We start from the raw sequence: 144179 nt of genomic DNA, 5'->3' as shown, positions 1-144179 counted from the left end.
TTTCCTGAGTCCTATTATTTTTGGTGCCATTTCTCCCTGTTTCAGGCTACTTCATGTGTTACCTTACACATTTTACATGCCAAATACGTATTCTTCAATGTTTTTATGTTTTCATGGAATAACATTTCTTTTTCTGGAAAAAATATCCTCTTGATCATCTTACCCATGGCAGCTGTGACCTTCTGGTTCCTCAGGCTATAGATGAGAGGGTTCAGCAGGGGAGGTAATGTTGTATAAGCCATTGCAATTAAAAGGTTTTGGATAGGTGATGTGTCTGATATGTTCCTGAGGACTGCAATCATTGCAGAAATGAGAAATAACATGAGAATCACCAATTGAGGGGAGCAGGTTGAAATGGCCTTGTAGCGTCCTTCCACAGAAGGAATCTTGAGCACACTGGAGAAGATGCGAGTATAGGATGCAATTAAAAAGGCAAAGCAGAAAAGCAAAAGACACGAACTTGCCACAATTAATAGAAACTCAGTATTAAACACATCAGAGGCTGAGACTTTCAAGACATGAGGAATATCACAGAAAAACTGGTGGATCACATTGGATCCTGAGAAGGGCAGGCGGAACATGTTCCCTGTGTGTACAGCTGAATAAAGAAGCCCACTGAGCCACGAACCACCTGCTGCCCAGAGACAACGTGCTGGAGTCATGATGATGCTATAGTGGAGGGGCTGGCAGATGGCCACAAAGCGGTCATAGGACATGGCCACAAGCAAAGCAAACTCTGTTGTTCCAAAAAAGAGAAAGAAGAAAATTTGTGCAGCACATCCCAGGAGGGACAGGGACTGAACGCCACACAAGGAATTCACAATGAATTTAGGAAGCGTGACGGAGATGGTCCCAATATCCAGCAGTGATAAGTTACTCAGGAAAAAATACATAGGACAGTGAAGGTGTGGGTCAGTGATAATTGCAGCACAGGTGAGAAGATTCCCCAGGAGGGCTGCCAGGTAAATCAGCAGGAATAGCACAGCGTGTAAGACCTGCAGCTCCCGTGTGCTGGAAAATTCCATGAGGAGGAACTCTGTGATGACTGAGAAGTTGCCCATCCTGCTGCTGTGCTGTAATTTAACTGAAAATAAATCAAAATTTTGTCAGAAGTGGACAAAGTGTTTTAAAAAAGAAAGAATAAAAATACTTACTTAGATAGAACTTGGAAGCTATTCTGTCTGAACCTGAACAAACTGAATTTTAAAATAAAAAACAGCTGATGGCAAAACTGACAGTAGAAACAATGAAGCTAATTCCAATAGCTCTGGAACAGAGTTTTAAATATTTGGCTCTGCAAAATGATCAGAAGAAGTAGAAAGTGATAAACATTAGGAAAATAAATCCCAACAAAGATAATAGAACATTATCATCAAACCTAGAAATGAATTTTGTGCATATGTGCATACACAAATATGTGTTGAACACATACTTATATAAATAGATCTATTTGTGTACATACATCTATTTGTATAGCTTTTTCCATATATAAATATGCATATATACTTCTACACCTATACATTTATCTATGTATCTATATCTATAAATCTTAATTTGAGAGAGACAAAGAGAAAGAGATGGAGAGGAGGGAGAGAGCACAGGGAGTGGGAGAAGGAAAAAAGAGAGAGACAGGGAAATGAAGATGAGGGAAAGATTATCATTTTAATTCATATTCCATAGAGTTGTATTCACAAAATTGGTTTCAAAGCACTCACACTTTCTATACAATTAAGTTAATATTATTGGTAATATTGTTTCGCAGGATGGCAAAGTGAGGCCCAAATTGATTCAGTATTTTTGTACAAAGTAACTAAGACAATTAATAGTAAACTCAGCCTTTAAATACAATTATTATGACTGTAAATTTAGTTTCCCTCATAAAGAAAAATCTAAATACAAATAGCTATGTTGATATTAAGTCATTTTTCAATTGTTTCCAACTCTCTATGATCTCATTTGGGTTTTTGGAGGCAAAAATACTGGAGTGGTTTATCATTATCCCCTGTAACTCAGTTAACAGATAAGGAAATAAGGCAAATGGGGTTAAGTGACTTGCTCAGGATCACACTACTATTAAGTATGTGAGGTCAGATTTGAATCCATGAAATTGAGTCTTCCTGATTTCAGTCTAAGCACTCTATAGTGCTCTCCACCTGCTCACTCAATCCCCCTAATTGAAATAGTTAACATATATTGTTTAAGATTTGTATCATAGGCTTAAATTAAAGAGAATTTCACAGAAAAGAAATGTCATCTCTTTCAAAATGAGCCTCATATATTTATTGGCTTCTTTCCTTTGTTAATGTTATCTCTGTAGTCCAGCCTTTTATGCACTTGACAGGCATTTCAAGAGCTCTGATTCTGAGTTTACAAGGAAGCATTAGTCACCACTTTACTGCTCAGATGTATGTCTTCTTTCTTGCTAAGATAGTCCACATTAAGAAATGGGCTTTCTGGGAAAAACAAAAACAAAAAAAAACAACAAAAAAACAGATGTCCCCTTTCTACTCCCAAACTTGAATGGTCATCTTCAGCAGGAGTTTTGTTCATCAGGTGAAAAATACCTAGCTGCTTAAATTTCTCATTTATCCTCATTTTGAATTTTTTCTGTAATAAGGTAGGTAAGGTTTTACATACCTTAGGGCATCTTTTCCCTATTTAAAATAAACCTAGGCAGAAGCTAGCACATGTCTTCTGTCTAGTTCAATGATCAGAATATGGAACTGGAAATTCAAGAGATCTGCTTTTTAGAGTCAATTTGACCTCCTCCAAAGAATTTGAGTGTTGGAGTTATGTCTTTCACTCTTAGCTTCAAGCCAAGCATCTAGAAAATAGGCAGGTTTGACAATATAATCTGCACTGTCCCTACCAGAGCCAACATTTATGATTACTATAATCTCTGCATGATATTCTTATTGTGTAAAAGGAAATCTATTTCCCCAGGTCAGCATTTATGAAGATGAACTAATTTACTTTGAAAAGGTATTAGTAATGACTTGTTGATTTTATTTCTAAAGGCACCTGATGGAGAGAATCTGTTTACTAATGAAAATAGACAACACATGGGAGTCTGATAGAGAGGATAGAGATTAAGAGAAATAGACATAGAACTAGATATATGGATTTATTTATTTTTATATTGTGATTGACTCTTAACTTCCCCAGTTTATAAATCATAAAGCCAGGGTTAAATAATTGTTTTCTGCTTCCAAATTCAGCACTCCCTCCAATGAATTTATTCAAAATCCAAATTATCTTTTCTTTAACAAAGATTAAATTAAAGATGAGGGGATAGAGGAAACAGAAAGGAAGTTAGAATTGACACAGAGTTCCCATGTCCTTCAGTAATTTTTGAAGTGTTTCATCATAAAGGATAAGCTACAAATAAAAAAAACACAGCAAGGAATTGTCCTTCTTGCTCTGCACTCCTTGTGATCAGCATTAAAATTTTGCATTTAATGAAAGATAGAACTGAGCTCTATCATCATAGAGCAAAAACATACGTTTGACTCATGTTTCCATAAATTTTTGATATTCACAACATATGTTACATATTATCTTTGATGAGCTTCAACATGATTCTGTGAGCTACAAAGATATTATTATGCACATGTTCCCTCTATATAAGGAGGCTCACAGACGCTCAGCCTTGTGAATAGTCAAGTTACAGTAAGTTAACAAGCACTTATTAAGTGCCTACTCCATGCCAGACAATGTGGTTAGCACTGGAGTTTCCAAGAAAGGCCAAGAGCCCTGACCTCCATAAACTTACTGTCAATTGGGAGAGAAAAGCAAGTAAGTAAGAATGTCCTAATGATATAGACAGAAACAACTGGACATACTCTCAGAAGGAAATAAAAATGACAAAAGAACCAGAAGCAGAACTCAGACTAAAGTCTTACTTAATTCCAACCTACCATGCTGTCCACACCATGATGTGTGGACTATCTTTCAGAAACTCTCTCTTAGAAAAAAAAGAATTACTGAGAAATCATTCCCATGATTTTGACTTCACACATGAAGTACCTAAACAACCTACCAGTTACAAAGAAAAATAATTATAACCAACATAAAAATGATAATACCTGAGTTATTTTTTCTGATGTGCATCATTTTCAGTATATGTTGTTATTGTCCATTGGGTTCTCAACCCTCTAAACATTTCTAAAAATAATCTGGAGACTATCTCTTTCCTCACCAATTCATTCCATTCTTATCTGCAGACTCAAAACTATGTCCTCAAAATCTAACTCTCTGAACCTGCAGGTATTGTGAAGATTTTTGGTGATTCTTATATTATAGAACAATAATGTGAAATATATTGGCCAGTGTCTTAGGGAGAAGGTGTTGTGAAATTACCAGACTATTCAAGGTAAACATCATCATGCCCTTGGTTTCTATGAATTCTCTGATTCTTCCCTTGAGAATAATTAGACAGGGAACAGTCTTTTTCATAAACAACATAGTGAAAACTTTTCTCTCTTAATCTCACTAAATATCAGCCACAACAATGTTTTTAACAGCTCTTTTTATAGTGACAAGGAACAGGAAATTGAGTGTGTGTCCATGATTGGAGAATGGCTGAATACATTAGGGTATATGAATGCAATAAAATATGATTTTTTATTTTTAAAGGTTTTTATTTTTTAAAAGTATGCATAGTTTTCAACACTCACCCTGACAAAACATTGTGTTCCAAATTTTTTCCATCATTTCCTCCCATCCCCTTCCCTTAATGGCAAGTAATCTGATATATGTTAAATATGGGCTATTCTTCTATTCATATTTCTACAATTATCATTCTGTACAAGAAAAAATCAGATAAAAGGTGAAAGAAAACAAAATGCAAGAAAGTAATAACAAAAAATGAAAATGCTATGTTGGGATCCACATTCAGTCCCTACAATTCTCTCTCTGGATACAGATAGCTCTCTCCTTCACAAGATCATTGAAACTGGCCTGAATCAATTTGCTATTGAAAAGAGCCACATCCATTAGAATTGATCATCATATTACTGTTGCTGTGTACAATGTTGTTTTAGTTCTACTCACTTCACTACTCATCACTTCCTGTAAGTCTCTCCAGGCCTTTCTGAAATTATCCTGCTGATTGTTTCTTTTAGAACAATAATATTCTATAACATTCATATACCGTAACTTATTCAGCCATTCTTCTACTGATGGGTGTTCACTTACTTTTTAGTTTCTAGCCACTACAAAAAGGGCTGATACATATATTTTTGTACATGTGGATCCTTTTCCCTTTTTATGATCTCTTTGGGATATAGGCCCAGTAGAGAAATTGCTGAATCAAACAGTATGCACCACTTGATATTTTGGGCACAGTTCTGTTGTGTCCAGACTAGCTCTTTGGAGGATCTTGGGACAAGCCCAAGTCCTTGGTCTTAGAAGAAGAGTGATGAGGTGAGACTCACATGGATGGTCAAACATGGAGTCCATGTAGTCTAAATTCTCTCACCCTTATATACCCTATATAACCAAAGCAAAATTGTGTATGTGCTAATTATATACTGCGCATGCAAGATCACATAAACAACTTGCTATTGTGTGTAGATGACTCTTTGCCACTTGATATCACTGTGTTTCAACTACAACACAGGTTGTCACTGCCTTTTGATTTCTCAGGAAGGCTGAGAGCCGTTAGGAGAGATGAGAGCCTGACCAGACATTGTCAGCAGGTTCCCTTTGGATTGAATGGTCTTATACCTCACCCAGAGTTACTATCTGTGACCCTCTACATCTCTCCCTCTTTTTTGTTAATAGAAGCAGGTATACATCAGTGGTTAAATCCATCAGCATGGGAGGAATCTCACAAACAAGTAGTAATATAACAAACAATATGAATAAACAAGCTACAGTAAAAGACTTCCATGAGTTCCAGAAGGAAGGCATAGAAAGTAACTATCAATTCACAACCACACATACACCTCCTTCAAAAGCCGAGTGATAGTCCAAAGCCAATTTATTATCTCATCATTTCATGTGTTAAGGAATCCAATGCTTCCTGCAGGTTTTGAAGTCCTGCATCAGTCTCATTAATAATTATTTTTATGGTAATGGTTCATGAGTTAATTGCCATACACATAGGGTTAACTGTCATGCTCTTTCAGTGGTAGGTACAGTCAGAGATGGAACCATCTGATGTTTCTTGGGTCTTCTTCATTTCAAGGGTCTTCTTTTTTTCTATCTCTCTCCAATGGACAAGGTGGATTTGGCTCATTAGCACCCATCAGATTCCTTCTCCATCCACAGAGACACAAGCAAATCCTCTGCCCCAAGCAGTCAGTCTCTCTGGTCCCTTCCATTCACCACTTTTTGGATCTCTCCATATCACCTGGCAATTATCTAAAGATGCTGGAGCTGCTCTCATTAGTCACTGCCCTTCCAGCAGGTTATAAAACCTATCTGCCGAGCCAGTGTGTCCTCATCAAAAATAAAAAAAAAATATATATATATATATATAGTATAAAAAGTTAAGTTTGGAAGTTTTCTAGGGTTATTGATGGCAGTATAAAGGGTTAAGTTTAGAAGTTCTCCAAGATTACCTATGGCAGTATAAAGGGTTAAGTTTAGAAGTTCTCCAGGGTTACCTGTAGCAGTATAAAGGGTTAAGTTTAGAAGTTCTCTAGAGTTACCTGTGGCTCCCCCTCTTTTATTTCTGGAGGAGTACCTTGATGTCTCTGTTCCTCCTCTCTACAATTGCCAGTCCCTTAGGATTGAAAGATATTCACATGGTGTGTGAAATATGATATTGGGAACAAAAGTGTGTGAAATGTTTAAAAGTATACGCAGGTCAGTTATCTGTTTTTATTGCTTGTGGCACACACATAACTGCAAAAGCTTGTATAAGGAATTTAGTGACTGTTAAAAACCATGCTTAGATGAAGGAGCAGGTCAATTCTCCTAGAGCCTCCATAGCTGTGAATCATAACACTTGAAGAAGATGCAAAACAGCCTTCGTAGATGTTCCTCTTTGTGGACTGGGAATGAAATAAATTGGAGGCAAGAGGGAAGAGGAGGAAGATCAGAGAACACAACTGCCTTTCAGTCTCCTCCTCTTCATCATCCTCTCACACGAAGAGATCCATTCTACAGGTCTGAGTTAGACCTCCAGCAGCCACTGGCAGGTGGCTCCCATATTATAAGTGACCACTTGGGCCATTTCTTTTGTTGCTGGTACTACAAAAGTAAATCCTGAAAGTGTCCACTATGACATGGATAAAAGACAGATGACCAAAAGATTTATAATGGATCATATCCATCTGCCAAATTTCACTGGGTCTCCAACTACAAAAGTTCTTCCCTGGAGGGAGCATAGGGGTGTGAAAAGGAAGATAAGTTATACAGGCTTTTACTATGCTCCTAGCTTCCTCTTTTGTTATCCCAAATTGCAAATGTAAAGCTCGTACAGCCTGATGATATTTAGAATGAGATTCTTGGGCTGCCTGAAATAGGGGAGTATAGGCCAATATGGTTAGAAGGCCATCTGCCTTTGAGTTCCCATAAAAAGTAGGTCCTGGAAGACCAGTATGAGAGGGGATATGAAAGAAGTAATACTTACTTTTTTCTCACTTGCTCCTGAAGTTCCTTAAAAAGCTGATATATGTTAGAGGCTACAAATTTTATTTGGGCCCTGGAATTATTTGTACTACACCTACTGAATCAGATATATTTACATTTCCTGGGTAAAAAGTAAGAGCTACCATAATTGCATACAATTCATTCTGCTGAGTAGACTGAAAGGAAGTTCTGACTATTCTTTTTATAGTTAAGTCAGGAGAATATACAGCACAAATGTTATGTTTGAATGCATCTGTAAAGATGGTTGGTCCTTTAAGAGGAACCTTAGAACCTTTTTTTTTTTTTCAAAAATCCATGGTCAATTATGTAATAGCCAGGTTATCTTTAATGGAGATCCATGTGTAAAATTTGGAGCTGTGGCCAATAAAATTTGCCACTCTAGGATGGTTTCACAGCATACATTAATTTGTATATTCGTATAAAAAGTCTATATCTTGTTAGGTCCTATTCCAGATAATTGTACTACTGATTTCCCTCTCTCCTTTTTCTAATCAGATTTACCAAAGGTTTATCAATTTTATTGGTTTTTTCATAAAACCAACTCTTAGTTTTATTTATTAGTTCAATAGTTTTTTAACTTTCTATATTATTAATTTCTCCTTTTAATTTTAGAATTTCAAGTTTAGTAATTGATTGAGGGTTTTTAATTTGGTCTTTTTCTAGCTTTTTAAGTTGCAGGCCCAATTCATTGATCTTCTCTTTTTCTATTTTATTCAAGTAAGCCTCTAAGGATATAAAATTTCCCCTTATTACTGCTTTGGCTGCATCCCATAAATTTTGATATGATGTCTCACCGTTGTCATTATCTTGAGTGAAATTATTAATTGTGTCTATAATTTGCTGTTTCACCCAATCATTCTTTAAGATGAGATTATTTAGTTTCCAATTACTTTTTGGTCTATTTACACCTAACTTTTTGTTGAATGTAGTTTTTATTGCATTGTGATCTGAAAAGAAAGCATTTACTATTTCTGCCTTCCTGCATTTAATTTTGAGGTCTTTATGTCCTAATATATGGTCAATTTTTGTGTAGGTTCCATGAACTGCTGAGAAGAAAGTATACTCCTTTCTGTCACCATTCAGTTTTCTCCAGTGATCTATCATACCTAATTTTTCTAATATTCTATTTACCTCTTTAATTTCTTTCTTATTTGTTTTGTGATTTGATTTATCTAAATCTGAGAATGCAAGATTGAGATCTCCCACTATTATATTTTTGCTGTCTATTTCTTCTCACAACTCTCTTAACTTCTCTTTAAGGAAGTTAGATGCTATTCCACTTGGTGCATATATGTTTAATACTGATATTGCTTCATTGTCTATAGTACCCTTTAGCAAAATATAGTTTCTTTCCTTATCTCTTTTAATTAGATCAATCTTTGCTTTTGCTTGATCTGAGATAAGGATGGCTACCCCTGCTTTTTTGACTTCACCTGAAGCATAATAGATTCTGTTCCAGCCTTTTACCGTTACTCTGTATGTATCTCCCTGTTTTAAATGTGTTTCCTGTAAACAACAGATTGTAGGGTTCTGACTTTTGATCCAGTCTGCTATCCGCCTCCTCTTTCTGGGAGAGTTCATCTCTTGGGTGAAATTATTAATTGTATCTATGATTTGCTGTTTCACCTATTCATTCTTTAGGATGAGATTATTTAATTTCCAATTACTTTTTGGTCTATTTTTCCTTGGCTTTTTATTGAATGTGATTTTTATTGGACTGTGATCTGAAAAGGATGCATTTACTATTTCTGCCTTTTTGCATTTAATTTTGAGGTCTTTGCCTCCTAATATATGGTCAATTTTTGTATAGGGTCCATGAACTGAAGAGAAGAAAGTGTACTCCTTTCTGTCTCCATTTAGTTTTCTCCAAAGATCTACCATATCTAACTTTTCTAGTGTTTTATTTACTCTTTAAGTTCTTTCTTATTTATTTTGTGGTTTTACTTATTTAGTTCTGAGGGTACAAGGTTAAGATCTCCCACTATAATAATTTTGCTATCTATTTCTTCTTGCAGCTCTCTTAAATTCTCCTTTGGGAATTTAGATGATATACCACTTGGTGCATATATGTTTAGTATTGATATTGCTTCATTATCTATGCTACCCTTTAGCAAGGTATAGTGCCCTCCCTTATCTCTTTTAATTACATCAATTTTTGCTTTTGTTTGATCTGAGATCAGGATGGCTATTCCTGTTTTTTTTTTATTTCACCTGAAGCATAGTAGATTCTGCTCCAGCCTTTTACCTTTACTCTGTATGTGTTGTCCTGCTTCAAATATGTTTCCTGTAAACAACATATTGTAGGATTCTGGCTTTTAATCCAGCTGACTATCTACTTCTGCTTTATGGGGGAGTTTCCCCCATTCACATTTATGGTCAAATTTATTAATTCTGTATTTCCTGCTATCTTGTTAACCCCAGATTAAGCTTTTCTCTTTCCTTTTCTCCTTACTCCTCTCTCTAGTATTAAATTTGTTAGCACCACTTGCCTCATGAAGCCCTCCCTCTTTAGGATTTCTCCCTTCCCTTTAGAGTCCCTCCCCCTTTCCTTAAACCTTTCCCTTATAATTTCAGTATTCCTTTGTATTTAGCCTACCCTTTCCCATTTTGCTTTTCCCATACCACTTTTAAATAAGGTGAGAGAAGTTTCTCTGAAAACCAGATATGTCTAATATTTTCTCTTTGAGCCAATTCTGATGAGAGTAAGATTTACACTATGTTCACCCCCCTCCCTTCTTTCCCTCATATATAATAGGTTTTCCTTGCTTCTTTGTGAGAGGCACTTTTCCCTTTTTCTGGTACAATTTCCTTTTTCCCTCTAGATCTTTTTTTATATAATATCAGCAAAACTAAATTATACATGTATTCTTTAGCTATATCCTTCTCAAGAGGTCTTTTTACCTTTTTATGCTTTTCTTAAGTCCTATATTTGGAGGTCAAACTTTTTGTTTAACTCTGTTTTTTTTTTTTTTTTTCAGAAATAAATGAAATTCACCTATTTCATCGAATGTCCATCTTCTTTCCTGGAAGAAAATGCTAAGTTTGGCTGGGTAAGTTATTCATGACTGCATACCTAGTTCCTTTGCCTTTGCCTTTTGGAATATCAGATTCCAGGCCCTTTGATCCTTTAATGTGGATGCTGTTAGATCCTGAGTAATCCTTATTGTGGTTCCTTGGAATTTGAATTTTTTTTTTCCTGGCTGCTTGTAGTCTTTTTTCCTTGGTATGATAGTTCTGGAATTTAGCCATAGTATATCTTGGAGTTTAAATTTTGGGATCTCTTTTAGTAGGTGATTGATGAATTCTTTCAATGTCTTAATTTACTTTCTGATTCCATAACATCTGGGCTTTTCTCTTTGATGATTTCCTGAAAAATAGTGTCTAGGTTCTTTTTTTCATCATAATTTTCAGGGAGTCCAATAATCCTTAGATTATCTCTCTTAGATCTATTTTCCAAGTCTGTTATTTTCCCAAGTAGGTATCTAATACTTTTTCCTATTTTTCTTTTTTTTCTTTTTCTTTTTCTTTTTTTTTTTTTTTTTTTGGTTTTGCTTGACTGATTCTTGTTGTCACCTCAAATCATTCATTTCCATTTGTTCAATTCTTATTTTTTTTTAACCTTTTTTTTATTTTATTTTATTTTTTTTTAATTTTTTATTTAATAATTACTTTATATTGACACTCATTTCTGTTCCGATTTTTTTTCCCCTCCCTCCCTCCACCCCCTCCCCTAGATGGCAAGCAGTCCTTTATGTGTTGGATATGTTGCAGTATATCCTAGATACAATATATGTTTGCAGAACCGAACAGTTCTCTTGTTGCTTAGGGAGAATTGGATTCAGAAGGTATAAATAACCCGGGAAGAAAAACAAAAATGCAGATAGTTCACATTCGTTTCCCAATGTTCCAATTCTTATTTTTAATGAATTATTTTCTTCATTTACTTTTTTGTTTCTTTTTGTAATTGTCCAATTGAGTTTTTAAATGAGTTGTTTTGTTCTATGGATTTTTTTTTCCATTTCACCAATTTTATTTTTTAAGGAGTTATTTTTTTTTTTCCAATTTTCAAATTCTGTTTTCAGGGAATTATTTTCTTTTTCCTCTCTATCTTTTAATGACTTATATGCCTCTTGTAAAGCTTCCCTTTCCTTTCCCCAGTTTTCTTCTAGATCTCTTTTTAATTTCTTCTATGAGAGCCTTATGTGGTAGGGACCAGATCATATCCATCTTTGAGTTTTCATCATTTGAGTTTGAGGATTTGAAATATGCTCTCTTTCAGTATAGAAGCTATCTATAGTTAGAGACCACTTTACCTTTTTACTCATTTTAACAACAACAACAAAAAGCTGCAGTCTGCTTTTGGGGTAATGAGGGGTTACTGAGCTCAATACACAGACAATAGGAAGTGTCAGCGAAGCAGCAGTTACGCTGGGATCAGCAGCTGCTCTGGGATTAGTGGTTGCATGCTGATGTTGTGCTGAGTCCCTCCTGGTGCTGGGTGGATGTGGCCAAGTCCTGAGAGACTTTAGCGTTTTGGGATTATAGTCTTTACCTTCTATGTTTATAGCTTCTCTGCTTATTTACTGGATTGCTGCCAGGGCAGAGTAGCCAACACTGTGGTAGAGTTCTCCCTGCAGATTTTCCACTGGGGAAGACCACACACTGCCTCCCTCCAGTCTACTCAGTGTGAGCTGTTTTCTGTGTTCTCACTGCCTATCTGCCTGAGTCTGCATCTTGTCTAGACCCATTGAGTCCCCACGAGCTAAAACAGACCTTTTCTGGTGAATTTCAAAATTATCTTCTGTTGATAATGTGTAGTACTCCCAATATTTGTGGGTTCTGACAGTCAAGCACTAATTCAGAGGCTAGGTTTTGTAAATAGTTTGAGTGTAGATGAGAGCTCAGAAAGATGCATGTGTCCTCTCTACCATCTTGGCTCTGCAATTTGTTTGTGTTTTAGACTAGAGCCACTATATTATACCACAATATCATTGCCCCCAAATTCACATGATCCTGGATACATATACACCAGATTTCAGATTTTTCTTTTTTTCTCTAATATTTTATTTTCCCAATTACATGTAAAAACATTTTTTTAACACTGATTTGAAAAAAAAATTGATTATCAATTCTTTTCCTCCTTCCCTTTTTTCCTCTCTCTCTGAGATGATAAGTAATTTCATATAGGTTATATATTTGTGATAATGAAAAAATATTTTATTGTTAATAATGTTGTAAAAGAAAATTGAAACCAAAAAAGGGCGAAAGAAATAAAGTGAAAAATTGTCTACTTTGATCTGCATTAATTTCTTTTTTTTTTGGATGTATATTGAATTTTTATCACATGTCCTTAGGAAATTGGCATGGATCTTTGTAATATGGAGATGTTGATCATCTTATATTAGTCCTATTAGTGTGTCTAATGGTTCTGTTCACTTTACTTTATATTAGTTCATGTAAGTATTTCCAGATTTTTCTGAGATCATCCTGGCTCACTATTACTTTTTACAGTCATATATCACAACTTGTTAAATCATTTCCCTATTGATGGGCATTTCCACTTCTTTGCCAATACAAACAGAACCACCATAAATATTTTTATATAAATAAGTCCTTCCCTTCCCTCCTTTTAAAAATCCTTTTTAGGATATAGACCAAGTAGTGGTAATAGTAGAGGAAAAGAGTATGTACACTTTTATAGGCCTTTGGAAATACTGCCAAATTGTTCTCCAAAATAGTCATATCAGTTCACATCTCAGCTAATAGTGAATTAATAATGTCTTCTTTTTCTCCCCACATCTATCAGTTATCATTTTTCTTTTCTATCACGAGTCAATCTATGAAATGTTAAGTGGTATTTCAGAGTTATTTGAATTTGCATTTCTCTATGTAATAGAGATTTAGAACATTTTTTCATAAGAGTATAGTTTTACTTTCTTCATGAGAAAACTACCTATTTATATCTTTGACCACTTATTAATGGAGGAAGGATGTTATTATTAATTTGATACACGTCTCTATATAGTTTAGAAATGAGGACCTTAACAGAACACCAGTTGTAAAAATTACTTCCCATCTTTCTTCTTTTCTCATAACCATGGTTGCACTGGTTTTGTTTGTGCAAAAATAGTTTTAATTTAATATAAATTGTCTATTATGAATTTCATAAAGTTATCTATCACTTGTTTGCATAAATTCTTCACTTCTCCAAAGATTTGACAAGTAAAATATACCATACTTCTATAATTTGCTTATGGAATTACCCTTTACAATTTACCCATTGTCACTTTTTCTTGGTATATGATGTGAGATGATGTTCTATAACTAGTTTCTGACAAAAAAAGCTTTCCAATTTTCCCAGAACTTTTTGCTAAATAGTGAGTTCTTGCCCCACAACCTAGAAAGAAAACAGTCAATCCAATAGCCCATTGTTTGGTTTCCAGAGTGCAGTCTACACTGCACTCAAGGCCTGACCATCACCTTTGTGAGACAGATCTTTCCTGCAAAACTCCACTTTGAAGTTTTTTGGAGGGGAATTTACGAGAGCTAGAGGAAGTGCCTACCTTTACTTTACCATTTAACTCAATCATTTAATAAAGGCTCATCTATTTATTTAAGTGTTCATAATTCAATCTCTCTTGCTCTCAATCGCTCATTCTTCTCCAATTAGATAAGTTTTCATAAGTGTTCTCCCATGAAAGAGATGTCATGTTAGCTGAGAGTGGTAGATATCTATAATGTTAAATCTGTGCCAACTGAAATTCACATGAGTATACTGCAAGAGAATTAATATTTGTACCATTTGACCTAACTGTATGCTTTTGGAAAGTGCACAGACAGTCCACTAGGAGAGATAAGACATTTATTCACTTAGCTGTAATAGAAAATTAAATGTAATAAGCATGGAGATTAAAAAAAAACAAATAATATATAAAGTTGTGTATTGAATATTAATTCTAGCTTAAGGTATGAGGAAAAATTTTGAAGCAAATAGATCATAAAGCTAACCCTATCATTTTACAAATGAGCAAACTGAAGAACAAAGGATTTAAATCCTACCCAGAAAATAAAAAAGCACACACAAACATGTGTGTGCACATGTGTATGTAGGTACACATGTATTGTTGCATGAATGAGAATGTATGTTTGTGTGTCTATCTATATATATTTGGAATCAGGAATATATCTTCAACATGCAAAGAAAGAGAAGAACATTATCATTGTAAAGATAAAGGGAAGCAAAAACATGAAATGCAAGTGACAAGACAAGATTCATGTTGAGAGTAGAAACAACACAACCATCTTGATGGCTGTTTTTGGTTAAGCTAATCTACTATTGCCTCAGGGAATCAATGAGTGTTCTATTCATTCCTCTGAGGGCACAGTTGCTCAAAGACATGGGCTGGTGTCAGGATTATTCCACTATAAACAATAACCACTTACAGTATAGTTCAAGATTACACTAAAATAATTGACTGATTCATTCTACCTGATGTAATATTTTATCTACAGGGGCATTTTCCTGGATGATGCAGTTTTTGGTTTCATTTTTTGTTGTCATCTTGAATATTTTACTCTTCAAAATTTTAATATTTTCAAGAAAGTGAGGGGAAAAACTATCCTCTTGATCATCTTGCCCATGGCAGCTGTGACCTTCTGGTTCCTCAGGCTATAGATGAGAGGGTTCAGCAGGGGAGGCAGTGTTGTATAGGCCATTGCAATTAAAAGGTTTTGGATAGGTGATGTGTCTGATATGTTCCTGAAGACTGCAATCATTATAGAAATGAGAAATAGTGTGAGGATCATCAATTGAGGGGAGCAGGTCGAAATGGCCTTGTAGCGTCCTTCCACAGAAGGAATCTTGAGCACACTGGAGAAGATGCGAGCATAGGATGCGATTAAAAAGGCAAAGCAAAAAAACAAAAGACACGAACTTGCTACAATTAATGCAAACTCAGTATTAAACACATCAGAGGCTGAGACTTGCAAAACATGAGGGACATCACAGAAAAACTGGTGGATCACATTGGATCCTGAGAAGGGGAGGCGGAACATGTTCCCTGTATGTACAGCTGAATAAAGAAGCCCACTGAGCCATGATCCAGCTGCTGCCCAGAGACAACGTGCTGGAGTCATGATGATGCCATAGTGGAGGGGCTGGCAGATGGCCACAAAGCGGTCATAGGACATGGCCACAAGTAAAGCAAACTCTGTAGCTGCAAAATAAAGAAAGAAGAAGATCTGGGCAGCACATCCCAGGAGGGACAGGGACTGAACACCACACAGGGTATTCACAATGAATTTAGGAAGCGTGACGGAGATGCTCCCGATGTCCAGTAGGGATAAGTTACTCAGGAAAAAATACATAGGACAATGAAGGTGTGGGTCAGTGATAATTGCAGCACAGGTGAGAAGATTCCCCAGGAGGGCTGCCAGGTAAATCAGCAGGAACAGCGCAGCATGTAAGACCTGCAGCTCACGCGTGCTGGAAAACTCAATGAGGAGGAATTCTGTGATGACTGAGAAGTTGCCCATCCTCCTGCTGTGCTGTAATTTGACTAAAAATAAATAACTCAGTGAGTAGCAAGGTGTGTGTTGAAATGGAGAAAGAATTAAAATATTTACTTAGATAAACCTTGAAAATGATTGTGCCCCTTTAAGCCTGAACCAAAGCAAAATTACAATCAATGTATCTTAAAACCAAGGTCAGCTGAAGACAGAGCTATATCTAACAGTTCTGGAACAGAGTTTTTAATACTTAGTCTGGTACAATGACCAGAAGAAATAATATATCATGAATATTAGGAAAGTGAATGGTACCACTACAAAGATAATGAAGAAAGTTATTACCACCAAGAGTGGAAAAGGATTTCATGCATTTGTGTACACACACATGTGTATGATCACATATGTATATATTTATAGCATATATGTGTATGTATAAATATATATATTTGTATATACACATTAGTATATATGTAACTAAATATAACATATTAATGTCTATATCTATCTATAAATGTAGTTATATAGAGAGAAAATGGAAAATCAGGGTGAGGGAAAGTTTCATACTTTTACTGCATATTTCATAGAGTTGTATTCAGGAAAGTAGTTTGAAAACATTCAAACATTATGTAAATTAAGCGAATTGTATTGATGATGTTATTTCATAGGTTAGTAAAGAAGGGCTGAGTCAATGTATTGTCTGAACTAACAAAGACCATTAGTAGTAAAGTTAGAACTTGGAATCGATTATTCTTACTCTAAATTTAGTTTTCCTCTTATTTTAAAAATGAAGATGTCTATAACACTAGTAACGGTGATTACTCTATTGATTTTAGATCATTTTCTGTTCTGATTCTCTGTGGCCCCATTGTGAGTTTTCTGAACAAAGATACTGGGTTGGTTTGCCATTTCCTTCTCCAGTTCATGTTACAAATAAGGAATTAAGGCACACAACATTAAGTGATTTACCCAGGATGACATTGTCAATTAAGTGTCTAAGGTCAGATTTGATTTCAGGAAATTAAGTTTTCCTGACTTCAAATCCAGCATTCTTTACAGTGCTACCTAGCTGCTCAATTTTTCTATTCCATATTCAAATAATCAATATATATTGTTTAAGATTTATGTCACAGGCTTAAACTTAAAAAATGTGAAAGAGTGGAAATGTCATCACTTCTAAAATATTCTTCATATTTTTATTTGTTTTCTTTGCTAAATTCATCTCTGGGATGCGCTCCTTTATGCACTTCCCAGGCATTTAGAAATCTCTGATTCTGAGTTTAAAAGTAAGCAATTGGTCAACATTTTACTATTCCTATAGTATTCCTTATTCTTGCAAGACTATCCCCAATTGTAACTTTGCTTTTAAAAAAGTAATAGACATCCCATTTCTGCCCCCAAACTTGAATGGCTCACAGAAGCCTTTTTTGTTCTTCAGGGTGAAAAATTCTTGCTTGAATCAATTCTCTTTTTATCCTCACTCACTGAGCATCTTCTCTGGAAATAAGCTAGATAAGGTTCTCCTTTTTCTGGGAGAGCATCTTTCTCCAAGTCACAGATACCAGGCTCTCTTGGATCTTTCATCTGATTTAATGAGTTCAATGATCAGAAGATGGAAGTAGGAATTCAAGAGATCTGATTTTTAGAGTTGATTTTACCCCTTCCTAGGCATTTCACCCTTAATGTCACCCTTTCATCTCTCCCTCTTGGCATCAAGCTGAACATCTATAAAATTAGCACTTTGGAAAATATAATCTACACTCCCCTACCAGAATCAATATTTATGATTGCTATAATCTCTATGTACTATTTCTTAATATGTGAAAGTAATCTATTTCTCCAGGTTGGCTAAATGACTTTGAAAACAATTAAGACTGGTGCAGTGATTTTTATTTCTAGAGAGATGTCTTGAAGAGAAAAGTATGTCTACTAATATAGATGAGCAAGACAGAGATAGAGAAACAGGTACTAATAGAGATGATATGAATAAAGATGGAAGTAAAGATAGAGATAGATATATGGATATATGTAATGGGCCGGAACTCTGAACTTGAAACAATGATTTTTACAAGATGTTCAGTCAATGGAATTAATAATACAATGGCTATCTAGTTTAGCAAGGTGAATAATAGTTCTCTAGTTCAGTACATGTACTTAGTACATGTAGAAAGATTCACACCTACAATGATTTCTTTTAGAGTATATAACAACCAGCAGGGACAGATTCACTTCATCTCACAGCAGTGTGGTGGCTGGCCTCCTGTACTTCCCCCACTAAGACCAAGGCTGGTCTGAAAGGCTCTCCAGAAAGCTGCCCAGCCCCAGGCAAGGAGACAATAAAGAATTTGGATTTTAACACCTGGCTATTCTTATGGTAATTATTCTACTGAAATGAAGGCTGCCCCAGAGACCTCCAGAAAACCAATAAGAACACTACAACATATACATGCTGAGAGAAATAGAGATGATAGAGAAATAAATGAATATAGAAATAGATGGATTCTACAACCAGCCATAGAGATATTGTGGGAGTGATATATTGATATACATCTATGTCTCTATGTGTCTATATACACATGTGTATTTTACATATATAAATAAATATAAATTGTATTTTCCTAGAGATGACATAATGTTTAAATACTTATATTTATGTATATATGCATATATAAAAGCGATCAATAGATACATAGATGATAGATGATAGAGATACAGAGAGACAGATAGATGATAGATCTGTATTCATCTCCTCTTCTAAACCTCAGCTTTTTTCCCAATTTTTCCCCAAATCTGAACTCCCAAGTCAACATTAGAATGAATTCTCCAGTCTTCCAAATATCCCACCAGTCTCACAATTCAACCATTTAAACAGCAGTGACCTTGGATTCAATGACTTAGCATAATCTCACCTCTTATCCTATAGACAGATTTATGTACATTCACTTATAATAGGCATAAACCTATACACATTAAAATGTTCACAGATACATAAACAAAATATGTACTGTTGTGATCCAGGCTTCTCTTTATCCCTCTACAGCAAAAAGTGAGAAAGATGTCCAAGATCTAGAATTCTCAGAAGACAGTATTATAAAATACACATATAAAGGGTTCCAGGTCATATCATCGGTCTCCTAATTTTCAATGAGAAATGAGCAATATTTGCTTTATTTCCTGCACATATAAATATCCATATTTCAGTCAGAAGAAGCTAGGAAATCTACTAGCTAGCATGTACTTCAAGGCATTCAAAAGTGGACTCCACTGGAAAGAACCACAGAAGTTCATTCACCTTATTTGAAAATAGCTGGGGAATGGCTGAGGCCCTCTGTCTGAATGTCTCTTTCAAATATGATCATAGGAGCAGAAACTCAAAACTGGAAGGAAGTGTAGAGCTCAATTTTCTAAGTATTTTATTTATAAAAGAAGAACAGAGACATACAGTGATCAATTCTAAATCCCCCAGTTTATAAATGACAAACCTAGTGTTAAACCGATTGTCTTTTGCTTCCAAATTTAGCCCTGCACCAGTGAATGTATTCAAAAGTCCAACTCATATTTTTTTTTTGTAGCAAAATAATTTATAGATAAAAGGGTGGAGAAAAGCAAGATGTAAAGTTAGACCTCCAGAAAAACACTACAACATATACATACTGAGAGAAAGAGAGATGATAGAGAAATAAATGAATACAGAAATAGATGGATTCTACAACCAGCTATAGAGATATTGTGGGAGTGATATATTGATATACATATATGTCTCTATATACACATGATGTTCCTATGTCTTCCAGGTTTTTTGTGAGTACTCCATCATAAAGACTATGCTACAGACAAATAAAATGCAACAATGAATTGTTCCTCTTACCCAGCTGTCCTTGTGATCAGTAGAACAAATTTCAGTTAACTGGATGTAGAACTGGCTTCTATAATCAGAGATCAGAACAATAATTATGAAACATATTTCCATAGGACTTTTGATAGTATGTTTATAGGTCATCTTTGATGAATATCAATATGGTGAGTTGCAAAGATAATGCTATGCACATGTAACAGGTATGTTTAAAGGGCTCAAAGAGGCTGAGGCTTATGCAGGATCAAATCACAGTAACTTTAAAAGTATTTATTGTGTCTACTATGTCCTACATCACAGTATGATAAGTATGGGGTTGCCCTCCAAGAAGACAAAGAGAGCCCTAACTTTTATGAACTTAGAGTCAATTGGAAGGAGAAAGCAAGTAAATAAACATGTTCAACTGATACAGAAATCATCGGACATAATCTCAGAGGGAAGATGAAAAGATTATACAGCTCAGAAAAGCCAGAAGTAAAATTCAGATTAAGGTTTTACTTAATTCCAACCCACCACACTATGTGTCACAGAAAAAGAATCAGAGAGTGATCATCCCTATGATTGTTAGTTCACACAATAAACACCTGAGCATCTGGGTCACAAAGAAAAATAATCATAATCGCAATGAAAATACCTGAGTTATTTGTTCTGATGTGCATACTTTCCAGGATATGTTGTCATTGGCACTGGATTCTCCATCTACCTACTTTTCTTAACATAATCTGGACATTATCTCATTCCTCATCAATTTATTCCATTCTGATGGACAGACTCAAAAATATATAAAGATACTCAAGTCCAAACCTCTGAACCTGCTATCACTATGGAGATTTTGGTTATTTTTATGTTATAGAACTTGGTGAAATATATTGCCCAATGTCTTTTGTAGAAGGTGCTGTGAAATCACCAGAGTATTCAAGATCAACATCATCATACTCTTGAGTTGCTATGGATTCTTTGTCCCATCCCTTGAGAATAATTAGGGCAGAATCTATTTTATAAACAATCCAATGAAAAAAGTTCTCCCTTTAGCCTCATTAAAATATCATCCACAAAAGTATAGACTATTGGGAATCTCTCAATCCAAAAAGGTCTTAGGTAATAGTCAATACTGAATGCCAACGATGTGGCAGGCAAGTGTAAGAACATGAATAGGACAAGATGAAAGGGAAACAGCACTTAGCACAAGGGGATAAAAGAAAAGTGCAAAAGCAGTGCAACTGGTAGAACATAGAAAAAAGACTGTGTTGGATGTCCCCATTAAATTGAAGCTTTAGGGGTTATGAGTTTGCTCTCTAGTCAGAAAGTCCAGTCAGAGGAATAGAGGCAAGTAATAAGATATGATAGTATGATGGACTCAATCTCACAGGATAATTTGATTTCACAATGAATAGACTTTTTAAATGTTTAATCATTTATTCATAATTCATAATTCATTTAAAATTTTTGTTATTTAACATTCCTTTTTTCAGTCTGTACCTCAAAGAGATCAAAGAAAAAAGAAATGAATGTATGTGTACCAAAATATTTATAGAAGCTCTTTTTTGGTAGCAAAGAATTGGAAAATGGAGGATAACCATTTACTGAAGAAAGACAAAACAAATTCTGGTTGTGATTGTGGCAGAGAACTGCTGTGCTATGAGAAATGATTAGGGAAATGCTTTCTGAAAAACATAGGAAGACTTGTATGAATTGTTGCAAAATTAAATGAACAGAACCAGGAAATAATTGTACACAACAGTAATATTGTAATGATGATTACCTGGAAAAGACTTAATTACTCTTAATACAATGATTCTAGAAAATTCCAAAGAACTCATGATAAAAGATGCTATCTATCTCCAGAGAAAGAACTGAAGAACTCTGAATGAAAATTGAAATAATTCTTTTCATTTTCTTTCTCTTTGTGAAGTGGCTAATATGGATACATGTATTACATGATTTCAAATGTATAATTGATATATTATCTGTCTTTAGTGGCCATGGCAAGGGGTTAGATGAAGGGGGAGAATTTAGAACTCATTTTTTAAATGTTAAAAATATATAAATATAATTTTAAAAATTCAGTTTCCTGATTTTGATTAGTTGAGTCTCCATCAGATCATATAAATCTCCTCATTATTCCCTGAAATTATTCTTCTAATTATTTTGTAGAGGATGATATGTCATCTCAAGCATTAAAAATGTAAAGAAAATGAAAAATAGTGTATTTTGATCTGCATCCAAACTCCTATCAATTCTTTCTCTGAATGTGGGTAGCACTTTTCATCGTGAATGCTTTGGGAATTGTCTTGGTTCATTGTATTATTGAGAATAGCTAAATAATTCATAATTGATCATCTGAACAATAGTCCTCTTCCTGTGAAAAAAATGTTCTTCTGGTTCTACTCATTTTATTTTATATCAGTTCATGTATATATTTCCAGGATTTTCTGAAATCATCTTGCTGATTATTTTTTTAAATGTTATATTATTTTTACTCCTGCTTGCATTGTCAAGAAAATTTTTAGCCTTAATTTTACATGATGTTGAGTTCTAAATGTTTTCTCTCCCTTCTTCTTCTCTCTTTTTTATTTTTTTAATACCTATATCATCATTTGTATATAGGTATTTGTTTATACCTATATCATCATTAAACCATATTTCAACATTGGTAACAGATGTGAAAGAAGAAGCAGACCCTAAGGGAAAAAAATAAGGAAATAATAAATTAAATAAAAAAATATTCTTTAATCTGCATTCAGAATCCATCAGTTTTTTATAGGGATACAAATAGCATTTTCCTCTGTGAGTCCTTTGTCCTAGTCTTGGGTCATTGTGTTGCTGAGAAAAGCTGAATTAATCACAGTTAATCATCACACAATGTTGCTGATACATGTATAATGTTTTTGTTTTTTTCTGGTTCTGCCTGTTCATTTCCTAGCTCAATCATTGTTTGTTTGGTTGGTTGTTTATTTTACATTTAAGCTTATTAATTTCACCTTTGATTTTCAGAATTTCAATTTGGTGATCAAATAGGGATTTTTACTTTTTTTTCAAGTTTTTTTTTAGTCATATACCCAATTCATAGATTCTTTTTCCAATTAGTTGCAGTAAGAATTTAGAAAATCTTTCTCTAAACATTCCTTTGGCAATATCCTATATGCTCATTATTTTTTTTTTTTTACAAGTAGATGACACAACTTGTTCAGCTATTCCTCAATTTATGAAAGTTTCCAATTCTTTGTCACTGCAAAAGGTGCCTCTATTGTTATTTTTAAATACATATGTCCTTCTCCTCACCCTCTTTTGTGTAATATTATTGTTAGATCAAAAGGTTTGTACAGTATCCTAGGCTTTTAGGTTATGAAATTGCTCTCCAAAATTGTAATGTTTGGGCTAGTGTTCTGGAGGACTTTTGGCCAGGCTTTGGTCTTTAGGTGGAGAAGTGATGAAGTCAGGAAAGCCACCAGGAGAATGGTCAAAAACAAAATGTCCCATTAACTCATTCATCTTCTCCTTTAAAAATTTAAATGCTATAACATTTGGTGCATATACATTTAATATTGATATTATTTATTGTCTTTTAACAAGATATAATTTACTTATCCCTTAGCATTAGATATAGTTTTGTTTTTGCTTTGAGATCATGATTGTTACCCCTGCTTCTTCTTTTTTAAAACTTCAGCTGAAGCATAATAGATTTTTTCTATCTTCTTATTTTTATCTCTTTGTTTCTCTAGGTTTCAAATGTGTTTCATTAATTAATATATTGACCTTCTAGTGAATAGTATGAATTAATTTCATGAAGAATTGGCATATTTGAAATCTTTGCTTTCCAAGGGATTCTGAAAAATCTTCTCCAGCATCACAAAGCAAAAGTCAAATATGGAGAGTCAGCTTTCCTTCCATTTAACTTTCAGGACCTAAGTATTACTGACTTCACTGGTTTCTAATTTGGTCCTTTCCTTATTCCATTGATTCACATTTCTATTTTCAACAAATGTTTAACTAATTAGGTACCTGCTTTTTAAAATATAGTTTGAGATTTGTGAATCTCATTCTTTCCCTTTCATCTTGACATTGCCTTCTGTGAGAAATGGATGGCTATATGTTTCGTTTCCATAATTGTAAAGTTTGAATTGGAGAAATGGGACAAAAATTGAAACCCAAAGGAAAATTAGTGAGGGTCAGAGTGAAGGTTATCTCCCCCCAAAGAGTGTAGAAATGTAAGCTCTTTAGAAGCAAAGACTGGGTTTTTATGATAGGAGTGGTGGGCTGAGATTTGAAAAGAACTTTTTATTGTCTTTTAACAAGATATAATTTACTTATCCCTTAGCATTAGATATAGTTTTGCTTTTGCTTTGAGATCATGATTGTTACCCCTGCTTCTTCTTTTTTAAAACTTCAGCTGAAGCATAATAGATTTTTTCTATCTTCTTATTTTTATCTCTTTGTTTCTCTAGGTTTCAAATGTGTTTCATTAATTAATATATTGACCTTCTAGTGAATAGTATGAATTAATTTCATGAAGAATTGGCATATTTGAAATCTTTGCTTTCCAAGGGATTCTGAAAAATCTTCTCCAGCATCACAAAGCAAAAGTCAAATATGGAGAGTCAGCTTTCCTTCCATTTAACTTTCAGGACCTAAGTATTACTGACTTCACTGGTTTCTAATTTGGTCCTTTCCTTATTCCATTGATTCACATTTCTATTTTCAACAAATGTTTAACTAATTAGGTACCTGCTTTTTAAAATATAGTTTGAGATTTGTGAATCTCATTCTTTCCCTTTCATCTTGACATTGCCTTCTGTGAGAAATGGATGGCTATATGTTTCGTTTCCATAATTGTAAAGTTTGAATTGGAGAAATGGGACAAAAATTGAAACCCAAAGGAAAATTAGTGAGGGTCAGAGTGAAGGTTATCTCCCCCCAAAGAGTGTAGAAATGTAAGCTCTTTAGAAGCAAAGACTGGGTTTTTATGATAGGAGTGGTGGGCTGAGATTTGAAAAGAACTTTTTGTTGTCTCTAACTTTTTACTATTGAAGCCCCCTCAGTACATTCACATTCTTGCATCACACTTTCCCTTGTGAGTCAAGATAAAGGAAGGGTGAGGCTGCAAGTTTCCCACAAACAAAACAAAACAAAACAAAACCCCCCCCAAACCCAGTTTCTTCCACCTTGTTTGCTTCCTGGACTCCTCCCTGCTGAGCAAATACCTTTGAATTACACTTTTTTTTTGCTGGGGAAAATTCTCAATAATCTCTAAAGCCCTGTCAATGTGAAGAAGAGCCAGGAGGTGGGGAGGGCTCCACTTTATGGTCTTTATAAACTTTCTGAGAACTGCTCATCTTTGTACTCCCTTGCTGATGCCATTTTGGTCAACCCTGGATATGTCTTTTCATGAGAAAATAACTTTCTTTTTGCCTTTCCTAAGACAAGTCTCTAATTGATTAATTGAAAGGGGGCAGTGACCCTTACCACACACCTATATCTATCATTCATATATATCCTTATCTATCATTCCTTCAAATAAATTTAATTCATTTGAAAAATATTAGGTTCTGGAATTAATAAATCAGTGACTCAGAGTACTGAATGGACTTAACAAAACTTAGAATCAGAAATTGGGCACTTAGATTTTAAAATTCACTATTATTTTAAATCCTAATTCATATATTAAGTGTCTATCACATGTAGGATAGTTCAAAACAACAAAGGATTTAAATCTACCTTTGATGTGAACTATCTTTCTCCATCAGTAAAAAGCCCAAATACAGAAATATAGAAAAATATGAAGTCAGTGTTTATTGTTAATTCATTGATCAGGTCTCCAATCTAGTCAACATTGATGGAACTTAGTTTTCCCAGACTGTCTTCTTACCATAAATTAAGACAGCCATAACTCCATCCATCATAATGGCACACAAAAAGAAAGTTAGGTTTCCCAGGTTCTCATGACTGGCATATATTTAGACTGGTCTGGGACCTGGTTCACCTGCTGCATTCTATTTAGTTCTTTGACCCTCCTTAATTTTTGAACCCTTATGCCTGAGAAACCCCAAGGCTCTGTTTCCCCTAAAAAATCTAGTTATGATGAAGATCTTTGCTAAGTCTTTTTCAGGACTAAACCTACTATGACATCACTCTCTCTCCCTGCTAATAATGTCTTCCCTCTAATAGCATCTTTCTCATTCTCTGACTTATTGTGGTTAGTCTAACTATATGCTTTTATGCCAGAGACCACTCTTGAGGATATGCCAAGAGACCATGTCCTTGAACATTGCCATGTCCTTGGACGCAGGAGACAAAGAGCTAAGAAGATTAGCATACACCCTAAATTCCTGAGATTAAATAATGTGTGTCCCAAGAAATCGGTCATCTCCGCCCAAAATCTAGATAACAGTATACTCTAGGATTTCCGCCACACCTATGGTCCGACATTCTTCTCATTGTAACCCCCCACTCAGAAATCCTATTTAATTAAACTCTCTTCATTCATTAAACAGAGACATTCACCATCTTAAAGCTTGAGTTGCCTCTCTGTCTCTCCGATTCCGTTCCCAAGCACGTGGTGCTTTACAGACTGGTTGTCTTACAGAGCCTTTGCTCCCCCTCGGCCCCGGCTCCACTCGATGACCCACTGTTGATGTCCTGCCAGACAGGACAACTGGCGCCCAACGTGGGGCTCGAACCCACGACCCTGGGATTAAGAGTCTCATGCTCTACCGACTGAGCTAGCTGTACTTGTAAAGGCTGATTGATACCTTGGTTATTTTTCCCTAATCCTTGTTGGGGGAGAAAACCCTGGCTTAGCATTTGTCTTGTGACTACAAAATTGGGGCTGTACATAATAATACCCATTTGTGAGAGAATATCTCTTCCCCATAGGTTAATAGGTAGATTAGGAACTATGTAAGGGCAGACAGTGCCTTTATTTCCCTCAGCGTCTTCCCAAGTTATCTGAGGACCCGGGGGTAATTGCCGAACCTTGCCGTTGTTAGAGGCTCCTTCAATGACTTCATTAATTAATGCCCAGAGGGGGAAAACATTTACAACGTTAGGCCCTTCTTGTTTTAGGTCTCGGCCAACCTTCTGCCATTTCCCGGGGTGTATTTCCGGGCCATTTACAATAAACCAAGGACAGACCTTATCTATGTATATAAAGAATTTTATAAGGTCCTTCTTTTTTACTTTTATGCCTCTTTCCTTAAGATTTCCTTTAAGATCTTTAAGGAATATTTGTTCTTTAGATAAATACGATCCCATATTACCGACAATCGCGAAAACTTACCTCTACCCTTACGGGGTTCCGTAGAGACCGTGAATTCTCTCCCGGAATGCTCGGGGGCGATGTCGGGCCGAGGTCCACTTAGAGGCCCACGTTGGGCGCCAGTTGTCCTGTCTGGCAGGACATCAACAGTGGGTCATCGAGTGGAGCCGGGGCCGAGGGGGAGCAAAGGCTCTGTAAGACAACCAGTCTGTAAAGCACCACGTGCTTGGGAACGGAATCGGAGAGACAGAGAGGCAACTCAAGCTTTAAGATGGTGAATGTCTCTGTTTAATGAATGAAGAGAGTTTAATTAAATAGGATTTCTGAGTGGGGGGTTACAATGAGAAGAATGTCGGACCATAGGTGTGGCGGAAATCCTAGAGTATACTGTTATCTAGATTTTGGGCGGAGATGACCGATTTCTTGGGACACACATTATTTAATCTCAGGAATTTAGGGTGTATGCTAATCTTCTTAGCTCTTTGTCTCCTGCGTCCAAGGACATGGCAATGTTCAAGGACATGGTCTCTTGGCATATCCTCAAGAGTGGTCTCTGGCACTTTCCCAACTCTGTTTCATCATATTTACTATTCCTTGTGACTATTATATTCCTTCACTTGTCTATAATCTCTTCCTCTAAATAAGTCTACCTTTTGCCAAAGAGAATGGCCATTGGGAATTTATCATCTGGTTATTTTGAAGTAGCTGCCAATAATCCATCATCTCTGTTCAGAAATCAGGCAATATGATAACCTTCAAAATGCTATTTGATTCAAAAGAAAAAGAGATGATGATACAGAAAATAGAAGGCACAGGTATATATATATAAATTATTTTATTAAGACTACAGCAGCTAAGGAGTACATCACTGTGAATGGTGAGGAAGAACCTGGGACATCCTGGCTTCTCAGGAAGTACCTTTCCTTTTCAGGATCTCCAGGGTATTTCTGTCTGACCTCAGAAGGATCACATAGCACTTGGGAGCAAAGATGCAAGTGAGAATCCCGGCACTGGAGGTCAAGATGGCAAAGACTTCCAAGGCCACGATGGCCTTGCCCTTGGAGCTCTGGTACGAGGGCAGGAAAGAGATCCAGACACTGCAGAACACAAGCATGCTGAAGGTCAGGAACTTGGCTTCGTTGAACGTGTCTGGCAGGTTCCTGGCCAGGAAAGCCATGGTGAAGCTTGCCAAGGCCAGCAAGGCCATGTAGCCCAGGACACAGTAGAAGATGAGGAGGGAGCCCTCATTGCACTGGATGATAATGGAGCCAGGCTCAGAGTGGATGTCCATCTCCAGAAATGGGGGGTATGTCCCAAGCCAAATGCCACAGAGACACATTTGGATGAGGGTGCAGGTGAAAATGAGAGAGTAAGATGCTGTGGATCCCAGCCAGCTCCTGAGCCTGCTCCCTGGTTTGGTGGCCCTGAAGGCCAGAACCACAGTGATGGTTTTAGCCAAAATGGAGGAAACGGCCACTGTGAAGACAACTGCAAATGTGGTTTGTCTCAGCAGGCAGGTGGCTGTGGTAGGATGGCCGATGAAGAGCAAGGAGCAGAGGAAGCAGAGGCTGAGGAAGACCAGCAGAGTGTAGCTGAGACTGCGGTTATTGGCTTTGGCTATGGGGGTGTCTCTGTGCTTCACAAAGACCCCCAGGACCAGCACAGTGAGGAGGGAGAAGCAGATGGCTGCACAGGCCAGAATCATTCCCAGAGGTTCCTCATAGGCCAGGAAGGTCACAGTCCTGGGGAGGCAATGATCTCTTTCCCTATTAGGGTACTGATCTTCAGGGCACAGCAGGCACTGCTCTGCATCTGTGAGAACCACAACAAAAAGCATCTCGTTCTATCCCATAGAGTTCAGTTTTCTATCTCTAACAAGGCAAAGTTTTAGTCATTCCATATTGAGCTCAGTCTCATTTCATTTTCCTGTTTCTAAGCCTGAAAGATAAAACCTCTAGAGGCTGAAGAAGATAAGTACACTTCAGTATCATCATATCTCCACACATGCATAAAATAATGTGGTGAAAGTATTGATTCACTACCATATGTTTACTAAACAAAAATTTACACTATCTATAATTCATTCCAAAAATAAACTACCTATAATGTGCTATTCAGGGATCACTTTATAGACGATCTCATATTTTCATCATTGAATTGGGACCTTGAAATTTTAATATTTTTTTGAGAAATGGAAACCAGTAATTAATATTAGATGAAAATTATTTTTAATATGTTTCTTTTAGTACAAGGTCATGGCTACAAAACTTTGGGGTTCTTAAGTACATGTTTTCACTTAGGCAAATTAAACATTCTTCAACTAAAATAATTTCCATGATAATTCTAGTATTTTTAAATCAGAAAATATATTGTGAACATATGACAATGGCTCCTTTGTTTCCATAGTGGAGTAAGAATCTCATACCTGTCTCCTTCATGACCTTCATGATTCTCCATAAGTGATATAATGTTATTATAGATGAATGCTTTGTTCTAGCTTCAAGAATATTATTCTTACAAGGCTTGTTTCTTTTAAATTGTACCATACATCTGTATTTTGTTTGTCAAACTATTAATATATTATTTAATCATTAACTTAGAGGTTTATTTATGCTTGTAAGATGAGGTAAAGTGAAATAGAGATATAAATAAGAGTATATGGGGAAAATATTTCTGAATTATTTAATAAACAACATTTAATCAAATAGTAAAATAACTGAAGTAATTAATTATTCAAGAAGAGGAAAATGGCCAATTTGGTTATTACAGTGGAAATATTAAGGGAAAATATCTTTCATAGAACCAGTGAAATGTCAAGAATTCTCACAATTATATAAAATACGCAGATTACCAAAAAATCAAGCAAAGATCTTAAATAATCCATCCTCAGATGAGAAAGTTTGCAAAGGAACCATTCAAAGAGGGGGAAATTATAGTTTTGATGTATTGACAGGAGAATTTTATAATCTTTTTTTTTAAATTAATACCAGTACTACAATCAATTTTCTTAAGAATTTAGAAAGATGCTACCAGATACATTTTATGAGAAATATAAAGCCCAATACTCAAATTAGAGAAGCATAATATCCTGCCAATATCTTTTAATATTGTTAATAAGTATCTATTCAAAATTATTCAACATATCCAATAGTCCACAGTGATCCATCATTATATAATTTATTTTCTTCAAGGTAGATTTATATTAGAAAAAGAATAGTTCAACATTAGGAAAAAATGACATTGCTGCATTATATGCAAAACAAAAATTATCTTATCACATGTAGAAAAATCTTTTTAAATAAAATACTCTGAAAACACTCCAAAAATACATATCAAGATTCTTTTTATATCATAAAATACTTTAAAACTCTTTTTTATATGAAATATCCAAGATATTATAAGAGAAAATGAAATCCCAATCCAACTAAAAACATTGCATAAATATCAAAATATCTATGAGACTATTCAAAAGACAATTATTCAATTATGAAGAGCTTTTGAAAGAAATAACTTAACTAACTTAAATAACTGGAGAAAAATGATAATCTTCTAGCTTGACTATAGTAATATAATAAAAATGAAAATGTAATGCTAGGGTTTCCAAGACGCAGATGTAAGCAATAGCTGCAATACAAAAAAAATGGGTAAGAACTAACAAATGGAGACAGAATACTGAGTTCAGGGAAAGACTACTTGATCAAAAGAACAAAAGTTTAAGCTCTTGAACATATCCATTTACTAAGCAATGCATACTAAGTATAACCAATCAGGATCAGGCATATCAGCTTTGACAATGGACCACAAATATAGAAGGATGGAGAAAAGAAGTGTCAGATTTTTACAGTTCTTTTAGTCATCTGGAGTAATTCAGGGGTCCAATCTCTTCCCCCTCACCTCCCCCACCCTCCCAGGAAAATAGCCTTTCAAAAAAAATCCCTAGAATATTCTAATTAATATTTCACCGAGGGACATTTTCATGAAAACTACCTCCAGGAGCCATTCTCCAAACTTCACTCTAAATGCATTTGTATTTAGATAATATTACATTTTCAGTCTTGGATTATTAATATTTCCTTTAGGAGGAGGGATGAATAAGATTAAATTTTAGATTAGGCAATAAGGATGGGGAAGTATTATTTATTAAAGCAGTAGTGGGTGCTGATGGATTCTGCTTGGGTTCATTCAGGTATCTTGAACCAGGCAATGTGCTTGACAGTTACAAGAATGGATTGAAAAAGGGCATTATTATATTAATCAAACATATTATTTTGATACATTGAAGTCACTTCATGTTAAGATCCAAAAAAAAAATTACAAAACCAACAGTATCTAATACTTTGGGGGAGGGGAGAGAAACTGTTTATTTTTAGAAACCCACCTATCTGATTGGAAATCTTCCCTTCAGGACATGGAGTACAATCAAAGCAGCAGATTGGCTGATTTTCACGGCCTGTCTTCTTGAATCCAGGGCCACAGTTTGGACTGCACTCAGAAGTTGGAATCTGTGTTTCCAACATAGAGAAGGAGAAAATGTCACTATAAGAGTAACTGCTGAAAAACAGATGTACCAAAGTGATGAAGATTTTATATCTCTTCTATGGAAGACATTTAGAAGAAAGGCTGTGCAATTCTGTAGCATAAGAATAATCTAATTCTCAATGGAGATTTTTGTATTTCTATCTTCTACTCCAAATTATCATTTCCCCAATAAACCTCCACAGATTCTAGCTTCCTGACTTTAAAAAAAAATTATAATACCTTGTTAGATATTATATCTAATTTATTACATCGATATTACATATGCTAATATGTAATATTACTTAATGATATTACATCTAATTTCTTTGCTTTTTTCATTTAAAGTACTATTGTAATCTAAAGTGGACTCCATTTTTAAATGGAGTGACATAAGTCAGTGACTATATAATGTAAGGAGATTTATTTATTTAATTTCCCCCTCACTCTTAAGTATCCTGAATGTTGTAAGAAATCATGACTTTAGCAATTATTCACTATGATGTATTAATTTAAAAGTTCACCTTGATTGAATATAAATAAGAATCAGTTGATTTTGATTTGTTGGTCTTATTCTTGGACTGACATTTGGAGTCTTCTCTGAAAACTACTGTGAAGGGATAGGATTTATCAAATCACATAGGTAAATGAAACTTTTCTGTTTTATTAAGAGCAAAAAGGAAGTGTAAGTAGATGCTAATGCCCAGTCACAGACATTTCCAGTATTTTGGGGAAGAATTTCTGATGAAGAAGTGATAAAATTCTCATTATTCATTGATCTCTTACCTGCAGGAAATACTCTGGCCAATCTATATCTTCTTCATTAATGATGAATTCCTGATCATGAGGGGTAATTTCACCCACTTTCACTAGAGCTTCAGTTTGACCAAAGAAAGACTGAAAATTTAGGATATCATATGTCTCAGTCATTGTCCTGGATCTATCCCCACATGACTCATCATTTATGCTAATCATGGGATTGATGCAATTCAAGAAGTGGTGGAGCTGAAGGAAAGAAGCAGAATTTGTTATTCTTTGAGGAAAGAAGGGTTCATACTCATGTACTAGGCTTAATCTCTTTTCTTTTCACATTCTTATTCTTGAGCTCCTCTTAGAACTAGGTATCCTTTTTTCTATAGTAAACTATGGAGGAAGAAAAAATAACAAAGTCACTAAACAATAATGTGCCTCAGATACTGAACTTATCTCAAAAGCCATTTCTCCTTTCTTTTACTAAATCGGGATTTTTTCCCCAAATATCTCTGATGTTTTGAATTAGAAGTTCTTTGCTAAAAGCTTTGATATCAAAGAAATCAGTCCCTTTTGTAAGCATTTTTCTTTCCATATTAAATTGTGAGGTTCTCAAGGAACTAGTAGTTTCCTTGCCTATTTTGTATTCCCAAAACTTGGCCTATATCCTTGAATATAGTGACTGCTTAAGAAATGTGTGTTGATGGAAAGATGTTTTTAAGGGGAAAACTTACTCCTAGTTCAAAAGTCTTTTTAATTAAAGGAAATATTCCATGTAAGCCTGTAAAGTAATTCATAAAGTCATTTTAGGAATAAAGAATAATTTAAAATTCATAGTGATGAAATTCAAAGTAAAGTTAGAAAAGGAAATACCATTTTTTATGTTTTTATTTTTTTAAATTTTTAATAGTATTTTATTTTTCAAATACATGCAAAGATAGTTTTCAACATTAACTTTTGCAAAACTTTATGCTTCATATTTTTCTCCCTTTCCCTCATTCAAATCAGCAAGCAATCTAATAGAGGTTAAATATGTGCAGTTCTTCTAAACATATTGTCATATTTTCAAGCTGTACAAGAAAAAATCAAATCAAAAGGGGAAAAAATATGACAAAGGAAAAAAAAAACCTAAAAAAAATCCCAACAACAATAACAAAAAAGTGAAAATAGGCTTTGATCCATATTCAGTTTTCATCATTCTCTCTTTGGATACAGATGGCACTTTCCATCACAAGTCTATAGAACTATCTTGAATCTCCTCATTGTTGAAAAAAGACAAATCTATAAGAGCTGACCATTACACTATCTTGTTGTTATTGTGTGCAATGTTTTCTTGGTTCTGCTCACTTCATTCAGCATCACTTCATTTAAATCTTTCCAGGCTTTTCTGAAATCAGTCTGCTCATCATTTTTAAAAGAATAATAATAGTCCATTCATATACCATAACTTATTCATCTATTCACTAACTGATGGGCATCCATTCAATTTCCAGTTCCTTGTCACTACAAAAAGGGCTGCCACAAACACATCATAATGCTATAAAAATTACATGCAGTAAAAAGCCAGAGGAAAATAGATCAAAAATTAATAAGATAAAACATTAATAACATTGAAAGTAAGGAAACTATTGAATTAGTAAACAAAAGTAAGAATTTGTTTTGTTACAAAGCAGCAAAATATATAATCCTTTTGTTAATTTGCTTAGAAAAAGGAAAGAAGAAAAACAAATTGTTAGTATAAAAAATGAAAAAGGGGAACTTTCCACCAATGAAGAGTAAATTAGAGTAATATTTTGCCCAACTAGATGTCAATACATCTGATAATCTAAGTGAAATGGAGAGATACTTAGAAAAATGTAGATCATTCAGATTAACAGAAAAGAAAAAAAATAAATTGAACAAGCTATTAATCAACTCCCTAAGAAAAAATCTCCATGACCAGATAGATTTACAAGTGAATTCTATCAAACATTTAAAGAATGATTAATTCCAATACTATGCAAACTATTTGCCCATCATCACCAATACTATTTAATATTATATTCAAAATGTTAACTTTGTCAATAAGAGAAGAAAAAGAGATTAAAGGAATTAAAGTAGTAATGAGGAAACCCAATTATCACTCTTTGTAGATGATATATTTAGAAAATCCTAGAGAATCAACTAAAAAACTACTAGAACCAATTCATAACTTTAGCAATGCTGTAAGCTACAAAATAAATCCACATAAATCATCAGCATTTGTATATATTGCCAAAAAAGTCCAACAGCAAGAGATACAAAGAGAAATTCCATTTAAAATAACTGTAGATAACATAAAATATTTGGGAGTCTACCTGCCAAGGAAAAGTCAGAAACTATATGAACAATTACAAAACACTTTCCACACAAATAAAGATGTAATCAATTGAAAAAATATCAAGTGCTCATAGGTAGGCTGAGATAATATAATAAAAATGACAAGACTACTTAAATTAATCTATTTTTTAAGTGCCATATCATTCAAACTCCCAAGAAATTACTTTACAGAACTAGAAAAAGTAATAACAAAGTTCATCTTTGAACCAAAAAGTCCATAATTTCAAAGGAATTAATGAATAATGCAAATGACAGTGGCTTAGCTGTACAGATTTAAAACTGTATTATAATACAGTAGTCATAAAAACCATTTGGTCCTAACTGAGAGATAGAATGCTCAATAAGTGGAATAAGTTAAATTCACAGGACAAAATAGTCAATTATTATAGTAATCTAGTGTTTGACAAACCAAAAGACCCCAGCTTTTGGGATAAGAATTCACTATTTGACAAAAAACTGCTGGGAAAATTGGAAACTAGTATGGCTGAAACTAGACATTGACCCACACCTAATACCCACACCAAGATGAGGTCAAAATGGGTTCTTGATCTAGACATAGTGATATTATAAGCAAATTAGAAGAATAAAGGATAGTTTACTTCTCAGATCTGTGCAGAAGGAAGAAATTTGTACCCAATGAAGCAATGGAGAACATTATTGAATACAAAATGAATAATTTTGATTATTTTTGATAAATTAAAAAGTTTTGGTACAAACAAGACCAATGCAGACAAGATTAGACAGAGAGCAATAAACTAGGAAAAAATTACATTCAAAGGGTCTGATAAAGGCCTCATTTCTAAAATATATAGAGAATTAACTCAAATTTATAAGAATTCAAGACATTCTCCAATTCATAGATGGTCAAAGGATATGAACAATTTTCTAAGGAAGAAATTGAAACTATTTCTAGTCATATGAAAAAGTGCTCCAAAAAACTATCAATCAGAGAAATGCAAATTGAATTAACTGAATATACTACATACTTCTCAGATTGGCTAAGATAACAGGAAAAGATAATGAAGAATGTTGGTGGGGAAGTAGGAAAACTGGTACACTAATACTTTGTTGGTGGAGTTGTGAATTGATCTAACTTTTCTGGAGAGTAATATGGAACTGTGTCCAAAGGGCTATCAAACTGCATACTTTTTGATCCAGCAGTGTTTCTACAGGACTTATCCCAAAGATATCTTAAAGGAGGGAAATGGACCCACAAGTGCAAAAATATTTGTGGCAACCCTTTTTGTAGTGGCAAGAAATTGGAATTTGAGTGGATGCCCATCAGTTGGGGAATGGATGAATAAATTATGGTATATGAATGTTGTGTAATATTATTGTTCTATGAGAAATGATTAGCAGGATGCTTTCCAAGAGGCCAGGAGAGACTTACTGGAATTAATGTTAAGTGAAATGAGTAGAACCAAGAGATTCACGGGAACAGCAAGATTATACAATGGTCAATTCTGATGAATGTGACTCTCTTCAACAATGAGATGATTCAGTCCACTTCCAATGGTGTTGTGATGAAGAAAGCCAACAGCACTCAGAGAGAAGACTGTGGGAACTAATTGTGGATCACAGCACAGTGTCTTCACTCTTTTTGTTGTGGTTACTTGTGTTTTGTTTTCTTTTGTATTTTTTCTCTTTTTAATCTGATTTTTCTTGTACAGCTTGATAAATATGGAAATATATATGAAAAAAATTGCCCATGATTGACATATAGTGGATTACTTGATGTCTTGGGGAGGGGGTGGGGAAAGGAGGGGAAAAATAAACCATAAGGTTTTGCAAGTGTGGATACTGAAAATAAAAAAGCTTTAATTAAAAAAAAAGAATTGCAGGAAAAGGCCTAACACTTGATCAAACCAATGCCCTCCACACATATCCCTAGACCACAATCCAACATTATGGTAGAATTCATTATCAAGAAAAAATGAGAAAAATAAATTTTAAAAGTATCTGACTACAGAAAGCTCCTATGGTGGCAGAAAAATTCAAAGCACAAATTCCAAAGAATACAACAATAAAAAAGCAACAACAAAGTGAAATGAATAGAACCTAGAGAACATTGTACATAGCAAAAAGATTATATGATCATCAATTGTGATGTACTTGGCTCTTTTTAGCAATGAGGTGATTCAAGGAAGTTCCAATAGACTTGTGATGGAAAGAGCCTTCCATATCCAGAGAGAGAATTATGGAGACTGAATGTGGATTACAGCATAATATTACAAATAAGTAAATATATTATAAATACATAAATAATTAAAGAAAAAAAAACAGAATTAGGGAGACAATTAAGATGATAGAGTAAATATAGGAGATTGACCTATGCCAAATTCCCCCTCCAAACAACTTTAAAATAATTCCTCAAAACAAATTCTGAAACTGCAGAACCAGCAAAAAGAAAGAATGAAACAATTTTCACACACAACTTAGATAAGCAGGAAATGTCTGTCTTATTGAATGGAAGTAGGGTGCAATTTAGAAAAGCTCTTCTTGCATAAGCCAATAGCTGTCCCCAAGATGTCCATTTCTATGGTACACTCCTAAGGATAGTCTCTACATGAACACTTTATTTTACCATCATTTTTTTTCTAGATAATTTTTTTCTTTATAGAGAATAAAGCAAAACAACAAATCATCTTGATATACAGGAATAACAAAACAAAAATCCCCCAAAATACCAAAAACATTCTAGAAGTATACCAGGATTCAAAGACAAATGTGCTATTCTACAGTTAATATTTATAGTAATTGCAATAGTCATATTTGCAGTAGTTGTCTTTGTAGTTATAGTAGCAGTAATAGTAAGTAGTAGTAGTAGTAAAAATGAAGTATTTGTATTGTTAATATTATCACACCATTGTCCATTATATGTATATATGTAATTAATATTATGTAATTACATGATATTATACAATTATTATTTTGTAAATATAACTATGATGAGAATAAGTATTTTTAATAAAATAAGCATTCATATACTACTTGCTATGGGCCAGATTATGTGCTAAGTAATTTAGTAATATAATTTTTTTATCCTCATTACAAACCTCAGACAGAGGTATAATTATTGTCACTATATTATAATATAGGAAATGGAAACAAATAGAGCTTAAGTAACTTGCCTCAGATCACACAATTCTTAAATATCTGACATTTATTGAAGTCTTCCTGACTCTAGATCTAGTAGTCAGTCAATTATCATAGTTGTCTGTTTCTTAAAAGAGAGAAAATAAAACATTAAAACAATAAAACTGAGTTCACAAGAGGCAGAAGCTTTTCCTTCTGATTTATGAACAGAGACTCAAAGTCCAAAATGCCTCAAAAACTTTACTCAATTGATCCAATTCTTAGTATGTATCTTTTTATTTTATTTATGTCTGCTTTGATCTTTCTATCCTAGGATGACTGATCTCTTAAAACTTCAGACCACAATCATTTTCTCATTGAGATGTTCTTTTCAAATCACGACTGATTATTCTTCTGTACCCAGAGATCTTTTGTGGCATTATAAACTCTACTAAGCTATGATTGGTCCCTATGTTCCCAGTTTCCTAACCTTTCTACCATAGCAACCAGGCCCTTCAAGCACTAAGAATCATATCTAATATAATTTCCAATAATGAGTTCTTCTACATTAAAAAAAAATGAATGCACCATTGAATCAAGTGTACCTATGTATAAATATCAACTATGTTGCTCAGCTAAACATGTTAATAGAAGGAAAAAAATAAGATTGATTAATTAGAAAGCCCACAAAAGAACTTTACATCTGCAATGTCCTGACCTGTCAATGTAAAAAACTTAAATTGGATTGGGTTTAAAGAAAGTCTCCTGCCAGAAAGACCCATAATTAAAGAAATGTTTAAAAGGAATAACATTGACAAATTCACCAAGATCATTACATTGGAGTAGAAATAAGTGCCTATTATCTTCAGGTAACTTCTTTTTCATTTAGAATTTTATGTATTTTTCAATACATAAGTGGAAAAAATAGGAAAATTATTAACAAATAAGATGTACTATTTGAAGTCTCAGGTAATTGCTGCATCATCTATAGAACAGACTACTAATTGAATGTCATGAGTACTATATGCTAAACCCAAGAGTAAAGGAGAATTATTACCTTCCAAGAAAGAGCCAAATTTCTTCCAAGTTCTGAAATCTCTATTGCCTCAGATTGAAGCATTTGATGAATGGCATGGGCCACTACATATACTGCATTGTAAACATTAAAACTGAGTTCCATTATGGCCCAGTCAAAATTTATAGGACCTAAATCTATCAAGGAAAAACCTTCTCGGCACAAAGAATACAACATTCCAGTATGTCTATCATCTGAAAATCGACAATTAAAGACTGACTCCCAATATGTCTTTAAAAAAATGTCCTCAGGGTAGTCACTGGGATTCATTTTTTTTACAAAATCTATGAAACCAGGAATTTCCTTCTGAGTATGAGAAAATAATATTGTACCATGAAAAGGATGTTTCCATTCAAAATTAGAATGAACAGAAAAATCCCAAGAAGAGGTAGTGACCAACATCTTCCCATAAAGTGCAAAATCAATCAATAAAATAGAAAGTTCTTGAAGGGAGGCTGTATCTCCATAAATGAAAATCACATTTGATGATGAGGCAATTATCCTAAAAGAAATTTGAAAATCTTCACCTCTTTTAAAGTTTTGGGGAATTTTTTCCTTAAAAGCCACACATAGACCATTCCTGACCATCTCCTCTTGCAGATCAATGAAGAAATTTTCTCCTTTCATGTTATCCGAAAGAATCAGTCCCACCCAATTCCAGTCAAAATATAGCATCAGTTGGATGAATGCCAGATGAAGAGTGGATTCCTTGCTGCTCGTCTGATACACATATGGATACTGGTCCTTATCACTCAGGAGAAGATCAAATAGGCCATAAGTGATCTAAATGAAAAATAAAGAATATTGGAATGGTGATATAAGTTTCCTTAGGGTAAATAAAAATTCATCTTCTATATTTATATATGTTGCTTTTATCAATGCCTTTGAACAGGAAATAAATAAATGTTTATTAATTTGAATTTATAGTTTCAACTCACACAATTATGTTATTAAATGTAAGAATTGGAAAGAAATTCCAAAATTGTACCTGGTGAAAAATCCTTTCTCCAATGTCTCCATCAAGAAATTATTGTTTCTACTTGAAACTTTCCAATTAAGGAAAACTCAGTTTCCTTCAAAAAGACCATTTCTCTTTTAGATAATTCTACCGATTAGAATCTTTTATCTTAACTATGTAACTAAGTCACTTTGGGACAATGACTCATTACTACTATTTCTTACATACCAATTTAAATAAAACATTCTTAGTATCTTCTCTATGAACCAGTTAAATATTTGAACTTGGTTGCATACTCTAATTTATCTTATCTCTTCTTTAATTCACATATCAACAATGTCTTTACTCAGCTTTCCTATAGCATCCATTCATTTCTTTCATGATTCCAAAAAGAATGGTATTTCCCTGATACCGAGAATTTTTCCACAGAACTTGTTTTGTAAGGAGGGTTCTCTAGCCCAAACCCAACCAGAAACAGGAGATGAAGATCCCCTAACACTGAAATCTACTACCATGATTGGCATTACATATTATCCTTCCCCTATTAGCAAGAACTCTACAAGGTAAGAAATGGTTCACTCCTCCACATCCTTTGAGTATCAAATGCCTGATGTCTAACAAAATAAAAAAAAAATCTACCAAGAGTAGACCTTCAACCATCAGATTTATCCTGGAAGCAAGAGAAAGTTTCATATGCAGAGCATTTTTGTTCATCCCCAATTTTCTAAGAATGAGATAAAGTAGCCAAAGTAACTCTAATTTTAACCAGATCCTCAGGAACTGAATTCTGGCCCAGATTCCCAAATTGATGTCCTTGTGAGCTGAACCTCCATGGCCAAATATTTGAGAGAAAGTAGTCTTATTTTAAACTCTTTTAACCCATTAAGTGGGAAGGTGGGAACCTATGACAATAGTGCTTCCACATCCCATATATCAATGTAATGAGATCAGGTTATTCTTAGCCTGGATATATGGTAAAAATGTACAAATATGACCCACAATCATGGTAATTTTTCTAAGAAGAGTAACTATCAAATGGTTCTCTCATGCCCCCAGTTTGAAAGCAAATACATTTTTCAGTTTGTTAGGGAATGTTTTACCTGCCATATGCCATTTCTCTTTTTGACCAGAGAAATGCAAATTAAAACAACTATGGCATACCATCCTACACCTATCAAAATTGGCTAAAATGAGAGTAAAGTAAAATCAAGACTGCAGGAGGGGATATGGAAAAATCGAGATGGCAATATACTGTTGATGGAATTGTAAACTGATCCAACCACTTTGAAGAATAATTTGCGATTATACTCTGTACAATTTGTCCCAGTGGTACCACTATTAGATCATTTTTCAAGCAAGTCAGGAGGAAAGAAAACAAATCTTTATTTTCCAAAATATTCATAGTAGCTTTTCTAGAAATGGTGAAGAATTGAAACTGAGGAGGTATTCATCAATTGGAAAATGGTTGAATAAATTATCATGTATGATTGTAATGGAATAGTATGTATGATCAGAAATGATAAAGAGGTTGATATAAGAAAAAAATGAGACAATTCACATGAAATGATACAGAAGGAAATGCGCAAAACCAAGAGAACATTGAATACAATACCAGTTATGGTTCAAATACTCTCTCTGAATGACTAAGCCATACTATGTAATATAAACATGGAAATCAACAATAAAGGAAAATGGTTCATGAAGGAAAATGCTATTTACCTCTAGAGTAAGTACAGATATATGGAAGTATGTGTGATATTGTTCCACATATAAATCTTTCTCAAATGTTGACCTTCTGGAGTCAGGATTAGTAAAGAAGATGAGGTATAATTTGGAACTCACAATGTAATGATTAAAGAAACATTTTTTAAATAAAGTATCTCTTCTTCTGTATGAGTCCCTGAGATGATCTGACAACTTATACTGCAAACAAGGGCATATTATCCATACAAGATAGGAACAACATCAGGTATTTATGAGAAATATAATTAAAAGGAAGAAACATATGTGTAAAAAAAAAAGCAACAAAAAATCCTTGAAAATAGAAATCTTATAAAGTCAAGCCACACTTGATAGATGGTGTCCAAATAACCCACAGCATATAAAACCCCCAGCAAATAACCCACTTGCACATTTCTCAGTGGCACTTTTAATATATAAGTTTTATGAGTATTTTCCATTTTAATCAAGGCACACATTACCTTAGAGATCATAAACTAGCAACTGGACAGATAGTGCTAATTTTACTGTGACCTGCAGATTTTTCTGTCCCTATATTTTGTCTAGTCAGTATTACACAATGATGATAATCCTCAGCAACATGATAATCTTTAAGAACTAAACCTCTTCTGATGAGAGACCTTACTGAGTAGTTATCTGAGTTCTAGGAAATGGCCTATCCACAAAATATTTCTATGTCTAAAGTGTTATGCTAAAGTGTTTCCTATGGATTAAATCAACTCCTCTTAATTTGTTTTATTTTTTGGGGGGGAGAGAAAAGGTTGATTTATTTTTATTTTTTTATAAATTATATATAAAAACCCTTACTATCTTCTTTTTTGGCTGAGATAATTGGGTTGCCCAGGGTCACACAGCTAGGAAGTGTTAGGTGTCTGAGGTCAGATTTGAATTCAGGTACTCCTGACTCCAGGGTTAGTGCTCTATCCATTGTGCCACCTAGCTGTCCCCCTAAATATATTTTTATAATTCTTAGTTTAAATTTCTACTTAGAGAGCACAAGCAATGTAAAACATATTATTCATGAAGAATCATTTTATATGGGTATGTGGCAAACGAAAGCATACACCCCAAACAAAACAAAACCTAAAAATAATAATGTGGGGAGGAAGTATACTTGAAACTCCATTCAGACTCCATCACTTTTTTCTCTAAATTGATAGCATTTAGCATATCTTTTGAAATTATCTTCAATAACTATTTCTAGCCATATGAAAATATGTTCCAAGTCCTTATTAATCAGAGAAATGCAAATTAAGACAACTCTGAGATACCACTACACACCTGTCAGATTGGCTAGAATGACGGGGAAAGATAATGAGGAGTGTTGGAGGGAATGTGGGAAAACAGGGACACTAATACACTGTTAGTGGAACTCTGAATACATGCAGCCATTCTGGAGAGCAATTTGGAACTATGTTCAAAAAATTATCAAACTGTGCATACCCTTTGATCCAGCAGTGTTTCTACTGGGCTTATACCCCAAAGAGATACTAAAGAAGGGAAAGGGATCTGTATGTGCCAAAATGTTTGTGGCGGCTCTATTTGTAGTGGCTAGAAACTGGAAAATGAATGAATGCCCATCAGTTGGAGAATAGTTGGGTAAATTGTGGTATATGAATGTTATGTTATGGAATATTATTGTTCTGTAAGAAATGACCAGGAGGATGAATACAGAGAGGCTTGGAGAGACTTACATGAACTGATGCTAAGTGAAATGAACAGAACCAGGAGATCATTATATACTTCAACAATGATACTGTATGAGGATGTATTCTGATGAAAGTGGATTTCTTTGACAAAGAGATCTAACTCAGTTTCAATTGGTCAATGACGGACAGACGCAGCTACACCCAAAGAAAGAACACTGGGAAATGAATGCATTTTTGTTTTTCTTCTCCAGTTATTTTTTATCTTCTGAATCCAATTCTCCCTATGCAATAAGAGAACTGTTCGGTTCTGCACACATATATTCTATCTAGGATATACTGTGCCATATTTAACATGTGTAGGACTGCTTGCCATCTGGGGAAGCGGGTGGAGGGAGGGAGGGGAAAATATACTAGTGAGTGCAAGGGATAATGTTGTAAAAAATTACCCAGGCATGGATTCTGTCAATAAAAAATTATAATAAAAAAAGAAAAGAAAAGCAATTGTCTTCAATAATTTTATTGCTGAGAAAGACTTAGACACTCACAGTTGATCCTTGTACATTGTTGCTATTACTCTGTATAATGTACTTCTGATTCTGCTCATTTTTATTTTCATCATTCGTGTATGTCTTCTCAGGTTTTTCTGCAATCATCCATGTCATCATTTCTTGATGGTACAATATGCAATTGCAATTATATAGCATGACTTTATCAATTATTCCTCAATTGAAAGGACATCCCTTCAAAATTCAATTCTTTATCATCCTCAAAATAGCTACTATATATATATATTTTTTTACTTATAGTTCCTACTACCTTTTTTTGACCTTTTTGAGATATAGACCTAGTAATAGTATTGCTAGGTCAAAGGATAGGCCCAGTTTAGTACCCAATGTGATGTAGTTCTGAATTGCTCTTCAGAATGGTTGGATTAGTTCAAACTATACCAACAGCTCATTAGTGTCCTAATTTCTATTTTAATATTTTTTAATGAGACATTATTTTTTCCAATTGCATGTAAAGATACTTTTAAATATTCATTTCTTTTTAATTTTTTATATATTTTGTATTAACACTTCAAAATAAGAATAATACAAATAATACAAAATAAAAAATAAAACAAAATAGAAAAAGAAAGAAAAACAAATACAAAACAAAATATATTATCATGTGCTTATGCAAGATTAATCTAGGTTCAGAATTCATATGCAATTGGTATAGTCTTAAAGGGGGTGGGTACAAGTTTATTACTGCTCAGAACCTTGTTTAAATAAGGCATAAGGGAAGAAGAAATTTGTAGCACAAAAATAATACACAATTAACAAACACACTGATCACCATGAAGACATTATAGCAAACATACAAACACTATACAACATACATCATCACTACTCCAAGGAAGCACCAACATCTTATTTCTTTGACTGGGTAGCCCCATGGTCACAGCTATTCAGAGTTTCGAGTGGGAGCTATTACTAAATAAGCTATACAATATTTTCTTAGCTAGATTCTCAAAGTCCCTTTCCACTAAAATGTTTTTATAGGCTGAGAACAAAGAAGGCACAATGCGAAGTATTTTCATTTTGATATGTGACTTTTAAGATGTAGTAGCCTCTCAGGTACAGGATGCCCATCACAAGAGGCCCAACAAGGAGAACATTTGTTCATTCCTTTAGAAGGACTATGTTTACTCAAGGAACTAACCAGATTTCCAGGATAAACATAGGCCATCAATAAAGGAGACTTATTAATCAATACACAAGAAAGGATGGCCTTCCAACTTCTTTGTGCTCTCTGTCATTCTACCACATAACTGTAAGACACATTCTCATGTTCTCAGCAAAATGTTACACAAAAAACATAACCAAGACTCACTTAAGATTTCCTACTCACTAGAATTCCTTACAGTCTAGCAGAACATCTGGGAGGATTCGAATCATGTAACAATAAATTTATCTTTCAAGAAAGCATATATAATAATAAAAGATTGTCTTCATAATTGATGATTTTTGCTTTCTTGTAGGTTTTCTTTTGTTCTCTGCTATGCACTTTTTACCCTATTCATTTTCCCCCTTTTCCTCCCTCCCCACCCTCCTCAAGCAGGCTGCAGTTAATCATGGATATATTGATGTATATATACAATGTATACACACATATATACATATACATATAAACATACACATATACATACACATATATGTATGCATGCATACACATATACATATAGATAGAAATAGATATAGTTATATAGATAGATCAATTTCTCTCTACATATAAACACAAGCATTCATACAAATCTATATACACATGGATAAACATATCTATGCATATATATACAGATACATATGTAATACATACATACTTATATTAATTTCTTTATCAGATTTTGAGCTTCAAAATTTTCTCCCCCCAACACCTTACCTCTCTCCAAGATAGCAAGCAAGTTGCTATAGGTTACATATTTGAAATCATGCTCCCCCTCCCTTTAACACCTTACCTCTCTCCAAGATAGCAAACATATTTATATAGGTTACATATGTGAAATCATGAGAACATATCTCTAAGTGTCATGTTGTAAAAGAAGAAATTTTAAAAAGAGAAAAACTACAATAGTGGTATGCTTTATTCTGCATTCAGACTCCATCTATTCTTTCTCTGAATGTGGATAGATCTTCCATCATGAACCTTTTGGAATTATCTTGGATCATTGTATTGTTAAGAAGAGCTAAGTCAATCAGAGTTGATCAATACATGATAAATATTGTTGTTGCTGTGTACAATATTTTCTTTCTGCTCTCTTCATTCAGCATAATTTCCTATAAGGATTTCCAAGATTTTATGATTCACCTGTTTATAATTTCTTATATTTCAATAATAATGTACTACATTTTGTGAATTCCCCAGTTGTAAAAAATTCCCTTAATTTCTCATTTACTGCCAATACAAAAAAGACCAGCTAGACATATTTTTATGCATGTAAATCATTTTTCCCTTTTACATGATCCATTTGAGATTCAGAGCTAATAGTGGTACTACTATGTGAAAGGATAGTTGACAAACAATTTGTTTCATTGTCCTTTGGACATGCTTCCAAATTGCTCTGTAGAATGGTTGGATTAGAATGATTCATAACTTTACAAATAGCGCTTTAGTGTTCACATTTTCACTCATTCTATGCAACAATGGTCATTGTCTTTTTGATCTATATTTACTTATCTTATAGGTGTGAGGTGATACCTTCGTGTCAGTTTCCTTTGCTCTTCTCTAATCAATAGTGATTTAGAATTTTTTTTATGAAAATATAGATAGGTATAATTTCTTTCTCTGAAACAAACCTATTCATATCCTTTGATAATATATTAATTATAGAATGATTGTTGTTTTTCTGCTCTTCCTGCTCCTTTTCATTTTCCTTCTCCTTTTTCTCCTTTTCTTCCTCCTCCTCCTTTCTTCTTCTTCCTTCTTCTTCTTTGTCTTCTTCCTTCTTCTTCCTTCTTCCTTCTTCTACTAAGAAGATTTGTTTTACTTGTTCTCTTTTTTATCAGACAATTTTTATTCTCACACACCTTGAGAGTACTAATTGGTAATCAGAATATTTACAATCTATTAATAAGTTAACATGCAAAATTTCTTGGAGCCTTTACAAAGGAGTTGTTGAGGAATTCTTTTACATTTCACCCTTCCCAAGTATGACCTGATCAATACCAAGTGGTTTCTGGTATTTTCTCTGTATTTTAGCAGGTCTGTGCTGCTTCTGTCACAGTTTCTATTAAAATTCTTCCAGTATTCAAAGACTTCCTTACTAGGTACCCTGTAAAGAATGGTGGTAGTGAAATGGAAAAACTTTTTGAGACTTTACAAAGTCTCACATCAAAGGAAAGAAGAGAAAAAGGTAAAGTTCCATGAAAGACAAAATCCATGAGGCCATGAGTTTCCAAAGAGGATTAGTAGAATATTCATCCATCAGTACTAACTTGAGGGGCTAGGAATTATGACTTCCTCATTTAAATTAAACTTACTTTTTATATACTGGAGAATTTTTTTTTAATTTTAAAATTTATTCTCATTTTTTAATAGAGAAACTCCCCTCACCAGTTTCTTGCTTTATTACAGATAATACTTCTGAGGATTTTAGATGGAGTTGATTTTTCATTTTAAGAAAATCTGTGTTTATTTTTATGTTTTCTAATGCCTTTTAAAAAATAATGGATATTTTATTTTGTAAAAAGATTTTTCTGCATCTATTGGGATAATCACATGATTTTTGCTGAATTTTATTATCGATATGTTCAACTATGGTTTTAGTTTTTTTTTTTTTTTTTTTTAATTTTGAACCATTCCAGGATTCCTGCTACAACTCTCACTCGGTCCCATTATGTGAACTTATTGATAACTTGCTATGTATTCTGTTTGCTAACAGTCATTTAAAATTTTCACAAAAATATTCATATAAAATTGGTCTGTACTTTTCTTATTTTTGCTCTTCCTGGTTTAGGTAAAAGAAGAATAAATGAGTTATAAAAGAAATTTGCTAAAACCCTTTTTTGCTCATTTTTTCTCAAATACTTGTTAGAGTATTAAAATTAATTGTTCTTTAAATGTTTGGTAGAATTGACTTTTAAATCCACCTACTCAGAATTTTTCTTAGGGAACATATTTGTAATGTGTTCAATTTCTTTTTTGTACATATGATTATGTAAATATTATATTTCCTCTTCTTTTAATCTGGACAATTTTTATTTTTATTACTCTTTATTCATTTATCCAAATTTTTGTATTTACTAAAATATAATTAGACAAAAAATTTAATAATTACTTTAATTCCATCTTCAATGTTGCTGAGTTCATATTTTTTATATTTGATACCAGTAATTTGGTTTTATTTTTTATTTTTTAATCAAATGAAACAATGACTCATCTCTTTCAATGTCTCCCCTCGCCCTCATAAAACCAACTCACTTTAATATACTAGTTTAATAGTTTTCTTTCAAATGTGCTAATTTCTCCTTTGGTGTTTAATGGGATTTTAAAAAATTATTTTCTTTCCATTTTTTCCCCATGCCAAATCCATTGATTTCCTCTTTTTTCATTTTACTGATACAAACATTTAGAGATATAAAATTTTTCAGATCTTTTATTGGAGAGGATTGGAACTCTGGAGAAGTATACTTGAAACAAAGTGTTAACTCAGTGGAATTGATGAGATGATGGTTCTTCAGGTCACATATGTACTTAATACTCAATATGATGATGTAATGGTTCTCTAGTTCACACATATTCAGTATGCTGTAATGATGTAATTGTAATTCTACTTTAACTCTTTTAACAAAATTTCTTTGTTGTACTCACCCTAATTTCTGGATTGAGAAGACTTTCCCACTGGAATCAGGATTTTGTCTGTCCCACGTTCAGGTGCCAAAATGTAGTATTCTCTTCTTTAATATATAATGGTTCTCTCTGAGCAGGTTTCTTGGGGGAGGTTCTCTGGAGGCAGGCTTAGTTCAGTTCACATCAATAATCACCCCAAATGCAGCCAGGTGTTAAAAGTTCAGATCTTTTATTACTTTCTCCAAAATAGCCCGGTTAGTCTTCTTGGTTACCTATCTCTTTGCTTGTTTCCAAGAGCTCCCTCCGAAGGTCTCCAAATCCAAAGGTTTGTCCTTTAGCTTCCAACCACCACAAAGATGGAAAATGGAATGAATCTGACTCCACCTCCGAGAGCGGGCTTGTGGGCTTCTGTATCTCCCAGACTCTCTGCCAGCTTCAGCTTCTCTTCTTCCAAATATCTCCAGGCAGCACTAAGATGAAAGTTGGAATGAATCCTCCAAGAGAGGGCTTCTGGCTCTCCCAGAATGCCTCTGTGTCTGTCCCAGAATGCTCTCTGGCCCTAAGAGCTTCTTGCTTATATGAGCTCTCTAAAGGTATGAACACAAGCATTGTTTCTATCAGTTCCACTTAGTATCTTGTTTCAAGTTCTGGCCCATAACATCTCTTCATAGGATCAGATCAATCTTACCAGATCATGCTAAATTAGATAATTATTGTCTCTATCAACTCTAATGAGTAAACACTTTGTAAGGATTCCAACATGTAAGGGCTAAGAAGGACTGGAAATGGGACATTCTATTTTTGACCATCCTCTTGATGGCTCTCCTGCCTACTGAACTCCTCCATAAGATCAAGACTGGGCCAGAATAAAGACTGTAGACTCAATTCTTGATCATTCTTGTGATGTCTATCCTTCTGAGACCAAGGCCCAACCGGATGATCTCCATAAAGCTAGCCCAAAAATTACATTATATAGACTGTGTCTCATAAATTTCAGTAGGTTAACACCCTCTTTAAAGAAATCACTGGATATTTGTATGATTTATTCTTTGACTCACCAATCATTTATGATCAAATTCTTTCATTTCTAATTCATTTTAAAACATTTCCACAGATCTTTATTGAATGTGGTTTAATGCATTATGATGTGAAAAGGATGTATTTAATATTTTTGTTTTTCTGTTTTTGAGTATGCAGCTATTATGCCCTCATATATAATCAATTTTTTGATGATTCCATATACATATCAGAAGAGGTATACTTTTTCTATTCCCATTCAATTTTCTCCAAACATTTAACTTTTCTAAAACTCTATACATTTCCTTAACTTTTTTCTTGTTTATTTTAAGATTATATTTTTGTACTTCTTAGGAAGGAAGATTATACTGGTGTGGAACTACCAAGACTTTGTTTTTGCTACCAAGACTGGCACTCCTCCTGGCCCTGGAACTTTGAATTGGTCCCAGTTTTTTTGTAACTATAATTGATAATGCTCACTAGGTCTTGAAATTAAGACTACACTAGCACACAAGCATCTTTCCCCATGCTGGAAGTGTCATTAAACCTATGCTATCCTGCAACCTCATATCTTTTCTGCTTTTGGCTCTGAGACTGAGTGGGAACTCTGAAGGGGCCATGTAACAATGTTCTATACCCAGAACTAGCAAAGAATGTTCTGTTATCTCGTTCCAGTTTTCCAACAATGATGCTCCAGAAATCAGCAGGCTGAAAACTCATAATGCTGCTACAGTCCTGAATCTAGCTCTCTACAAGGCTTGCTCCTGGCATTTACTTTGGTGTTCTACCTTGATCACTTTACCTTGTGTTGTTCCTTGATCACCAATCTGTTTGGTGTTCTACCTTGACCATTTTAATGAGAATGAACTTTCTTACAGACCACCTAAGTTGCCAAGAACTGGAAAATTGTTTGCCCAAAAGTTTGTTGGTTTGGTGGATCTACAATTGGGTTTGAAGTGTTATTTTAGAATTGATGGGAGGCGAATTTGAGAATCCTTAGCTGACTATTGTACCATCTTGGCTCCAATTCCTCTTGTTTTAATTAGTTATTGGGACATAGTGACAAGGGACTTTTTCATGTGTAATATGTGCTTGTAAGTATTTTTTTTCTTGAATGATAGTCTTTCCCTGCCCAGCACACAAACATTTTTCTTTAGAGCTTATGGAAATTAGTGTCTTTTATTGTCATTTTGCTAGTTTAGGAGTCAAACTAAAAAACCAATTATAAGTTATGACAAATGATATTTACTAGACTATTTTCAGTTTCAGAATCTATAATGTAAACAGACAAATCACATGCCTCTCCACATCAAGCTGTAGAATTCTTTCAGCTATGTCTATTAACTTCAATCCATTTCAATAACTACCAAAATTTCTTACCATGACTTTGTCACCTTGTGAATCATACTGACAAAAAGCCTGAGCAGAATATCATTAATTTACTTTGTCATTTTTCTTGCATGAAGGTGGAACTGGGTTATTTTTTCAACTTCTTCAACTGAACAACATGTTGATATTGATTCACAAATCTGGATTTTGTGGGCTGCTCCTTAAACACATCCCTCATCACCATCATATTGTAGAACACACTTGTTTTCTTACTGAAATTTTGTACCCAATTTTTCTTTTTTATTATCTAACTAGGAAGAAATCCCAGAGTAATATATATTTAGAAAGTACTCCAGTAGTTGAAATGAAGCATGCTCCTCAACGAATTACACTCACCACTTAAATATGTCTTGTTGTAATTCTCCAAAATTTCAGAATGATCAAACATCCAGATATTGAGTCCCATATTGTTGAAAGGAGTATTCTACCAGGCTCCTATTGACTCCAGTTAAAGCTGACACTCCACTGACACAGAAACCCTATGGATAAAACAAAATCTAAATGTGCATTATTTCATTTGCAGCAACAATCTGTTAAGGCAATTCCAAGGCCACCCTTATATATCCTAAATACAAATAGCTCAGTACTTTAAGTCCAAAACTTAAAAGAGTCTATATAGTATTTACTTCAAATATCTCCCATATAATCACTGGATCATGATGGTCACTTAAGCAAAGAACAGAAAAGCAATGCCATTCACAGTGTCAGTTTTTAGTCACCTTATTATATGAAACCTATGAGTCCATATTGTCTACTGCTCATATGAATTACTGATGAGATAATTGTCAATATATATTTTTTTGAGAATCTAATGTCCTCCATTTCTGGACTCACTTCCTCCCCCTCCCCCAACACTATTCCTATAGTCCTCAGTTCATAAAATGCCAAGGGCTATTTTACTTCTAGAAGGCATTTAGAAATTTTGTTTCTTCATTCTTTCAAAGGTTTTAACAAAAGTCAAATCTATTTGTCCTATCTTCTCCAGATGGTGTTGTATACATATATTTCAAACTGCCATGCTCTTCTAACCTCATTTGTTTATTTGTATGTATATGTATAAATGTTGTACCTGTGTCTTCTCCTCAAAGTCAACCATAATTGGGCTTATTATCTCTTTGAAATGCAATTATTACAAAAAAGATAGAAAATCTGAGACTTTTTAAAAATTCAGAATGAGAAATAAACCTTGGTAATGGCTGCTAAGTGAAATTCTTTTAAATTATTGTAAAATAGAACCAAGATGACATAGTAGAGCAAGAACCTGCATGAAGTCTCTCAAATTCTCTTGATTATAAACCACTACAGAGTAATGTGTTGAAATGAATTCAGAAATGGCTGAACCAACAAAGGGAGGAGGTCAAACAACTGGCCAACTTAAGCCAACTTAGAAAGTCCACAAGAAAGGTATGTCTCATTAGGGTAAATGTGTTTACTCTTTTACCAAGGTAGTTTCCAGGCAAACTAGAAGCCATCTTAATACAAGTGAGCAAATCCCAAACTATGACAGGTTAGCATTGAGGTCCTGCAGCCCTAGCAGAAGAAGCATATGGCAATGCACCTCCATCTCCCAAACAGAATCCAAATTTTACATAATGTAAAAATAAAAAAAATATGCTGGAAAATGAAGATACACTAACCAAAAACAGTTAGTATGATGACAGAAATTATCGAAACACAAACAGAAAAAAAGCAATGTCAAAACAACTAGATTTTTAAGTGAATGAAAATGTAATTTGATTTCAGCCCCCAAAAGACTTCCTTTAAAAACTCAAAAAGGATATTAAAAAGCAAGTAACAGAAATAGAAGAAAAACATAGCGGGGGGAGGAAATAAAAATGTAGGAAGACAATCATGAGAAAAGAGGAAACAATTTGGGAAAGGAAAAAGGACAAAAAATGGAAAAAGATTTATTACATTTCTCTGAAGAAAAAAAAGAACAAAACATAGAATTGGCAAAATTTGAAAAGAAGTTGTAAAAGCTTACTGAAGAAAATAATTTCTTAATAGTATAGGCAAGTGAAAAATAATGATTTCATGAGGCAGTAAGAAAAAAAAAATGAAATAAAATTTTAAAATAAGAAAAAATATGTCATTGTAAAATTAACTGACCTACAAAATTGATCCAGGAGTGATAACTTAAGAATTATTGGCCTAACTGAAAGCCATGATCATAAAAAAAAAACCTTGGCATAATATTTCAAGATGTAATCAAGGAAAACCACTCGAATATTAGAAGGCAAAGTAGAAACTGATACAATCCAAACAATCACCTCCCAAAAGATATCCCAAAGTAAAAACTCCAAGAAAAAGAATAACAAAATTCTAGAGCTCTCAGGTCCAAAAGAAGGCTATTGTAATATACTGTAATATACAAAAAGTTTAAGAGGCATACTTTCTGGATAATTAATAATCAATTTTATTAATTATGTACAGCAGATAATTCATATAATAGTCACTTGGCTTTCTCTTGTCAACAAAAGACAATTCATGGAAGCCATTAAGAGTTGGTCTTTCTGTCAGATGGAAATCAATTCTTATTCATTAAAAATTAATGGGAAAGAGGCAGCTAGGTGGCACAATCAGTAGAGCACCAGCTCTGAAGTCAGGAGGACCTGAGTTCAAATCTAGCCTCATACATTTAATACTTCCTAGCTGTGTAACCCTGGGCAAGTCACTTAACCCTAATTGCCTCAGCAAAAAAAAATAAAAAAATAAAAAAAACAATGGGAAAATGAATATTATAGTGAGGTTCACTTTTTATAATGAACAGCTGTAACTTATGGACAAAGAAAGACTCATCTCCAGCCATCCTCTTGCCCTGGTCAATCTACACAAAAGGATTTATCATTCACCAGATCAATGAACAATGAATAATGGTGTGATAATTCCACCTAAATAAGATAGTTTCAGTGGGGTGAATTTTTTGAAGTGGGTAAGAAATGCTCTTGAATTTTGAATGAGATTGGGGGGGGGAGGGAGGGAGGGAAGGGACTTGAATCTTTCCCCTCTCCTAATATTATTTGGTTATTAATGTAAGAGAAAAATAATCTTTTGTAATAAACATTCAGAAAGAAATAATTTGAATATTGTGGCACTGAAGTCAGAATTACACTAGATTAGGAAGTTTTGAACTTAAAGATTCAGAGGTTTATAATAGGATATTCTGGAGGGAAAGGGCCTATGATTACATACAAGAAATAATTATCCAATGAAACTGAATATAATCCTTCTGGATAAAAAATTGGATCTTTAAGGATATGGAGGATTTTTAAGAATTCTTGGGGATGTGATGGGGAAGGAAGACCAGAACTGAACAGAAAATTTTATTTTCAAGTAAAAAATTAAGAGAAGCAGAAAAAGACAAACAGGAAAGAGAAAAAAGACATAAGGGATTCAAAAAGGTCAAACTTACAATTTCCAAGTGTGTACGTGGTTCTTGCATTCTTAAGAACTTTACCTCTATTCTAAAAGTTTATATACCTATATATATGTAGATATGTACATAAATTTTTAAATGTATATATATACATACATACATATATATGTATGTATGTATATATTATATATATATATATATGGAGAGAGAAGGGTTGGTAATAAGTTGATGCTAAGGTAATGATATTTATCTATCTATATTTAAATTGGTGACAAAGACAAAATAGATGGAAGGGAGAAGTAGAAAAAAGTAAATAATCTCACAGAAAGAGGTGCAATAGACAATTTTCAGTGAAGAAAATATGGGGAACAAGGTCAAGAAACACTTGAACCAAGCTCTTTTCTTTAAAAAAAAACCCAATATTTAGTATTTTATTTTCCTTAGTTACATGTAAAACTAATTTTTAACATTTGTTTTTAAAATTTTGAGTTATAGATTCTTTCCTCACATTTTCTCATTGAGAATGCAAGCAATTCAATACAGTATATATATGTGTAGATATGCAAAACGCTTTCATAATAGTCATGTTGTGAAAGAAAACAAACCAAAGCAATCCAAAACACCTCAAGAAAAATAAATGAACATTTAAAAAATATACTTCACTCTGTATTCAAATACTATTCGTTTTTTCTCTGTTTATAAATAGCATTTTCATCATGAATCCTTCAGAGTTGTCTTGGATCATTGCATTGCTGAGAATAATTATGTCATTCACAGTTGATCATCTTACATTATTGCTGTTCCTTTATACATAGTACATTTCACTTTGCATCAGTCCATGGGAGTCTTTCCAGTTTTTTTTTCCTTAGAGAATCCTGCTTATCCTCTCTTATAACACAATAGTATTACATCATAATTACATATCACAGCTTATTTAGTAATTTCCCTATTGATGAGTAATCCCTCATTCTATTTTTTTTGACCCTAGAACAGAGCTGCTATAAATATTTTTGGACATAAAGGGCCTTTTCCTTTGTTTTTTTATCTCTTTGGGGATACAGAATTAGTAGTGATATTGTTAATTCAAATGGTATGCATGAAGCCATTTGGCATGGTTCCAATTGCTTTTCAAAATGGTTAATCAGTTTACAATTCCACCAATGTACATTAATATCTCATTTTCCTCCAGATCCCCTCTAACAATTGTTATTTTTCCTTTTCTGTTCTATTGGTAAAACACATATGTTGTGGTGCTTCAGAATACTTCTAATCTGCATTCTCAATTGATAGTTATTTTTTTCATATAGCTATAGACAGCTATGATTATTTCATCTGAAAATGGTTCTGATCTTTTGATCATTTATAAATTAGAGAATAGCTCTTTTTAAAAAATAAATTTGACTCAGTTCTCTATATGATTGAGAAATGAGGCCTTTATCAGAGAAACTTGCTTCAATTTTTTAATTAACTTATTTCCCCATTTATTCCATTTTCTTTCTTCTTCCACCCTGCCCTTCCTCAAAAGTGTTTTGCTTCTGAGTACCCTTTTTCCCAGTCTACCCTTCCTTCTTTCACACTCCCCTCTTGATTCCCTTCCCTTCTTATTCTGTATGGTAAAATAAATTTCTATATCCACAGAGCACACATCTTATTCCCTCTTTGGCCCAATTCTGATGAAAGTGAAATCCACTCATGCCTGCTTATCTCCTTTCTTTTCACTTCCATTGTAAAAGACTTTTCTAATTTTTTTATGTGTGATAATTTATCTCACTCAACCTCTCACTTTCCATTTCTTCCAATACATTCCTCTTTTACCCCTAATTAAAAAAAAATTATCTCGTCACATTCAACTAACATCTGTGTCTTTTGCTTGTGTACATTACTTCTAACTGCTCTGAAATGTTCTTATTAGCTACAAATATCATCTTACTATGTATGAATCTATAAACAGCTTAACCTTATTAAGTTTCTTATGATTTTCCTTTTGTACTTATGTTTTGTTTCTTTAGTTTCTTGCATTTGAAAGTCAATTTTTTATTTAGCTCTGGTATTTTCATCAAGAATGCTTAAAAATTCTTTATTTCATGAATGTTCACTCCCTTCCCTCCTCCCCCAGCCCCTGCCATGAAGTATTATACTTTATAGAGTAAATGATTTCTTGATAGTAATCCTAGTTCCTTTACCTCTGGAATACTATATTCCAAGCTCTCCAGTCTTTTAATGTAGAAGCTGCTAAATCTTGTATTATTCTGATGATGCCTCCACAACACCTGAATTATTTTTTTCCTAGCTGTAAGATTTTCTCCTTGACCTGGGAGCTCTGAAATTTGGCTATAATATTCATGGGAGTTTTTATTTGAGGATATTTTTCAAAAGGTTATCACTAGGAATAGCTCGATGGTGCAGTGGACGGAGTACCAGCTCTGAAGTCAGAAGACCTGAGTTCAAATATGGCTTCAGATACTTCATATGTCCTAGCTGTGTGACCAGGGGCAAGTCACTACTTAAGCTAAATTGCCTCTGCAAAAAGACTTCAAATAGTCCAATAATTTTAAGTGACTTTTCCTGGATCTGTTTTCTAGGTCAGTTGTTTTTCCAATGAGATATTTCATGCTGTTGTCTATTTTTTTCATTTTTTGGTTTTATTTTAATGATTCAAGAAATATTACGAGTTTCCATTTCCTCAATTCTAATTTTAAAGGAATTTTTTTTCAGTTAGGTTTTGTACCTTATTTTCCATTTATCTAATCCAATTTTTAAAGGAGCTGTTTTCTCCAGTGGATTTTTTTCTTATTTAGTCAATTCTATTTTGTAAGACATTGTACTCCTCATTGTTTTTTTGTACTTCCTTTACTATTTGGCTTAGTCTGTTTTTAAGGTGTTATTTTCTTTATATTTTTTGTGTCTCTTTTACCAAACTGATGATTTGTTTTTCATGATTTTCTTAAATCATTCTCATTTCTCTTCTCAATTTTTCCTCTACCTCTCTTGTTTGATTTTCATTTTTTTAATATTCTTCCATGACCTGAAACTAACTTTGGAAGGTTTGGATGTAGGAGCTTTGACTTTGTTATCTTCTGAATGTGTCTTTTCATCTTCCTTTTCATCATAGTAACTTTGTATGGTCAAAACCTTTTTTTCTGTGATTTGCTAATTTTCCTAGTCCATTATTTAATTTATAACACTTTGTTTAAAAGGGTTTTGCTGAGAAATGCAAATTAAAACAACTCTGAGGTACCACCATACACCACTAAGATTGGCTAAGATGACAGCAAATGATAATAACAAATGTTGGGAAGGATGTGGGAAAACTGGGACACTAATACATTGTTGGTGAAATTTTGATATAATCCAGTCAATCTGGAGAGCAATTGGAAATGATGCCCAAAGGGCTATAAAATTATCCATAACATTTGATACAGTAGTGCTATTACTGGGTCTGTTTTCCAAGGAAATCATAAAAGAGGAAAAAAGTGTACAAAAATGTTTATAATGGCTCTTTCTATGGTAGCAAAGAGTAGATGCTCATCAATTGCAGAATGGCTGAATAAGTTATGGTATATGAAAGTAATGGAATATTAATATTCTCTAAACAATGATGAACAATCTGATTTTAGAAAGGCCTGGAAAGATTTACAAGAACAGATGCTGAGCAAAACAAGTAGAGCCAGGAATATAGTATACATATTAACAGCATGATCGGGTGATAATCAACTATGAAAGGTTTGCTTCTTCTCAGTGGTTCAGTGTTCTAAGGCACTCCCTATAAATTTTGGATAAAAAATGACATCTCATCCAGAGAGAGAAATCAACATGTTATGTTTACTTTTTCCCCTTCTTTTTCTTCTGTTTTCTTTCTCTTGTAGTTTTTCCCTTTTGTTCTGATTTTTCTTTCCCAATACAATTCATAAAGAAATGTGCATTTAAAATTAATATACATGTATAACCAGAAAAATAAAGAAAATATTTTTTAAAAGACAGATAAAAAGATTGTATTTCTAGGATGGAGGGTACATTGTGCCAAGCTTCACCCTTTTCTGCTTTGTAACTATGAGAAAGGTCACTGATCCACTGTAGCTGTGATACTTTGGTAACATATTCTGCTATGCTAATACTTCTCCTAACCCTGGGACTGCCACTCAGGACTAAGACCCAGATCTAAGATTGGGAAAAGCAACAGATTTGTGACTCAGTGCTAACAAAGAGATAACCTGTAATCTCCTTGTGACCAGTTGTTCCTTATCTTCTGTTAATTGAGAAATCTGGAAGCTTCTGTTGCTTATGGTGATCATGAGTCAATGGATCCTAGAGCTCACGCCTGGTTTCCTGGTTTTCTGGTTTGGGGCTATGCTGGCATAGCCTGTATTAGATTGTGTTCCACTCTCACCAAGGTGTAACAAACATTTCCTTCCAACTTTCTAATTTGTCTTTTGAGTTTGTGGGCCAAGAGGCCTGAGAACCACTACTATTGTCACTTATTCAGTTGCTCTGTGACTTATTCCTGGTTGCTGAAGCCTGGACTATATTGCTTTGACCTATGCTGAATTGGACTCCCCTCTCATGCTGATGTGACAAACTTTTCCTGAGAACCTTTCACATTGTCCTGGGATGGACAATTATTTCATTCCATCTGAGGGGGTGGGGGGTTTCTGATGCTCTAAAATTTGTTTAGAATAATTATTTAAAAGTATTTGGAGGGGGTTGGGAAAAATCTCTGGTGAATGTCTACCTTTATTCTGCCATCTTGGTTCTGTCTCTTAACTAACTCTTTTTGTGATTGGCTCAATAAGGCAATAACATACATTTTCAGTTGGGCATAATAATCTACATTTTCCCATCTATAGTCTTCATATTTCTAAACAAATATAAAAACATGAACTAGGAGTATAGTTACCAGTAGTTGAAAAGATTTTGAATTAATTCAGAACCATTAGAATTAAACCAGTAGAGAAACACATTATCTAGAGATCAGAGTGAGTTCCCTTCCGGGACTCCCCCTTTTTTTCTATCTCCTTTTATCACAATAATACCTAGAACCTATCAGTAATAGTTTATTGACTCATAGACTTTATTTTTATTAACAGTAGAAAATATTATAAAGAATTTGCTGTTTTAAAAACAAAGGATATATTAGATGAAAGTGGATGATATTATTGGGCTCCCTTACCTGTGGAACTTTATAAAGTTGGAGAATGGTGGCCATGGCCATGGACAGTGTAGATGACATCCCTCCAATGACAGCAACAGCATTGGACTGCTTGTCACAGGTATAGTTAGGAATAGTTGGACCTCTCCCTGACAGCCATATCAAGGAGTTCTCCACAGCTAGTTTGTTCATATGGAAGTTATTAAGCAACTGGTATCCCAAGGTTACGTTGGGCAGCAAATCAGGGTTCTTGTTGATCTCTTCCACAGCAAATTGGAGAGTGAGAAAATGTTGGTAATGTTTAATCATTAACCTAAAGTAACAGGAAATTTGTAAAAAATCAGGAAAAACTTTATGAATTAAAAACAGCAAAGTATCAGAGTAGATGGAGTATTGGCTATTGAACCAGGAATTCCTGTCATATATTGCCCAAACATTTATTAAAATGAGAAACATATTAAAGATCCTCTACAATCCTTTGAAGAACACACACACAAACACACAAAGAAATGATGATGTGCTTAAGAAATTAATATAAGTCTAGTCTTGAAATGGAATTGAACAATCCTGGTAATCTGATTTTCTCTCTTCTACAAACATAGAAAGTGCTTTTTGTAATTCTGAACTTGCTGTTTGAATATATTTTAACTGTCTTCTTGACCATTGAACACATATTAGCTAGGAATAGACAAATATATTGATAATATAATTTCCAGTTTAGTGTAACAGTTTTTAAGATCATACATGGGGTAAAAATGGAATACATATATTCCAAAATAGAATTTTCAAGAAAATGTAAAGGGTAACACTGACAGATTCAATGTGAAATATTCACCTTTCTCCTTTGAAATAACTTCCTAAACTAAAGCAGGAAGATTCTCAAAATGTAGAATTATAGGGTATATTTATCGGTCCTGTGATTCATTCTTCTGTTTTATTCAGATAAGGAAACACTGTTCCTTTCATAGAAGTCAAATAACAGAAAACCCAAAAATCAATCAATCAAAACATACTAAGCACTACTATAATCCAGGTACTGTGCTAAGCAATGAGGATACAAAAAGCAGCAAAAGAAAGTCCTATCCTCATTTCCAGGGCTGGAACCAATATGGTTAAGTAAAGCCAGGAAGCTGGTTTGAAGTGTTCTTCTTTTCTAAAATGTAATCTTTCTATGGGAGCAGGTTTCTTGGGAGCTTCTGGAGGCAGCCTTAGTTTCAGTTCAAATCAATAATCACCTCAAATGCAGCCAGCTGTTAAAAGTTCAATTCTTTATTGTCTCTTCCAAAATAGCCCAGTTAGTTTTCTGAGAGGCCTATCTCCCTTCTTGGTTCCAAGAGCTCTTGAAGCTTGTCCTTTGCCTCTGCCAGCTTCAGCCTCCAGCTCTCTCTGAATCTCCAGTTCTCCTGGCTCTTGACTGAATTCTGGCTCTGTTAATCTCCCGAACTGACTCCTGCTTTCTCCATCTCGTGAAGTCTCCTCCTCTTCCTAGAGGTTTCTAGCTTATATGAGCTCTCTAAAGGTGTGAACTCTAAAGTGTGACCTCTATTGTGTAAACTCTCTTAAAGGTGTAAGCTCTAATGTGTGACCTCTCCCAAAGGTGTGAACTCCAAAGGTGTGAACCAATTATATAAGCATTGTTTCTATCAACTCTAGTGAGTTAACACTTTGTAAGGATTCTAACATTGGTTGAGTTCTCCCAGTTTCCCTCAAAATCACATAAAACTAAGCCTCTGAACAGAGTCTGACAGAATAAAACCACTCTCCAGTTCAAGATACATTGAAAAAACTTCAAGAAAGGTCAGCATCACTGGGTTGAAAAAGATGTTCAGCCCAGCTCAGACAGACTCTGGGAAAGCTAGTGAGAGGGACTTAATCACAGTAAATTAGCAACTGAGCCTTTCAGTACTAGCTCAGTAGAGGAACAGATCAGTGGGTCAGGCTCCACTGCCAGCTCAGAAGACAAACTCTGGGAAACCAGGCTATTTCCTTAAAATAGCAGGCAAAGCTAACCCCTGTAAACACAAGGGGCATCTGTCTTCAAAGCCAAGCCTCAGAGTTGCATAGGAGCCTTGGGACAGCACTCCCTTTATCCTAGGGGCAGAGCTCAATCACAAAAGTTTAAAAAGGGAAATACCCAAAGAAAAAGTAAAGAAAATGAGCAAGAAACAGGAAAGACTCTTGACCATAGAAAGCTGCTAGGGTGACAGAAAAGACCAAAATACCAACTTAGCTGAGGAGAAAATATCCACAAAGGAAATCTCAAAGAGGAATATGAATTGGTCTCAAGCCCAAAGAGGCTCATTGGAAGTGCTCATAAAAGACTTTAATAGGCAAATACGAGCTGTAAGAAAAGAAATGAGAAGTATGCAAGAGAGAGCCAAAACTTGGAAAAGAAAGGAAAAATTGACTGAAGAAAGTAACTCTTTAAAAATATTATTGGTCAAACACACACAAAAAAATCCACTGAAGAAAATATCACCTTTAAGAATAGAATTAATCAAATAGAAAAAAAGATACAAAAGAAAGTCCTGTAATCAAAGAGGTTGCAATTTACTTGAAAAGACAGATCGAAACAAAGAGAGAGACAGAAAGACATGGAGAGAAAAAGAGACAGAAAGCTATATATTTAAGAGATATTTCCAAACTAAAATGGACAGATTTTGTTAATACCTTGGATATAAGTGATGAAGGAAAGGGAAGAATTTAGGATCACTCCAAGGTTGGAGCCAGAACTTATCAGAGGATAGTTATATAGTTACTCTATAGTAAATAAGTAGGAGGATGAAGAGATCAGGGCAAAAGATTAATTCTGTTTTTTATGAAATAAATTTGAATAAAGTGGATATTTAGTTCAAATTATGTAAAAGACACTGGAAAGTTTGGGCTAGGACATATAAATCTGAGAATTATCAGCATAGAGATGCTATGGAAATTATAGGAACTGATAAGATAACCACATAAAGTCATAGAAAATGATCCCTGGGGGATACCTCCAATTGGTGTGATTGAGTCAGATTAAATGTAAACAGCAATCATTTTTGCTTTGGCCAGAAATGCTGAGGATTTTCCCCTCTCAGATTTAGGTATTTAGTTAGTTTTTTTTTAACTAGGTGGAAGAGGAGATTCTTTGCCTAAATTGATATCTACCCTTAATCACGGAATGATATGATCTCAGTCAAATTTAGACCTGTTGAAGATTTTAGCTTAAAAAGGTCAAGTGTAATATTCTTCTCTAAAATGTTATATTCCTTTGTTGGGGTTTTCTTGGGGTCTCTGGAGTAACCTTCCTTTCAGTTCAGTAATCATCACAAGAGCAGCCAGAGATTAAAGTCCAAATCCTTTATGGTCTCCTTCAAAGTCTTGTCTCCTTCACTTGGGGCTTGGCTAGTCTTTCTGGAGGCCTTCCAGATCTTGGCTTCAGTGGCTAAGGGAAGGAGGACAGCCTACCACCACTTCTCTGATCTTCCCTCGTTCTCCCTGACTGAATCCTGGCTGAGGCTCTGAGAGCTTCTAGTGTGCTTGTCTTCTCTGGATCTGAGAACTTCTTGCTTATATGCTGTACACTGAGTATACACCAATCATTATGTCACTAGGAAACCATTATTTGTTGTAGGATTAAATCAAGCTAAACTAGATTTAACCATTGTCTCCTCAATTACACTTAGTACCTTGTTTCAAGTTTTGGCCCATAACATCTCCTTATAAAATCAGATCAATCATATTGAACCATGCTAAATTAGATAACTATTGTCTCTAACAATTCCCCTGATTTAATATCTTGTAAGAATCTTTTGTTTCAAGTTCAGAGTTCTGGCCCATAAACGTCAAGGTCTCCCATTTCTTAAGAAGACCATTTCCAGTCATCTTGATCTAAATCTTGCCCAGATGGCTCTGAAGAGGAAAGTGAGGCAAGTGACCTTGCCCAGCCCTTCCTCACTTAAATCCAATTCACTTGCATGCCGTGGCATCATGAGATATCATGGTCATCATCAAGAACGAAGGACAAATGACAACCTCTATGATTTGAAGAGTACCCAGCAAAGGAGACAGTAAAGGAGCAGTAAGAAAAGGAGGAGGTGAAGAAGGGAAAAGAATTTCTTAAATCCTGCAGCGAAGAAATCACCAAGGAAGAGAAAGTGATGAAGTAAGTGCCAAAGATTACAGAGAGGACTATGAGAATGAGGAAGAGAAGTTAAATAAAGGCTCTTAAACTCATAAAGTAATAAACTGAAAGGAAGAAACTGGAGTTCCCAAAGAGCAAAAAGTAAAACAATTTGCAAGTAATTACAATCAGCTTACAAGTTTTTAGGACCCCACTACAGGTTAGGTATTCACAAATCATGGGAATAAGAAATAAAAGTGAAAAATAAAACAAAACAAAACACCTTTCCTCAAAGAGATTAGCCAACAGAGAAAACATTTCCTTAAAACAAGAAATATATTAAAATAGAGACAAAGGTGAGAAAATATGATTTGGAGAAAATCACTAACAATTCAGGAAGAGCAGAAAAGACTTCATGTCAAATAGTTGAAATTTAAATGAAAAAAACATTCTGCGATTTAGAAGTGAGGAGAGATGGGAAACAGCATTCAGAAAAGCATGAAAATAAGAGCCAGATTAGGGAACATGGAGAATTGTGTGATCTCTATAGGTTTATTTAAAAGATCACAAAAAGTGATAGAAGATAGTAAATATGGATATTTAAATGAAGACTAAGGTATGAAGAGCTTAAATGTTTGTGAAGTGTATATATTGTCAGAGAGATGTCAGAAGGTGATTCAAATTTTGCAAACAGGGAAGTGTTATGTTGACTGCTGAGTCTTTAAAAATGCACTGGATGTGGGGGGAGACTAACAAAAGTCATAAGCAATGCATGAGAGGAGAGTCATAAGGGGTCCACTTCAATACTTTATAGAAGAAGTGACCAATTCTTGTCAGGAAGTCATTGATTGAGGGGCAAAAAGGGATCCAAATCTAAAAGATTGTGATTTGGTAGAAATTATGAGCAAACAAATGATCTGACATATACCTTCATTGGACAAATAGATTAAGTGAAGAAAGAATGAGCAATTATGTGAACATTAGGGATAGAGAAAGGGGGAGAATCAGATAAATTAATGGCTTCTGTTTTGTCAATAAATTTTAAGACAATCCTTAATTGAGAACTTGAAGAATAAGGAGATATTAGAAGTTTGCTCATGCAAATGAAACTTTTTAATTGTTGGTGTGGGAAAGCAGAAATAAGCAGTCACTTGGAACACAATAAATGGATTGCCTTGCAGTAGTGAGAGTCCAATTAAGATGATATAATCTAAATTTCTGGTGAGTCCATTCTCTAATGCTTTATGACTTTTATAAATCTACTTAATAGCACCTGACTGGTTTTTAGAAATAAATGCTATGGGTAATTTGAAATTGGGGGCTCTCAAAAACCAAACAGATATCCTTGGTTCTGTTTGGGAAGTCATGGAGTCACAGAATTTTCACAGTAGGAAAAAATCAGCAATTGATTCATTCTTCCTGGATCTTTTATTCATTATTTCATATATTTGTGTGTATATACATATATGTATGTATATGCGTATGTGTATATACATAATGTATGTATGTGTGTATCCCTTAATGCATATGCATTTTATATGGATGTATGTGTATACATGCATCTGCCTGTGGATATATATGTATGAAATATATGTTTTTGTATTTTCATAGGTTTTGTGTGTATATATACATACATACTATATATATACACATAATTGTGTGCACACATACATATATATAATACATTTGTATGGAATATGTATATATACAAAATATATATACATAAATATAAATATAAATACATATATATGCACTCACATGTATATATCTCTACCTCTCTATCTTTCTATCTATATATAGACACACTAGGTTTTATGTATATCACTTTTCTGAGTGCTAGGGAATAAAATTTAAAAAAAAATTAAATTGCATGTATTTCTACCTTATGTTGATCATCAAGAAACAAACTCTACTCACACACACACAATATAAAAATTCAAAATATGTACATTAAAAAATACAATGAAATTTTTGGTGTTTGGTTGGTTGGTTGTGGTCCTTTATTCTCAAAGAAGACCAAAATGACATTACTACATTAGAGTTCAGTTATAGTATGTCCAACTGGGGCTGATCAAACAAATATTAGCTTGGAATGCTCTGCCACAAGTTCGATATAAACAGTCCTTATGAACATTTGAGCTGTCTTCTTTAACTGCACATCTTACTAATTCACTTCTGAGCTAATTCAATTCTGCTTTGCTCTTAAGGCACAGTACCTGCTCTGAAGAGGGCAAGCCATGCTGGGTGGATCTATGCCAGTGTGAACCTTGTCATACAATTAATTTTAAAGTTCTTAAGAGAGACTTTGAGAGTGTGTTGGAATCATTTTATATATATTTATACAGAATTAATTAGAAATACTGTGCATTTCACACACCTCAATTAAGAGATACCCTAGAAGAGATCCCAACACCAGTATCACTCACCTCACTGTAATGACTTTGTAAGGACAATTCCAAAACTAGGTGAATCACTATGTCCTCTCTTAAAATTCAAAGCCATCAAACCATTACTTAAGAAAGAACAGGAAAGAAATAGAGAGAAAGCAGAATAAGAGGACTGGCTATAATAATGAGGATTGAAAGGTTTGTACTTAATCCCAACTTAATCTAAACCTTCAAAAAGAATAGTCTTGTTACACAGAATAGGAATTATTGGCACAAATGATCATTTCAGTTATAAGCCACATTGCAATAATAATTTTAAAAAATTCTTGATGTCAGGGTCACTTTCCATTTGTTGATTTCTAAGTCATAGCTTACACATGGTATTCAGTTTGTTCATTTGAGGCAAATTCCCCTACAGTTTACATTTCTTAGACATAAAAGGATTGAAAACTCAGTGTAATCAATGAACTTTGTCAGTGAACTTCTTGCAGATGTTGACATTGTAAACTTGATATTTTTTGGTGTTTTAGATATATTTTCATATTATTCTTATAATAGAACTCCAACATGGAGTCACTTAGATGAAGTGGTCCTGAAACTCAACAAAATTAATAAACAAAGTTTATATCCTTTCCCATGGATAGCTCTCTGTCACTCAGATGAGGCTTAAATGTTGGATTGAATCAAACTCTGAATTAACTGGAGGATTCTGCATTTGTTCTCTTTTTTGATGCCTAATATGGTTAATGTCCCCTTTTCCCATTTTGTGGCATAATGATTCAGAAAACTCTGTTTACCCAACCTTATAGAAACCAAGCACTGATAAATGATCTCAAAACTTCATCAAATGTTTGTCCAAAATGGAGAATTTCCTCCCATATTTGGTACTCATCACCAGTTCTCAACCAAGTCTATTGTCTGATTTTTCTCCTTCATCATTGTAGTGGGTGAGGCTTTTGTCATTCCTGGGATGAAACTTTGAAAGTTTATAATGTCAAATAAGATTTGTATAGATAGACTCTTTTTGCTGCACTGCACATTAATAAAACCATTAATTTTGTAGAAATTATCACATAGGTCACTGTTTTAACTAAAGCTATGAGCCTAAATGAAACCCAGCTCTAAATGAAACCCAGCTCTGCCAACAAACCAGTTGATCAGAAATATGTATGTCTAAATAATCAATTGAAATAAAACAAAACAAAACAAAATCACTTACTTTGGTTCTGCACCAGTCCATATAGGACGACAGTTGAAGAATAACTTGTTGGGCTCTTCCTCTTTCTTCTGAAACAAGGAGAAGAAGCCGCCTATGACTAGGTCTCCTTCTTTTCTATATGTGGAACTGTAATCTCTTTCGGTATTACAAGGACTCTTCACCATGTAGTAATCAAAAAAAGAAAATTGCAAAAGCAGGATCACAAATAATTTAGAGGAGGAGAGCCCAAGTTTTCTCAAATCCATGGCCAATATCCTAAATCTCTAAAGAGCCAAGGAGAAGGGTATGGAAAGTCATTAGCCATTCATCTATAGACACATTACCTATAGCTAAGGATTTTTCTTTCCTTACAGATACTCAAGCTTTGAACAGTCTCTCTAACAGGGAAAGCAGATCATGAGATAGGAATCTGGCCTCTGTTTAAGACAAAGACAAAAGCCTGAAAGAGCAGGGAATATTTATGGGACATTTGTACCTCTTGGATATTTTTCTCTTTATTCCCTGCAGATGGATAAGGAAAGATGGTCCATCTTCATGTCTCTTGGGTACAAGTCAAAGAAATATGTTAACCAGTGTCTGAGAATAAAGGTCTCTGGGGACCTTTCAACAACTCTGTCCAACTCTACACCTGCATCCTTCATCTTCAAAACTTCAAAAACTGAAGTTAAAAAATATTTGGGAAAATCCTTCCCTGATTTTAGTCCCTGAAGCTTTCACAGCTTCCATAAGTTCTGAGATGTCCACAAGATTCTGATCTCTCTCAGCCTAGGTTTCAGGAGCCTTCTAGAGAATTATTTCCATTCTCCCCAAGTCAAATCTCTGCAGTTGCTCAAGATTACCAAAAATTGCATCTGTCTGAGCACAATGTGACATCACAAGGACAGAAAGGATGAATGACAGTGACAAGGCCCAGGTCTACATTCCTAGACTTAGATGAATTTTACATTATTCTTGCTTGATAATATTAACTACAGTACTTGGGTCATTGGAAATACACACTAAACCATTGGTGAATGATTGAATAATAACTATCAAAATAGATCTTTCAATAATTGAATTGAAGGTTGAAAAATCACATTTTTCAGAAATTTGCTTATCTGATTGCTAGAAACCTCATTCATCTACACAAATTTCCATTTAAAAAAAGATGTGCAATTTTTACTTTATTCTTTTGTCCTTTTTCCTTCCCCCAACCTGCTCTTAGCAGGCTACAGTTAAGCACAGATATATTTGTGTATATGTATATGTATACACACATATATACATATATAGTACACACAAATATATACACCTACATATATACACACATATGTACACAGACATATACACATATATCTAAAATAATTAATATGGCTGACAATCTTGATTGAATCTTTTTTTAAAGTTTGACATTGACTAAGATCAATGTTTACTATGCTCACTTTTTATTCTAATAAATTCTATGCCTAATCCTTCTTGTAGTATTTGTCTATCTTGTCTTTTTCCTACCCCTGCTAACTTTTCTAATTTAATTCTACTTCTTAACTTGCCTTGCTATAGTATTTTACCTCCCCCCACACATTGATCCCTCTATTATTTTCTCCCTACAATTTTTTCTTCCCTCTTTATTCAATTTACTCTAATATACACATTTTTATCCCACTCCCATTGATTTACAAACCTTTCTAAACTGCCCATTATCCTCCCCCCTCCCTGCCTTATTTCTTTATAGATTTTTGAAGGTGTCATATCCTTCTTGGTTTATACATGTATTGTTCCCTCTTTAACCCATTTTCACTGCCAGTAGGTTTTCAGAACTGCCAGGCCTCCTCCTCCATCTAAACATCTAATCTCCATCTAACCTCCTCTGTGTTGGTTCTTACCATTGCATTTCCTTTGTACAGTATAATTACTATTTTTAATCTTTGATGTTGGCTCTTATATGTTACATTGAGACAAAATTCTGAAAGTCTGAGAGTTTATTGACTATCCAATTTTCCCTCATTGGATACTATGCTTAATTTTGCTGAATATATTTTCAGCCACTATTCCAGTTCTTTTGATTTTCAATATATAGTATTTCAAGAACTGAGGTTTTTTATTATAGGTGGTAAATACTGGGCAGGTCTAATTGTTGCACCAGAATATTTCAATATTTTGTTCTTGTTGTTATTCTTACTTGTAAATTTTTTTATTTGATTTGGAGTTTTGAAATTTAGCAGTAATATTATTATATGTTACCCTTGTAGGATCTCTTTGAGGTACTGACTGGTGGAATTATTATATTTCTATTTCCTCTCTTGTTCTATTACTTCAGGATGATTTGATTATTTCTAATATTATTATGCTAAAATTGGTCATAGCTTTTAGGTATTTTTATTTTTATTTCAATTATTGTTATGTTTTCTCATTTTGATCTGTTCTCCAGATCTGTTTTTCTTATGTTTTACATTCTCTTTTCATTCTTCATATTGTTTTACTATTACTTTGTCTTTTATAACTTCACTGGCTTCACCTTGTCCAATTCTAACTTGAAAAGAGTCAATTTCTTCCTTAAGACTGAAACTTGTTTTCTAGTTGGTTTATTTTCATATTTTTCTTGTTTTTTTCTTTTTCTTTTCTTTCTTAATTTTTTTTCAGTTTTTCCTCAATCTCTTTCATTTAGTTTTAAAGTCTTTTTTGAGTTCTTTTATAATTTTTTTTGGTTCAGATAATCATTTAACATTATTCTTTGAGTAGAGAAGGCTTTACTTTTATTTTACTACCCTCCTCTTAAGATGAATCCTGGTCTCATAATAACTTTTTATGGTTGGTTTCTTTCTTCATTGTTTATACATTTTTAAAGGAGAATCTATTAGTGTAGCCCCCTATAGTCCTAGGGTGGATACCAGAGGTAATGATGCCTCTGGCTTTACTTCAGTTCTTCCTTCTGGTCTGGAACACTAAAACAAGAACTCCCCCATCTTGCAAGTTCCTGCAGCCAGCAGCTTTCCTGCCCCACTGTTTCTGTACTTAGGGGGTATTGCTGGGACTGGAATTCAGCAGCAGAGTTGGATGGGGTGTTCCTTGTCATCCACAGTTCTCTCCCTCTTCCTGACTTAGACCCCAGATCCCTACTCAGTCCTAAAATAAAAGTCCCTGTCATTTGGACTGAGCTCCCTCCAAACCCAGCTAGCCCCTGTGCTCTCTCCTTGTTTTAGCAGAGCTAACCTGGAGGTGTTTACACTTCATACCAGTTAATCTACTGTCCTGGGGTCTTCTTTGATTGTTTCTCAAAAAAATGTTTGTCAGCAGTCTACGTTAACCCTGAGGCACAATTTTGTATTGTTTGTTGGAAGAACCTAGAGAGCATGGAATAACTTCACCTTCTTCCCATAATCTTCCTCATACTCTTCCCCAATGCTCTGAGGGTTTTAAAATTTTAGTAGGAGTTAGAGTGATTGACCTAGTTTTGATTCATCCTTAAGAGTTCATTACAATGAGGTCAGTGATAATAGCATTAGGCTCTTTTCTAGGATATCTTCTAATCAAGTATATGAAATGCACAATATTTCTAATTCCTTCTATGTATGGTATGTTTTGATAAGACTTGGGCATAGGATATCTCTAATAACTATTTCCCACCTTGTAATTTAGTTTTTGTCTGCCAGGACATTATAGATCTGCATATTCTTCCCTCAAAGTTCTCCTCCTCAGTCCTTCTAATTAAATATCCTTGGTCATTTTTGTCTTTTTTTTTGCCAGAATTTCTTCATTTTGCTTTTTATTCCAATCATACTTTTGGGATGCTGAATGTACTGCAATAGTCATATGAGAAAAATATATCTTACAAGTATTAAATATTAGGATTTTCCTTTTTTAGAAGTCAAAAAAGTTTGTTACTGATCACTTTTCTGTATATGTCAGGAAGATTCTCACTCAGCCTCAAGCACTATCTTTTACAAGGATTTCATAGTAGGTAAGAGAGCAATTTATTAAATTTCTGGAGAAAACAGAGCAAGAATTTTTAGTAACACATGGAATGAGAAGCTCAGGACAAATACAATCTGGGAAAGCCCAAGGATGGGCACTGAATCAAGTAAGGGCAGAAGAATCAAGTGATATATGTGTTCTTCATCCTGCATTCACAATCAACAACAGAAGAATACTGGGATTGAGGTATGATTGCCCACAAAGAAATTCGTTCAGGATTGTAGTGAACTATGAAATGATTTAAAGAGAGGAAATTAATTCTATTACAAAGAATATGATGATCTCTCAATAAAAGTGTCCAGTCAAACTGCATTTGATTTACTGTATTACTTTCTAGGCATTTCATTGTAGGAAATAATGTAAAAGAGTTGCAGAGAAAGTAGAATAAGGCAAGAAATATGCCAAGGATCTGAAGTCATTCTCATTTGCAAATCAGTTTAAATAAATCAGAGTGGTTTATTTTTTTTTCTTTTGAAGATGCATTTTATTTTTTTTTTATTTTTATTAATTTAATGTTTTACTTTTCCCAGTTACATGTAAACAAAAATCTAACATTTATTTTTAAAACTTTGAATTCCAAATTCTCTCCCTTCCTCTATTCTCACCCTCATTCCCCTCATTGAGAAGACACACATGACATTATATAAAATATTTCCATAAAAATCATACTGTGAAGGAAAACATAAATTTCTTTTCCAAAAACCCTCATAAAAAATAAAGTTTAAAAAAAGTATGTTCCAATCTGTATTCAGTCACAATCAATTAATAGTAATTTATAGCATTTTTTTTATGTGACTACTGTTAACTTTCATTTCTTTTTCTGAAAATGGCCTATTCATAGTTTCAGCCAATTTATCAATGTGGGAAATAGATTATATTTTTCTACCTTTTGTTCAGTAGTCTAATGATTTTTGAAATGAGATGTTCTTCAGAAACATTTGGTATAATATATATATATATATATATATATATATATATATATATATACACATATATATTTCTTTTTGTTGCTGTCCTTTTAATTTTAGCTGCATTAGTTTTGTTTGTGCAAAACAATTTTTAAATGTTATGCAAATTTATTCATTGGACTTTTAGTGAACTTTTCTATGTCTTGTTTGGTCACAAATTCTTTTCAATAGATTTTACAAGTCAATTCCTTCATGCTCTTTGAATATAAGTACATTAACATCTTTTATGTCTAAATCAGTTATCCTTTTCAAATGTATATTAATACTCCCTGTGCTATATTTGTCTACATCTAGTTCTACCAAACTGCCTTCAGTTCTGCACACTATTTTCACAAATAGAGAGTTTTCCCACTCAAAGCAAGGCTCTTTGAGTTTATAAACTCTGTATTACTATGGTCACTTATTATTGTTTATTATATACTTAATCTATTCCACTCAGTAATTACTTTATTTCTTAGCCACTACCAATTTGTTCTATAATTATAATCTGCATTACAAAATCAACTTTCAAAGGTTTTTTTTTTTTCATTGATTCCCTGGACACTTGGCTTTTGTTATTTCAGATGATTTCTATATGATTTTGTTTTAACCTTAAAATTATAGTTTAGAAATTTCATTCATATGACACTGAATAAATTAACTTAGGTATAATTGTCTCTATCAGTCTTTTATTTTCAGCTCTATTCTTACTCTCTCTAGTTGAAGAATAAGTATAATATTTGAGTCCAAAAATACATTCTCTATAACTACTTATTAATCCATTTTTCAAATATTTTATATAGTGTGTTATGGTAAATTGTTCCTGAAAATTTAAATAGAATTCATTTGTAGGGGGTCACTAGATGGTGCAATGGATAGAGCCCTGGAGTCAGGACCAGAGTTCAAATTTTGCCTTAACACTAATTAGTTGTGGGAACTTAAGCAAATCTATTAACCCCAATTGCCTCTCCCAAACAAACAAACAAAAACAATATTTACTTGTAAATGCATCTGTTTGTGGGGATTTTGTCTTAGAAAATTTGTTAAAAGTATGTTTAAGTACTTAGTTCATGAAGCTGCTGTTGTAGTTGTCATTTTTATATTATTCATTTACCCTGACTCTGTGACTAGCAAAAGAGTACAGCTCCTTCTGTTCTCCATTATCTCTCAGAGTTTGAGAAAAGTTTTTCATTTCTGTGACACCATCTATCTATCTTATCTTCTACCATACACTTCCTTTTGCCTTCAGTATTTCTCTCAGCAATTTGTAGTGAGTCCCATCTTCCCATTGTGTATACAGAGTTTTTAAGAGCCAGTTTTAGTGTTTGAGCTTCTAGTGAATAACCTCAATTAATTTCTTGAACAACTGACATATTTGCCATTTGCTGTCAAGGATTCTCAAAAATCTTTTCCTGCACCACAATTCCAAAGTGTCCATTCTGGAGGACTCAGCATTCTTTACATTCAACCCTCAAAAACTGAGAAAGAAATTGAGAAGACTTGACTTCTCAGGAAATAAATTTCTTTTTCAGGATCTCCAGGGTATTTCTGTCTGACCTCAGAAGGATCACATAGCACTTGGGAGCAAAGATGCAAGTGAGAATCCCGGCACTGGAGGTCAAGATGGCAAAGACTTCCAAGGCCACAATGGCCTTGCCCTTGGAGCTCTGGTACGAGGGCAGGAAGGAGATCCAGACGCTGCAGAACACAAGCATGCTGAAAGTCAGGAACTTGGCTTCATTGAAAGTGTCCGGCAGGTTCCTGGCCAGGAAAGCCACGGTGAAGCTCACCAAGGCCAGCAAGGCCATGTAGCCCAGGACACAGTAGAAGGTGAGGAGGGAGCCCTCATTGCACTGGATGATAATGGAGCCAGGCTCAGAGTGGATGTCCATCTCCAGGAAGGGGGGGGATGTCCCGAGCCAGATGCCACAGAGACATATTTGGATGAGGGTGCAGGTGAAAATGAGAGAGTAAGATGCTGTGGATCCCAACCAGCTCCGGAGCCTGCTCCCTGGTCTGGTGGCCTTGAAGGCCAGAACCACAGTGATGGTTTTAGTCAAAATGGAGGAAACGGCCACTGTGAAGACAACTGCGAATGTGATTTGGCGCAGCAGGCAGGTGGCTGTGGTAGGATGGCCGATGAAGAGCAAGGAGCAGAGGAAGCAGAGGGTAAGGGAGACCAGCAGAGTGTAGCTGAGACTGCGGTTATTGGCTTTGACTATGGGGGTGTCCCTGTGCTTCAGAAAGACCCCCAGGACCAGCACAGTGAGGAGGGAGAAGCAGATGGCTGCACAAGCCAGAGTCATTCCCAGAGGTTCCTCATAGGCCAGGAACGTCCTAGTCCTGGGAAGGCAATGATCTCTTTTCCTATTAGGATATTGATCTTCAGGGCACTGCAGGCACTGCTCTGCATCTGTGAATAAAATCATGCTATATCTCAGACTGATCACATTTTTGTCTCCTATTGACAGGCACAGTATCATTCATTTCACATTGAGCTCCATCTCATTTTTAGACTCCTCCTTCTAAGTAAGAAGGAAAATTGTTCTAAAGGCTGAATAAAATAAAAATATATTTCAGTATGTTCATTTCTGCACATATGGACAAAATAATGTGTTGAAAGCATTTATTTCATATCATAGATTTGTTAAAAAAAAAATTCAAGCTCCCTGCAATCTATTTTAATTGGAAACCACTTACAATGAGTCTGAAAGGGTCCTTTTATGCATAATCTATTACTTTAAGAACAAAAAATGAAACAGTGCTACCGTAGAGGAAGGCCAAGAATTGGTTTTTAAAAATTAGGTTAAAAAGACTTTTTGTTGTGTCTCTCTGAATGTAAGGTCATAGCTACAAGCCATTCTTCAATTGGCACATGGTCCAAGAATATGAATAGACAATTTTCAGAAGAAGAAATTAAAACCATTTTTAGTCATATAAAAAAAATGCTCTAAATCCCTATTGATTAGAAAAATCCAAATTAAGACAATTCTGCAGTACCACTTCACACCTCACAGATTGGCTAAGATGACAGGAAAAGGTAATGATGAATGTTGGAAGGGAAGTGGGAAAACTGGACACTTATATCTTTGGTAGAATTGTAAACTGATCCAACCATTCTGGAGAGCAATTTGGAACTATGAGGAAAGGCTGTGCATCCAGAAGTGGATCTACTGTATCCCAAAGAGATCATAAAGAAGAAAAAAACACCCACATGTGTAAAAATATTTTAACAGTTCTTTTTGTAGTGGCAGAGAACTGGAAACTGAGTAGATGCCCAGTTGGAGAGGGGCTGAATAAATTATGGTATATGAAGTAATGGAATATTATTGTTCTATAAGAAATGATCAGCAGGCTGATTTCAGAAAGGCCTGGAGAGATTTCCACGATCTGATACAAAATAAAGTGCATAGAATCAAGAGAACAATGTACCCTGAAACAGAAACCATGTGATGATCAACTGTGATGGATTTGGCTCTTTTCAACAATGAGACTTGTGATAGAGACAGCCATTTACATTCAGAGAGAGGATTATGGGGACTAAATATGGATCACAACATAGTATTTCCACCTTTTATTGTCATTGTTTATTGTCATTGGATTTTTTTTTCTTATTTTTCCCTATTGGTCTGATTTTTTTGTGCAGTGTAATAAACATGGAAATATGTTGAGAAGAAATGCATATGTTTAACCTGCATTGAATTACTTGCTGTCTAGGGAAGAAGAGAGATGAAGAGTGGGGGGAGAAAAATTTAGAACACAAGGGTTTTTTTCTTGCAAGGGTGAATGTTTAAAACTATCTTTGTATGCATTTTGTCAAATGAAAAGCAATTATTATAAAAAAAACCTTCACAATAAATACTACACATTATGTTCAGAAAAATAATTGTAATTGCAAAAAAATATATACGAACTGAAATAAGGCAAGGAATAGTCTATTTTGGGGGCTTATCCATAACAATATAAGTAAAATGAGAATAAAAATCAAATTCCAAAAGACTGACATAAAGAGTCAGTGTTATGTAAACAAAATAGAAGAGTTAATAAATGGAGAAAGAAAAACTACCAAAAAAATCCCCCAAAGCTTAAGCTTTCAAACATATTATTTTTACTCATCAATATCAAGTACAAAGCAAATCAGGATGAGACCTCATCAGCTTTGACACTGAAATAGGTTTGAGGATGATCGATTTTTATTCAATTTTTTGTGAGCCAAGTTTCCTTGAGTTGGGACTCCATCCTCCAGAAAACAAATCTTTCAAATAATCTCCCTTGAGAACTCTGATCAGTCTTTTCCAAGGGATATTTTCATGAAGATTAAATCCAGAGTCCAAACTTCTGCTCTTCCACCAAATGTATCTGTGCTTAGAAAGTTTTTAGAATTAAGTTTTTTCCTATTAATTTTTCCCTTAAGAGGGAGGAAGTTTAGAACTGTTTTAGATTAAGCTTTCCTGCAGGAATGGGGAAGATTCCAGTTAGGCTACAAGGTCAGGGAAGTATTAAAGATTCCAATGGTAGTAAAATCCTGATCGGTTCTGCTTGGAAAGATTTTTGGTATCTTGAATCAGGGGATGCTTCTAATTATAAGAATGATCACCAAGTACATTGAATGAAAAGAAGTGAATAAATGTAATGTTATTTCAACTCAGAAATTATTATTTTGCCAAATACAAAGCACGCCAGTTTAAGATGAACAAATGAGAATGTCTATTACTTGAGAATGTCTATTACTTCGGGAGAAGGACAGTTTATCTTTAACAACCCACCGGTCTGGTTGGAAATTGTTCCTTCAGGACATGGGGTGCAAGCATAGCAACACTTGGGCTGTCTTTCAAGAGCTGTTTTTTTGAATCCAGGGCCACACTTCAGATTGCACCTAGAAGTTGGAGTCTGTATTTCCAGCAGAGAAAGGGAGAAAATGTTGCTGAAAAAACAACTGGTGAAAGATGGATGAATTGAGGAAATTATGATCAAAGTTCTCCTATAGAAGACAGGTAGAAAAAAGTATCTGAAATTCTGCAGGACAAGAATGCTCTAATCCTCAATGGAAAACTTATATCTAAATCTTCCACTTCAGATCATCTTATCAACAATGAATCTACACAAATTAATCAGTAGGTACAATCAAGCTCCTTGATATTTTTTAATTATAACATCTTGTTGGCTTAGTTTTTCCCAAGTACCATTTTAACTCTAAACGTCATTCCATTTTAGAATTGGTAACGCTGAAAATCGTTGACCACACAAGAGGAAATATATTGCATTAATTTCCAATCCGCAAAAGTTTTGGTTTTTGGTGTTTTCATAAACTCGTAAATTCAAACATTCTACCCAGAATGTTTCAGAGAATCCTAATTTTAGTGAATATGTACTAAAATAAACTAATTGTCCTGTTCAGATTGATTGAATCTAAGAATCAAGTGATTTTACAGGCTAATCTTATTGTCAGGCTGACATATGAAATCTCTTCTTGGGACTATTGTTAAAGGTAGTATGGAATTTCTCAAATTACACACAGATGAAATTGTATAGAAATGCATGTTTGATATCAGCAGAGGCTATAGCTGCAACATTTACATTAAAAATCTCTAAAGCCATTATGTCTTTAAATTAAAACACAGCTTTGTACAATTGTACCCAACTCAAACACAAACTCAGATTAATTTATTTTTCTATACAAATCCAGATATTGAGTAATCTGTAGATAAATCACTTTGTGGGATGAGTTTTCCCTACACTGTGCCCTATTATTATTTTTCTAACTTAATCACTTAATCTCAGATATATCAAGATTCTCTTAGTATGAACAATTCAGATCATTATTTAACTTAGCTGTAAAGAATGTCCAAGTGGGACTGAAAAAAGAAAATCATAGAACTCTTTTGATCAGAGCAAAAAAAGAAGAGTAAGTGGACATAAGTAGTCTCTCACAGACATTTCCAGTATCTGTAAGAAACATCTTGGTACCAATGAAGAAACAACCAGGGTCCAGGAAGCTAAAGAGACAAAGTGATAAAGTTCATATTCATTGGCCCCTTACCTGATTGAAATCTTCTGGCCAATCTATGTCTTCTTCCATAATGGTGAACCTCTGAGCAAGAGGATACACTTCACCCACTTTGACCAGAGCCTCTATCTGGTCAGGAAAGGATTTATAATTCAGTATATCATATATCTCAGCAGCTGGCTGGGCTCCTTCCTCATGTGACTCATCAATAGCCTTATTGACAGAATTGATGGATTTCAGAATGTGATGGAGCTGAAAGCAAAGACAGGTGGTAGTTAGTGTTTCGGAAAAGAAGGATTCATGCCCATGTCCCAGGATTGACTATTAATGGAAAACAGGCTTGTAATCTGGAGCTTCCAAAAGTTGTCATTCTCCTTCTTGAGCTTCTCTTAGAGTTCTGAACTCTTTTTTCTCCTTTCTCCTTGAAAACTAAGGACAAATGAAAAATAATAAAGCTGGTAACCAATTATTTTCTACAGATATTAAACTTACTTCAAAAGTTATATCATCTTACTTCAAAAGATGTATAATCATCAGGCCAATTCCAATGGTTTTGTGATAGAGAAAATCATCTGTACCCAGAGAGAGGACTGTGGGGACTGAGTGTAGATCACAACATATTTAGTATTTTCAATTTATTTGTTTTTTGTTTACATTTTTTTTCACTTTTTCATCTGATGTTTTTGTGCAGCATGATAATTGTGAAAATATGCACAGAAGAATTGCAGATGTTTAACATATATTGGATTACTTGCTGTCTAAGGGAGGGAGTCAGGAGAAAAAATATTTGGAATACAAGGATTTGGAAGGGTGAATCTTTAATACTATCTATGCATATGTTTTGAAACCAAAAAGCTTTAAAAAATTAAAACATGTAAAAAATAAAATTAATGCTAAAATATCATCTTCCATTCAGCAAATCAATAATTCCTATTTTCATGGTGATTACTCATTAAAATGAAGGCTAGTCTCAAGACCTCCATAAAGATAATCAGAACATTACAAGTTTCAATTGTTTAGTGATGAAGAAAGTCATCTACACCCAGAGAGAGGACTGTGGGAAATGAGTGTAGACCACAATATTGCATTCTCACTCTTTCTGTTGTTTGCTTGGAGTTTGTTTTCTTTCTCAGCTTTTTTTTTTTTTTTTTTTTTTGCTTCTTGATCCGATTTTTCTTGTGCAGCAAGATAACTGTATAAATATGTATACATAAATTGGATTTAACATATATTTTAACATATTGAACATGTATTAGAATACATATCATCTAAGAGATAGGGTGGGTGGAAGGAAAAGAAAATCTGGAACAGAAGGTTTTGCAAGGGTAAATATTAAAAAATTACTCATGCATATGTATTGTAAATAAAAAAACTTTAATAAAAAAGGGAAAAAGGGAAAATAAAATTATCTAATATAAAACTCAGAAGTGGATAATAAGGTCAATTTAGGAATAAAGGAGAATTTGCTATTCACAGTAATGCAATTCAAGGTTAAAATAAAAGCAAATACAAATGATAATGAAAGTAAATCTTTTGCAAAATCATTCCTGAAAAATATAGGAAGGAGAATAACTTCAATGGAAGAAATTATAAATGAATTTTTTTTATTATACAAGTTATATGCATAGGTAATTTTACAGCACTGACTATTGCTTTTGTTTGAATTTCTCTCTTCCTTCCCCCCATCCCCTCCCCAAGGTGGCAGGCTGACCAATACGTATTAAGTATAAGTTAAATAAAATATATGTAAACATGTCCAAACAGTAATTTTGTTGTACAAAAAGAATCAGACTTTGAAATAGCGTACAATTAGCCTGTGAAGGAAATCAAAAATTCAGGTGGACAAAGATAGAAGGAATTCTATGTACTGGTTCATAGTCATCTCCCAGAGTTATTTCGCTGGGTATAGCTGGTTCAGTTCATTATTGCTCTATTGGGCATGATTTGGTTCATCTCATTGCTGGAGATGACCATGTCCATCCGAATTGATCATCAGATACTATTGTGTTTGAAGTATATAATGATCTCCTGATACTGCTCATTTCACTCAGCATCTGTTCATGTAAGTCTCTCCAGGCCTTTCCAAAATCATCCTGCTGGTCATATAAATGAAATTTTAAAATGACAAAGTATAAGAAAATGATAATTCAATCTGAGAAAGAGTTGAAACAGAGTTTTCATTAAAAGCTGGAAATTCATTTGGGACACTCTGGTTGTGTTTTTCATTGGTCAATAGAAAATATTCAAGAAAATTTTCCAGAGAATTACAAAATATAGGAGAACACTGAAAAATAGAAATTTAACCTACACTGTTGTCCCTGAGAAATTTAATGGTAAGACCTGATTATTTTAGGGAAAAGAAAAAAATCTAATTGGACAAATTAAATAGAACACATTTGTTGTTCAGTCATTAAGTCCTCTGCTACTCTTCATGACCCCATGGACCATAGCCTACATTGCCCTGCTATGCTCTACTATATCTCAAAGTCTGCTCAAGTTAATATTAATAGTTTCCATGACACTATCTATATTAAACTGTACCATTCTTTGTTCCTTTTATTTTCAATCGTTTCCAACAACAGGGTCTTTGCCAAAGGGTCCCATCATCATATTATGTGACCAAAGGTATGAACTTCTGCTTCAGGATTTGAAATTCCAGTGAAAAGTGGGGATTAATTTAAATATTGACTAATTTTATCCCCTGGTTGACCAAGAGTCTTTCTACAAGCTTGTCCAGCACCACTATGATTCAACATAATCAGTTGTGCAGCACTTATTTTTCCTTTTAGTCCAAATCTCACAGGCAAATTTTTTTCTTGAAAACACAGATACAAGTGAGAGAGCAAGAGTGAGAGCAAGAGAGGAGAGATTTAACTACAGAAACCTTTGTTAGTAAAGTTTAATTCTAGTAATCATCACATATGTAAGTGTGGAAAAGAATCACTTAGAAGAAATGGAGTAATCACTATAATCTATATAAAAAGGTGTAAAAAGCAGTACTTGGCTATGGAATCAAAAATAACAGGATGATATCTGTTGGAATCTAAGGAAAACTGTTGAGCATTATAATGCAAACATATGCTTTTCCCACTGGTGGGAAAAAGGCCAAAATTTGTCACTTTTTTGAAGACCTGTAATACATTAATTAAGAAAGGCACATAAAATATAAAAAAGAAAATTGAGGGGATGTCCTTCAATTGGGAAATGGATGAATAAATTTTGGTGTATATTTTTTGTGGAATATTATTGTTCTATGGAAATGATGAGCAAGATGCTCTCAGAAAAAAATTTTGGAAAATCCTCCATGGACTCAAGCAAAGTGAAATGTACTATATACGAAGTAATACTGTGGTGTTCTTTTTCTTCTTTAAAATAAATATAATAGTTCTCTCTGGGAGAAGGTTGGTTTCTCAGGGAGATTTTCTGGAGGCAGCCTTAGTATCAGTTGAAAGTAATAATTACCCAAAATGCAGCCAAGTGATAAAAGTTCAGATCTTTTATTGTCTCCACTATAGTCTAATTAGCTTAGAGGCCTATCTCTTTGCTTGGTTCTAAGAGCTCCCTTTGAATGTCTCCAAATCCAAAGGTTTATCCTTCAGCCTCTTGGTTCCAAGAGCTCCTTCCGAATGTCTCCAAATCCAAAGGTTTGTCCTTCAGCCCAGCCAGCCAAGTGGAAAATGGAATGGATCTCTCTTGCCTCGGAAAGAGGGCTTCTGGCTCTCAATCTCCCAAAGTGCTCCTCTCCGACCCCAATCAATGTTCCAAAGTAAAACTCCCCTCTCAATCTAAATTCAGCTCCACTCTGCTGACTGGGCTCACTGAAGCTCTATTTATGCTCCCTCGAGAGAGAGTGATTGTGGGATGCAAGAGAGAGGATTATGGGTTTCTCCCATAGTGCTCTCTGGCCCTAAGAGCTCCAAGGGAGGTGTGAATTCGGATGTCTCATAGTAAACCCTGAAATCTCCCAAACATATGAACTTCAATGAATAAAGGTGTAAACACAAGCATTATATCAATTAGTTCTACTTAGTACCTTGTTTCAGGTTCTGCCCTAAAACAACTTTAATGACTTAGCAGTTTGTAAAGATTCCAACATAATACTAATGTTCTGTGATGACCAGCTGTTCTCAGTAGTACAAATGATCTATGACTAGTCTGAAGAATTGTATGATTTAAAAAAATCTTTCCATACCAAGGAAGAAAATGAATGTGTCACATGTCTGAATACACATTGATGTATTCATTCTCTCTCTCTCTCTCTCTCTCTCTCTCTCTCTCTTTTTCTCTTTCACTATCTCTGTCTGTCTGTCTCTCTCTCTCTGTCTCTCTCTCACTCCTGCTCTGTTTCTTGTTTTCTTTATTTCTCTCTACTCTCTCTCAATTTATTTTTGTACGTTTTTAAAATTAGGTCGAGAGGTCTCTTTTCTTTCACAACATGACTTTTATGGAAATGGTTTACATAATTTCACATATGTTTCCTTAAAAGGAACTGGAGTGGGAATAATGAAGAGAATCTGGAATTCAAAAGTTTTAAAAACAAACACAAAAAATATTTAAAATGTAACTGAGGAAACTATTAAATAAATTATTTTGAAAAAGATTGCTATAAAAGATCTAAAATAAATAAATCTGAAGTAATTCTATTGTTTTTACCTAGAATTACATGTAATCACAAATGGGAAAAACTGAAAAAAATATATAAAGGAATAACTCAAGTCATCACTGCATCCTCTCTAAAACAAATCACTAACAACAGAATGTTGGGAGTAGCCTGTGCTAAGGCCAATTTTTGTAGAGACAGGTTACCTTCCAAGGAAGATCGAGGTTTCTTGCAAAGTCTGATGCCTCCATTACCTCAGAATGGAGCATTTGATGGAGAGCATGGGCCACTAAATACACTGCATTGTAAACATTTGGAATCAGTTCCATAAGGGCCATGTCATTATCCATAGATGGCAAATCTCTGATGGAAAGATCTTTTGAGCACAAAGGAGAGAATACTTCTATATCACCTTTTTTGAAAAATCTACAATGAAAGGCACTCTCCCAGAAAGATTTTAGGAAAAAGTTTTCAGGGTTAACACTTGTATTCAGGCTTCTTACAAAATCTGTAAAACCAGGAATCTCCATCTGGGTATGAGAAAATAGTATTGTACCATGAAAAGTGGGGAACAGTTCAGAATTAGAATCAATAGACAAATCCCAGAAAGATGTGGCAATCAACAATTTCCCATAAGGTTTAAAAGTTATCAATGCACGGGAAAGTTCATGAAGGGAATCTGTATCTCCATAGATGAAAATCACATTTGATGATGATGAAATAATCTTAGAATATAGGTCAAAAGCTTCTCTTTCTCTAAAATTTTTGGGCACTGTTTCCTTAAAAGTCACACACAAATTATTCCTGACCATTTCTTCTTTCAGATCCTTGAAGAACAATTCCCCTTTTGGGTTATCAGAAACAAGTAGTCCTATCCATGTCCAGTCAAAATGCAGCATCAATTGGATGAATGCCAGGTGAAGAGCAGATTGCTCTTTCCCCATCTGATATACAGAAGGATACTGGACTTTATCATTCAGTACAAGATCAAATGAACCATAGCTAATCTAAATGAAACATAAAGAAGACAATGAGTTTCTTCACTTTAGGAATTTGGCCTTCATATTTGTATTACAAACAATTATTAATGAGTTTCACAGAGCAGATTATTTGCTTGTAAATTTTAATTTATAGTTTTAGATCACAAAATTATGTTGTTTTGGACTGGAAGAGTTGAAAGGAAAATCTGAAACTGCACCCAAGCAAGAATCCTCTTTCCAATGTCTCTATCAAGTACTCTCTAAGTTTCTGCTTGTAGCATTTCAAGGAGGAAAAAATTCTCCCAAAAAAAGTCTTTGCCCTTTTTAGATAACTTGACTAAAAGATAGAATATTTTTTGATTAACTTTGTAGCTAAATCGGTCTCTTTGGAACATTGACTTGTTCTTATTTCTTTTCTGTATATTCAAGTGGAACATTTTTGTGTCCCCTGCATGAAGCAGTTAATTAAATAGTTAAGTATAGTTACATGTCTTCTCTAAGTCATCTTATTTCTCTTCCAGTTCAAATACCAACAATTATATTCCTGAGATTTTCTGTAGCATACATTTGCCTCCTCTTATAATTATAGGGAAAATTTTATTTCTCTGAAAACAAAAAATGTGCCTGAGAATTTGTTCTAGGAGCAAAAATTCTCTATATCAAAATCAATAAGGAATAGGAAATGGAGAACTCCTCATAGTGAAATCGACTGCCAAGACTGGAATTCCACATTACTGATACCCTATGAATAAGAATTCTGTAAGCCTTCTTAGTAATTCTTAGTAAAAATTGTGATAAGCAATGGTTCACTCCATATGCCATGAGAACCCTAATCTCTGATCTCTAAACACAATAACAACAAAAACGCACTTGTATGAGACATTCAATCATGAGATTTGTCCAGGAGGCAAGAGATAGTTTCATATGCACCATGTCTTTCAGCCCCAGTTTTCTAAGAAGGTCATAAAGTAACTAGCACTGAACTCTGACTTTAATCAGCTCTCCAGTGATCCTATCAGCAAAGATATCCTCATCCAGATTCCCAAACTCTTGGCTTTGTAAGATGAAATCCCTAAGGCCAAGTGTTTCAGAAAATATTGTCTTCATTTTTGTTCTCAGAGGGGGAGCCAACATCAAGGGGTAAACTAACAAAGCTGCTCAAGCTCTCCCAGTTTCCTCAAAAATAAAAAAAAAGTGTCTGAACAAAATCTGATGGAATGAAACCACTCTCCTGTTCAAGACAGACTAAAAAAATCTTCAAGAAAGGTTAGTCTCACTAGGGTGAAAGGGGCGTTCAGTACAGGTTAGATATACTTGGGAAAGCCAGTGAGAGGAGCTTAAACACAGCAAACCAACAATTAATACCCTCAGTCATGACACAGTAGAGTAGCAAATCAGTAGAGCAACTTCCAGTCCCAGCTCAAAAGACAAACTGGGAAATCAGACTCTCCTAAATAGAGCAGGCAATGCTAACCTTGCAAACGATTTTCAGATAACAAAATTAAAGCCATTTATAATTATATGAAAAAATGCTCTAAATCACTATTGATTAGAGAATTCAAAATTAAAACAGTTCTACAGTACCATTTCACACCTCTCAGATTTGCTAAAATGACAGGAAAAGGTAATGATAAATGTTGGAGGGATGTGGAAAAAGTGGATTATTAATGTTTTATTTGTGGAGTTGTGAACTTATCCAACCATTCTGAAGAGTAATCTGTACTATGCCCAATGGGCAATAAAACTGTGCATGTCCTTTGCCCCAGCAGTACCATTACTGGGTCTATAGAAAAGAAATCATAAAGGAGGGGAAAGGAACTACATCTGCAAAAAATGTTTGTGGCAGGTCTTTTTTGTGGTAACAAAGAATTGGAAAAAGAGTAGATTCCCATCAACTGGGGAATGGTTGAATATATTTTGGGACAGGAAGGTAATGGAATATATTCTTCTATAAAAAATGATGAATAAGCTGATTATAGAAAGGCCTGGAAAGATTTACATGAACTGATTCTGAGCAAAAAAAGCAGAACAAGGAATACATTGTCCACAATAACAGCAAGAATGTGAGAAAATCATCTATGTAAGGCGTGGTTCAGAGCAGTTCAGAGATCCAAAGCAATCCCAATATGTTATGGGCCAGAACTCTGAACTTGAAACAAGGATTCTTACAAGGTGCTAAGTCAGTAGAATTGATAAAGACAATGGTTATCTAGGTTAGCATGGTGCTTAATTGTTCTCTAGTTTAGTACATGTACTTAGTACTTAATACAGTTCCACAAGATTCACACCTATGATAATGGAGTATATAACAGCCAGGAAGGACTGGACTAAATTCAATTCCATCTTCATGAGGCTCATGGTGGCTGGCCTAACTTCCTTCATTTCTTCCACTGAGACCTAGTCTCGTCTGAAGGCCTTCCAGAAAACTAGCTGAGACCCAAGTGAAGGAGATAGGACTTCAAAGGAGACAGTAAACACTTTTGGACTTTAACACCTGGCTGTTCTTGTGGTGATTACTCTGCTGAAAGGAAGGCTGCCCAAAGACCTCCAGAAAACCAGAACAACATTACACCAATAGACTTTGAACATAAAATGCCATCTGCATTCAAAAAAAATATCTAAGGACACTAAATGTAAATCAACACGTGCTATGTTCACTTCTTTTTTCTAGTTTTAAATCTCTCCCATTGTTTTTCCCTTTTGCTCTGATTTTTCTCTCCCAACATAATTCAAAAATAACGTGTATTAAAAACAAATAAACTAACAAAAAAGAGAGACAAAGTATTGCCTAATTCTAACATGCCTCATACCATAAAGTGAAAATAGTACTTTCTCATCCTTTAACATATAATATAACAGGCTTAGATGTGCACTAAAATGTAAAAAATATGACCCACAATCATGTCAGTTTTTTTCCTTCAGTAGAGAAATTATGAAAAGAATTTCTCATACCCCCAGTGAGAAAGCAAATATATTTTAAAATAAATTAGCTATGATTCTAACTACAATATGCTAGGTAAGTATCCTCTCATTGATTAAAGAAATGTAAACTAAAATAACTATGAAATACTATCATAAAGGTTTTAATTGTCTGAAAGGAGAGAAGGAACAAAGGACAAACAAAAAAGAGGGAATTTAGAAAAATTGGGATACTAAGACTTTTGGTGGAATTGTGAACTGATTCAACCAGTTTAAAGAGCCATTTAAATTGCATCAAAAATAGTACAAAACCATCTTTACCATTTGATACATTAACATCATTATTAGTGGTATTTCCCAAGGAATTGCCTGACTGAAAGATCTCAGTAAACACAGAATTCTATGCTCTTTATTAGTACATGCTGATGAAGACAAGTAGTAGTGCTTCATGCTTTTAGGGGAAATACTGAAAACAATTTCAAAATGAAAAGGAAGAGAGACCTCTCCATGGGAATTTTTGGAAGTGAGGAAAAAGAAATCTTTCTTCTAGCTAAAGTCTTCAGAATTCTACACAAGTATAAAAAGCTTAATTAGAAGTATAGTCATCTTTAGATTTTTCCCTGGTTCAAAATCATCAGAGCATCACCTCACCTAGAACACAGAATGATTTCGCAGATGGAAAGAACAATCTCCTCCTTTTTTGCGTCACCTTTTGTCAGAACATGTTGGAGGACTTCTTAATGTTTGGTTATTGAATTATTGACTCTACATAACAACAGATTATAAAGAAGTTGTTGCTTTAAATATAAAGAAGATATTGGATGAAAATGAGTGAGTGTATTGGTCGCTCTTACCTGTGGAACTTTATACAGTTCGAGAATGGTGGCCATGGCCATGGAAAGTGTAGAGGACATCCCTCCAATGACAGCCACAGAATTGGACTGTTTATCACAGCTATAATTGGGAATAATAGGACCTCTACCTGATAGCCATATTAAGGAGCTCTCCACAGCTAGTTTCTCCAGATGGAAGTTATTGAGTAACTGATATCCCAAGGTTGTGTTCGGCAGCAAATAGGGATTCTTGTTGATCTCATCAACAGCATATTGAAGAGCAAGGAAATGGTGATATTGTTTGAACATTGACCTAAAGTGAGAGGAGAAATTAAAAAAAAAAAACAGGCAAAACTCTATATGCAAAGAAACAGCAAATTTTCATAGTGGGAAGGGTGTCAGATATGGAGTCAGAAATTCCTATTCTAAATTCTGCTCCTAAAATTGACTAAAATTGTGGTCCTGAGCACATCATTTCACCATGATGAGTGTCAATGTCCACAATTGTAATATGACAGACTTGAACTATATCCTGAAAGATTCAAAACCACACACAGTAAGAGGCAAACTCATTCACAAACACACAAACACACAGATGACAATGTACTTTAGACATTAGAATATGTCTCACTTTGAAAAAGAATTAAAAATTCATTTGGACTGATTATCCTCAACAAAAATAGAAAGATGGATTTCTAATTCTCAAATTGCAATGAGGAGATTACCATGCAAAGCATATTAGCTAGCAATAGATGATTATATTGGTAAAATAGCTTCTAAATGTCTGATAATGATTTTTAACATTATACACTGGAAAGTAAATGGAACACATATTTCAAAAGATGGTCATGACCATGTAATGGGCAATACTGAAAGATTCAACGTTCAATACTAATTTTACTCTAGCTGAAATAGCTTCCTTAGTCATCAGGATAGAGAGACAAAAGAGAGAAGAAAAAACACCTCTCTTCTCTTGGCCAGAACAGAAAATGTGTCCCTATCTGAAGTAGATATTGGGGACAAAGATGATAAAATATGACTTGGAGAAAGTCATCAATAGCTCAGAGGGAGCAGGAACATCTTCATATCAAGTGAGTTGGATTTTAAATGAAGAAATCCTGAGACATGGAACTAAGAAGAGATTCCATTCCTACAATGGGGGACAGCATTGACAAAAGCATGATGGGGTGTGGAACATAGAAAGTGGTTTGGCGGTCCCTTTGGCTTTATTTAAAATGTCACAAAAATGGCAAGGGAAAACAAATGTCAAAAATTGCCCTATACTTTATATTTACTAGACATAAAATGATGAAAAAACTCAGTGCAAGTATTGGATCTTGTCAATAGTTTGAGATACATGGCACTTGTTAACATTTTAAAGTTCATATTGTTTGGTATTTTTGATGTATTGTCATATTATTCTGATATTGGTAAAACATCAATATGGAATCATTTAGATCAAATGGTCCTAATACCCACCAAAGTTTTTAAATAAAGATAAGCCATGTTGTTCCTTTTCTTTAGCAGCTCTCTTTTGGGAAGATAAGGCTTGAAGCTTTGCATTAGATAAAACTGAACCTAATGCAGTATTCTGAATTTGTTCTGTTTTCTGATGCCTAAGATAATGAATGTTAGATTTCCCCTTCCCTGTTTCATGTTGTTATGATTCAGAACTATCTTTACGCAAATCTCACCCAAGTCAACCATACATAAATGACCTTGAGATTTTCATCACATATGAGCACAACTGTGAACATTTCCTCCCCTATTTGGAACAAGTAATCAGGTCTTAACCATGTCCATTCTTAGAGAATACAGTTTTGACACCTAAACTCCAATTTTGAGTGTAGGACCTCCCTAATGTGTTTCACCCCTCCTTGTACTGGGTGAGTTTTTGTCCTAAGTGGAGATGAATCTGTGCTGGTTTATAATGCCATATAGAATAAGGATGAATAGTCTCTCTCTGTTTGCTACACTGCACATCAACAACACTTTTCATTTAGCAACTTCTTGGATATTAGATTTCTAGTCATTTTTGAACCCACGCCTTTGCTTTAACCAAAGTTCTGAGAATAAAGAAAACACAACTCTACCAACAAAGCAGTCAATAAGAAATATGGATTAATATTGCATATATTAAGGAGGGTGGGAAAGTAATTACTTACGTTGGTAGTGCATAAAACCTGAAGGGACACATTTTGAAGAAAACTTTGTCCATTGAAACTTGTACCTTCACAAAAAGGGAGAGGAATCCAGCAATGATTAGGTCCCCTTCTTTTCTATATGTAGGATTGAAACGTCTTTCTATGTGACAAGGATTCTTGACCATCTGGTACTCAGATAAGAAAATCTGCAAAATCAGAAATACAAATAATATAAAGGATGAGCATCTCAGTTTCCCCAAGCCCATGGCCAATATTTCAGATCTCTAAAGAGCTAAGGATTAGGGGAGTATAAGGTGATTGGAGGCCATAGTTCTTGCATCTATAGGCACATGCTCTATTGCTAAACATTTGTCTTTTTTAATTGATGCTCAAGCTTTGTACATTCTCTCCTCCTTGGGAAAGCAGAATGTGAGACATGAAGTGGGCCTCTATTTGGGATAAAGCCAAAAGTTTGAGTGAGCAGGACATATTTATTTGACATTTTTGCCTCCTGGATATTATTCATCTAGTTTCCTGCAGATGAATAAGGAAAAGTGGTTCTTCTCATCTCTTGGGTGTAAGTCAAACAAATATTTTGACCAGAGTCTGAGAGTGAGTTTCTCCAAGGACCAGCTAGCCCAGCAATTCTGCACCTGTGTCCTTCATCATAAAAAATTACAAACTTAACAAAAAAAAAAGTTTGGGAACTTCCTTGCTTGTTTTCTGTCTCTGGAGCCTTCGTAGCTTTGATGGGATCTGAAATGCCCAAAATACTCTTTTATCTTTTACATGCTAGCTCAACCCAGAAATTCCCTCCTTCAGAACCGATCTTAGAATCAAAAGTGAATTGTTAGACAATAAGAAAGAATGATAAAAAAAAATATTTTCAGAAAGAGCAATTATTTTGAAAGGATTATTCAGGACACAATTTCAGACACAATATGATTTGAAAACATCTTCAAGAAAACTTCAAAAAAAAATAAACCTGGGCAGAAATTTGATTGCAATTTCACAAAGAGAAAAGGCAAGATATTGTAACAGACCTGAGTTCTGAGATCCTATACCTGCTACAGGCTCAGTCACAGGAATATCCTGGACCCACACTTGGTGAGGCTTCTTTCTGCATCAGTCCCCAGCGCAGAGTCTAACTGGTCTAGGCTGGGAAAAACTCCCTAAATGTAAGCTTTCATTGACCAGGCCAATGGACAATTTAATTTGAAGGATTATTCTAATGCTATTTGAAGGGACATACTAGAAGAATTTTGCTGTACTGTTATCTTTGTTCTGCCATTTTGGCTGATTGGAATTCCTTGAAATATAATGTCCAGAAACCATTTTAGTCACCATTTTCTGGATGTACTAATAATGCTTAAGCCTTCTTTCATCAATGTCTTAATGGTTAGCTGTTTTGAAATACATATTTTTTCTAATTTTATACTTAGTAGTTTTGTTTTTAAATACATTAGTCTCATTGAGAAATTATTTTTCTGCATTCTAATTTTTTAAGAATTTTCATATTATTCTAAGCTGAATATTCTCCTTCCAATACTTTGTTCTGTAGGCCATATTCTTTTCTGCATTTTTCCATTATCATTCTCATTCAATTTTTTAAATTATTTTAATTTTTCAAAAACATGAGAATCCAGCATATTTTAAGCTAATCTAATGAAAACCAGTGTGAATTCAAAGTATTTTTAAAACATTACATGTATTTTTAGTTTATATGTATAATGAGAAATTAAGTCAAATAGTTAAGCCAATTCCTTATCTAGAAAAGCCTCAAGAATAGATAGAGTGGGCAGGAATTTGAAAATTGATCTAACTCTTGAAGATAGTAAAGAAAAAAAATTATATGGAGCTTGGAAAAGTCACCTTTTATTTTGTTTTTTAGATACACTCTTACACACACACACACACACACACACACACACACACACACATCAAAATATAGTTATATATGTTGGGTAGGAAAGTGAAATATGATGTCTCAAAATTATTTTAATATTTATTTCACTAATTAATAATAATTTACATAATTTTTCAGGTAACTGACAATAACTTTAATTTATTTTTCCTGAAAATTGCCTATTTATATCTTCTGTTTTGTTAACTAGGGAATACTTTTTATATTCCTACATTTTGTTCAGTTCCTTATTTATTTATGAAATGAGATGTTCTTCAAAGACATTTGGTGCAAATATATACATAAACACAAATATATGTATATATATATATGTTAGTCTGTTGCTTTTCTTCCCATTTTAGTTATGTTTTGTGCAAATCATTTTTAATTTTCCTGTAGTTTTTCTTTTTGTTTTTATTAGGTTTCCTGTGATTCTTTTTATCTCTTGTTTGGATACAAATTCTTCCCTTATCCATAGATCCGACAAGTCTATTCTTTCATGCTCCTTCAATTTAAGTATATTAATACCCTATATTTCTAAATCACTTCTCTTTTCTAATGTTACCTTAATATTTGGTGTATTATGGTGGTCTATAGCTAGTTCTGCTAAACTGCCTTCCAGTTTGTCCTACAAATTTTCTCAAATAGTGCATTGAATTCTGAAAGGTAGGGTCTTTAGATTTATCAAAGTCTAGATTACCAATGTCCTTAGTGTGTATTGTGTCATACATACAATACGTGTATTTTGTCTTTAATCTATTCCTCTGAGCTAGTACTTTGTTTCTTAGCCAATACTGCTTTCTCATCTAGTTATAATCTGCTGTTGCAAAACTAGCTTTCATAGTTTTTTTCCCCTTTGGATCGTCTGAATACTCTTGGCTTTTGTTGTTGTTCCAGATGATTTCTATGTGATTTTGTTCTAATCTCCATAAAATGATACTTTGGAAATTTCATTCATATGGCACTGAAAAAAATTAATGAACTTCGGTATGATGATCTTTTTATTAATCTTTGGTTTTTAAATCTTTCTTTACTCTCTCTAGTTGTGGGATCAAAATGACATTTGTGTCACAAAACACCTTTTTTAGCTACTTTTTAATCCATTTTTTTCAAATTCATTATATAATATTGTGGTAAATTGTTCTAAAGAATTATAAGAGAATTCACTTATAGGAGACAGCTGAATGGTACAATGGAAAGAGCACTGGTCTTGGAGTCACAAGGACCTGAGTTTAAACCTGCTTCAGACACTTACCACATTCCAGCTGTGTGGCTCTGGCAAGTCACTTAACACCAATTGGCTTGCAAATAAAAGGAAAATTTTCAACATGACAACTGCCTCTCCCAGTCTTGCTCCTTACACGACTTCATGGACAAAATCAGGATAAATAGACACATAACTCAATAGCAATTTTAACTCCATTGTACCTGAAATGAACAGGAAAAAGAGCTGAGGACTTAGGCTCCCTATGACTCCATATCTCCTTAGGTTTAAAGTGTCATCTAAAAATAAAAGGAGAGATCAATAAAATTGAAAGTAAAAAAACTATTGAATTAATTAATAAAACTAAGAGTTGGTTCTATGAAAAAACCAACAAAATAGACAAACGCTTAGTAAATCTGATTTAAAAAAGGAAAGAGAAAAAATCAAATTGTTAGTCTTAAAAATGAAAAGGGAGAACTCGCCACTAACGAAGAGGAAATTAGAGGAATAATTAGGAGTTACTTTGCCCAACTTTATGCCAATAAATTTGACAACTTAAATGAAATAGAAGAATACCTCCAAAAATATAGCTTGCCCAAACTAACAGAGGAAGGAGTAAATATCCTAAACAGTCCCATCTCAGAAAAAGAAATAGAACAAACTATCAACCAACTCGCTAAGAAAAAATCCCCAGGACCAGATGGATTTACATGTGAATTCTACCAAACATTTAAAGAACAATTAACTCCAATGCTAAATAAACTATTTGAAAAAATAGGGATTGAAGGAGTCCTACCAAACTCCTTTTATGACACAGACATGGTACTGATACCTAAACCAGGTAGGCTGAAAACAGAGAAAGAAAATTAAAATAAAATATAAGCAAAAAGATTACAGAAAATCATCCCCAGGATAATACACTATGACCAAGTAGGATTTATACCAGGAATGCAGGGCTCGTTCAATATTAGGAAAACTATTAGCATAATTGACTATATCAACCAAACAAAAACCATATGATCATCTCAATAGATGCAGAAAAAGCATTTGATAAAATTCAACATCCATTCCTAATAAAAACACTTGAGAGCATAGGAATAAATGGACTTTTCCTTAAAAAAGTCAGGAGCATATATTTAAAACCACCAGTAAGCATCATATGCAATGGGGAACAACTGGAATCTTTCCCAGTAAGATCTGGAGTGAAGCAAGGTTGCCCACTATCACTATTATTATTCAATATCATATTAGAAACACTAGTCTCTGCAATAAGAGTCGAGAAAGATATTAAAGGAATTAGAGTAGGCAATGAGGAAACCAAACTATCACTCTTTGCAGATGATATGATGGTATACTTAGAGAACCCCAGAGATTCTACTAAAAAGCTATTAGAAATAATTCATAATTTTAGCAAAGTAGCTGGATACAAAATAAATTCCCATAAATCCTCAGCATTTTTATACATCACCAACAAAATCCAAGAGCAAGAGATACAAAGAGAAATTCCATTCAGAATGACTGTTGATAGCATAAAATATTTGGGAATCTATCTACCAAAGGAAAGTCAGGAATTATATGAGCAAAATTACAAAAAAAGTTTCCACACAAATAAAGTCAGACTTAAATAATTGGAAACATATTAAGTGCTCTTGGATAGGCCGAGCGAATATAATAAAGATGACAATACTCCCTAACCTAATCTATTAATTTAGTGCTATACCACTCAGACTTCCAAGAAAATATTTTAATGATCTAGAAAAAATAACAACAAAATTCATATGGAACAATAAAAAGTCGAGAATCTCAAGGGAATTAATGAAACAAAAATCAAATGAAGGTGGCCTAGCTGTACCTGATCTAAAATTATATTATAAAGCAGCAGTCACCAAAACCATTTGGTATTGGCTAAGAAATAGATTAGTTGATCAGTGGAAAAGGTTAGGTTCACAAGACAGAACAGTCAAATATATCTATCTAGTGTTTGACAAACCCAAAGATCCTAACTTTTGGGATAAGAACTCAGTATTTGATAAAAACTGCTGGGATAACTGGAAATTAGTATGGCAGAAATTAGGCATGGACCCACACTTAACACCAAATACCAAGATAAGATCAAAATGGGTCCATGACCTAGGCATAAAGAATGAGACTATAAAATAAATTAGAGGAACATAGGATAGTTTATCTCTCAGACTTGTGGAGGAGAAAGAAATTTGTGACCAAAGATGAACTAGAGACCATTACCGATCACAAAATAGAAAATTTTGATTATATCAAATTAAAAAGCCTTTGTACAAACAAAACTAATGCAAACAAGATTAGAAGGGAAGCAACAAACTGGGAAAACATCTTCACAGTTAAAGGTTCTGATAAAGGCCTCATTTCCAAAATATATAGAGAACGGACTCAAAATTATAAGAAACCAAGCCATTCTCCAATTGATAAATGGTCAAAGGATATGAACAGACAATTTTCAGAGGATGAAATTGAAACTATTACCACTCATATGAAAGAGTGTTCCAAATCATTATTGATCAGAGAAATGCAAATTAAGAAAACTCTGAGATACCACTACACACTTGTCAGATTGGCTAAGATGATAGGAAAAAATAATGATGAATGTTGGAGGGGATGTGGGAAAACTGGGACACTGATGCACTGTTGGTGGAACTGTGAGCGAATCCAACCATTCTGGAGAGCAATCTGGAATGATGACCAAAAAGTTATCAAATTGTGCATACCCTTTGATCCAGCAGTGTTTCTATTGGGCTTATATCCCAAAGAAATACTAATGAAGGGAAAGGGACCTGTATGTGCCAAAATGTTTGTGGCAGCCCTGTTTGTAGTGGCTAGAAATTGGAAAATGAATGGATGCCCATCAATTGGAGAATGACTGGGTAAATTGTGGTATATGAATGTTATGGAATATTATTGTTCTGTAAGAAATGACCAGCAGGATGAATACAGAGAGGCTTGGAGAGACTTACATGAACTGATGCTAAGTGAAATGAGCAGAACCAGGAGATCACTTTACACTTTGACAACGATGTTGTATGAGGATATATTCTGATGGAAGTGGATTTCTTTGACAAAGACTCAGTTTCCATTGATAAATGATGGACAGAAGCAGCTACACCCAAAGAAAGAACACTGGGAAACGAATGTGAACTATTTGCATTTTTGTTTTTCTTTCCGAGTTGTTTTTACCTTCTGAATCCAATTCTCCCTGTGCAACAAGAGAACTGTTCGGTTCTGCAACCACATATTGTATCTAGGATATACTGCAACATATCTAACATATATAGGACTGCTTGCCATCTAGGGGAGGGGGTGGAGGGAGAGAGGGGAAAAATCAGAACAGAAGCAAGTGCAAGGGATAATGTTGTAAAAAAATTACCCTGGCATGTATTCTGTCAGTATAAAGTTATTATAAAATAAAATAAAATATTAAAAAAAAAAGAAAGAAACAGATGGAGTTCCTCTATTTCATTAAATTTCCATCTTCTTCCGTGGGAAAAAAAATACTCAGCTTAGCTGGGTAGTTTATTCTTGGCTGCATTCCAAGCTCTTTTGTTTTTCGTAATATCGGATTCTAGGCCCTTCGATCCTTTAATGTTGAGACAGCCAGATCTTGTGTGACCCTTATTGTGGCATCTCGGTATTTGAACTGTTTTTTCCTGGCTGCTTTGTAAAATTTTTTCTTTAGTCTGAAAATTCTGAAGTTTGGCCACAATATTCCTCGGAGTTTTTATTTTAGGGTCTTTTTCAGAAGGTGTTTGATGAATTCTTTCAATGCCTATTTTCCCTTCTCGTTCTATTACTTCTGGGCAGTTCTCTTTGATGATTTCCTGTAAAATAGTATCTAGGCTCTTTTTTTCATCATAATTTTCTGGTAGTCCGATGATCCTCAGGTTATCTCTCCTAGATCTATTTTCCAGGTCTGTTGTTTTTCCAAGTAAATATTTGACATTTTTTTCCAATCTTTCATTTTTTTGGTTTTGCTTGACTGATTCTTGGTGTCTCAATGAATCAGTCATTTCTATTTGTTCAGTTCTGATTTTTAGTGAGTTATTTTCTTCATTAGCTTTTTTTCCTTCTTTTTGTATATGTCCAATTGAATTGTTTTGCTCTATGGAATTTTTTTCCATTTCACTAATTTTTTTTTTTAGTGAGTTATTTTCTTTTTCCAATTCACAAATTCTGTTTCCCTTTACTTCTTGGGAGTTTTTTATCTTTTCCAATTCACATGTCAGGAAGTTGTTTTCTTTTTCCACTTTATCAAATTTTTCTTTTAGTGAATTATGTGCTTTTTCTGTACTCTCTTGAATAGCTTCTCTTTCCTTTCCCCATTTCTCTTCTAGCTCTCTTTTGAGGTTTTTAATAGTGTCATCTAGGAGAGCCTTTTGTATTGGAGACCAACAATTGTCTGGAGACTGTATGCTATTAGTCTCTTCAGGGTTGAAAAGATGTTTTCTTTCTGTATAGAAACTATCAATCGTTCTTTTGATTTTTTTTACTCATTTTGTTAAAGCCTGTAAGGTCTGCCTTCAGAGCCTGGAGGTTACCAGCTTCCTCTGCAGAGCAGTGAAAGGTACATGGACCGGTAGCTGTCCTGCCAGCTGGCTACAAAAAGCAAGGAGGTACTGGAGTGCTCTGGGAAAGAGTTCCCCACCCGAAAGTAACTCAGGCCTAGAGGGCTGAGCTGGGAAAGTGCCCTTCAAAGAACCCCTGCTGTGTGAGATAACAACTGCCCTGGGGCTATGGGTATTAGTAGCTGACCGGAAGTGTCTGCCGAAGCGCAGTCAGCTGGGGAGGTTCTATTGTCCTAGGCTGAGCCCCCCACTCTGTCGATTAGAGGCTGCCCAGGCTGTGCTCCCCTGCCGTGCAGATTACTAACTGCCCCCACAAAACCCCCAAACTGCAGGATGTGGCCACAGGGCTGCGGTAAAGTCTGCCTTCCGGGTTTGAGGGGATACAGGCAGATCTCATTAGGTTCTGGTTTTTTTTTAGAATACCCTCTGTTTCAGACTTTAACTTCTCTGCCAATTTACTGCTTTGTAATCAAGGCAGAGCAGTTCGCCTATAACAGAGTGGTCCCTATAACTTCTCTAGCCACTGAGATCACCCCCGCCCCTGGTCTGCTCAGGACACTAGTCTCTTGCTGCCTGTGCTAGTCTGTTCCTGGCCCCTCAGGACAAACCTTTACTGGTGAGCTTCCAAAATGACTTTGCCTGGTAAGTTGTAGTGCTTCTAATCTTCATGAATTTAAGCAATGAAGAATTATTTTTGAGGCTGGATTAAATAGTTGGTTATGAGGGTAATGAGAGGAGTTTAGAGAGTCGTGTGTGCCTGCTCCGCCATCTTGGCTCCGCCCCCTGGCTCCGCCCCCCCCATGCTCTTTCAATGGTGAGCACAATCAGCAACAGAACCACCCAATATTTCTTGGGTCTTCTCCTTCATTTCAAGGGTCTGCTCCTTCTCTCTGCGATGGACAAGGCGAATATGGCTCATTGGCACCCATCTGATTCCTTCTCCTCCTGTAAAAATACAAGCAAACCCTCTTCCCCAAGCAGTTAACCTATCTAATTCCCTTCTATTTACCACTTTCTGGATCTCTCCACATCACCTGGCAATTATCTAAAGATAGAGGAGTTGTTTGCACTGGAAACTGCCCTGTTGTGTTAAAAGGTCTGTGACCTCCTCAACTGTAATCCTGATTGCTTTTCTGTTCATTGATGACATCAGAGTCCTGAATTTCTAAAAACTCTCTAGGTGAAACCTCAGTTGCTATCATGCCCTACCTATCTTTTGATTGATACCTTGGAGCTGGGCCCTGCCTCTCATTTCCCTGGGTCAATCTACATTCAGAGGCCCAGTGAAAGCCTCAATTACATTTTGGACATGGGGGTTTGGGTTTTATTCTCTCACCCTGTCTTCTCATTCTATCTCCATATCTACAATGAGCTCTCAAATGTCCAATTTTTCCACACTGAAATCATCTACGAGTTTCTCTAGAATTCCTTTGCCAAGAAGGACCCTGTCTTCCCATGTTGGAATCTTGGGAAGTCTGCATCATAGCCTGGTTATAAAAGTCATTTGTGCCCACTGTGGCACAGTGTCTTATGAGCTCCTCTAAAGGAGCATCCTTGTGCAGTCCTAGTATAATTCTTCTGCAAACCTCATTAGCATTTTCCTTAGCAAGTTGCCTTATCAAAATGTCTGTTATTGCATTTTCCCCATTAATTCTTGTGATAGCTGTCTGCAAACATCCCACAAAGTCAGCAAAGGGTTCATTTGACCCTTGTGTTATTTTTGTGAAGGCCCCACCCTTGTCATCTTTATTGTGGAGAGAAGCCCAAGCTTTGATAGCATTAGCAGCAATATGCTCATATGCTGCTATAGAATAATTAATCTGTACTGTGACATCTGCATAGGAACCTACACCTATTAGTAGGTCACAGGTGATTGCAGCATGAACTCCACTTTGACTATTTTGTTGGGCTTGTATCTCACTATATTCAGAAAACCACAAGTAGTTTTGTCCAGGTTCTAGGCATATCCTTGCTATAGATTTCCAGTCATTAGGGGACTAGATTTCAAAAGCCAAATTCCGTAATAACATCTTAACATAAGCTGATGTAGCCCCATAAAGAGTGCAAGCCTTTTTCGAGTCTTTGAGAATTTCTATATCAAAAGGAGAGTATCTTCTACTTTTCTTGACCTGAAGAATTAAACTGTTGAATTACCAGAAAAATGTTGTGTTGAAATTCTGATACATTTTCCCCTTCCTCTTTGGCCTTAATTAGTCCCCTTTGTAATCTACTCATAGGAGAGGCTGAATTCTTGGGGGGAGGTGCTGGTGCTGTCATTGCCCCTCCACTACCCCTCCTCCCTCCATCCTGGAGGGTGGAGTTGATGGAGGAGAGTCAATTACCTGCTTCTTAGGTGGGGCTGAAGCTGCCTCAGATTCACCCTGCCCTTGAGCCTCACTTAAGTCTCCATGCCCTGTGGGGATATGGCCATTAATCTCTTCTTTGTCTTCCTCCTTTATATTGTATTTAACTTATACTTTAACATATTGAACATGTATTGGTCAACCTGCTATCTGGGGGAAGGGGAGGGGAGAAAGAGAGAAAAAGTTGGAACAAAAGGATTTGCAACTGTCAATGCTGAAAAACTACTCTGTACATACCCTGTAAATAAAAAGCTAGTGAGAAAAAAAGAAAAAGAAATGAGCAGGACCAAGAGATCATTATATACTTCAAAAACAATACCATATGATGATCGATTCTGATGGACGTGCCATCTTCAACAATGAGATGAACCACATCAGTTCCAATAGAGCAGTAATGTATTGAACCAGCTACACCCAGCGAAAGAACTTTGGGAAATATCTATAAACCACTACATAGAATTCCCAATTCTTCTATTTTTATCCACATGCATTTTTGATTTCCTTCACAGGCTAATTGTACACTATTTCAAAATCCGATTCTTTTTGTACAGCAAAATAACTGTTTGAACATAGATACTTATATTGTATGTAATCCTTACATTAACATATTTAACATGCATTCATCAGCCTGCCATCTGGGGGAGGAGGTGAGGAAAAGGAGGGGAAAATTGGAACAAAAGGTTTAGCAATTATCAATGCTGTGAAATTACCCATGCATAAAGCTTGTAAATAAAAAGCTATAATTAAAAAAAAAAAAGGAAAAAGGAAAAAAAGGGGAAAAAACAAAACAAAAGAATATTTAAGTGGTTATATTATTTATTCCCATTATTGCAAACTCTCACCTCTTTTGTTTTTCTGAGATCTTTGAATGGGTTTAGACACTTTAAAGGGAAATTGATGGCTGAAATTCTGTGACATTCTCTTACAACTACCAACAACAGGGTATAGGATATAGCATTTTTTGAGAACGCACTAATATTTCTTCAATAAAGAAAAGATTTACAAAAATTCCCCTGCCCAGATCTCTGTTCTTTCTTTTTTTTCTTTTTTAAAATGAATATTCCATCCAAAAGCAATAGGAGATTTCTCAGGCTGATAATAGAGAAATTTGCAAATCAGCGCTCTTCTAGAAATAATATAAAACAAAAGTAAAACTCTGAAGAGAAGGACAAAAATTCAAGAACTGATTCCTAGGTAATTCTAGAAACTGTGTCTAAATTTAATGTCCCTGACCTGGCACTATAGACATTCTCAGAACTCTTGGATCTCCTCTCCTCTCATTCCCAAATATGCCACAAACCTACAATTCCTTTGCCTTCTACACATTTAGAAACTTTGGAAGTCAGGCCTTTTTGCTTTCCTGACAGGAAATGAGTGTCATCTTACTTCCAGACCAAGTGGAAGATATGTCCTGCCATGAACACCTGCTTTCTTCAGTTCCAAATTCTTTTTTCTAGGCCAGAAAATTCTCCAGCCCCATTAGCCTGAGAAAACCTTAATTGTCTTACTTTCAGAAGTAGACCCATAGGATTTCCCATCTCTATGTTAATGAGTTAAGTATAACAATTCAAGGACTTCCTGAGGATCAAGAAGAGGACAAAATGTGTCTACCACTTTTTACAGATGATGTGATTTTTTTCCTAGGAAACTCTAAAAAGTCAACTTAAAAACAAATTGAAATAATGAGTCATTTCAGCAAAATGGCAGGATAGGAGATAAATCCAAAAAAATCATTAACAATTCTTTTTGTCAATCACCAAATGATGTAGGAAGCCAGAGAAAGACAAATTGTTGTTAATAACATTATAGACTGTACAAAACATTTGAGAGTCTGAGAAAACTCCTCACACAAATACAGAAAGAATTAAGCAACTGGATAAATTTTAATTGTTCATGATTAGACCAAGCAAGATAATTCAGTAAAGAGAACACTTAAATTAATTCACTTATGATGCGATATTACCAGAATATGAAGTAAACTTGGGCAGTTTGATTGATATGTGAGTAAATAAGTAAAGGCCACACTAGGAAAGTCAGTTTAGAGATTACCAAATATTCAAATATCTAATACTATTTAAACTCAATTCATCTGAAAAAATATCTGATCTGGAATGTGAAGGGAAATGTGAAAGAAAATGTCAAGAGAAAAGGGAAGAAATGAAATTCACAAACCTCAAACCATATTATCAACTACAAAAATTGAAATGATTTGACATTTGTTAAAAATAAAAAGGTAAATCAATGACATAGGGAAAGGGAGACCCAAATTCAATTGAACTTGGTAAAACTCAGCTTTTGGGGGTTGAATGTAAACAAGTCTGAGCCCTCCAGAATTGACCCTTTGGAATTTTGGGTCAGGAAAAGACTTTTGACAATCCCTGGGACAGTAAATGATAAATATATCAGTTGTTCCAGAAATCAATTGAGATTATTCACTAGAAGGTCAAATATTGAAGCAGAATCTTTAAAAGTCAGTGTACACAATGGAAAGATGGAACTCACAGGGAAAGATGCTGATATAGAGCAATATTGTAGGTGAAAAGAAAAGTACATGGGAGAGAAGAAGATGGATGGATAGTATCATGGAGATAAAGTAGAACTTGGGCAGTCCTTGAGAGATAATGGAGGAGAGAAGGAGTTGGTGTACTGTGGTCTGAGTCACAGAATGAGACACAACTGTATAACAATAACAATAATCACCACAACAGCAACAATATCATGGACAAAGTAATAAACTAACTTTTAACAATTTTCTTAAGACAAGATCACCTCAACTAGCTACATTTACAAGTGAATCCTGTTTTGTGGGTTTTTGTTGTTGGTGGGTGTTTTTCTGTTTGGGTAGGAATCAAGGTTGTTTGTTTTTAGTTTTTATACAGCTAAAAAAAATTCTGAGGTCATTTTGAACTCAAGGATATGAATCTTGCAGGTTCCAGGACTATGATCGCCCCTTGCTGTATTTTTATTATTGTATTTTATTTTTATCATTGTATTTTATCAGTGAAAAAAATGACACTTTAAATCTGAGGAGATATGGAGTCTTAGGGAGCCTAAGTCCTCAGCTCCTTTTCCTGTTCATTTCAGGTACAATGGAGTTAAAATTGCTACTGAATCATGTGTCTATTTTCCTGATTTTGTCCATGGAATAGTGTAGGGAGCAAGATTGGGAGAGACAGTTAGGTTGTCATGTTGGAAATTTTCCTTTTATTTGCAACCTAGTTACCAGAGTCACACAGGTAGGAAGTGCTAAGTGTCCTAAGCAAGTTTGAACTCAGGTCCTTGTGACTCAAAGAGCAGTGCTCTATCCATTGTACCATTCAGCTGTCTCCTATAAGTGAATTCTCTTATAATTCTTTAGAACAATTTACCACAATATTATATAATGAATTTGAAAAAAATGGATTAAAAAGTAGCTAAAAAAAGGTGTTTTGTGACACAAATATCATTTTGAACCCACAACTAGAGAGAATAAAGAAAGATTTAAAAACCAAAGATTAATAAAAAGATCATCATACCGAAGTTCATTAATTTTTTCAGTGCCATATGAATGAAATTTCCAAAGTATCATTTTATGGAGATTAAAACAAAATCACATAGAAATCATCTGGAACAACAAAAGCCAAGAGTATTCAGACAATCCAAAGGGGAAAAAACTATGAAAGCTAGTTTTGCAATAGCAGATTATAAACTAGATGAGAAAGCAGTAGTGGCTAAGAAATAAAGTACTAGCTCAGAGGAATAGATTAAATACACAATACACATATTGTATGTATTACACAATACACAATAAGGATGTTGGTAATCCAGACTTTGATAAATCTAAAGACCCTAGGTTTCAGAATTCAATGCACCATTTGAGAAAATTTGTAGGCCAAACTGGAAGGCAGTTTAGCAGAACTAACTATAGACCATCATAATACACCAAATATTAAGGTAACATTAGAAAAGAGAAGTGATTTAGACATAAAGGGTATTAATATACTTAAATTGAAGGAGCATGAAAGAATAGACCTGTGGGATCTATGGATAAGGGAAGAATTTGTGACCAAACAAGAGATAAAAAGAATCACAGGAAACCTAATAAAAAAAAAAAAAAACTACAGGAAAATTAAAAATGATTTGCATAAAACATAACTAAAATGGGAAGAAAAGCAACAGACTAACATATATATACCTATATTTGTGTTTATATATATATATATATATTTGCACCAAATGTCTTTGAAGAATATCTCATTTCATAAATAAATACGGAACTGAACCAAATGTAGGAATATAAAAATATTCCCTAGTTAATAAATTGACAGAAGATATAAATAAGCAATTTTCAGGAAAAATAAAATAAAGTTATTGCTGGTTACCTGAAAAATTATGTAAATTATTATTAATTAGTGAAATAAATATTAAAATAATTCTGAGTCACCGTATTTCACTTTCCCACTCAACATATACAACTATATTTTGGTGTGTGTGTGTGTGGGGGGGTATAGGAATGTATCTAAAAAAAGAAATAAAGGGTGACTTTTCCGAGTTCCATATAATATTTTTCTTTACTATCTTCAAGAGTTAGATCAATTTTCAAATCCCTGCCTATTCAACCTATTCTTGGGACTTTTCCAGATCAGGAATTGGCTTAAGTATTTGACTTAATTTCTTATTATAGATATACACTTAGAAATCCATACAATGTTTAATAAATAATTTGAATTTACACTGATTTTCATTAGGTTAGCTTAAAATTTTTTAGATTAAATGTTTTTAAGAAATTAAAATGGTTTTAAAAATTGAATGAGAATGATAGTGGAAAAAATGCCAAAATAAATGTGGCCTAAAGAACAAAGTATTGGAAGAAGACTCTTCAGCTTAGAACAACAAGTATGAAAAAAATTATTTGAAAATTAGAAGACAAAAAAGAATAATTTCTCAATGACGCTAATGAATTTAAAAAAATAAAACTAATAAATATAAAATTAGAAAAAATATATATTTCAAAACAACTAACCTTTAAGACATTGATGAAAGAAGGCTTAAGCATCATTAGTACATCATAAAACTGAGCAAAATGTTTTCTGGACATGATATTTCAAGGAATTCCAATCAGCCAAAATGGCAGAAAAAAGAGAACAGTATAGCAAAGTTCTTCTAGTATGTCCCTTCAAATATCATTAGAATAATCGCTCAAATTAAATTGTCCATTGGCCTGGTCAATGAAAGCTTACAGTTAGGGATTTTTTCCCATCTTAGACCAGTTAGACCCTGGGGTGGGAACTGACCCAAAAAGAAGCCTCTCCAAGTGTGGGTCCAGGATACACCTGTGACTGAGCCTGTAGCAGGTATAGGATTTCAGAACCCGGGTATGTAAGAATATCTTCCCTTTTCTCTTTGTGAAATTGCAATCAAATTTCTGCCCAGGTTTATTTTTTTTTTGAAGTTTTCTTGAAGATGTTTTCAAATCATACTCTGTGTCTGAAATTGTGTCCTGAATAATCCTTTCAAATAATTGCTCTTTCTGAAAATATTATTTTTTATCATTCCTTCTTACCATCTAACAATTCACTTTTGATTTTAAGATCTGTTCTCAAGGAGGGAATTTCTAGGTTGAGCTAGCATGTAAAAGATAAAAGAGTATTTTGGGCATTTCAGATCCCATCAAAGGTACGAAGGCTCCAGAGACAGAAAAGAAGCAAGAAAGTTCCAAAACTTTTTTTTTGTTAAGTTTGGAATTTTTTAAGATGAAGGACACAGGTGCAGAATTGATGGGCTAGCTGGTCCTTGGAGAAACTCAGTCTCAGACTCTGGTCAAAATATTTGTTTGACTTGCACCCAAGAGATGAGAAGCACTTTTCCTTATTCATCTGCAGGGAACTAGATGAATAATATCCAGGAGGCAAAAATGTCAAATAAATATGTCCTGCTCACTCAAACTTTTGCCTTTATCCCAAATAGAGGTTCACTTCATGTCTCATTCTGCTTTCCCAAGGAGGAGAGAATGTACAAAGCTTGAGCATCTATTGAGAAAGATAAATGTTTAGCAATAGAGCGTGTTCCTATAGATGCAAGAACTACGGCCTCCAATCACCTTATACTCCCCTAATCCTTAGCTCTTTAGAGATCTGAAATATTGACCATGGGCTTGGGGAAACTGAGACTCTCATCCTCTATATTATTTATATTTCTAATTTTGCAGATTTTCTTATCTAAGTACCAGATGGTCAAGAATCCTTGTCACATAGAAAGACGTTTCAATCCCACGTATAGAAAAGAAGGGGACCTAATCATTGCTGGATTCCTTTCCCTTTTTGTGAAGGTAGAGATTCAAGCGACCAAATATTTCTTCTTAACATGTCCCTTCGACAGTTATGCACAACCAACGTAAGTAGTTACTTTCCCACCCTCCCTAATATATGCAATATTAATCCATATTTCTTATTGACTGCTTTGTTGGTAGAGTTGTGTTTTCTTTATTCTCAGAACTTTGGTTAAAGCAAAGATGTGGGTTCAAAAATGACTAGAAATCTAATATTCAAGAAGTTGCTAAATGAAAAGTGTTGTTAATGTGCAGTGCAGCAAACAGAGAGACTTTTCACCCCTATTCTATATGGCATTATAAACCAGCACAGATTCATGTCCACTAAGGACAAAAACTTACCCAGTTTAAGGAGGGGTGAAACACATTAGGGAGGTCGTACACTCAAAATTGGAGTGTAGGTGTCAAAACTGTATTCTCTAAGAATGGACATGGGTAAGACCTGATTACTTGTTCCAAATAGGGGAGGAAATGTTCACAGTTGTGCTCATATGTGATGAAAATCTCAAGGTCATTTTTGTATGCTTGACTTGGGTGAGATTTGGGTAAAGATAGTTCTGAATCATAACAACATGAAACAGGGAAGGGGAAATCTAACATTCATGATTTTAGGCATCAGAAGACAGAACAAATTCAGAATACTGCATTGGGTTCATTTTTATCTAATCCAAAGCTTGAAGCCTTATCTTCCCAACAGAGAGCTGCTAAAGAAAAGGAACAACATGGCTTATCTTTATTTAAAAACTTTGATGGGTGTTAGGACCATTTGATCTAAATGATTCCATATTGATATTTTACTAATATCAGAATAATATGACAGCACATCAAAAATACCGAACAATATGAACTTTACAATGTCAACAAGTGCCATGTATCTCAAACTACTGACAAGATCCAATACTTGCACTGAGGTTTTTCATCATTCTATGTCTAGTAAATGTAAAGTATAAGGAAATTTTTGACATTTGTTTTCCTTTGCCATTTTTGTGACATTTTAAATAAAGCCAAAGGGACCACCAAACCACTTTCTTTGTTCCACACCCCATCTCTCATTTTCATGCTTTTGTCAATGCTGTCTTCCATTGTAGGAACGGAATATCTCCTAAGTTCTATGTCTCAGAATTCCTCTTCTCATTTAAAATTCAACTCACTTGACATGAAGATGTTTTTGCTCTCCCAGAGCTATTGATGATTTTCTCCAAATCATATTTTATCGTATTTGTTCCAAATATCTGTTTCAGATAATGATACATTTTCTTTTCTGGCCAAAAGAAAAGAGCTGTTTTTTTTCTTCTCTCTTTTGTCTTTCTATCCCTATGACTTGCAAATGCCTGAACTCTAGTAGGAGATCTCATAAATTCTAGTAAGCTCATTGGCATGAATTCTTAAACATTTCAACATCTGCTCCTTGGGAACTCTAGTTTCTCTCTTTCCATTTACTCCACTGAGTTGCAGATCATTTCTTTTGCTATTCTTCTTTATTATCATTGCCATCTCTCCTGACCGTGGCGATCAATCTCTTCTCCTTGGTATACTATTCTCTCTAGATTTTAGGGACTGTTTTTTCTCCTTTTTTGTTTCTTTTTTTTTTTTTTTTGTTCTCCTCCTTTTTTGTTTTTCTTGTTTCTTGTTTTCTTGTTCCTCCTTCTTTTGATGGAGCCATTTGAGATCACACTGTGCAGCTGTAGTTATACCTCATCAATGTATCTAATCCATTCCACTACTTCCTTTGGTTATCTTATCCGTTCCCATGATTTACTTAGTATCTCTCTGTGGATTTTTTTTCAGATTTTTTTATCCTGATCTAAACTCTCTGATGTCCTTACAACTCATATCATCAATAGCCTCTCAGATATCTTGAACTAAATGCCCAGGAGACATCTTAAGTTCAGTATATCCAAAATATAAAACATTATTTTTTGTTCCTAACCTCTCCATACTCCTATTTTCCCTATTAGTGTAGAAGGCAATACCATCCTTTGATGCCCTTTAGCCCTCAGCCTAGGACTGATCCTAAATTCTCCCTTATCCCTCACCACATCTATTCAAGATTTTCCCAAGGCCTATCTTTTTCAGCTTGGCAAAGTCTCTTACATATATAGCTCCCTGGCTGGCTCTCTCTTTTTCTGTCTCCCACAGTCACTGGGCCTCTCTGTTTCTGTTTTTCTTTCTCTGTGTCTCTATCAATTTTCTATCTTTCTTTCTCTGATTATAAGCTATCTTTCTCATTAAAATATCATCATTTTGGAGATAAGACATTTTTTTTCCTGTTTTTTGTATCCTAACTACTTAGCACAGTACCTAGCCCAGAACAGTGCTTAATAAGGGTTGATTGATTGATTATCTGGTTCTTAAAAATCCATCTTCTCAGAGAGGAAGAATATTTCCTTGTTTGAATAAGGGAGAAGGATAGACTTCAAGGCTAATGAATGTGCTGTGAAAATCTCAGTTTTGAATACCTTCCTGCTTTGACTAAAGTAGCTATTTCAGCTAGAGTCAAGTTAGTACTGAATTTTGAATCTTTCAGTATTACCCATTACATGGTCATGACATCTTTTGAAATATATGGGTTTCACTTACATTCCAGTATATAATTTTAAAACTCTTTATAAGTCATCTAGCAGATATATTACGAATAAAATCATGTATTCTTAGCTAATATGTTTTGCATGAATTGTGCATACCCTTTGATCCAGCAGTGTTTCTATTGGGCTTATATCCCAAAGAAATACTAAAGAAGGGAAAGGGACCTGTATGTGCCAAAATGTTTGTAGCAGCCCTGTTTGTAGTGGCTAGAAACTGGAAAATGAATGGATGCCCATCAATTGGAGAATAGCTGGGTAAATTGTGGTATATGAATGTTATGGAATATTATTGTTCTGTAAGAAATGACCAGCAGGATGAATACAGAGAGGACTGGTGAGACTTACATGAACTGATGCTAAGTGAAATGAGGAGAACCAGGAGATCATTATACACTTCGACAATGATATTGTATGAGGACATATTTTGATGGAAATGGATTTCTTTGACAAAGAGACCTAACTGAGTTTCAATTGATAAATGACGGACAAAAGCAGCTACACCCAAAGAACGAACACTGGGAAACTAATGTGAACTATCTGCATTTTAGTTTTTCTTCCCGGGTTATTTATACCTTCTGAATCCAGTTCTCCCTATGCAACAAGAGAACTGTTCGGTTCTGCAAACATATATTGTATCTAGGATATACTGCAACATATCCAACATATAAAGGACTGCTTGCCATCTAGGGGAGGGGGTGGAGGGAAGGAGGGGGAAAAAATCGGAAAAGAAACGAGTGCAAGGGATAATGTTGTTAATATAAAGTAATCAGTAAATAAAAAATAAAAATTAATAAATAAATAAAAAAATATTTTTTGCATGGTAATCTCCTCATTGCAATTTGAGAAACGGAAGTCCTTTCTATTTTTCTTGAAGATAGTCGGTCAGAATTCTTTTTCAAAATGAGACATATTCTAATGTCTAAAATATATTCATCGTGTGTGTGTGTGTGAATGTGTTTGTGTCTTAATGTGTGTGGTCTTGAAAGAATCTTACAGGATATAGTTCAAGTCTGTCATATTACAATTGTGGACACTGACACTCAAATGATGTGTTCAGGACCACAATTTTAATCAATTTTGGGGGCAGGATTTAGGATAGGAATTTCTGACTCCATATCTGATACTCTTCCTACTATGAAAATTTGCTGTTTCTTTGAATATAGAGTTTTTCTTTCTTTTTTTTTTCAATTTTCCCTCTCACTTTAGGGCAATGTTCAAACAATATCATCATTTCCTTGCTCTTCAGTATGCTGTTGATGAGATCAACAAGAATCCCTCTTTGCTGCCCAACATAACTTTGGGATATCAGTTACTCAATAACTTCCATCTGGAGAAACTAGCTTTGGAGAGCTCCTTAATATGGCTATCAGGGAGAGGTCCCATTATCCCCAATTATTGCTGTGATAAACAGTCCAATTCTGTGGCTGTCATTGGAGGGATGTCCGCTACACTTTCTATGGCTATGGCCACCATACTCAAACTGTATAAAGTTCCACAGGTAAGAGACCAATACAGTCATTCATTTCCATGTCATCTTTATATTGAAAGCAGCAAATTCTTTATAAACTGTTATGATGTAGTATCAATAAGTCAATAACCAACTATTAAGAAGTCCTCCAACATGTTCTGATGAAACATGATACAAAAAAAGGAGGAAATGGTCCTTTCCATCTGGGAAATCATTCTGTATGCTAGGTGAGGTGATGCTCCGATGATTTTGCGCCAAAGAAAAATCTAAAGTTGACTATCCTTGTAATTCACCTTTTTATACTTGTATAGAACTCTGAAGATTTTAGATAGAAGAAAAGCTTTCTTTTTTCTCACTTCCAAAAATTCCCATGGAGAGGTCTCTCTTCCTTTTCATTTTGAAATTGATTTCTGTATTTTCCCTAAAAGCATGAAGCACTACTACTTGTCTTCATCAGTATGTACTAATAAAGAGCATCCAATTCTCTGTTTACTGAGATGTTCCAATCAGGGAATTCCTTGGGAAATATACCTAATAGTGATTGTAGGGCCTATAACATATTGGGATTGCTTTGGATTTCTGAAGTGCTGAGAACCAAGCGTTTCATAAATGATCTTCACACATTCTTGCTGTTATTGTGAACAATGTATTCCTTGTTCTGCTTGTTTTGCTCAGCATCAGTTCATGTAAATCTTTCCAGATCTTTCTATAGTTAATATAGATGTTAATATACCAAATGGTAAAGATAGCTTTGTACTATTTTTGGTGTAATTTAAATTGCTCTTCAAACTGGTTGAATCAGTTCACAATTCCACCAAAAGTCTTAGTATCCCTATTTTCTACATCCCCTCTCTTATGTTTGTCCTTTATTCCTTCTCTCCTTTCTGCCAATTTAATACCTTTATGATAGTATTTCATGGTTAATTTAATTTACATTTCTTTAATCAATGAGAGAATACTTACCAAGCATATTATAATTAGAACCATAGCTAACTCATTTAAAAATGTATTTGCTTTCTCATTGGGAGTATAAGAAAGAGCCTTTTCATAATTTCTCTACTGAAGGAAAAAAAAATTGCTGTGATTGTGGGTCATATTTTATACATTCTAATACACATCCAAACCTATTATATTATATACTATAGGATGGCAAAGTACTGTTGTCCTATCTTCCCACTTATGAAGCATGTTGGAATTAGCAATATTCTGTCTCTCTTTTTTCTTAGTGTATTTGTTTTTAATACATATTATTTCTGAATCATGTTGGGAGAGGAAAAATCAGAGCAAAAGGGAAAACAATGGGAAAGATTTAAAAATGAAAACAGAAGTGAACATAGCTTGTATTGGTTTACATTTAGTTTCCTTAGATTTTTTTTCTGCATGCAGATATGATTTTATGTCCAAGTCTATTGGTGTAATGTTGCTGTTTTAGTTTTCTGGAGGTCTTTGGGCAGCCTTCCTTTCAGCAGAGTAATCACTACAAGAATAGTCAGGTATTAAAGTCCAAAAGTCTTTATTGTCTCCTTCACTAGGGGGTCCACTAGTTTTCTGGAGGGCCTTCAGACAGGACCTGGTCTCAGTGGAAGAAATGCAGGAGGCCAGGCCAGCCAACATGAGATGGAGTTGAATTTGGTCCAGTCCTTGCTGGCAGTTATATGCTCCATTATCATAGATGTGAATCTTGTGGACTAAGTACATGTACTGAATTAGAGAACTATTAAGCACCATGCTAAACTAGCTATCCATTGTCTTTATCAATTCCACTGCCTTAGCACCTTGTAAGAATTTTTGTTTCAAGTTCAGAGTTCTGGCCTATAACATATTGGGATTGCTTTGGATTTCTGCAGTGCTGAGAACCAAGTGTTTCATAAATGATCTTCACACATTCTTGCTGTTATTGTGAACAATGTATTCCTTATTCTGCCTCTTTTGCTCAGCATCAGTTCACATAAATCTTTCCAGCTCTTTCTATAGTCAGCTTTTTCATCATCTTTTTTATAGAACAATAATATTCCATTACCTTCATGTACCAAAGGTTATTCAGCCATTCCCCAGGTGATGGGAATGCACTCATTTTCCAATTCTTTATTACCACAAAAAGACCTGCTGCAAACATTTTTTTGCAGATGTAGGTCCTTTTTCCTCCTTTATAATTTCTTTCATATACACTCAGTAATGGTACTGCTGGGTCAAAGGACATGCACAGTTAAATAGCCCATTGGGCATAGTACAGATTACTCTCCAGCATAGTTGGATAAGTTTACAACTCCACAACTAAAGCATAAATAACCCAGTTTTCCCACATCCCCTCCAAAACTTATCATTATCTTTTCCTGTCATCTTAGCCAATCTGAGTGGTGTGAGATGGTACTGTAGCACTATTTTATTTTTCAATTCTCTAATCAATAGTGATTTAGAGCATTTTTTCATATGATTATAAATGGCTTTAATTTTGACATCTGAAAATAGTTTGCAAGGTTAGCATTGCCTGCTCTATTCAGGAAAGAGTCTGGTTTCCCAGAGTTTGTCTTTTGAGCTGGGACTGCAAGTTGCTCTACTGATTTGCTCCTCTACTGTGTCATAACTGAGGGTATTAATTGCTGATTTGCTGTGATTAAGCTCCTCTCACTGGCTTTCCCACAGTCTATCTAACCTCGACTGACCGCCTCTTTCACCCTAGTGAGACTGACGTTTCTTGAAGGTTTTTTAGTCCATCTTAAACTGCAGAGTGGTTTCATTCCATTGGATTCTGTTTAGACACTTTGGGGGGGGGTTGAAGAAACTGAGAGAGCTTGAGCAGCTTCTTTATTTTGAGGAAACTGAGAGAGCTTGAGCAGCTTCTTTACACCTCTATCTTGGCTCCACCATCTGGTACAAAAGTAAGACAATATATTCTGAAACACTTGGCCTGAAGGGTTTCATCTCAAAAAGCCAAGAGTTTGGGAATCTGGATGGGGATATGTGTTATGAGCCAGAACTTGAAATCAGGTGCTAAGTCAGTGGAATTGATAGAGACTATAATTATCTAATTTATTATTTATCTTTTTATATTTTTATTTTACTTTGAGACAGATACTACTGTCAGAATATAAATATACTTCACTTTTTTTTATTTTTTAAAATAACTTTTTATTGATAGAACCCATGCCAGGGTAATTTTTTTACAACATTATCCCTTGCACTCACTTCTGTTCTGATTTTTCCCCTCTCTCCCTCTCTCCACCCTCTCCCCCAGATGGCAAGCAGTCTTTTACATGTTGGATAGGTTACAGTATATCCTAGATAGAATATATGTGTGCAGAACCGAACCGTTTTCTTGTTTCACAGGGAGAATTGGATTCAGAAGGTATAAATAACCCGGGAAGAAAAACAAACATGCAAGTAGTTTACCTTCATTTCCCAGTGTTCTTTCTTTGGGTGTAGCTGCTTCTGTCCATCCTTGATCAATTGAAACTGAATTAGCTTTCTTTATTGAAGAGATCCACTTCCATCAGAATATATCCTCAAACAGTATCATTGTTGAGGTTTATAATGATCTCCTGGTTCTGCTCATTTCACTTAGCATCATTTCATGTAAATTTCCCTAAGCCTCTCTGTATTCATCCTTCTGGTCATTCCTTACAGAACAAAAATATTCTATAACGTTCATATACCACAGTTTACTCAACTATTCTCCAATTGATGGGCATCCAGTCATTTTTCAGCTTCTAGCCACTACAAACAGGGCTGCCACAAACATTTTGGCACATACAGGTCCCTTTTTCTTCTTTAGTATCTCTTTGGGGTATAAGCCCAATAGAAACACTGCTGGATCAAAGGGTATGCATGGTTTGATAACTTTTTGAGCATAGTTTCAAATTGCTCTCCAGAATGGCTGGATGTGTTCACAATTCCACCAACAATGTTTCAGTGTCCCTGTTTTCCTACATCCCCTCCAACATTCCCCATTATCTTTCCCTGTCATTCTAGCCAATCTGACAGGTGTGTAGTGGTATCTCAGAGTTGTCTTAATTTGCATTTCTCTGATTAATAATGATTTGGAGCATATTTTCATATGTCTATAAATTGTTTTAATTTCTTCGTCTGAGTATTGTCTGTTCATATCCTTTGACCATTTATCAATTGGAGAATGGATTGATTTCTTATAAATTAGAGTCAATTCTCTATATAATTATCCAATTTAGAATGGTGCTTAACAGTTCTCTAGTTCTGTACATGTACTTTGTACTTACTATAGTTCTACAAGATTCAAACCTTTGATAAAAGAGCATATATAAGCTAGGAGCCTCAGCCAGGATTGAGTCAGGGAGATTCAGAAGTCAGAGTCAAGCTCTCGGAATCAATGTGAGACTGAAAGGCTCTCCAGAAAGCTGCCCAGCCCCAGGAAGGAAATAATAAAGGGTCTGGAGTATAAGAAAGCTAACAAGGCCACAGGAAAGGAAACAAGACTTGGAAAGAGACAATAAAGGATTTGGACTTTAAACACTAGCTGAACTTGTGGTGATTGCTGAACGAAAATGAAGGCTGCTTCCAGAAACCCCAAGAAAATCCCCCATAGAGAAGATTACATTTTAGAGGGAATATTCCAAATATCTTTGATGATTGGACTACTTGAGAGCTATTTAAAATCAGAATTCAGCACTAATTATTTTATGACATTCTTAGAAAACTGGAGCTGAATGGTATAACAAAGACATAGTGCCTGTGAAACTTTTTCCTGCCTCCTGGACAAATTGCATGATTGAAGATCTCATACAAGTGCATTTTTTGTTGTGTTTAGAGATCAGAGATTATAGTACTCATTGGATATGGAGTGAACCATAGCTTATCTTAGTTTTTACTAAGAAGTACTAAGAACTCTTACAGAATTCTTATTCATAGGGTATCAGTAATGTGGAATTCCAATCTTGGCAGTAGATTTTACTATGAGGAGTACTCCATTTCCTATTCCTTATTGATTTTGATATAGAGAACTTTTGCTCCTAGAACAAGTTCTCAGGCACATTTTTTGTTTTCAGAGAAATAAAATTCTCCCTATAATTATAAGAGGAGGCAAATGTATGCTATAGAAAATCTCAGGAATATAATTGTTGATATTTGAACTGGAAGAGAAGTAAGATAGAGAAGATATGTAACTATGCTTAACTATTTAATTAACAGCTTCATTCAGGGGACACAAAAATATTCCACTTGAATATATAGAAAAGAAATATGAACAATGAGTCAATGTTCCAACGAGACTGATTTAGCTACAAAGTTAATCAAAAATATTCTGTCTTTCAGTCAAGTTATCTAAAAGGGGTAAAGACCTTTTTGGAGAATTTTTCCTCCTTGGAATGTTTCAAACAGAAACTTAGAAAGTACTTGATGGAGACATTGGAAAAAGGATTCTTGGATGGTAGCAGTTTCAGATTTTCCATTCCATAACACCATAATTTTGTGATCTAAAACAATAAATTAATATTTACAAGCAAATCATCCTCTTTGTGAAACTCATTAATAGTTGTTTGTTATACAAATATGAAGGCCAAATTCCTACACTGAAGGAACTCATTGTCTTCTTTCTGTTTCATTTAGATTAGCTATGGTTCATTTGATCTGCTATTGAATGATAAAGTCCAGTATCCTTATGTATATCAGATGGGGAAAGAGCAATCTGCTCTTCACCTGGCATTCATCCAATTGATGCTGCATTTTGACTGGACATGGATAGGACTGCTTGTTTCTGATAACCCAAAAGGGGAAATGTTCTTCAAGGATCTGAAAGAAGAAATGGTCAGGAATAATTTGTGTGTGACTTTTAAGGAAACAGTGCCCAAAAACTTTAGAGACAGAGAAGATTTTGCCCTCTTTTCTAGAATTATTTCATCATCATCAAATGCGATTTTCATCTATGGAGATACTGATTCCCTTCATGAACTTTCCAGTGTATTCATGTCTTATAAACCTTATGGGAAGTTGTTGATTACCACATCTTCTTGGGATTTTTCCATTGATACTAATTTAGACCGGTTTTCCACTTTTCATGGTACAGTACTATTTTCTCATACCCAGATGGAGATTCCTGGTTTTACAGATTTTGTAAGAAGCCTGAATTCAAGTGTGAACCCTGAGGACATTTTCCTAAAATCTTTCTGGGAGAGTGCCTTTCAATGTAGATTTTCCAAAAAAAGTGATATAGAAATATTCTCTTCTTTGTGTTCAAATGATCTTTCCATCAGAGATTTAGATTTGGTTTTTGTGAATATTGACATTGCCCTTCTGGAACTGATTCCAAATGTTTACAATGCAGTGTATTTAGTGGCCCATGCTCTCCATCAAATATTCCATTCTGAGGTAAAGGAGGCATCAGACCTTGGGAGAAGCCTAGATCTTCCTTGGAAGGTAAGTTATCTCTTCAAAAATTGGGCTTAGCATAGGCTACACAACATTCTCTTGTTAAAGATTTGTTCTAGGTAGGATGCCGGGATGACTTGAGTTATTCCTTTATATATTTTTTCAGCTTTTTCCCCTTTGTGATTACATGTAATTCTGGGTGGAAACAATGACATTACTTCAGGTTTATTTATTTCAAATTTTATATAACAATCTTTTAAAAATAATTTATTTAATAGTTTCCTCAGTTACATTTAAAATAATTTTTGTTTGATTTTTAAAACTTTTGAGTTCCAGATTCTCTCCATTATTCCCACTCCAGTTCCTTGTAAGAAAACATATGTGAAATTATGCAAACCATTTCTATAAAAGTCATGCTGTGAAAGAAAAGAGATCTCTCAACTTAATTAAAAAAACCTGACAAAAATAAATTGAGACAGGGCAAGAGAAAGAGATACACACATAGAGAGATATAGAGACAAAGAGAACAAGATAATGAACAGGAGTGATAGAGAGACAGAGAGAGACAGAGAGAGAGAGAGAGAGAGAGAGAGAGACAGAGAGAGAGAGAGAGAGAGAATGAATATACAACAATCTGTATTCAGACACATAACACAGTCATTTTCTTCTCTGGGTATGGAAAGATTTTTTAAAATCACTTTTAAGAAACATCTGACACTGAAAGAGCATGGCTGACAGTGAAACTGTTGAAGTAGCTTTGAAATCTTCAGGAATCTTTGGATTCTGTAACACAAGATGAGACTGTTTCAACAGGAATCATTGGATTCCTTGAGATGAAAAATTGTTGATGAGACTATTGCAGTACTTCAGAGCTTACAGGAATTATTGGATTCCTGGCACATGAACTAATGAACAATAGATTCATTTTGGACTATTTCTTGGATTTATGGACATGTATAAATTCTCATGTTAATTCACGTTATTGGTGACATTACTACTAGCCTATGTTATATTGCTATGTGCTTAAGTATTTTATGTAATTATGTGTAATGCCTCCCATATTGAGGGATTCGTGTACACCTTGTTTCATACCTGTTTCAAGTGAGCCCCCTTAGAAATCCGCTAATCTGATTTGATTTTCTATTTCCTTTTGAGATGTCAGGGAGGGCGTGACCACCTTCTTTTTATGGTGTTTTCCCTCCTTTTTTGAGCAGTCAGGGAAGGTGTGATCACCTTCTTTTTGGGGTTCTCACCTCCTTGAGAAGTCAGGGATATCATGACCATTTATGTTCTAAAACAAAAAATAACAGGAGATGTTAGAATCCTAATGTTAACTCAATTTGAAACAAGGTGATAACTCAAGGGACATGTTAGAATCCTAGTGTTAACTCAATGGAATTGATACAATGCTTGTGTTCACACCTTTAGAGAACTCATATAAGCAAGAAGAATTTAAGTACTCATTGGAGTTCACACTTTGGGAGATTTCAGCGGTTAATATGAGATATTCAAATACACCTCCTTTAATGCCTGCCACCAGAAGGAGGAGTCAACCACTGGGAGATCATATATAAAGAGGCTCTTAGCTTTGGGTTAGTTAGTGACTTTGGAACATTGGGAGGGGTTGGAGAGGAGCACTCTGGGAGGAAGCCCACAAGCCCTCTATTGGAGGCTAGAGAGATTCATTCCATTTTCCACCTGGTTGGCTGGAGGTTGAAGAACAAACCTTTGGATTTGGAGACATTTGGAGGGAGATCTTGGAACCAAGCAGAGAAATAGGCCAAGAAAACTAACCAGGCTATTTTGAAGAAGCAATAAAAGATCTGAACTTTTAACACCTGGCTACATTTGGGGTAATTATTGAGCTGAACTGATACTAGCGTAATCTCCCCCAGAAACCTGCTCCCAGAGAGAACCATCATTTATATTATATTTTAAAGAAGAAGAACACCACACATTCTTTAGAGTATTCATGGATCATTGTATTACTGAGAACAGCTGGTCATCACAGAACATTGCTATTACTGTGCATATAGTCCATTTTACTTTGCTTAAGACCATGGAGGATTTTCCAACATTTTTTTCTGAGAGCATTGTGCTCATCATTTCCCATAGAACAATAATATTACACAAAAAACATATACTAAAATTTATTCAACCATTTTCTAATTGATGGACAATCCCTCAATTTTCTTTTTTATATTCCATTTGCTTTTCTTACTTAATGTACTCAATTTGAAAATTTGTAGAAGTTGGCTTTCATATGTGCAGCTCTTCTTTGTTTTGTAGGAAAAACCCAAATCTGACTGCTGTCCTAATTCTATTTTGCTTAATTACATTGTCTTTTCATTTCCTTGGACAAATTTGACTTGTTTTGTATATATAGGACTTATTTGGACAACACAATACAGGTCTTCAAAAATGTGACAGACTTTTGCCTCTTTCCCATCAGTGGTTAAAGCATATGTTTATATTATGATGTTGAACAGTTTTCCTTGGATTCCAACAGATACCATCCTGTTATTTTTGATTTAATAGCCAAATACTTCGTTCCTCACGTTTTTATATATGATAATGACTACATCATTTCTTATAAGTGATTTTTTTCCACAGTAATATATGTGATGATTATTAGAATTAAACTTTGGTAACAAAGTTTTCTATAATTATAACTCTCCTCTCTTTCTCTCTCTCTCTCTCTCTCTCTCTCTCTCTCTCTCTCTCTCTCTCTCTCTCTCTCTCTCTCTCTCTCTCTCTCTCTCTCCTCTCTCTCTCTCTTCTCTCTCTCTCTCCTCTCTCTCTCTCTTTCTCTTTCTGGTGCTCATCCTCTCTCGTATGTGTGTTTTCTCTTTTCTTTTTAATTTAATTTTATTTAATAATAACTTTATATTGACAGAATCCATGCCAGGGTAATTTTTTTACAACATTATTCCTTGCACTCGCTTATGTTTCGATTTTTTTCCCCTCCCTCCCTCCACCCCCTCCCCAAGATGACAAGAAGTCCTATATATGTTAGATATGTTGCAGTATATCCTAGATACAATATATGTTTGCAGAACTGAACAGTTCTCTTGTTGCACAGGGAGAATTGGATTCAGAAGGTAACAATAACTCGGGAAGAAAATCAAAATGCAAATAGTTCATATTCGTTTCCCAGTGTTCTTTCTTTGGGTGTAGCTGTTTCTGTCCATCATTTATCCACTGAAACTCATTTAGGTCTCTTTGTCAAAGAAATCCACTTCCATCAGAATACATCCTCATACAATATTGTTGTCGAAGTGTATAATGATCTCCTGGTTCTGCTCATTTCACTTAGCATCAGTTCATGTAGGTCTCTCCAAGCCTCTCTGTATTCATCCTGCTGGTCATTCCTTACAGAGAAATAATATTCCATAACATTCATATATCACAATTTACCCAGCCATTCTCCAATTGATGGGCATCCATTCATTTTCCAGCTTCTAGCCACTACAAACATGGCTGCCACAAACTTTTTGACACATATAGGTCCCTTTCCCTTTTTTAGCATCTCTTTGGGGTATAAGCCCAATAGAAACACTGCTGGATCAAAGGATATGCACATTTTGATAACTTTTGGGGCATAATGCCAGATTGCTCTCCAGAAATGTTGGATTCGTTCACAACCCCACCAACAATGCATTAGTGTCCCTGTTTTCCCGCATCCCCTCCAACATTCATCATTATTTTTTCCTGTCATCTTAGCCAATCTGACAGGTGTGTAGTGGTATCTCAGAGTTGTCTTAATTTGCATTTCTCTGATCAATAGTGATTTGGAACACTCTTTCATATGAGTGGTAATAGTTTCAATTTCATCCTCTGAAAATTGTCTGTTCATATCCTTTGACCATTTATCAATTGGAGAATGGCTTGGTTTCTTATAAATTAGGGTCAGTTCTCTATATATTTTGGAAATGAAGTCTTTATCAGAACCTTTAACTGTAAAGATGTTTTCCTAGTTTGTTGCTTCCCTTCTAATCTTATTTGCATTCGTTCTGTTTGTACAAAGGCTTTTTAATTTGATATAATCAACATTTTCTATTTTGTGATCAGTAATGTTCTCTAGTTCATCTTTGGTCACAAATTTCTTTCTCCTCCACAAGTCTGGAGATAGACTATCCTATGTTCCTCTAATTTATTTATAATCTCATTCTTTATGCCTAGGTCATGGACCGATTTTGATCTTATCTTGGTATATGGTGTTAAGTGTGGGTCCATGCCTAATTTCTGCCATAGTAATTTCCAGTTATCCCAGCAGTTTTTATCAAATAATGAATTCTTATCCCAAAAGTTAGGATCATTAGGTTTGTCAAACACTGGATTTCTATAGTTGACTATTCTGTCTTGTGAACCTAACCTTTTCCACTGATCAACTAATCTATTTCTTAGCCAGTACCAAATGGTTTTGGTGACTGCTGCTTTATAATATAATTTTAGATCAGGTACAACTAGACCACCTTCATTTGATTTTTTTTTTCATTAAGTCCCTTGAGATTCTTGACTTTTTATTGTTCCATATGAATTTTGTTGTTATTTTTTCTAGATTAGTAAAATATTTTCTTGGAAGTCTGAGTGGTATAGAACTAAATAAATAGATTAGGTTAGGGAGTATTGTCATCTTTATTATATTCGCTCGGCAGATCCAAGAGCACTTAATATTTTTCGAATTATTTAAGTCTGACTTTATTTGTGTGGAAACTTTTTTGTAATTTTGCTCAAATAATTCCTGACTTTCCTTTGGTAGGTAGATTCCCAAATATTTTATGCTATTGACAGTTATTTGGAATGGAATTTCTCTTTTTATCTCTTGCTCTTGGATTTTGTTGGTGGTGTATAAAAATACTGAGGATTTATGGGGATTTATTTTGTATCCTGCTACTTTGCTAAAATTATGAATTATTTGTAATAGCTTTTTAGTAGAATCTCTGGGGTTCTCTAGGTATACTATCATATCATCTGCAAAGAGTGATAGTTTGGTTTTCTCATTGCCTACTCTAATTCCTTTAATATCTTTCTCGACTCTTATTGCCGAGGCTAGTGTTTCTAATACAATATTGAATAATAATGGTGATAGTGGGCAATCTTGCTTCACTCCAGATCTTACTGGGAAAGGTTCCAGTTTTTCCCCATTGCATATGATGCTTACTGAAGGCTTTAAATATATTCTCCTGACTATTTTAAGGAAAAGTCCTTTTATTCCTATGCTCTTAAGTGTTTTTATTAGGAATGGCTGTTGGATTTTATCAAATGCTTTTTCTGCATCTATTGAGATGATCATATGGTTTTTTGTTTGTTTGGTTATTGATATAGTCAATTATGCTAATAGTTTTCCTAATATTGAATGAGCCCTGCATTCCTGGTATAAATCCTACTTGGTCATAGTGTATTATCCTGGGGATGATTTTCTGTAATCTTTTTGCTAATATTTTATTTAAGATTTTAGCATCAATATTCATTAGGGAGATTGGTTTATAATTTTCTTTCTCTGTTTTCAGCCTACCTGGTTTAGGTATCAGTACCATGTCTGTGTCATAAAAGGAGTTTGGTAGGACTCCTTCAATCCCTATTTTTTCAAATAGTTTAGTTAGCATTGGCGTTAATTGTTCTTTAAATGTTTGGTAGAATTCACATGTAAATCCATCTGGTCCTGAGGATTTTTTCTTAGTGAGTTGATTGATAGTTTGTTCTATTTCTTTTTCTGAAATGGGAGTGTTTAGGATATTTACTTCTTCTTCTGTTAGTTTAGGCAAGCTATACTTTTTGAGGTATTCTTCTATTTCATTTAAGTTGTCAAATTTATTGGCGTAAAGTTGGGCAAATTAAGTCCTAATTATTGCTCTAATTTCCTCTTCATTAGTGGTGAGTTCTCCCTTTTCATTTTTAAGCCTAACAATTTGATTTTCCTCTTTCCTTTTTTTAATCAGATTTACTAAGGGTTTGTCTATTTTGTTGGTTTTTTCATAGAACCAACTCTTAGTTTTATTAATTAATTCAATATATTTTTTTTACTTTCAATTTTATTGATCTCTCCTTTTATTTTTAGAATTTCAAGTTTAGAGTTTGACTGGGGTTTTTAATTTGTTCCTTTTCTAGCATTTTTAGTTGTAAGCCCAATTCATTGACCTTCTCTTTCTCTATTTTATACAAATAGGCCTCTAGAGATATGAAATTTCCTCTTATTACCACTTTGCCTGCATCCCATACATTTTGGTATGATGTCTCATTATTATCGTTTTCTTGGGTGAAGTTATTAATTATGTCTATGATTTGCTTTTTCACGCAATCATTCTTTAGTATGAGATTATTTAGTTTCCAATAATTTTTTGGTCTACTTTTCCCTGGCTTTTTGTTGAATGTAATTTTCAATGCATCGTGGTCTGAAAAGGATGCATTTACTATTTCTGCCTTACTGCATTTGAGTTTGAGGTTTTTATGTCCTAATATATGGTCAATTTTTGTATAAGTTCCATGAACTGCTGAAAAGAAGGTGTACTCCTTTCTGTCCCCATTACATTTTCTCCAGAGATCTATCATATCTAATTTTTCTAGTATTCTATTTATCTCTTTGACTTCTTTCTTATTTATTTTGTGGTTTGATTTATCTAATTCTGAGAGTGCAAGGTTGAGATCTCCCACTATTATAGTTTTGCTGTCTATTTCTTCTTGCAGCTCTCTTAATTTCTCTTTTAAGAATTTAGATGCTACACCACTTGGTACATATATGTTTAATATAGATACTGCTTCATTATTCATTCTACCCTTTAGCAAAATATAGTGCCCTTTCTCATCTCTTTTGATTAGATCAGTTTTTGCTTTAGTTTGATCTGAGATCAGGATGGCTACCCCTGCTTTTTTGACTTCACCTGAAGCATAGTAGGTTTTGCTCCAACCTTTTACCTTTATCCTGCATGTATCTCCCCGCTTCAGGTGTGTTTCCTGTAAACAACATATTGTAGGATTCTGGCTTTGAATCCATTCTGCTAACCGCTTCCTCTTTATGGGGGAGTTTACCCCGTTCACATTTATGGTTAGAATGACCAATTCTGTATTACTTGCCATCTTGTTAACCCCGGTTTATGCTTTTCTCTCTTGTTTCCCCTTTACCCCCCTTCCCAGTATTAAGCTTGTGAGCACCACTTGCTTCGCACAGCCCTCCTTTTTTAGTATCCCTCCCCCTGCCTTAGAGTTCCTCCCCTATCTTACCCCTTTCCCTCCCAATTACTGTATTCCCTTCCACTTAGCTTATACCCTCCCTTTTCACTTTTCCCTTCTCACTTTTCAATGAGGTGGGAGAAGTTTCACCATAGATTGAATATGTCTAAAATTTTTCTCTTAAAGCCAATTCTGAAAGCAGTAAAATACTCACTATATTCATCCCCCTCCATTCTTTCTCTCAGATATAATAGGTTTCCTTTGCCTCTTCATGAGCTGTAGTACCCCCACTTTTCCCTTTTTCTGGTACAATGTCCTTTCCACATCTAGCTTCTAGAACAAGGTATACATGTATTCTTTATACATCTTTATATCCGAAATATAGTTCCCAAGATTAAACTTTACCTTTTTAGATTTCTCTTGAGTTCTGTATTTGTAGATCAAACTTTTTGTTAAGTTCTGGCTTTTTCATCAAAAATAGGTGAAATTTGCTTACTTAGTTGAATGTCCATCTTCTTCCCTGGAAAAAGATGCTCATTCTAGCTGGGTAAGTTATTTTTGGTTGCATACCAAGTTCCTTAGCCTTTCAGAATATCATATTCCAGGCCCTTCGATCCCTTAATGTGGATGCTGCTAGATCCTCGTTGATTCTTATTGTGGCTCCTTGATACTTGAATTGGGTTTTTCTAGCCACTTGCAATATTTTTTCCTTCGTCTGAGGGTTCTGGCATTTGGCCACTATATTCCTTGGTGTTTTGATTTTAGGAATCCTTTCAGTAGGTGATCGAAGAATTCTTTCAATGTCTATTTTTTCCTCTGTTTCTATGACTTCTGGGCAGTTCTCTTTGATAATTTCCTGGAAAATGGTGTCCAGGCTCTTTTTTTCGTCATGCTTTTCTGGGAGTCCAATGATTCTCAGATTGTCTCTCCTGGATCTGTTTTCTAGGCCTGTTGTCTTCCCCAGAAGGTATTTCACATTCTTTTCCATTGTTTGATTTTTTTGGATTTGCTTGACTGATTCTTCTTGTCTCCTCAAGTCATTCAAGTCCATTTGTTCGACCCTGATTTTCAGTGAAGTATTTTCTTCACTCACTTTTTAAAAATCTTTTTCTAATTGTCCAATTGAGTTCTTTTGTTCTATGGAATTTTTTTCCATTTTGCCAATTTTGTTTTTTAGAGAGCTATTTTCTGTTTCCAGTTCACTAATCCTATTTTTCAAGGATTTGATTTCTTTATCCACTCTCTCTTTAAATGAGTGGGATGACTTCTCCAGACTCTCTTGCCAAGCCTCCTTCTCTTTTTCCCATTTTTCTTCTAGCTCTCTTGTGAGAGTCTTTTTGACTTCCGACGAAGATGGAGGAGAGGAGGCACATAGCTGTGTAGCTCTGCGTTTTCTTTCACTATCCATTTCATTACAAGCCTCTGAATTAATGCTTGACTGAAAAAAAACCCACAAATAGTTACCAAAAGAAGCCATCCTTGAGATTTGCCAAGAAAGGTCTGTTTTTACTGGAGGGCTGGGATGGTTTTAGATTGGGCGCAGGCTGAGGGCAGTGGCAGTGAGATCACAGGAGCAGACCTGAGAGGGGGTGGAGAGTGATCACAGCCATCTCTGCGGGGAGAGCTTCGCTACAGGACTGGATACTTTGCCCTGGCAGCAAGTCAGCAGCCCAGCAGAGAAGCTAAAAACACCGGGGGTGAAGAATACAACCCCAAACAGCTGGAGTCTCTCTGGACCTGGCCAGCCCTCCCCCACAGTGTCTCAGCAAGCTCCTGGATCACAGAGCGCAGGCAGAGCACAGTAGTGCTAGTGTCTCACTGCTGCCCTCCCCCTCACCCCCCACAGTCTGTAGAGGAAGCTCGGTAACACCACCCAGCCCCTCCCCCAAAGAAAGACTCCAGTTTTTTCTTTTTTTCTTTGCTAGTTTGCCTTTGATTATTAGACAGAATGAGCAAGAAACTGAAGAGGACTTTAACCCTTGACAGCTTCTATACAGATAGAGAGCAGAGTCTAAATCCTGAGGAGACTGAAAACAGACAGTCTCCAGGTGAATCCCCAAAGGAGGAGATCATCTATTCTTCAGCACAGATGAATCTCATGGAGGAAATTAAAAAGGCTCTCACAAGGGAGCTAGAAGAAAAATGGGAAAAGGAGAGGGAGGCTTGGCAAAAGAGTCTGGAGAAGTCATCCCACTCAGTTAAAGAGAGACTGGATAAAGAAATAAAATCCTTGAAAAATAGGATTGGTGAACTGGAAACAGAAAATAGCTCTCTAAAAAACAAAATTGGCGAAATGGAAAAAAATTCCACAGAACAAAAGAACTCAATGGGACAATTAGAAAAATATTTTTAAAAAGTGAGTGAAGAAAATACTTCACTGAAAATCAGAAATGAACAATTAGAATTGAATTACTCGAGGAGACAAGAAGAATCAGTCAAGCAAATCCAAAAAAATCAAACAATGGAAAAGAAAGTGAAATACCTTCTGGGGAAGACAACAGACCTGGAAAACAGATCCAGGAGAGACAATCTGGGAATCATTGGACTCCCAGAAAAGCATGATGAACAAAATAGCCTGGACACTATTTTCCAGGAAATTATCAAAGAGAACTGCCCAGAAGTCATAGGAACAGAGGAAAAAATAAACATTGAAAGGATTCATCGATCACCCACTGAAAGGGATCCTAAAATCAAAACACCAAGGAATATAGTGGCCAAATGCCAGAACCCTCAGATGAAAGAAAAAATATTGCAAGCGGCTAGAAAAACCCAATTCAAGTATCAAGGAGCCACAATAAGGATCACCCAGGATCTGGCAGCATCCACATTAAAAGATCGAAGGGCCTGGAATATGATATTCTGAAAGGCTAAGGAACTTGGTATGCAACCAAAATAACTTACCCAGCTAGAATGAGCTTCTTTTTCCAGGGAAGAAGATGGACATTCAACGAAGTAAGTGAATTTCACCTATTTTTGATGAAAAAGCCAGTACTTAACAAAAAGTTTGATCTACAAATATAGAACTCAAAAGAAATCTAAAAAGGTAAAGATTAATCTTGGGAACTATATTTCGGCTATATAGATGTATAAAGAATACATGTATACCTTGTTCTAGAAACTGATGTGGAAAGGACATTGTACCAGAAAAAGGGTAAAGTGGGGGTAGTACATCTCATGAAGAGGCATAGGAAACCTATTATATCTGAAAGAAAGAATGGAGGTGGATGAATATAGTGAGTATTTTACTGCTTTCAGAATTGGCTTTAAGAGAAAAATTTTAGACATATTCAATCTATGGTGAAACTTCTCCCAACTCATTGAAAAGTGAGAAGGGAAAAGTGAAAAGGGAAGGTATAAGCTAAGTTGAAAGGAATACAGTAATTGGGAGGGAAAGGGGTAAGATGGGGGAGGAACTCTAAGGGGGGGATAATAAAAAGGGAGGGCTGTGAGAAGTAAGTGGTGCTCACAAGCTTAATACTGGGAAGGGGGGTAAAGGGGAAAGAAGGGAGAAAAGTATAAACCGGGGTTAACAAGATGGCAAGTAATACAGAATTGGTTATTCTAACCATAAATGTGAACGGGGTAAACTCCCCCATAAAGAGGAAGCGGTTAGCAGAATGGATTCAAAGCCAGAATCCTACAATATGTTGTTTACAGGAAACACACCTGAAGCGGGGAGATACATGCAGGTAAAAGGTTGGAGCAAAATCTACTATACTTCAGGTGAAGTCAAAAAAGCAGGGGTAGCCATCCTGATCTCAGATCAAACTAAAGCAAAAACTGATCTAATCAAAAGAGATGAGAAAGGGCACTATATTTTGCTAAAGGGTAGAATGAATAATGAAGCAGTATCTATATTAAACATATATGTACCAAGTGGTGTAGCATCTAAATTCTTAAAAGAGAAATTAAGAGAGCTGCAAGAAGAAATAGACAGCAAAACTATAATAGTGGGAGATCTCAACCTTGCACTCTCAGAAATAGATAAATCAAACCACAAAATAAATAAGAATGAAGTCAAAGAGGTAAATAGAATACTAGAAAAGTTAGATATGATAGATCTCTGGAGAAAATGTAATGGAGACAGAAAGTAATACACTTTCTTTTCAGCAGTTCATGGAACCTATACAAAAATTGACCATATATTAGGACATAAAAACCTCAAACTCAAATGCATAAGGCAGAAATAGTAAATGCATCCTTTTCAGACCACGATGCATTGAAAATTACATTCAACAAAAAGCCAGGGAAAAGTAGACCAAAAAATTATTGGAAACTAAATAATCTCATACTAAAGAATGATTGCGTGAAAAAGCAAATCATAGACATAATTAATAACTTCACCCAAGAAAACGATAATAATGAGACATCATACCAAAATGTATGGGATGCAGCCAAAGTGGTAATAAGAGGAAATTTCATATCTCTAGAGGCCTATTTGTATAAAATAGAGAAAGAGAAGGTCAATGAATTGGGCTTGCAACTAAAAATGCTAGAAAAAGAACAAATTAAAAAACCCCAGTGAAACACTAAACTTGAAATTCTAAAAATAAAAGGAGAGATCAATAAAATTGAAAGTAAAAAAACTATTGAATTAATTAATAAAACTATGAGTTGGTTCTATGAAAAAACCAACAAAATAGACAAACCCTTAATAAGTCTGATTAAAAAAAGGAAAGAGGAAAATCAAATTGTTAGCCTTAAAAATGAAAAGGGAGAACTCGCTACTAATGCAGAGGAAATTAGAGCAATAAGTAGGAGTTACTTTACCCAACTTTATGCCAATAAATTTGACAACTTAAATGAAATGGAATACCTCCAAAAATATAGCTTGCCCAAACTAACAGAGGAAGAAGTAAATAACCTAAACAGTCCCATCTCAGAAAAAGAAATAGAACAAACTATCAACCAACTCTCTAAGAAAAAATCCCCAGGACCAGATGGATTTACATGTGAATTCTATCAAACATTTAAAGAACAATTAACTCCAATGCTAAATAAACTATTTGAAAAAATAGGGATTGAAGGAGTCCTACCAAACTCCTTTTATGACATAGTCATGGTACTGATACCTAAACCAGGTAGGCTGAAAACAGAGAAAGAAAATTATAGACCAATCTCCCTAATGAATATTGATGCTAAAATCTTAAATAAAATATAAGCAAAAAGATTACAGAAAGTCATCCCCAGGATAATACATTATGACCAAGTAGGTTTTATACCAGGAATGCAGGGCTGGTTCAATATTAGGAAAACTATTAGCATAATTGACTATATCAATAACCAAACAAACAAAAACCATATGATCATCCCAATAGATGCAGAAAAAGCTTTTGATAAAATCCAACATCCATTCCTAATAAAAACACTTGAGAGCATAGGAATAAATTGACTTTTCCTTAAAATAGTCAGGAGCATACATTTAAAACCATCACTAAGCATCATATGCAATGGGGAAAAACTGGAACCTTTCCCAGTAAGATGTGGAGTGAAGCAAGGTTGCCCACTATCACCATTATTATTTAATATCGTATTAGGAACACTAGCCTCGGCAATAAGAGTCGAGAAAGATATTAAAGGAATTAGAGTAGGCAATGAGGAAACCAAAGTATTACTTTTTGCAGATGATATGATGGTATACCTAGAGAACCCCAGAGATTCTACTAAAAAGCTATTAGAAATAATCCATAATTTCAGCAAAGTAGCTGGCTACAAAATAAATTCCCATAAATCCTCAGCATTTTTATACATCACCACCAAAACCCAACAGCAAGAGATACAAAGAGAAATTCCATTCAGAATAACTGTTGATAGCATAAAATATTTGGGAATCTATCTACCAAAAGAAAGTCAGGAATTATATGAGCAAAATTATAAAAAAGTCTCTACACAAATAAAGTCAGACTTAAATAATTGGAAAAATATTAAGTGCTCTTGGATCGGCCCAGTGATCATAGTAAAGATGACAATACTCCCAAAACTAATCTATGTATTTAGTGCTATACCAATCAGACTTCAAAGAAAATATTTTAATGATCTAGAAAAAATAACAACAAAATTCATATGGAACAATAAAAAGTTGAGAATCTCAAGGGAATTAATGAAAAAAAAAATCAAATGAAGGTGGCCTAGCTGTACCTGATCTAAAATTATATTATAAAGTAGCAGTCACCAAAACCATTTGGTATTAGCTAAGAAATAGATTAGTTGATCAGTGGAAAAGATTAGGTTCACAAGACAGAATAGGCAACTATAGCAATCTAGTGTTTGACAAATGCAAAGACCCTAACTTCTGGGATAAGAATTCATTATTTGATAAAAACTGCTGGAATAATTGGAAATTAGTATGGCAGAAATTAGGCATGGACCCACACTTAACACCATATACTAAGATAAGATCAAAATGGGTCCATGACCTAGGCATAAAGAACGAGATTATAAATAAATTAGAGGAACATAGGATAGTTTATCTCTCAGACTTGTGGAGGAGAGAGAAATTTGTGACCAAAGATGAAATAGAGACCATTACTGGTCACAAAATAGAAAATTTTGATTATATCAAATTAAAAAGCCTTTGTACAAATGAAACTACTACAAACAAGATTAGAAGGGAAGCAACAAACTGGGAAAACATCTTCACAGTTAAAGGTTCTGATAAAGGCCTCATTTCCAAAATATATAGATTACTGACTCAAATTTATAAGAAATCAAGCCGTTCTACAATTGATAAATGGTCAAAGGATATGAACAGACAATTTCCAGAGGATAAAATTGAAACCATTACCACTCATATGAAAGTGTTCCAAATCATTATTGATCAGAGAAATGCAAATTAAGACAACTCTGAGATACCACTACACACCTGTCAGATTGGCTAAGATGATAGGAAAAAATAATGATGAATGTTGGAGGGGATGCGAGAAAACTGGGACACTGATGCATTGTTGGTGGGGTTGTGAACGAATCCAACATTTCTGGAGAGCAATCTGGAATTATGCCCCAAAAGTTAACAAATTGTGCATACCCTTTGTTCCAGCAGTGTTTCTATTGGGCTTATATCCCAAAGAGATACTAAAAAAGGGAAAGGGACCTGTATGTGCCAAAATGTTTGTAGCAGCCCTGTTTGTAGTGGCTAGAAGCTGGAAAATGAATGTATACCCATCAATTGGAGAATGGCTGGGTAAATTGTGGTATATGAATGTTATGGAATATTATTGTTTTGTAAGAAATGACGAGCAGGATGAATACAGAGAGGACTGGCGAGACTTACATGAACTGATGCTAAATGAAATGAGCAGAACCAGGAGATCATTATACACTTCGACAACGATATTGTATGAGGACATTTTTTGATTGAAGTGGATTTCTTTGACAAAGAGACCTAACTGTGTTTCAATTGATAAATGACGGACAGAAGCAGCTACACCCAAAGAAAGAACACTGGGAAATGAATGTGAAGTATCTGCATTTTTGTTTTTCTTCCCGAGTTATTTTTACCTTCTGAATCCAATTCTCCCTGTGCAACAAGAGAACTGTTCGGTTCTGCAAACATATATTGTATCTAGGATATACTGCAACATATCTAACATATATAAAACTGCTCGCCATTTAGGGGAGGGGGTGGAGGGAGGGAGCGGAAAAATCATAACGGAGGGGGTGGAGGGAGGGAGGGGAAAAATCATAACAGAAACGAGTGCAAGGGATAATGTTGTAAAAAAAAATTACCCTGGCATGGATTCTGTCAATATAAAGTAATTATTAAATAAAATTTAAAAAAAAAAGAGAGAGTCTTTTTAATTTCTTCTGTGAGATTCATCTGTGCTGAGGAACAGATGATCTCCTCCTTTGGGGATTCACCTGGAGACTTTCTATTTTTAGTCTCCTCAGGATTTAGAGTCTGCTCTCTATCTGTTTAGAAGCTGTCAAGGGTTAAAGTCCTCTTCAGTTTCTTGCTCATTCTGTCTAATAATCAAAGACAAACTAGCAAAGAAACAGAAGAAGAAACCCTTGAATGGAGGCTGCTTTCTTTGAGGGAGGGGCTGGGTGGTGTTACTGCGCTTCCTCTACAGACTGCTGTTGGGAGTTTAAATGTTGAGTTCTTGTTCTTCTTTAAAATATTATAAAAGTTCTCTCTGGGTGCCTTCCCTGGAATCAGGATTTTGTCGGTCCCTGTTCGGGCGCCAAAGTGTGGTGAGCTTTTTCTTATCAAACACAGCCAGGTGATAAAAGTTCAGATCTTTTGTTATCTCCAAATATAGCCTGGTTAGCTTAGAGGTCTATCTCTCTGCTTGGTTCCAAGAGCTCCCTCCAAATGTCGCCAAATCCAAAGGTTCTGTCCTTCAGCCTCTGCCTCTGTTTTCTTCTGCCTCCAACCAGCACAGAGATGGAATGAATCTCTTGTCTCCTTTACTTGGGGCTCGGCTAGCTTTCTGGTGAGTCTTTCAGACCAGCTTGGTCTCAGTGGGGGGCGTGCAGGAGCCCAGCCACCTACCACAGTGGTGTGAGATAAAGATGAATCTGATTGTCCACTGAACTCTCGACTCGTAGCTTCTTCCTCTGAAAACTCTTCTTCTGCCACCAGCCAGCCAAGTGGAAAGTATTCTGCCTTGCCTCGGAGAGAGGGCTTCTGGCGTAATTCCACTGAAATCTCTGAAAGTGCTCTCTGTCTGCACCAGAGTGCTCCTCTCCAGTCCTGTGCTCTGAGATCCCAGAGCATGCTGAGTCACTGTGGGGGAGGGGTGGCCAGGTCCCGAGAGACTCCAGCTGTTTGGGGCTGTATTCTTCACCCCAGTGTTTTTAGCTTCTCCGCTAGGCTGCTGACTTGCTGCCAGAGCAAAGTATCCAATTCTGTAGCAAAACTCTCCCAGCAGAGACGGCTGTGATCACGCCCCACCCCCTCTCAGCTCTGCTCGGCTCTGAGCTGCCTGCCTTTCCTGCTCTCACTGCCGCTGCCTGTCTGCCGGTAGCCTGCGGCTGATCTAAAACCGTCCCCGCCCTCGATCTAAAACAGATCTTTCCTGACGAGTCTCAAGGATGGCTTCTCTTGGTAACTAATTGTAGGTTTTTTTTTCAGTCGAGCATTAATTCACAGGCTTGTAATGAAATGGATAATGAGAGAAAAACGCGGACGTTACACAGCTGCGTGCCTCCTCTCCACCATCTTGGCCAGAAGTCCTCATATGAGTGTTTTCAAGAAAAATTTATGTCTGGGGGATTTGGACTTAAAAGAAAGATAAGTGCTGCAGAACTGATTCTATGGTATGATAGTGGTGCTGGACAAGACTTTAGAAAGACTCTTGGTTGACCAGGGGATAAAATCAGTCAATACTTAAATTAATCCCCACTGTTCACTGGAAATTCAAATCCTGAAGCAGTGTAAATCTTTGTCCACATAATATGAAGATGGGACCCACTGGCAAAGACCTTGTTGTTAGAAATGATTGAAAGTAAAAGGAACAAAGAATGGTACAGTTTAAGATAGATAGTGTCATGGAAACGATTAATATTAACTTGAACAGACGTTGAGATATAGTAGAGCATAGCAGAGCAATGTAGGCTATGGTCCATGGGGTCATGAATAGTAGGGCAGGACTTAATGACTGAAAAACAAATGTGTACTAGGAATTCTGCCCAATTAGATTATTTTTCTTTTCCCTAAAATAATCAGGTCTTACTATTACATTTCTCAGTGGCAACAATGTGGATTAAATTTCTGTTTTTCAACCTTCTCATTCTACATTTTGTAATTCTCTGGGAAATTTTCTTGAATATTTTCCATTGACCACTGAAAACCACAACCTGAGTGTCCCAAATAAATTTATAGCTTTTACTAAAGACTCTGTTTCAAATCTTCCTCAGATTGACTTGTTTCTTTTTTTTACACTTTGTCATTTTAAAATTTCATTCATAATTTGTTCCATTGAAGTTATTCTCCTTCCTAATTTTTTTCAGGAATGATTTTGCCAAAGGTTTAGTTTCATTATCATTTGTATTTGCTTTTATTTTAACTTTGAATCGCATCACTGTGAATAACAAATTCTCCTTTATTCCTAAATTGACCTTATCTACTTCTGAGATTTATATTGGACAATTTTATTTCCCCCGTTTTCCTCTTTTTTATTAAAGCTTTTTGTTTACAAAACATATGTATGGGTAATTTTTTTTTAATATTGACACTTGTAAAGCCTTCTGTTCCAGATTTTCTCCTCTTTCCACCCACCCCATCTCCTACATGTCAGGTAGTCAATACATGTTAAGTATGTTAAAATATATGTTAAATCCAATATATGTATACATATTTATACAGTTATTTTGGGGCACAAGAAATATTGGATCAAGAAGGAAAAAGACCTGAGAAAGAAAAGAAAATGCAAGCAAACAACAGAAAGAGTGAGAATGCAATGTTGTGGTCTACACTCATTTTCCACAGGCTTCTCTCTGGGTGTAGATGGCTCTCTCCATCACTAAACAATTGGTACTTGCAATGTTCTGGTTAGTTTTCTGGAGGACTTGGAACCAGCCTTTGTTTCAGCAGAGTAATTGCCATGAGAATAGCCAGGGATAAAGTCTCAAGTCTTTATTGTCTCCTTCACAGTCTCTCTCCTTCACTTGGGGGCCTGGCTACCTTTCTGAAGGGCCTTCAGATGGGACTTGTTTTCAGTGGAGAAATAAAGGAAAGCCACCAGGAGCCTGATCCAAGATGGAATGGTCTCTCCTCCAATCCTTCTTCGTATATATATATGTATAATAATAATAATATATAAAATTTCTATAAAATTCATATCCTACAATTTACCTAGCATATCTGTAGAAAATAATTGGTTGCTGGGTTTGTTATTTTTCATTTGTCTTTAGTTTTCAAGGAGAAAGGAGAAAAAGAGTTCAGAAACTCTAAGAGAAGGTCAAGACAGAGAATGAAAACTTTTGGAAGCTCCAGATTCCGAGCCTGTTTTCCATTGATAGTCAATCCTGGGACATGGGCATAATCCTTTTTTCCATAAAGAATAACAATCACCTGTCCTTGCTTTCAGCTCCACCACTTTCTAAAATCCATCAGTTCTGTCAATAATGCCAGTGATGGGTCACATGAGGATGGAGTCCAGGCAGATGCTGAGACATATGATATACTGAATTATAAATACTTCCCTAAGCAGATAGAGACGCTGGTCAAAGTGGGTGAAGTGTGTCCTCTTGCTCAGAGATTCACCATTAAGGAAGAAGACATAGATTGGCCAGAAGATTTCCATCAGGTAAGGAGCCAATGAATATCAATGTTATCACTTTGTCTCTTTAGCTTCCTGGACACTGGTTGTTTCTTCACTGGTACAATGATGTTTCTCACAACTACTGGAAATGTGTGTGATAGGCTACTTATATCCACTAGAATAGACAACAATTATCCCCCAAAAGCATTTATTTACAGATGATTACTCAATATCTGGATTTCTATAGACAAATAATTTAATCTGAGTTTGTATTTGAGTTGGGTACAGTTGTACAAAGCTGTGTTTTATTTTAAAGACACAATGGCTTTAGAGATTTTTAATATAAATGTTGCAGATATAGCCTCTGCTGACATCAAACATGTATTTTTATACAATTTCATTTGTGTATAATTGGATAAATTCCATTGCCCCTTTACAATAGTCCCAAGAACAAATTTCAAATATCAGCCTGAGAATAAGATTAGCCTGCACGTGATTGTTAGATTCAATCAAGTTGAACATGGCAATTAGTTTATTTTAGTACATACTCTCTAAAATTATGATTCCTTGAAACATTCTGGGTAGAATGCTTGAATTTATGAAAACACAAAAAAAACCATTCGGGGGTTGGAAATTAATACAGTATATTTCCTCTTGTGTAGTCAAAGCCATTTCAGCATTACAAATTCTAAAACGGAATGAAGTTTAGAATTAAAATGGTACTTGGGAAAAACTAAGCCAACAAGGTATCACAATTAAAAAATATTAAGGAGCTTGATAGTACCTACTGGTTAATTTGTGTGGAATTATTGGGGATAAGATGATCTGAAGTGGAAGATGAAGATACAAGTTTACCTTGAGAATTACATCATTCCTGTCCTGCAGAATTGCAAATACTTTATTCTACCTGTCTATTATAAGAGAACTTTGAAATCTTAATTTCCTCAATTCATCCATCTTTCACCAATTGTTTTTTCAACAACATTTTCTCCCTTTCTCTGCTGGAAATATAGACTCCAACTTCTAGGTGCAATCTGAAGTGTGGCCCTGGATTCCAAAAGACAGCTCTTAAAAGCAAGCCCATGTGTTGCTATGCTTGCAATCCATGTCCTGAAGGGGCAATTTCCAACCAGACAGGTGGGTTCCTAAAGATAAACTATCCTGCTCCCAAAGTAGTAGACATTCTAATTTTTTAAAATTTAAACTGGTGTGCTTTGTATTTGGCAAAATAACAATAATTTCTGAGTTGAAATAACATTACATTTATTCAGTCCTTCTCATTCAATGTGCTTTGTGATCATTTTTATAATTAGAAGCATCTCATGTCCAAGATACCAAAAATCTGTCGAAGCAGAATCCAACAGGATTTTACTACCATGGGAATCCCTAATACTTCCTTGACCTTGCAGCCTAATTGGAATCTTCCCCATTCCTGTAGGAAAGTTTAGTCTAAAATTTAATTCTAAACTTTTTCCCTCTTAAGGGAAAAATTAATAGCAAAATATTTTAATTCTAAAACTTTCCAAGCATAAATGCTTTTGGTTTAAGGGCAGAAGTCTGGTCTCTGGATTTAGTCTTCATGAAAATTTACCTTGGCATAAGATTGATTAGAGTCCTCAAGGGAGATTATTTGAAAGATTTGTTTTCTGGTGGATGGAATCCCAACTCCAGAAAACTTGGCTCACAAAAATCTGAATAAAAATTGATCATCCTCAAACCTATCTCAGTGTCAAAGCTGTTGAGACTTCATCCTGATTTGCTTTGTATTTGATATTGATCAATACAATAGTATGTTTGAAAGGTTAAGCTTTGGGGGATTTTTTTGGGGGGGATTTTTTTGGTAGTTTGTCTTTCTCCATTTATTAAATCTTCTATTTTGTTTACATAATTCTTACTCTTTATGTCAGTCCTTTGGATTTGATTTTTATTCTCATTTAACTTACATCGTTATGGTCAAGCTCCCAAAATAGAGTATTTCTCACCTTATTTCAGTTAGCATTTCTTTTTTTCCAATTACAATTATTTTTCAGAACATAATGTGTAGTATTTATTATGAAGGCTTTCTTTTTTTATAATAATAGCTTATCACTTGTCAAAATGCGTACAAAGATACTTTTAAACATGCATCCTTGTGAAAAAATATCTTGTGTTCTGAATTTTTCTCCCTCCTTCATCTCTCTTTTTCTCTAGACAGCAAGTAATTCAATGCTGTTTAAACTTGTGCATTTTTTCTCAACACATGTCCATGTTTATTATGCTTCACAAGAAAATCAGACCAACAGGGAAAAAATGAGAAAAAAAACCAAGGAAAGAAATAATGACAAAAAATGGTGGAAATACTATGTTGTGATCCACATTCAGTCCCCATAATCCTCTCTCTGAATGTAGATGGCTGTCTCCATCACAAGTCTCATTGTTGAAAAGAGCCAAATCTATCACAGTTGATCATCACATGGTATCATTTTCAGGGTGCAGGGTTCTCTTGAGTCTACCTACTTCCCTTTGCAGCAGATAATGGAAATCTCTCCAGGCCTTTCTGAAATCACCCTGCTGATCATTTCTTATAAAACAATAATATTCCTTTACATTCATATATCATAATTTGTTTAGCCACTCTCCAAATGTTGGGCATCCACTCTCATTCCAGTTCCTTGCCACTACAAAAAGAACAGTTCAAATATTTTTATACATGTGGGTGGTTTTCTCTTTTTTATGATCTTGTTGGGATAAAAACACAGTAGATCCATTGCTGGATGCACAGTTTTGATAGCTTTTTCTTCATAGTTCCAAATTGCTCTCCAGAATGGTTGGATCATTCTGGTCCACCATTTAGAACTCCACCAAAAATGTATTAGTGTCCCTGTTTTCCCACTTCCCCTTCACCATTTGTCATTATCTTTTCCTGTCATCTTAGCCAATCTGTGAGGTGTGAAGTGGTACTGCAGAGTTGTCTTAATTGGGATTTCTCTAATCAATAGTGATTTTGAGCATTTTTTTGTATGACTAAAAATGATTTTAATTTCTTCTTCTGAAAATTTTTCATATTCTTGGACCATGTACCAGTTGGAGAATGGCTTGTTGCTATAACCTTACATTCAGAGAAATACAACAAAAAATCTTTTTCACCTAATTTTTAAAACCAACTCTTCGCCTTCCTCTATGGTTTCAGTGTTTCATTTCTGTTCTTGAATATTGGATTGTGTATAAAATGACCCTTTTGGACTCATTGTAAGTGGTTTCAAATTGAAATGTATTGCAGGGAGTTTGAATTTTTGCTTAGCAAATTTATGATATGAAATAAATAATTTCTACACATTATTTTATCCATATATGGAGACACAAGGAAACTGAAATTTTCTTCAGCCTTTAGAACATTTTTCCATCTTACTTACAAGGAGTCCAAAAATGAGATGGAGCTCAATATGAAATGAATAACATTGTATTTATAGGGGACAAAAAACTGATCAGTCTGGGATATAGCATGATTTTACTGTTGTTCATAGATGCAGAGCAGTGCCTGCAGTGCCCTGAAGATCAATATCCTAATAGGGAAAGAGATCGATGCCTTCCCAAGACTAGGATGTTTCTGGCCTATGAGGAACCTCTGGGAATGATTCTGGCCTGTGCAGCCATCTGCTTCTCCCTCCTCACTGTGCTGGTCCTGGGGGTCTTTGTGAAGCACAGAGACAGCCCCATAGTCAAAGCCAATAACCGCAGTCTCAGCTACACTCTGCTGGTCTCCCTCAGTTTCTGCTTCCTCTGTTCCTTGCTCTTCATTGGCCATCCTACCACTGCCACCTGCCTGCTGCGCCAAACCACATTTGCAGTTGTCTTCACAGTGGCTGTTTCCTCCATTTTAGCTAAAACCATCACTGTGGTTCTGGCCTTTAGAGCCACCAGACCAGGGAGCAGGCTCCGGAGCTGGCTGGGATCCACAGCATCTTACTCTCTCATTTTAACCTGCACCCTCATCCAAATGTGTCTCTGTGGCATCTGGCTCGGGACATACCCCCCCTTCCTGGAGATGGACATCCACTCTGAGCCTGGCTCCATTATCATCCAGTGCAATGAGGGCTCCCTCCTCATCTTCTACTGTGTCCTGGGCTACATGGCCTTGCTGGCCTTGGCGAGCTTCACTGTGGCTTTCCTGGCCAGGAACCTGCCAGATACTTTCAATGAAGCCAAGTTCCTGACCTTCAGCATGCTTATGTTCTGTAGCGTCTGGATCTCCTTCCTGCCCTCGTACCAGAGCTCCAAGGGCAAGGCCATTGTGGGCTTGGAAGTCTTTGCCATCTTGACCTCCAGTGCCGGGATTCTCGCTTGCATCTTTGCTCCCAAGTGCTTTGTGATCCTTCTAAAATCAAAACCAAGTACTCTGGGGATACTTAAAAAGAAAGCGACTCTTTAAGAAGCCAGATCTTCTCAAGCTGGCCAATCACAGTCAAGGAGCTCCTTTCATCCGAAGTCATAATAAAATGTTAAAGGCTTCTCATTCATTTGCCTCTGTTTTCTCTGATATTCACCTTTGGTTTTTATTTCAATATAATAGCCTTTTGCAAGCATTCTATTGCCTGATTTAAGAATAAAGGTAGAATGGGATCACTTGTTATTTTAAATTAGTTTACAGATAGCAGACTATACGTGAATAACAGTTTTCAATATTGGTGGAAAATAATTGTGGAATTTAAGTAAATGACTGTTTGGTTTCTAAGCCTCGACTTTAATAAGTCCATCCAGCATTCTGAATCATTGATGTGTTGCTTGGAAAATTAGAACTTTAATTTCCCACCAGTTTGCTTGAATTATATCATTAACAATTATTTTTGAGTGAATTGAACCTATCTATGATAGAAGATTTATGGGAGAATGGTAATTTGCTGAGTTGAATGTTTTCTAACCAGTAATATGGACTCGAAATTATTTAGCCAATCACTTTTCCATTAATTAATGAATTATAGAGTGATCATTAGATCTAGAAATCTGTTCCAAAGCCTTATTATTTCTATCAAATACATCTTGTAACAATAGCTTGGCATATAAGTAGTTGATTGCCATGGAATAATAAAAATGAGATTATAATAATGCAGGAATAATAATAGTCTTTTCTTTCTTAAAGAAATGTCCTTCAACTAGAATGGTCATATTATTTATTCGTTGCAGCACCTATTATTACAAACTATCACCTCTTTTGTTTTTCTGAAATCTTTATATATATATATATCCGGGTTTAGATACTTCTCAGGAAAATTGATGGATGAAATTCTGTGACTTGCTCTTAAAAAAAAAAAAAAACACCACTACATCTACCACCAACAGGGCATAGGATGTGGTATTTTATGTAAATGCACTAATATTTATTCAATAAAAAAATTTACAAAAATTCTCCTGCCCAGATCTCTGTTCTTTCTTTCTTTCTTTTTTAAAATGAATATTCCATTCAAAAGCAATAGGAGATTCCCCAGGTTGATAATAGTGACATTTATAGGTCAGTGCTCTTCCAGAAATAATATAAAAGAGAAGTGAACATCTGGAGAAAGAAAGCACAAAAACTCAAGAACTGATTCCTAGGCAATTCTTCTAGAAACTGTGTCTGAATTTAGTGTTCCCAACCTGGCACTCCAGACATTCTCAGAACTCTTGGATGTCTTCTCCTCTCATTCCCAAATATGCCACAAACCTACAATTCCTTTGCCTTGTACACATTTAGAAACTTTGGAAATCAGTCCTTTGTGCTTTCTTGACAGGAAATAAGTGGAAGATACGTCTTGCCATGAACTCCTGCTTTCTCCAGTTCCAAATTTTCTTTTTTAGGCCAGAAATTTTTCCGTTCCCATTAGCCTGGGAAAACCAGAATTGTCTTACTTTCAGAAGCAGGCTCATACGATTTCCCATCCCTGTGTCAATGAGTTATGTTTAACAAATCAAAGTCTTCCCGAGGATCAAGAAGAGGACAAAATGTGTCTGTCAGTTTTTGTAGATGATGTGATTTTTTTCCCTAGGAAACTCTACAAAATCACCTTAAAAACATTTTGAAATAATGAGTCATTTGAGCAAAATGGCAGGATAGGAGATAAATCCATACAAATCATTGACTTTTCTTTTTGTTAATCACCAAATGATGTAGGAAGCCCTAGAAAGACAAATTTCTAGTAACAACATTATAGACAGTACAAAACATTTGAGAGTCTGAGGAAACTCTTTCCACAAATACAGAAAGATCTAAGTAACTGGATAAATGTTAATTGATCATGATTAGACCAACCAATATAATTCAGTGAAGAGAATACTTTATTTATTCTGTGATATTACCAGTGTATGAAATAAACTTTGCTAATTTGATTGACATAGGAGTAAATAAGTAAAAGCCACACTAGGAAAGTCAGTTTAGAAATTACCAAATATTCAAATATTTAATACTATTTAAACTCAGTTCATCTGAAGAAATATCTAATCTGGAATATGAAGGGAAATGTAGAAGAAAATATCAAGAGAAAAGAGAAAAAATGAAATTCACAAACCTCAAACCATATTATCAACTGCAGCCATTGAAATCATTTGACATTTGTTAACAATAAAAAGGTAAATCAATGACTTAGGGAAAGGGAGACCCAAATTCATTTGAACTTGATAAAACTCAGCTTTTGAGAGTTGAATATAAAGAGTTCTGAACCCTCCAGAATTGACACTTTGGAATTTTGGGTCAGGAAAAGACTTTTGCTAGTCTCTGGGACAGTACATGACAAATATATCAATTGTTCCAGAAATCAATTGAAATTATTCATTAGAAGGTCAAATATTAAAGTATAACCTTAAAAAATTAGTGTATACAATGAAAAGATGGAAACTCACTGGAACAGATGCTGTTATAGAGCAACATTGTAGGCAAAAAGAAAAGTACATGGGAAAGAAGAAGATGGATGGACAGTATAATGGAGACAAAGAAGAACTTGGGCAATCCTTGAGAGATAATGGAAGAGGGAAGGAGTTGGTGTATTGTGGTCTGAGTAACAGAATGAGACACAACGGTATAATAATAACAATATCTATCACAACAGCAATAGTATCATGGACAAAGTAATTGAACAAACTTTTAACAAGTTCCTTAAGACAAGATCCCCTCAAACATTTTGGGCTAGAAGCTGGAAATTGAATGGATGCCCATCAATTGGAGAATTTTTGAGTAAACTGTGGTATATGAACGTTATGGAATATTATTGTCCTGTAAGGAATGACCAGCAGGATGAATACTGAGAGGATTTGGAGAGACTTACATGAACTGATGCTAAGTGAAATGAGCAGAACCAGGAGATCATTATGTACCTCAACAACGATAATGTATGAGGATGTATTCTGATGGAAGTGGATCTCTTTGATAAAGAGAACTAATTCAGTTTCAATTGATCAAAGAAGGACAGAAGCAGCTACATCCAGAGAAAGAACACTGGGAAATGAATATAAACTGCTTGCATTTTTGTTTTTCTTCCCGGGTTATTTATACCTTCTCAATTCAATTGTCCCTGTGCAACAAGAAAACTGTTCGGTTCTGCACACATATATTGTATCTAAGATATACTATAACCTATTTAACATGTAAAGGACTGCTTGCCATCTGGGGGAGGGGGTAGAGGAAGGGAGGGGAAATATTGGAACAGAAGTGAATGCAAGGGATAATGTTGCAAAAAATTAACCTGGCATGAGTTCTATCAATAAAAAGATATTAAATAAATAAATAAATAAAAATAATAAAAAAGACAAGATTCCCTCAACTAGTTACCTTTACAAGTGGATTCTGCTTTGTGGTTTTTTGTTGTTATTGTTGTCCTTTTGTTGGTGGTGGGGTTTTTTCTAATTGGGCGGCGTGGGGGCGGCGAGGTTGTTTGTAGTTTTTGAGAGGCCAATTGAGGTTAAATGACTTTTCTAGGGTCATATGACTAGAAAATTTCTGAGGCCACATTTGAACTCAAGGATATGTATCTTGCTGGTTCCAGGATTATAGTGGCCTCTTGCTATATTTTCAATATTGTATTGTATTTTTATTATTGTATTTTATTAGTGGATGAAATGACGCTTTAAATATGAGGAGGTATGGAGTCTTAGGGAGCCTACCTCATCGGCTCCTTTTCCTATTCATTTCAGGTACAATGGAGTTGAAACTGCTACTGAGTCATGTGTCTATTTATCCTGATTTTGTCCATGGAGTCATGTAAGGAGCAAGATTGGGAAAGGCAGTTAAGTTGTCATGTTGGAAAGTTTCCTTTTATTAGCAAGCCAGTTAGTGTTAAGTGTCTTGCCAGAGACACACCGCTAGGAAGTGAACAGGTTGGGTGAGGTCCTTGTGACTCCAAGAGCAGTGCTCTTTCCACTGTACCATTCAGCTGTATCCTATAAGTGAATTCTATTATAATTCTCTAGAACAATTTTTTTTAAATTTAATTTTATTTAATAATAACTTTTTATTGACAGAACCGATGGCAGGGTAATTTTTTACAACATTATCCCTTGCACTCGCTACTGTTTCAATTTTTCCCCTCCCTCTCTCCACCCCCTCCCCAAGATGGCAAGCAGTCCTATATATGTTAAATAGGTTGCAGTATATCCTAGATACAATACATATTTGCAGAACTGAACAGTTCTCTTGTTGCACAGGGAGAATTGGATTCAGAAGGTAAAAATAACTTGGGAAGAAAATCAAAAATGCAAATAGTTCATATTCATTTCCCAGTGTTCTTTCTTTGGGTGTAGCTGTTTCTGTCCATCATTTATCCACTGAAACTCATTTAGGTCTCTTTGTCAAAGAAATCCACTTCCATCAGAATACATCCTCATACAATATCGTTGTCGAAGTATATAATGATCTCCTGGTTCTGCTCATTTCACTTAGCATCAGTTCATGTAGGTCTCTCCAAGCCTCTCTTTATTCATCCTGCTGGTCATTCCTTACAGAGCAATAATATTCCATAACATTCATATATCACAATTTACCCAGCCATTCTCCAATTGATGGGCATCCATTCATTTTCCAGTTTCTAGCCACTACAAACAGGGCTGCCACAAACATTTTGGCACATACAGGTCCCTTTCCCTTTTTTAGCATCTCTTTGGGATATAAGCCCAATAGAAACACTGCTGGATCAAAGGGTATGCACATTTTGATAACTTTTAAGGCATAATTCCAGATTGCTCTCCAGAATGGTTGGGTTCATTCACAACTCCACCCACAATGCATCAGTGTCCCAGTTTTCCGGCATCCCCTCCAACATTCATCATTATTTTTTCCTGTCATCTTAGCCAATCTGACAGGTGTGTAGTGTACCTCAGAGTTGTCTTAATTTGCATTTCTCTGATCAATAGTGATTTGGAACACTCT

At 34.9% G+C, this 144179-nt stretch overlaps 4 protein-coding genes and 1 pseudogene across 4 annotated transcripts; 1 reads left to right on the top strand and 4 right to left on the bottom strand.

Moving 5' to 3' along the window:
- Positions 1-41: 41 nt before the first annotated feature.
- LOC127541656 (olfactory receptor 14I1-like) lies at positions 42-1061 on the bottom strand. Its single transcript, XM_051966874.1, has one exon. It carries the CDS (start codon positions 1059-1061, stop codon positions 42-44), a length of 1020 nt encoding a protein of 339 aa, XP_051822834.1.
- A 14119-nt stretch (positions 1062-15180) lies between these two features.
- On the bottom strand, positions 15181-16137 carry LOC127541655 (olfactory receptor 14I1-like). Its single transcript, XM_051966872.1, has one exon. The coding sequence runs from the start codon at positions 16135-16137 to the stop codon at positions 15181-15183; it is 957 nt and encodes a 318-aa protein (XP_051822832.1).
- An 11968-nt stretch (positions 16138-28105) lies between these two features.
- LOC127541654 (vomeronasal type-2 receptor 26-like) lies at positions 28106-32660 on the bottom strand. The gene is made up of 3 exons (XM_051966871.1): positions 32517-32660; positions 31594-31717; positions 28106-29027 (listed from the first exon to the last, which is right to left on the bottom strand). The coding sequence occupies exons 1-3, from the start codon at positions 32658-32660 to the stop codon at positions 28123-28125; spliced, it is 1173 nt and encodes a 390-aa protein (XP_051822831.1). The 3' UTR covers positions 28106-28122.
- Positions 32661-51449: 18789 nt separating this feature from the next.
- Positions 51450-104819, bottom strand: LOC127541653 (vomeronasal type-2 receptor 26-like; annotated as a pseudogene).
- Positions 104820-104848: 29 nt separating this feature from the next.
- Positions 104849-139220, top strand: LOC127541651 (vomeronasal type-2 receptor 26-like). The gene is made up of 6 exons (XM_051966870.1): positions 104849-104887; positions 105930-106114; positions 109841-110132; positions 134639-134857; positions 135826-135949; positions 138316-139220. Exons 1-6 carry the CDS (start codon positions 104849-104851, stop codon positions 139218-139220), a joined length of 1764 nt encoding a protein of 587 aa, XP_051822830.1.
- The last annotated feature ends 4959 nt before the right edge of the window (positions 139221-144179 follow it).

This window comes from Antechinus flavipes, chromosome 6 (assembly GCF_016432865.1).
Source record: "Antechinus flavipes isolate AdamAnt ecotype Samford, QLD, Australia chromosome 6, AdamAnt_v2, whole genome shotgun sequence".
Lineage (NCBI taxonomy): Eukaryota > Metazoa > Chordata > Mammalia > Dasyuromorphia > Dasyuridae > Antechinus > Antechinus flavipes.
The sequence above is the reverse complement of the archived record's forward strand: the minus strand, read 5'-3'. Positions and strand labels throughout refer to the sequence as shown.

Coding starts and splice junctions, on each gene's coding strand:
- LOC127541654 (XM_051966871.1), bottom strand. CDS start 32,660: ATGACTGAGACATATGATATCCTAAATTTTCAGTCTTTCTTTGGTCAA. Junction 31,718..32,516: donor GGCCAGAGTATTTCCTGCAG/GTAAGAGATCAA, acceptor TTGGAAACACAG/ATTCCAACTTCTGAGTGCAG. Junction 29,028..31,593: donor GAAGATTTCCAATCAGATAG/GTGGGTTTCTAA, acceptor TGGTTCTCACAG/ATGCAGAGCAGTGCCTGCTG.
- LOC127541655 (XM_051966872.1), bottom strand. CDS start 16,137: ATGGGCAACTTCTCAGTCATCACAGAATTCCTCCTCATTGAGTTTTCC.
- LOC127541656 (XM_051966874.1), bottom strand. CDS start 1,061: ATGGGCAACTTCTCAGTCATCACAGAGTTCCTCCTCATGGAATTTTCC.
- LOC127541651 (XM_051966870.1), top strand. CDS start 104,849: ATGGCAGAAAAAAGAGAACAGTATAGCAAAGTTCTTCTA. Junction 104,888..105,929: donor AGTATAGCAAAGTTCTTCTA/GTATGTCCCTTC, acceptor CTAATTTTGCAG/ATTTTCTTATCTAAGTACCA. Junction 135,950..138,315: donor GGCAATTTCCAACCAGACAG/GTGGGTTCCTAA, acceptor TGTTGTTCATAG/ATGCAGAGCAGTGCCTGCAG.